At 31.2% G+C, this 125,971-nt stretch overlaps 2 protein-coding genes and 1 non-coding gene across 5 annotated transcripts; 2 read left to right on the top strand and 1 right to left on the bottom strand.

Annotated features, from left to right (window-relative positions):
- Positions 1-7,479: 7,479 nt before the first annotated feature.
- On the top strand, positions 7,480-23,106 carry LOC113509303 (uncharacterized). 2 transcript variants are annotated; one of them, XM_026892618.3, is made up of 3 exons: positions 7,480-7,657; positions 15,643-15,841; positions 20,325-23,106. In XM_026892618.3, exons 1-3 carry the CDS (start codon positions 7,480-7,482, stop codon positions 20,461-20,463), a joined length of 516 nt encoding a protein of 171 aa, XP_026748419.2. In that variant the 3' UTR covers positions 20,464-23,106. The 2 variants fall into 2 exon arrangements, with proteins under 2 accessions (XP_026748419.2, XP_031770583.1); XM_031914723.2 differs by lacking the exon at positions 7,480-7,657 and adding an exon at positions 10,305-10,655.
- Positions 23,107-24,867: 1,761 nt separating this feature from the next.
- LOC113519130 (U5 spliceosomal RNA) lies at positions 24,868-24,984 on the bottom strand. Its single transcript, XR_003402305.2, has one exon. It is a non-coding gene; the product is annotated as a U5 spliceosomal RNA (small nuclear RNA).
- A 12,659-nt stretch (positions 24,985-37,643) lies between these two features.
- Positions 37,644-98,135, top strand: LOC113514027 (uncharacterized). 2 transcript variants are annotated; one of them, XM_052898099.1, is made up of 6 exons: positions 37,644-37,768; positions 82,906-83,045; positions 93,611-93,657; positions 94,166-94,361; positions 96,214-96,453; positions 96,868-98,135. In XM_052898099.1, exons 1-6 carry the CDS (start codon positions 37,747-37,749, stop codon positions 98,068-98,070), a joined length of 1,848 nt encoding a protein of 615 aa, XP_052754059.1. In that variant the 5' UTR covers positions 37,644-37,746; the 3' UTR covers positions 98,071-98,135. The 2 variants fall into 2 exon arrangements, with proteins under 2 accessions (XP_052754059.1, XP_052754058.1); XM_052898098.1 differs by lacking the exon at positions 37,644-37,768 and having other exon boundaries at positions 82,878-83,045.
- Positions 98,136-125,971: the final 27,836 nt, after the last annotated feature.

Below are 125,971 nucleotides of genomic sequence, written 5' to 3'. Positions count from 1 at the left end.
TTACTCTTACTTTAACTTCCATTACATAGATTGAGCCTAGTGTAGGTTCTAACTATAATGTATTTATATTCACAGGTTTATATTTATCAGTTAAATAAAGTTTATTGTTATTCAAAATAATTTATAGATTAATTTTTATTTTTATTTTTAATTGGTAGAGAATGTTACTAGCATTAAATCCGCCATTTGTACCATATATTCATTTAGTCAATTAAGTTTTTGAAATAAAAAAAAAATCTATAGCCGAATATGGAAAGCAGTTCCAACAGAATATTTTTCTTTTGTTATAAATATTATACTCATTTTCACAAGGTGCGAAAAGCATTCTAGAAATCCCATTTTCGGATCAACAAAGAGGAAAGTTTCGCTATAAACGACAAATTTGAAAAGTTGGCTGTTGTTATTCCGTGTCCCAATTTTAATACGGGAGTGAGCCAGGTGTGTTTTCAGGTGTTGTCTCTTATATTATTTTTAAGGTGGCACATCCGTAATCCCGGAATAACAAGGCTCTCTAGGGCGGCCATAATGGGGTGCTTATGATACGCCTTTGTTACCTCATGTTGAGTTCATATTTTTAACGAATTTACTCCACTTTTTAACAATGTCTTAATACAATGTTATTTTTAGAAGGCCATTTCTGACCACATCCAATCTATTTATCGATTAATATATATTCCTATAAATCATCATCATCATTTCAGTCGTTAACTGTCTACTGATGAACCTAAGACTTCCCCATAAGGTGAGTTTTGCCAGTAGTTGCCACGCTTGACAGGCGGGGTGACAACCGTAGTTAGGCTTTTAGAGATGTTTTAAAAGGGATACTGTCTCTCATCCCTCTACTGTTAAGTTCTTTTAGTCGTCTCTTACGACAGTCACAGGAAAGGAAAGGGTCGCTTATACTATGCCGGGACTACAGGTTCCGGGATAGTATAAGTCACCCTTGGGACAGGATCACAGGTTGAGGAGGTCCGCTTATTGTTTATATTAGTCTGGCTATTTTCCATGTATAATTTTCAATTAAAAAAATATAATATTTAAGTACTAGTTTTAAGCCGCGACTTCGTCTGTATGACCGCAGTATGTTTACTGGCCGGTTTAAAAAGTAGCCTATATTCTCCATCCCAAATGGTACGTGTATACCAAATTTCATAGCGATTGTAATAAATATGACGCTGTGTAATAAATATGTCTGGTGATATTTTTATTATACTAGTCAGATGACTTGGAATAGGAATGTATTTTTCGTCGTATCTCACTGACGTATTTTTCTTGTTTCCCTTACACCATCCTGAGGATAAAAAGGAGTGTTGACATAATATATTTTTAAGACTAGCTGTCTCTGTATGACTTTGCTCGCGTACGTCAGTACATAATATATGATAAGTATTTACTTATTTATTTATCAAGGTACACCAATAGTACATATATAATACAATCAAAAAAACAATATAAAGTAAGATCTGAAACCTGTAAATGTGTTATGTTAGGATATAAATTATCCATGTACCTAATTTCATTCAAATCCAAATCAAAGCTGCTTAAGTAATTGAAGTAGTATTTTATAGAATTATTACGTAAGTACTGAATAAGACGGAATATTGTTTGTAAAAATTAAACAATATTGTTATAGATAGATGCCCTCTTCGGTATGAGTTCTTAAAAACAAACAATTCATACTATGATGATGATGACATGTGATGGCAATATGATAAAAATAAAAAAGTATTTCATGCTCTATAAAACTTATGGTTGTGTAATATGCAGCTATCCCATTGTCTCATGAAATATTCGTCAAGGATGGAGGGGTGACCATAGATCTTAGTCTATAGCAGTTAAACAGTAATCTATGTTGTCTCGTAAGGATTACGCATGCGCCATAAAGCGAGCGCGCGCGCGCGTTTACTTTCAATCTTTACCTTGTAACAGTATAGTGATAGTAAATAACATTGTTTTATATTAATATAGCTGTACTTGTGTTGCATTTATAATTCTAAATACAAATTTTAAAAGTGGTGAAGAAACAAATCAGTCAAATCAGCTACTTATTTAAAAGTCATTAACTAGTTTATGATTATAGTATTATATTTTTTGGTTATTTAAAAAAAAAAAACACACTCGTACATCTATTTGCAGAATCAAGCACTTACCATATTAATACTAAAATAGAAGTGTTTTCTATAAAATCAAATATAAATTATTATAGTAAAAGTTAAAAATATTTTAAAATGGAGTTAATAATTAACTTCCACTTTAATTTAATTTGACAGCCAATGCCGTTCTATTTGCAAAATGTCAACCTTGCAAAACATTTACCTAGGTATTTCTTTATGTTACTTAGAATGGCAAACAGACAATACATCTGATAGAAAATGGTAACTGCTTAGAGATATGAACAGTACCATAGACATCATAGTATAGACATCATAGTCTGTGAGAATATTTGTGATATTTAGGCACCTTACCTGAATTTTAGCTGTGTACTCGTATATCAACTATAGCTGTTTCATAAGGGGCCATGTGGAACTTATATCTTGCATGTCTCTTAGAGATTAGTTTTGATATTTATACCAGTTTGCTTCGTTGCGTGGGTTACAATAATTTATTTTTATAATGAATAACAAAAGATAAACCAAACAATACTGTCAAATCTTTTATTTAAAAATCTAATATTTAATTTAATTTATTTATTCATTAGTACATATATATATGTACATGGCGAACTTAATGCTAAAAACATTCTCTCCCTTATTCATATTTTAAAAGTAATAGAAAATTTATAATAAAAATAAAATATTTAACCTTTTTGTTTCTTATTCCATGTATCCGGTTTTTTTTCTTACAAATGTCTGAATTTTTTTCATTCCACTTTTTAAATTTTTTTGTAGTGTTGACAATATTGTTAGGTATAATAGGCAGAAGTTAAAAGAAATAGGTTTTCATCCTTGAATGAATGGACTAATAATGTTAATACGATAGTATACTACTAGTGGTAGAGATGGGCAATCCACCTGGGTGGGTTTAAAGTCTGGTGGGTAAAAACCGGGTGTTTTGGGTTTATTGGGTTTAAACCCCATAAACACCCAAATTTTTGGGTGTTTATGATTTTGTACTTCATCATCGTCATCTCAGCCGCAAGACGTCCACTATACTGGACATAGACAATATTATTATGCAGCCTACAGAATAAAAAACTTTTAATTTGATTTTGAGTTTATTAAGAAAGAGATGAAAGTAAAATGTAAAACTACAGTCAATCACTGTCAGATTCAGAGTTATTACAAGCGATGAATTGTATAGGTTCGATAGGCTCTATTTCGTCTAAACTGTTATGTTCATTTACTTGCTCAATGAAAGCTTCTAAGGTATTTTCTTCATTAAACTGAATGTCCTCGCATTCAGCTTTATGTTTAAGATTCCAGTTATAACAAATGAATGAAATTTTTTCAGTTCTTTCAGTTGTAAGTCGATATTATGTATGTAGCCTTGGATACTAAAGGAACGCTCAGTGGCTGCCGAAGTACAGGGAGCTGATAGAATACGAATCGCTACTTTGCTTAACTCAGTGGAACCACAAATACCTTTCCACCATATTAGGGGCTCAATGCTATCTAATGAGCTCCATACAAATCCTCTGGCCCAAAAGTTTTCTTTAGCTTTATAACACGCCAAATCTGCCATTACATTTGACAAACTTAAGTGTTGGCTTAAATTGTAGATAAACTCCATACCCTTAAGTTCTTCCTCTTGAGTAAGTTCGACTCCTAGAGTCCTGGGGTCTAGAATATATGCTGCAAAATGTATTGGCCTCATTGCCATATTGCATCTTGAAGATACTGATGTTAGAATCTGCTGTTTGCTTTCTTCGCTCAATGTCGAAATCTCATTTAATGCAAAACGTATCTTAGCTTGTACATCTCTAAATGTAATGTATGTGCGATGCAAACGATTCTGGTCGCTCTCTAAGTAAAATATGCTTTCAGTGACTGGTTCCAAAATACTTATACATTCCCCTGTCTTCGTCCAGAAATCATCACTTAGAATTAAATCTTTAATATCTCTTGAAATTACCACATCTTCTCTAACTGTTAATATTTGCAAAGCTATCTTATTTGCTTTCAAACTTTTTAACGAAGTAACATGACTTCCCCATCTTGTAGCACAAGGCAATTTTAGTGTTTGTGTAGAATCTTCACCCTGCCTTGATTTTATCAACAAGGAACTTAATCGTTGACTCCTTTTAACAGTTTTTATTATATTTATGGCTTGCATAATAAACACAGTTACTTCTTGTATCTTTACAATATCTTGGCACAACAAGTTAAGGATATGTGCACAGCAACCGAGAGGAACAACATGTGGATATTTGAGTTTTGTTAATTCGAATGCCTTTTGTATATTTCTAGCGTTATCGCCAATAAGTACAAGAAACTTATTTGCTCCATACACTTTCATTACTTTTTCAACTTCTTGGCTAAGGTATTCACTAGTGTGAGGATTACTTTCTGTATTCAAACTTTTAACGTATGCAGGTTGAGGTTTTGATATAAGAAAGTTTATTATTCCTTCATTTCTTAAATTAGACCAGCCATCGCACTGAAGGTGTAAGTAACTACAAGCATTTAGTTCCTCATTTAACTCAAAACGCATTTCTCTATATATTTTATCTAAGTATTTTGTCGCTAAAGCTTTACGTGAAGGTATTTTAAATTTTGGTTGCAATTTTTCGAAAAATTGTATCCATAAAGGATGTTGCACCATCGATAATGGCGTCCCTGTTACAAATATAGCTCTCGCTAATTCTGTTTTTATATGATCATCGGTGTCTTGAAACTCAGCATTTATTGTAGTGTTAGCAGACGACGAGGGGCTTATAAAAGAATCATTTGTCTCTATCTCTGACAGTCCAGACATTTTGGTTTTGGACGAGCTATCTTTTATAAGTTTCATAGAGTCTTTTAATGTTTCTGGAGATTTTGGACAAGTGATAAGATGTTGAAGCATTTTGGCAGCATTACTGAATTTGTAGACCTTATTACAAAGCTTGCAAGAAACAGACTTGTTTGGTAAAGTACGGTAGTGCTCCCATATGCGTAAATCTTTAGGTCTCCCCATTGAACCTAAAAAAATGAACGATGATTAGTTGGTCTGACGAAAATTCAACAATAGAGTGCCTATTTTTTTACAATGATTATTTCTTGTTATTTACAATAAATTTATTAAAAAAATAATAAAATAAATACAAAAAGCCTTTGTAAAATTACATCTCCTCGGAGGATTAAACGCAGACGCTAGTTTATTATCGTATTGTTCTGTATTTTTCTCAGCAACTTCTTTAATTCGATTAGGTACTTACGCATATTATGTTAAAAATAAATATCTAGTACACATCTTAGGCTATCCACCATTATTATCCAATGACGACTCTCAGCTAACTATGCACTATCATCCAAAATAAACGTGTATGGAAAATTTTATCCCAGTCGGTTGAGGATTGAGGATAATTGCATCAACATACGAACATACCTACATACTTTTATTTACATAACGCAAGCTAAATAAAAGCTTGTAATAATACATCTAATTTTAAGTTAAAATTGTTAAGTGATCATGATATAATTGTATCATTCAAAAATCCACTTACCTTTAATTATTTCTTGTTAAGTATAAATATTATTTCAAATCTGCTCCCTTAATATGCACTTTTTTACTGCTTTTCCTACCTAACACGTTACCAGGAAGTCACGTTACCAGAGTCAGAGTAATAGTGAACACGTTTGACAGTGATTGTCGTCGCCTCATATTCAGCGTCGACGAATAGGGGAATCCCCAGTCATAATGTATTGCATGCGTGGCGGTCTTACTTCAAATCCATAAACAAAGAGATAATTACAGAACTCGATACTAGATGGCGCTGTTTTTGTTTGAAGAAAGTTTGCGGGCTAAAATACATAGAATTTCATCAATGACTTCCACAAAGAACAACATTTCTGTTTTTTCTAAGTCCGTATCTCTTCCGTATATTTCATAAGATATAAGCTTGGGCTACATTGTTATGCAACGTGATTTTGTCGCTGTCTTGCTAGCAGGGTTGACAGATATACGATTTAAATCGTACTCATACTATTATTTGTCTATTTTTTAATGTACGATCGTAAAGATTATGATCGTAATTCGCACAAAAACATACGACTTTTTGGTTACCTGGCAACATTTTTATTATGAAACGAACATGCTCACATCATCAGTCACATGCAACAATTTATTGGGGATTTCCCCTTCACATCTGGCAGTCCTGCTTGCTAGAATATAGGTAAGTCAGCCACAGTTACTGACGATCGATATTTAAAGGGTATTGTTTTTGTGCTAAATATTTCATAAAAACGTTATTTAATACTTTGTGGATTATTAATTTAGTTGATAATCACTGGAAGTAAAATGGATGCTAATTTGAGAGATCAAGATCTTCGTATAAAACAGTTAATAAAAGAAAATCTACGTAAGTACTCTTTTTATACCTAGGTAGGTAAGGTATAATAAACACAAAAGGTACTTAGATCGCGTGTGTTCGAAGCATTTATTCTAATAAATTTAATTTAAAATTGTAGAAAGAAAAAAATGTCTGCCAAGCCGTAGCCGAAGCCGATCTCCAAATATATTTGGCGATAGTGAGACCCAGTGTCCAGATGATTTACCCAGCGTCGTCGCAACAAAGAAAAAAACGAGGATAAAGTAAAAGAAAATTTACTGAAAGAAGAAACAAACTGTTCTAAATGCTTAATTTATGGAGAAGAGGATAAAAGAAATGAGTATTTCGGACTGTTAGTGGCTCAAGAATTTAAATATATACGGCCATGTGTGCGAACGAGGTGTTATGAAGAAATTTTAAAGTATCTACGGGAAGCAAAAGGCCAACATGTTGATCAACTGCAACATGAAAACACTGAAAATTAATTACTTTCATTTTATTATATATAGATTTTTAAAATTTCCTGAAATATTATTAGTTAACGTTTTATTTAATATTGTAGAATTGATCAATACAATTTATAAAAATAATTTATTGGTATTACTTACATATTTTCAAAAAAATACGTAAAAACCTATTTTTTTGGGTGATTATGGGAGTTTATGGGTGTTTATTGGGTTTTTACCAAAGCACCGGGTTTAAACCCGGTGCTTTGCCCATCTGTAACTAGTGGTGATTTAGTAATGCCAACCAGTTGGTTTTAATGAATATAATTACGAAATCTAACCCCGCGTGGCTGTTATTGGTTATAGTCAGTTTTATACGAGTGTTCAAGAAGGTCGTAGTGCAAAAGGGACATCAACTATGAATCTGTGATGATTGATGTATCCTCTTTAATCGATAACAGCTGTTTTTAATTTACTTACCTATGACTATTATTCGGAATTCTAGTCTTAATTTCTGACAAGTAGTATTCGAAATTTTAAAATAAAAAATTTAAAAAGTGCAAAATGAATTTGTTAAAATTGTGCTATATGTGGACCTTAATATATGCTTTGGTATTAGAATGTATATCGGCACAAGAGTCTACGTTTGAGTTACCCGTGCAGTTATTTGGATTTCCGTTCATCATATTAGCCGTTCGATTGACGAATTTTATCAAGAAGTTGTCATATGCCTTGAATCCAGGTAATTTTGTATAAAACAGATGTATATCTATTTATAAAAATAATATATTATATTATATATTTGTGTATAGACTTATCGTATTCTATTCATATTAAAACCTAGCTGTATCTTGCAGCTTTACCCGTGTGAATAGTTATTATGTCTCAATTTCGAATATGGATAAATGATGGTATATACATAATTTTTTTTTTTGGGTGTCAATGGTGCATTTATCATCTGATACCTTTTGGAACGGATATCCATGTGGATACCCATCCATCCTCGAATTTCAGATTAATCATTAAGAACTAACTAACCTCCCTAATATTTAGTTAATTTTACTTTCCTTTTAAGTAAATCATATTCTAGATTATTACAAATAATACATTATTTACGTGGGCAGAGCTGCGAATTATAGTTCGTAATAAACAAAATTGTGAACCGTAGATAGACCTATACAATCATTCTAATTGTTCGAATTTCAAACTGAGATACCATATAGATAGTACATACAAGTAACTAACAAATGATTATAATAGTAAAAATAGAAATAAGAAAATTAAAGTTCGTTGCTTTAGTTGCCCTGATTGAGAATCGAACCTAAGTAATTTCCTTATGCATAGCTAGTATAGTATACAGTAGCTAGTGTGTATTATCTGAGGCGTTGCTTTGCAATGAGCACATCTGTCGTCAAGAGTGATCGTACTCGTACATATACTTTGTGCTTAATATCAAATGTAGATTTTTACGCATACATTTTCGTAGGATCCTATAACTTTACTTGGTTTATGGCATGTACTGTCATACAGAATTAGACAGATATACAATTACTGAAATAAAATATTGTGGGTGTTGGTTTTAACTTTCTTATGGAGATTAAAAAACAGGTGCCTAGCAGTGGAATTTTAATAGGTTGTTGAGGTTCAGGATTTACTATAATGAGACTTCGTACAAAGTGGTTTAATAATGCCTATTTTTAAATGATGATTAATTATACAACCATATAACTACTGTTAATTACACACGATAAACGATAAGAAAATAATTTGTTAATCATGTTTGTGCAAAATTTAAATTCGCAATTTGTCAAAATGATTTAAAGATTAATGCAAGGTAAGAAAGAAATATTTTTATTGAAGTAAACGGAACGCAATTTCAGCCAAGAAGAACAGGCAAGAAATAGCTGAATGGATAAAACAACACAAAAGTATATTTAATTAAAATATTGATGATATTGAATCCCATTCAATATTATTAAGCTAAAAGGTAGCCTAATTAAATGGGGTTCCTCAAGTTTATTTGTAGTCTTTCAAACTAATATAATTAAAGAAATTTTCTAATTAAGTCCAAATTCCATCAGATACGGTTGTTTTGGTTTGTTGTTTATTCATAATTTGATATTTTCTATAAGCAATTTGAAAACCAGATAATAATTCTCAAAAAAATCCTGAGCAGTTACTATCCTTAATTTACTCTGACTCGTCGAATAAGACGAATTACAAGCTCTAAGTTCGTAAATACTATTTTTATTGTGTTTAAATTAAAGATTTCGGATGAGACAATTGACAGTAAGCATAGATTAATAATAGATTAAGGGTTTCCTATGATATGAAAGATCGAAGAAAGTCTTTAGTCTATGGTAGAGATTTTTCTTTTTGGTATCTAATCGTATATATGAACAAAAAAGTAGTTTTATACCTAATGTTATAACTAACTATACCAGAGACTTCGTTAGCGTGCACAAACATCCATCATAATTAATTCTGTACAGCATTTTTTCACGCTTTTATATTTTTACGCCATTTATTGTCAAATAGATTCAATACCTTGACAATTACAATTTTTACATTTTTATGAAGAAAAAATTTGCATAAATTGTCCAGAAAAATGTAAAAACCCCTCATTTCTCTTTCCCATATAAATTGTTATTAGCTGTCTATTTTAAACATTTTAAATATTGACGTCAAATACATAAATAGTTTTTGACAGAACGATGCATATGTTAGTTAGTTTAAAATAAAGATATCTCAAGGTGCATATAAATGACACAAATAGGTAATTAATAATACTTAGTAAAACCTTGAATTATTCAATACCTAATTTGTATGAGTACAAAAGCTACTGGTTTAATTCTCTATTACAAAGTTTTAATAATTGTTTAATGTAATATTGATTGTATTTATATTGTTTTCTTTATATTTTTTTATCAGTCAATAGAGAAATATTAATTTGCTAATGATTGAATAAGTGAAGTAAACTGCAGTTTTGCGATTTTTATAGACATTTCATAGTGGTTCAACGTGGGAAATCCATATAAAATCTTACTACATCCTACTCAACACAGAGTAGGTTAAAACTATGACATAACAGTTCGATTGACCAACAATAAACGCAACTTATCCGTTGCTGTAGAAGGTGTTGTGTTACGTTCCTTGTCACGTAGGTAATAATATTTTTTGCAGTACAATCTTAACCGTTCGACTGACTAGTTCACAATCCCATCGCGTTTCTGACCACGCGTTGTGTTGTAACGGAACGCAAAATCGCGCGGTATCTAGAATAATTTTGAAAATAGAATTACATTGTTTTTAAATGTAAACACGTGTCTACCAAACTTTCGTGTTACTAGCTAATTATTTTATTTTTATTAACGTTTTTATGTGATAAATATTCAAAATTATTCATAAGCATCACAAGTCAAAGGAAAGAGTGACTTGTAATTGCGAAATCTTTGACTATTTGATGCTCGTACTTCTTTGAAAGGTCCTACTTACGTGTTGTCTTTATTTATGTTCAGTTGTTTTTAATTCGTAGGTAATTTAAAATAATAAAATTAAAATGGAGTGGTGCAAGTTCTATTCAGGCACATTAGTAGTTCTGTTAGTGTTTCATTTCAGTGAAGTGAACAGTCAAGAGACATTGTTCGAATTACCGGTACAATTAGTCGGTTTTCCTGTCATTACAGCTAGTGTTAGGTTAACTAACTTTCTTAAAAAACTGACCTATTCTCTCAGTCCAAGTAAGTATAACTTTAGATAAACTACTAACATTAGACTACTTATAATAATATTTGGATGTTTAGATGTTTATTATTTTAATCACATTTAAAAGACGAAACTGATTTGAGTAAAATTTTGTGCATAGATAGACTGTGTATTTATCTTTTTGTCTTTATATTATCACTTTTTGGCTGCAGTGGATCAAACCTAGCCAAAATTTTTAGCGATATCAATTTCTGTCACTTGATTCAGCAAGTAACTAGTTATTTCCTCAATGATTGTAGGTCATATATCATTCTATCACTTTCATACCTTTCGTACGATGAGAGGACGCCATCCTTAGGTCATTAGCATTATGTCATACCTGTTCTTCTCCTGTAAGGGGGAGACAGTTATAAAAAGAAAAAATCTCTTTAATTTCTTTTAATACGTAATTTTTTTAATAAAGCAAACTTAATTATAATTATGATAAAATTAGAATCAATTACAATATTCTTAAACAGACCAGTCCCTACTAAAAGTACCCGTTCACGAGTATGACGGATAAGCCAACCATCGGTTGTGTTCAATCATATTAGAGGAAGCCCAATGATGCGGCACATAACGCCGCCACTTTTCTGGATATTATAGTGAGCATGATTTGTTTCAAGATACGAGATTACGTCAAAAATATCGATACTCGATTGAACATGCCAGTCAGTATACACACTCATTACAAAATTAAAATATTTTATATTTATACAAATTATTTATTTTACGAGTTTTAACAATATTAATTAATCGTTATTAATACACAATATTTATTTATTATTTTTCATTATTATTTGTAATATGTTTAATTTATTGTAGGTCTATTTACTACAGTGTAATATTATGCATTTTTTTCGTTTACATGATATATTAAACTATGAATTTACTAGTTAATACCCATAACTTTGCTTGTATAACTGAAATTAGTTGATTAACCAGGATCAAATTTAACCTTTGTGTCCCTTAATATTACACTCAACCTGTGTACTAAATTTCATTATGCTTTATTAAGTTGTCAAAGCGCTAAGAGATAACAAACAAATTAACTTTATAAAAATTAACTTTCAAATTTATAGTAAAAATCTTTATAATTAAAGACTATTACTATTACTTATTTAGTATAATTATAACATTTTTAATATCAATATACTCGTATATTATTTACACGCTGTAGACCGCGGCTTTTCACGCGTGATGTCATGTTTCCCCTATAAGTTTTCTTCTATGAAATATGTTTCCGAATTTTTTTCTTAACGGATACTTAAGTGTTTAAGTAACCTATGTTTCAAATTTTAGATTTCTACACTTAGTAGTTGACTGTGTATTGATAATTAGTCAGGACGGACGATTTTATAATGTTATTTATTATCACAATTCATACGGAATATTGTTACAAATATTGATTGTAAAACAAATTTATTTGAAAGTAAACATCAACAGCTATTCACGACATATATAATTTATAGCACCACTTTCAGTCACTGCAGTGTAATAAATGCATTTTTGCGCAGTACAATATACGACATGACATGATGTATTGGTCTTTAAATGTACTCGTACGTTTATGCGTAACTTATTCCTTATGTATATTTTTTTATATTCATATTCTTTTTATATCTACAATATTTTAGATTCAAAATATTGGTATATTTTAATGTAAGAATTGACTTAAAATTAGTTGAGAATATCCAACTAGTTTCAAGTGCATCCGGGACCCTTATTCATGAGCGATCGTGACGCGAGCGCAAGTCTAATATTATTCGTATGTTATAGTAGGAATATTTTTACACAATATTGATTATGAATAATAGATAATATAAACTGATTGCAAAAATACTAGAAAAAAAGAAAACCATCAGTACCCATTCGTGACATGTTTAATTTATAGCGCCATTTTATGTCGTTGCGGTGCAATAAATGCATTTTTTGCAATACAATGCATGATACGACACGACGTACAAATATTTAACTTATTTCGGATAAATATTTAACTTACTACGAACCTATATGTACATATACATAATAGTCACATCACTGAGAATTGTCGCTTACTGCATAGTTTCAGCGTGGTTTCTTTCCGTAAACACTCAGGCTGTATAATGAGCTCCATGTCGTGGTTTTTTCCTGGAGACTAGAGTATGAGCTTCTTCAAAAAAGGTAAATTAAGATTTGTTTAGGGTCGACAATGCACACGTTTTTAATAAGACGGGCTATATGCTCGTTTCTAGTGGTTAGTAAAGTGTTATTAGTTGTTACTTTCGTGGTATATAAAAATATATACGTACTTACTTGTAGTAATAATATAATAATATTTTAAGATTAAAAATATTATAGCTACTGTCAGTTCATTAGTTACATTAGATGCATAACAAAATTTAATTTTACTGATGATTTTAATTTAACTTTATGAATACACCTTATATTTAATCTTATATTTTAGTACTACATATATATATATATATATATATATATATATATATATATATATATATATATATATATATATATATATTAACCTAGTTACTAATTGGTGGCCTTTATAGCGGGATTAAATCCATTACTAAATCATAATAATGACAAAAATTTCTATACACAATAATATATATTGGTTGTCAGATAGTATCAGTTATAATGATTATTCGATTGATTTCTCTACTTTCAATATAGTTCTTTGGTCGCTACAATTTCCGTAACGTTAGTAGTCACCAGCACTGACCTTCAATACAAAGAGTAATTTCAAAATAGATATTTCATATAAACCTCAATCGTAGATAAAGAAATAATGGTATAACTAGTTTAAATCTTACAGATTACATTAGTATAAAGGTGGTAGTTACGTTCTAGCTGTCATTAACTATTAAATAATGCAACAGCAGCATTGATAGATGTATATAGCGTTACACTAGTTATTGGTTTACAGGTTTATTTATTCACACTTTGCGTGCGAGTCGAGTGTTAGTGAGACACATTACACTAGTCACTGTTTATTTCATGTTTTGTTATTGTGTCATGTTTTTGGTATTAAGAATTCGATAATCATAGAAAAAAAATATTTCGATTCTATACATAATAATTAGGGAATCTTCTTAGGTATGTTTAGTTTAGAGTACAGGATATAGTTAAATTAATTTCACAGATCCGCACGAAACGATTCATTTTCGTTTCTAGTGCGTACTGCTAAGGAATAAAATACTCTTCCTGCTTCTGTTTCCGGATAAATAAACTCTGAGATTCTTCAAGTCTATGGTGTATAAGAATCTTTCTGGGTAAGAGCGCTACATCCTAGATCTTATCATCATTTACCATCAGGTGAGGTAAGATCGAGCGCTAACCTATTTAATAATAAAAAAAAATATAGTTGATCAATCAGTTATTAGAAAAAGATTAATTTAAAATATTATAAGCATTCAAAAAAAGGTATAATTTCATAAACAAAGAGTATTACCTAATTACAGCTCATATGGTCAAAGATACTGCCTACAAAGAAATTGATACTATATTGAGATATAAATTTAAAACCAATAATTTCTATTATCAAATTTGAAAAAAAAAACAAAAAAAAAATAAAAACCAACAAAAGCACAAAACCTGCGTTTATATATTTTATTGTATGATTCCGGTAGTGAGTTTGTATATTCCACTGATTTCATCTTGTATACAAACATATTAATTAATATTACTCACAGAGTCTATTCTTTGGTCTTCTTACAAATGTATCTATATTCAATTTAAGAAAAAAAAACTATTATTTAAAAAGAGCAACGCTAAATTGTTACGAAAAATCGAAATGAAACTAATACACATACACTGCTTATACTCGATTCAATTCATTATTTCCTTTATAATTTAAGGTTTCTGTTTATAGTAACTCGCATATTTTTTTTAATGACACTAAATGTACGCTCTAAAATACTTTTATAGCAGGTATTTATTTATCTATATAAACCTTTAAAGCTAAGCTTGAGAATGTCAGAAAAAGATGGTTATTTATTGTTAGTCCAATTAAAAACAAAAAGTACGAAATGATGGACTCAAACTTTAAACGGCCCAAACTTTGTTCGAGACAAGTTAGAGTGGCAATTAAGATGACAAGGGCCCAAATTGTCGCATGTAAAAGAAGATAAAGAATACCTTAGATAAACAACAAAAAATAACACCCTATATAATGTTTACAATTTTTTAAGTGGCTTTTTAATGGAAATGAAAAATACTTTTTGTGCTACGTGATGTTTTTGACTGTGGTTTTAACAGTTAATTTTAAAATAGCAGAAATTTAAGCACTATTTACTTATATTTTTTATCGTGTTAAGTCCCGATAGTGTATTTAAAATATATGGCTTAGATTTATAATTTTTTCTGCAACTGATAGAGTTATGTATCATCATCATATCAGCCTTTAACTGTCCACTACCGAACACAAGCCTCCCCCTTGTGGGGTTTTGCCAGTAGTTGCCAAGCTTGGCAGATGGATTGGCTATTGGAGTTAGGCTTTGGAGGTGTTTTAAGAGGGACGCTGCTGCTTATCCTTCGCCCTCTCTTATTCACCTTTTACAATACCCACGAGAAAGGAAGTGATGGCGTATTTTATATCAGGACCACACGACCTAAAGTTGTGTATGTTGACTGTTAATATTGTCACGATTAATATGTGTGATACAAAATGTTCAACTTTTTATGTATAAAATAAGATAGGTACACCCAATGCATATGACGTACGTTACATAACTAAATGCTTATTTTATAGTAGAGAATAAAACGTTGATGATAAAGTCAAGTCAATTGATTGGAATTGACCATGACAGTAACAGCTACTCACTATTTGTTTTTTAATAAGACCTACAGACTAACAGAAGGCGTACTAGCAACTGCCAGATTCCTACCGTTTAAAATCTTATAATGTCGCGTCATTTGCTGTATGAACAAAGCATGAGTTGACAGCTAATTTAGACATTTTAGTTTCTTTTTATTATTTTCCAGCAACCTACCGATCTCGCAATCGTCGTCAATTGTCATTTTCGAGTGACGTTGCTGAACCTTACGACGTGCAAGAGGTTGAGAAGTATATAGTCGGCGAGTTCGGCGCACGAGCATGCGTGTTCGAGCGCGTGTGCGCACACTACGCGGCGCGGGCGCAGGCCCAGCCGAAACCGCAGTTGGACTGGCCAGACGTATTCAGGTATCGATTGTTTTTTTAAATATAAATAAATAAAAAGTTACAGGGTACATAAATAGCAATGTATGAGGTGTACCGTGGGCGCCATAGTTTATTCTGTGATACATGGTGCTGTTCATGTTCCTATGCGACAAATAGTAATTATTGTATATTTAGCTAGTAATCTATAGTTGGGAATAAGTATACAGAATAGATAAAAAAATATTTAAAATAAGCCTTTTTAAATATCATATAGTTACAACAGACAGTATTATTGTTATTTTATGAAATATTCTATGGATACGATAATATTTATTGGTTAGAGGTAGATAGATATAATATTAATTTTTATCAATAAGGTTCTATAGAATCGTACTAACTGCCTAATCAGAAATAAAACCGAAAAATCTAAAGACTTCTAGCTTAGTTTATAATTAATTTATAAACTTCAGTCAGAAAATAATTATAAAATATTTCTTTATGAATAATATAAAAATAAAATTTTACTATTATTTTATTTTATTATTTTATCGATATTATGATTTTGAGCCATGTTCTTCAGAATTAATTCCGCAAATACTTACTCCTACTATATCTAGAATTCCGTTGTTGAGTCCTCTCTGTTACAATCCGCATAATCCGCGAGCACACGGAAACAATTTCGCATTCGAATTCATTAAGTAGTTCGCTACACTTCCAAAACTTCCTCTATTGGGAAACACACATGACCTTGACATAATCCATCTATTATATTTCTATGAATATTTCATAACGCATTCAAATTAGAAGATTCAAGGTCGCGCCGAATTGTGAGTGGCATCCAGGTCAGAGAGTCGACGAATTGCGGACACTTTGTTTAAGAATGCATTGTGAACGATCCGGTGAGCCACAAGTGGGTCACGATGTAATAGTGGTCACGCAACCGTGGGTCATCGTATGCCCTGTCTAGTATAGTGTATTCCAGTCACGCAGCCATTGCTATATTATGGAATCGTAAATTATACTTTTTTAATGGATGAAAATGGATTGGTAACCCTGCCCACGATATCGGTATACACTGGCGTGGCACCAATGAGGGATGATAGCTGAGGATGTAAGCAGATCAGTTGGTCCATTGTGACGAATTAAAAAAAAAAGGATAGTTTCTAGGGAGACCCGCGTGAAGTTTGACCTGATAAGGATATTGCTCGAAATGAGGCTGTTAGACTCCATTATTAATGATCCCCTTCCCCTATCATAAAATAATTAGGTTATATCTTACTTTATTATTCCTTAGTCATTACCTTCCCGCTACATAGAACGTGCAGAGACCCCATAAGAGTAGGATATAGCGTGCTATTACAGCACCGGCTAGGAGGCTTGTGTAGGATTTTATTTCAATTTGCCATCTCTTGCATTGGTATATTTTATTATATTTCTTTAGCTGTCTCTTACTACGATGGATAAAAATACAAATTCTAAAGGTTACCTGGAAGAGATAGCATAAAGTTAGTATTCATTTAACGCTATGAGAAAAATATTTTAATATAGGTGATAAGGCGCCTATAGTTTTCTCAGTGTGATCATACTTGTAATTGTTTGTATTATATTTATAACAAATTTACTAGTGTAATGTTTTGGAGGAAACAATAAAATGTATTCTATCCATATAGTGTAATAAGATAAATAAGTAAATAGATAAACAGTTATCTCAATTTATGCTAGGCAGGAGTTTAATTAATAATTTATTAATTGACTCATAACCGGAACGTATGCTTTTAGTAATTATTTACAAGTTATGGTCATCGAAAGTATTTAATGCATTAAATTGTGCGCATGTGAAATCTCAGTTATCAAGGATTTATTTGTGGCCAAGACCCTATAATAATCTTATTGTTTACCGTTTGCCAAATTTTCCCAACACGATTACTTAACTGTTAATAAGTTGCGCCGACTAAGTTAATGATTATTGTTTCCTTTAATCAAAGTTAACATACTTTCTTATTTGATTACAACGACATTGTTAAAGAAAACAACTACATTAACAAAATTAATATACGATCGTTACAATATATTATTATACAATTTATCAATTTTAATTATATAAAGAAACAATTTAATTTTTGAATGATTAGAACTATTTTGAATTCTAATAAAGATTTTGAAATGTTTTTTCTTTATTATTATTTAGTATTGACATTATCAAAATTTCTCAATTTATGGCAGATTATAAAGTGCACGTTCGACATCCGAGGTGAACTGCGTTTATGCAATACCACAACGGCACTTTCACTGTTCTAATGGCATCTCCTCTCATTGAAATTTAAACCTTATGACAACTGATCTTATCTGATATATGTATACGAGCAATAATATTGTCATCTTACATTGAGATGCATGTTTTAATATTTTACTTAAGATGTGACAACAAGGTTTATTTTGGCATGCAACTGTGAGATCGCATTACTCTCGTTTGTGGGTTACTGCACGAAGATCATACCGATGTGTAGTTCCGTATATCTTGTTTCAACTTTACAAGTATTCGAACAATATTAAATTATATAGGAAATATCTAAAGACATTCGTTATATTAATTTGTCGATAGTGTATAAGTTATAATAACCAAATATACAATGATAGCCATGCTTTGGATAAACCGTGATTTATTAACTTATCATGTAATAATTATTTTTGTTGTCATTACCAACACGGCAAATATGACGAGATGCAAATTTATGGTTTACTAGATATATTTTGCAGCTTTGCACGTATACATTTTTATAGAGTATTCTATGGGTTTTTCCGTGTTGTTCCAGTATAGAATAGGGTATCCCTTCTTTTCCCATGGGTGTAGTAAGGGAAGGCAAGGGATAGGAAGAGGTGACTAAGGGACTTAATGGTCAAGGAACGGGTAGCAACGTTCTTTTTAAAACATCTCTAAAGCCTAACTGCAATTGCCAATCCGCCTGCCAAACGAAGTAACTACTGACAAAACACACCAAGAGGAAGGCTTATGTTCAGCAGTGGACAGTTAAGGGTTGATATGATGATAATTCTATGGGTTATGTTACTCTGTAATCCATTAGAAATTAGTGTTATAACACCTTAGTCCTCAAGAATGGCAACGCATGGGGGGTTATCATGGGCGAAACAGTATAATCTGTTATGTCCATAGTATTGTTCATGTCAATAGGTGACGATTATGACTTTCCACCAGGTGGACCGTCAGTTTGATTTCTGTTCTAAATTGCGTAAAAAAATAATCCGTTTAACCATTTACGCGTGATTGAGCCGTCAATATCCAAAAATCTTTACAATTTTTTTCATTAATAATATTAGTAAAATTTACGAGATGATTTTTTTAAATGTAGTTCCAAAGGTAAACTTTTTATTTTCACCCTCCCGTTTGCTCGTACGAGTACCATGACGAATAATGTAATAAAAGCTCAAAAGCTTAAGGGTGGCCCCCTCAAATAAGCCTCTGAGCTTTTGTTATATTATCTGGCTTTGGACCGTTATGTAAGGGCATGTTAAACATTATCTGTGAATTTCAAGTGTCTATCTTAATTCGTTTTGGATTTATACAGCCATGCTGGACTGACAGACATCGTTTGTACAATAAAAGGATTTTACAAAATCCTAAAATATACATTTTGTTACCATCAAAAGTAAATTATCGTAAAAAAAAATTATATGGGTATTACATGAAAGATAGATATCTAGGCATATTTCTTACTATATTAATACACTAGCGTTTCACCCCGGTTTCACTAGGATGGAAAGATAATATAATACATAATAAAAAAAATCTTATTCAAACTAAGTGACTGTAATATTTGTTTTTATGCTTAATTTAATTTATATTTTATGTACTGTATGAAATTATTGTATCTTATATAACATTTTAGTTAGTTAATAGTTAGTTTAATAATCATAAAATTTAATAGTTTACGAGATCGATTTTAAAGAGACCTTGAAGTTACATTCGCTATTTCTAAAATTAAATTTAGAGATTGTTATTATTCCATATAGTAATTATTTTACATATCTGTGAATTACATTCAAATGTAATATATTTATGTCAGATCTGTTCCTTTAAATTCATGGTGGCCCGTTAGATAATCCTGTCTATAAACTATCAATTTGAAAGAAAAATTTTAAAGAATCTAGAAAGGTTTACGGTTTGACATAATTAATTTCAATATTTTTATTACAAGTTTTTGTTTAACTTGTATGTAACTCATTGTATTAAAAAATGATCTATTTATATCCACTTGCTGGATGATCCGATTGTACTGAAATTTGTCATATTTATGTAATATGCTGGTGTAATAAAAAAGCAGCATATGAACAAATATAGTCATAGGAATTTTTAAACTGTGCACGATAAAACGTAGCATAGTATAAAAGGTTTCGACTCGTTTGATTTGTCTTGACAAAAATGTAATCCAGAGTGGCGCCCAAAGTCTGATAATGATGCTTAAAAGCTATATCCCATATTTTTAAACAACTTGTTTATTATCCACAGCCAGTACAAGCGTTCAACGGACCAGGCAAAGGAGTTCTATTTGCTGAGCGTATTCCTTGGTGACATCGTGGGATCACCACAGCTATGTCATCAGCTCGGGAAACGAAGAGGTTGTGATGTTGCCCAATTAGGAGCGTAAACCAAATAAATTTCAATTATTTAGTTTTAATTAGTAAAAAAAAAGTTGTTTCACCGAATGGTAAATATTATTAATGGATAATAGTTTTTATATTTTAATAATCTTTCTATAAGTGTAAAATAATGTAATACGCCTTGGTATTTTTGTAATTAGTAAATTATTTTAAATATTTTTTAGTATTAAAGGGAAAGTGAGATATAAAAAACCACATCAATAAATGGTGATCTAGTGTAATATTAACGACTCATAATAAAGTCGTTATTTTAGAATAATTTAGTAATAATTATGACATTGTTAGTTTATAGAAAGTGTATCCAATGTTTGTAAGAATTACAATGTTTAATTATTTTTAAGTAACACGCGCGCATTATTAATTACCTATGTAGATTTTTAGTACGTTTACTATTAATATTTTAATAGATTTTAAATTGATTAATTAGGTTTTAATTATTATAGCATTTCGTGTGCATTCTACAGTGATGTCAGAATCTAAAGAATTCCTTTATACCAGTTGTCCAACGAACAGACTAATGTGTATTAATAGCCTTTATGTATACTTATACAGTGAACGCTCTATATAAAAAAAAATCTTTTAAAAGTTGTTTATAGGGGAAAAAGGAGTATAAAAATAGTTTAACGTCTAGAAAATATTTTTACTTATTTCTTTTACTAACTAAACTGAGTAGAATAAATAAAATATAAAGAATGTTGCTTATATTAGAGCGTTCACTGTATATTGCACTATACTTAAATGCAATTCATAATTTTATAAAAAAATTAATCATAACTAGGCCCAGGTACATACATTGGCTCCTATGTTAAATTGGGTATGGGCATGCATACCTAAATATCGTCATTTATTTATTATCAAATTTCATCCTAACATTACTATTTTGTTATTATCTATGGTAGCGTTAATAACGTATGACAAGAACCATAAATTTTTCTTTCTTGTTTTTACACTTTTTGTATCATTTTTTTTTGTACAACTTAGTACGGCAAACAAGCTGACGGCCCACCTGATGGAAAGTGGTAACCGTCGCCTATAGACATGAGCAGTACCATGGACATAACAGAGTATACTGTTTCGCCCATGATACCTCCCATGCGTTGCCATTCCTGAGGAATCAGGTGTTATTCCTCTGTACCCTGTAAATTCACGCCATATCCCACCCTTCAAACCGAAGCACAGCCATGCAAACACAACTGCTTCACGGTAGAAACACGAATGGGACAGAGGTACCCAAGCAATCGACTTTTGTACAAAGTCTTCCTATGGTAACTCATCTGGTGATCCATCGGTTTTTATTGAACTTTGCCCGAATTAAATAAGTAAAATATTACTTATACTATTTTTGAAAACAATACATATCATTGGGAATGAACTCTTTCAGTTGGCCTGGATGGGGATATTAAAATACGCTATCATTTACTTCATAGTCCGGTGTAACATTAATCATTGTGAATGGCTTTATTAATGTAATAAATACGAAGAACAATACTATTCATAAGTGATAAGAAACGAATAATAATAGGCTTTGGTATAATAATATATGATACAAAAAAAAACTCAGTTTATCATATCTTTTGGAAGATTTTGGTGGTGACGTCGATAATGAAGGGTTTAATGTACTTTAAAAGCTTATAGAGCATAGACTACATTTGTTTATTTTTTTATTAAAATTAAAATATAACATAGATGTATAGAGGCATAACACTTTAGTTCTCAGGAATGGCAACGCATGAAGGACATCATGGATGACGCAGTATACTCTATTATGCCCATGGTACAGTTTATGTCTATTACCACTTTCCATCAGGTGGTCCATTAGCTTATTTTCCATTCTAAGTTGCATAAAAAAGATATTTTTATTTTATAATTATTAATTATTAATAGTTATTTTCGTTACTAACCGAGCTCCTGGTTTTAAATCTCATTTGAAATATACTAGGCATACATAAGTAAGTAAGTAGTGGAATTTGTATCATAAGTTTATATTATCTATAGGTACTTAGTTTTTTATTTAATATTATTGAATTATACTGTATACCTGGTTACCTATATATATTGTTATGTAAATATTTATCTATAACAATAATATGTTTTTATAGATATTTATCTACATACAATAATATTAACATTTGTTGTTAAAATTAATAGATAATAGATTTAAAAGCACAGACTTACTACCGTGAATTCTTCCTTTTATGATGCCACTGAATCTATTAATTACATGTAGTAATTTTCTTAATTAACTTACAGTAATAATATCCCTGTTATGGTTTTCAGCTTGTGGTTTATAGAAAATTTTAATACATACTATTTTCATTTAAGAGTTTCCTCTTGTCGGTGCAACTAATTCATGCATCTTCCTCCAGCCAGCTCTATCTCAGGCCATATCCTTTATCTCCCTATACATACTGCTTCTTCTAATTTTTACCACAATTATAATTAGTTATGTTCAATAATTATTATATATGTAATTATAAAACATAACCAATTATAATTATTATAATTTGATTCATTATATTAAGTGAAACAAAATATTATATGTCATTTTTAATTGTGTTCAGAAATCTATTGACGCTTGTATAAGTAGGCAATAAAAAAATAAGAGTATCAATTTTCATTCAGTATCATTATCTAATTTTATATTAAAAAATTTATAATATTTTTCAATTATTTTATATTTTATTTTATATTATATAGTTATTTTATTATTATCATTTAAGCATATTAAAGAAGCATTCACTTATACCGCTTCGTAATATGTATGTAAATTTATTTATATAATTTTTTTCTCAGCTTTATAATCCTTATAAAAATGTTTACTTAGTTTTTATTTTTCGTTCCGTCAAGGTGAAGTTCTTTATAGTTCTAGAAGATATTAGGTAGTATTGTACATGTATATTTTGTTTGGTTGTAGTAGTACTAGTCAGTTAAAATAAACGTATACTTAGTTAAAAAATATTTGTTTTATTATAGTTCTTTTTCTTGATGGAACTTGGCTAAATTGGATAAATACGGCATGGGGTTCTTCAAAAAAGGTGTAATGAGGTTTGTTCAGTATATAAGATAATATCCCTGATATTGCAGGCATTCATAGGCCACGGTAACCACTTACCATCAGGTGGGCCGTATACTTGTTTGCCACCTCAGTGATATAAAAAAATAATATTATATTATTTAGAATACTTGTACTTTATTTATTGGTTTTATAAATACGCCTGAAAATAAAGTTTCGAAACCGGTCTCGTGTATAAATAACAAAAACATTTTAATTAAAAAAAAGTGGGACAAATTACAAGTATTTTAAATCATATTCCATAGTCCATAGTACTCCATAGTCTGTATAAAATACGTTGACTATAAATTATATCAGCATAAAATATATTTGTTTTGTTCATAAAGATCAAAGTATCAGATAAAAAAAATTTATAACTTGATCGGATATTTCACAATTCTCGGTTCAAATAAAATACATGTGACTAAACAACAAGCAAGCACCCTCTGAGTAATCTGGTCAGTTGGCCCATCGTGATAAATTTTTGAAGAATATACACGATGGAATCGCGTGGAGGTCGACCTGACTGTATACTCGTATATCGCTGACAATAGGGCACTAGTCACCGTTATTAACAATTCTTTTCCCCAACAACTTTTGTTAATTGCAATTATATCAATGCAAACATCCAATTTCCGTGTAATCTACAGAAGTTCAAAGACAGGGTTTATATATATAAATTTCGTTACAAAGGCTGAAACTGAACCATGCATACGAGGATATGTATATACATATATGAACATTAGATATGCTCGATAATCATCGATGTTTAAAGGGAAAACATCGATGGTGCTATAAGAAAAATATCGTGACATCGATGTAACGAATCGATAATCGATCATCGATGTTAGTCACGGCCTCACGCACGATCAATGCAACATATGAAACAAATTACGTATTTTATCGTTTGTTGATAAAAATTTATGTTGTGCTGTTTTGCGTGCGTTGGACTATTTGAGTATTATCGCGACATTAACGCCATCCGAAAGACTGTTTTCAAAAGTTGGCTCTACTCTTTGTCAACAAAGAAATAGATTAAAAAGGTTCTTCTTTATCAAAATGACATTTCCTTCAGTCAGTTGATAAAAAGTATTTGGAATGTACTATAATTTGTTCTGTTTCTTAATAAATTTCGAACGATTTTACTGTATTTTATTGTATTGTTATCAGTGCTAAAATTATCAATGTTACCTAAAATCGATGTTCGGTTTATAATGAATATCGAACATCGATGTTGAGCTTTCGATTATGACGTTGATGTTCGATGTTTTTTAAATATCGTTCGTTCCTAATGGACTACTATTTTTTATTTTTTTTAGGATTTTTAAAAGAATAATAAAATCCCGCTTGCGCGAGACTTGCAAAAAATGAATAAGACTCATTTGATTGCTCCCCACCACGGAAATCTTTAGTAAAAGGCGAAAGATTTATCCGTTTTGATGGGAAACCAGAGTAACGATAACAGTTTGCCATGTATCCTATATTGGCGGTACAGAAATTTTAATATCGCGTTGTATATACGCACTAGCGCCATCTAGTTTTCAGGACTATGAACTATAATGAATAGATAGGTTAGAAACTAAAAAGATAGGAAATTATATATTTTTTTATTTATCAAATACAGACTAAAAATGCAATAAGGTCCGTTTGTACTATATTTATTCAACCTATTATACAATTCGTTACTGGTCCTCTACACATTAATAGTATTAGTATGGAAATCAAAGAAATATCACTTGAACATTATTGTGTACTAAAAGATTTTTATTTAGCAAGTGTAACATTTTCGAGTGTACCGGAAGGATAACGTTGTTTCCGTAACAGACCCAACATGGCGGAACATCCGGTTACAAATCCTATTTATCTTTGCAAGCTGCCTGTGATGTTACATGTATCTACAATTTGGGTCGGCCACGTGAGGACTAATGAATACAATAATATTATAAATTTACATTATTGTACACTTCTGGACAGCGTTAATTATAGCCTGAGGAGAAATTTTTAAACGAAGATATAAAATTTTTAAATGAAACACTACCATCTTTACTAAACTATAAATATGTAAGTGAGTTTGTTTATTTTTTCTTGCGTCATGGCGCATATTATTTTTTTTGGTCAATCAACATAATTCCTGACACACGGACGAAGCTGCGAGTAAAACTAATAATTATATGCATTTAGCCCACAGAGGCAGGTCCATATATCTCTCTGAACTGTAGTTGCGTATTTTGCTTAAAAATTAATAACTAATTTTTATCAAATCTGTGGCATTTGCGCCTTTATACAAGGCTTTAAAATAATAAGGTACTTTAATTATTAGCCTATCAAAATAAGTATTTCTACAATTTTAATGAAAACTACATATTAATTATCAAAGAGACTAATATGTTTGACAATTAATTTAAAAAGGGGGAAGAAAGATTTGTTAACAATAGAAATTAGCAACCCCTTCGCTAACAATATACCCTATCAGGTCCTTCCTTCACAAGGTTCCCCCTGTAAACCATCGTAATGAATTTATCGTTGAATTTGTCACGATGAGCCAACTGACCGGTTTTTTTTATGGCTGAAAATGGTATAGTAACCCCGTCTGCGCTAACAGTATACGCTTGCGGAGCACCAGTGAAGGGCGATAGATGAGAGTGAAAACAGACCAGTTAACCCATCATGATGAATTCATGAGGAATTAACCATGATAGTTTCCAGGGCGAACCGCGAGGAGGTCGACGTGGTTGGGTATTATGCTAGCAATGGGATTCTCAGTCTCCATTACTAACAATTCCTTTCCCCCGAACTGACCGGTTTCATCCTCATCTGTCATTCCCCACTAGTACTCCGCCAGTGTATACCGACAGCGCAGACGGAATTACTATTCCGTTATCAATGCATTAAATAAAAATTGAATCAAACAGTAAATAAGTTTTTCATACATTGCCAAATATTTATTAAAATGTTCAATATTAAAGTTACCAAATTTTATATTGCGATAGTTAATCAGTTTCTTGATTGATGAAGACGTGATTAGAATGATTATTAATAGAAGTAGGGTAAAAGAATAGAGGTTCTTTTTTTTAATAATAATAATTTATTATCTCAAATATGGGTATTACAAGTGGATTAATGTATTAATAGGTTATTACGCCTCCATATTTTACTAGAAATAGCGTGCAAATTTTCTTTTAATATAAATATCAGTAAATTTCATATATCACAATGTCTTAATTATAACAGATTATAGAAAAAAAAGAAAACCACTAAATCAAAATTTGTCTTGTCTCATGGGAATACAACGCAGTCATTTATCGTTCTTTTATGACGAAAATTGATTTTATTATATTTGTTATAAGAGATAGTAAATTTTCCTTTACATAATTCATTCCTTCTCTTAATATTATTCTATTACATTTTAAATCCCGGTCGAAACTATAAACATTCACGCAATAGGTATATTCTGTCGAAGATGAAAACACAATTTCATCACATTTTAATGACAAAATATTTTGATTTTCACTGGAATGTCGAAACGTTGTTATCGCTATATATGCGTAATATACTTACATAATAACTTATTTAACTTCATGGAGAGTAATCTGTTTGTGTATAGGCAAACGAAAACTATTACTAAGTTGAATAGAAACTTCCCGTTCGTGCTTACTCAAGATGGATCTTTATTGTACTCCATATTTCAGCCAACATACAATATAACAACTGAAACTCTATTTTATATGAAGCACTTTATTATTAATTGTTTAAGTTCAAATTGAGCCTCTGTTTAGCGTATTGATCTGGAGTTAAATAGTTAATTTAATATGAGTATAACGGTCAGGAAAATTAGGTTAATTTTTCAACATGATTTATTTTTGTAACTAGACTCATTTTATTGACATTGCCCATTACTACATACCATGCATACATATTTTAAGTTTTTTTTTGTAAGTATAATTTTGGTTAATTAAATAATTTGAGGTAGTTATGTTAATACACTGTACCTAAATTAAAAGAGACAACGTTTAATAGTAACATGAACAAGAAAATTTCATTAAAAGAAATGATTCATTTAATATACATATCCAGTATTTAATTTTCTTAAAACTGTAAATTTAACAATATATTTTTAATTTGTTACTGTAGAATAGACACTCTTCTTTCACTATTGCCATCTAGTTTCATTAAACGGAACTATTTGATCATAATGGGACTTTGTTTTGTTGTCATCCTCGCTACCATTCGGCATTTAAACAGCAGCCTAAGATGACGTATTCTACTCCGCAAGGTGGCGCTGCTAAGTGCTGTTTTATATTTTAAAAAGATATATAGATGGCTCTGGTTACTATAAAAGTAATGTGTTGAAAAATAAAATACTGAATTGGTATTGGAGATTAGAAACAAATGCAGTAGTTAGATGTGATAGTTTTTGTAACTCACAAGTAGTATGTATATAATGCTTATGTATCGTAATTAACTAGAAACATAATTTTGCAAGTGTAAGGGATGTTTTCTTCGCATTTTCCAACACTTTTTTACACAGAGGTTTTGAATTATTCGGCGTACATGAAAATACTGACTAAAGTTGGCTACCGCAACAATATGTTACAAAGCAGATATCTCGAATTCTTTATGATAAGACAGCCGAAAAAAAACTTAGAAAAAGTTATCCAATTAATTAAATTCAATTATTATATAAAAAAGTTATTCAATTAATTAATGATTTTTTTTAGATAATTGTTCAATCTGAGAAATAATTCAAGATTCGAGTCTGGAACTGACGTTTTTAGTTAGGAGACGAGTTATAGAAATGGAATAAATATATGTAAGACCAAGGAAGTTTGGTCAGTCAGTTTGCTCTTCTCCATACCTAGGAATCGTGGGTCCCTTAAATATGATAGATATACATATTATTAACATTTTTATTATTGATCTTTATGTATAACAGGCATTAAATATTGTCAGATTAAGTATAAATATTTTGCATGGAATTTAATAAATACATGAATATTTTTAAATATTTCTTTTAAAATGCGTGACTCTTTAATTATCATTCTTAGACATCTATGAATATTGATATCGAATACTTATAACGACACTGTTTGGCATTATAATTCTTGTCGAGTATTTATATAATTATCACGCAATATAAGTAAGTAGGATTATTATGAAATAATACAATATTATTTTTGGTTACAGTTATGATTATGATTTCAATATCTAACCAAAAAAAAAAAATTATTTTTTTATACAACTTAGAATGGCAAACAAAGGAAAGTGGTAACCGTCGCCTATAGACATGATCAGTACCACGGACATAACAGAGTATACGGTTTCGCCCATGATATCCCCCATGCGTTGCCATTCCTGAGGACTTAGGTGTTATTCCTCTGTACCCAGTAAATTCACGTCATATCCCACCCTAACCGAAACATAGCCATGCAAACATAGCTGCTTCACGGTTGCAACACGAATGGGACAGAGGTAAAAAGACTTTTCATATATTACAATTTTGATTGGAAAAGAAACTGATAAAAAGCAATAACGCTCTCCTACAGACGTGAAGGCAAAACCACTTATGGGGGAAGCTTATGTTCAGCAGTGGACAGTTAACGACTAATAATAATAAATAGACATGAACAGAGCTATGGAAAAATGCACTGTAGCACCATTCCTAAGGATTGTTTTGCCTCCGTACTCTGTAATTTTATTACTATATTTCATCCTTCTAATTGAAAATAGGGATGCAAACAAGTTGTTTTGCGGAAAAAACAAATAAGAATGTTATAGTAATAACATAATGCTCATTGCTAAAAATTTACTCTATCAGCTCGACTCCCACACAGTTCCCCTTTGAAATTATAGTGGTTAAATTGTGTGGAATTCATCACGATGGGCTAATTGCCTTGTTTTCATCTTTGCTTATTATCTCCCATTGGTGTCTTGCTAGCGTATTCCGATAGCGCAGTCAAGGTTACCAAGCCATCTTAACTTATGAAAAAAAAAACAAATATGAATGGGACAGAAGTACCCATGCACACAAAACAGTTGTACAGTCTCTCGGTCAGTATTCGCTAATAATTTAAAGAGAACGTTAATTTCATATGCATACCTACTTACCTATTTTTTAATATTTTACTCACCTATAGTTGCATTTGTAAAATGTAATATGTAATAAATAAAGATAAAAACAACAATTCAGTAAAGAATTATTGGAGCACTCAAGACATGTAGCATATTAAGTAAAACTTGCTTTTATTATGTTTTTATAAGCGAAATGTACAGACAAAATGATGCATAGATAATTTGGAATATTCAAAACTGTCATTTAGCGAAAGTTGACCAAAGATTGATAGCAAGAATGTGTAACATTGATATGGTAACAAAAATAAAATTTAAAACAAAAGCGAAGCGCCGTGTTATGAAGTAACTAGCCAGTGAATGGTCAGCGTGAACTAGTTTTAAACATATGATGTCATATCCATTTTATTCGTGTTATTGCAATTTGAATCTATTTAGTTTTGAGCTTAATCTAACATTCGACGTTGCGAAGTTCAAAGTGATAAAGTTAATTACTTGTATTTAATTTTTTTTTATTTATTTTATTTAGGATGACAACAGCTTTTTACAAAATTAAATACATATTACATTACATTTACTACATGCTAGCCAATTATACGAGTAGTTATCCACAGCGCAAAACATAAGCATCCGTTAAGCAAATAAAACTATATTCGTAAATTATAATTAATAATGGATAAATCGTCAATTAAGATCCTTATAACTGTTTATAGGCTATATAAGATTATATATAGAGCTACAGAGTTTCGCAGCGCGGTAACAAATTACTCAAATTGCATTTTTAATAGTTATTTTTATAGTATAATTAGTTTTTTTATTATTATTACTTATATTCCTTTATTGTATTATTATAATGTTTAATTATTTATTTTTGGTGAGTGCATTGGTAACTCTGTAAAGCTTATAAAAAATATGTGTGTATATATATATATATATATATATATATATATATATATTACAAATAAATAAATAATTATAAATATTAAAAATGAAAAAGGTATTAGAAGTTTAAGAAGTAAGTAGATAGGTTGCTAAATAATAAAATGTCCTCTTATTTTTGTACAACTTGAAATCCGTAAAATGTGTTTGTTTGTTACTCCTTGGCACTTAAACAGCTCATCCAATCTTCATAAAATTTGGTAGAGGGTTACTATCCTCAAATACGCTTGGAATGGAGAAGAATATCGGCTATTTTTTATTTCGGTCACGTAAATGAAGTCACAGGCACAGCTAGTAGCAAATAATATGTTATTTTGTGTCACAAAAAAAACAACGCTTTAATCGTGGCAATTTTTTTTATATTATTTTTTTGCAACTTAGAATGGTAAACAAGCTGACCGCTCATTTGTTGGAAAGTGGTAACTGTCACTTATAGAAACGAACCATACCATGGCCGTAACAAAATATACTGTGTCGCCCATGATACCCTTAAATTTTACTGCCTTCGAAGCCTTTGACACTTCTCTAAGATTGACTGAGAGGGAATGCTTTTAGCACTAAGGCCACCTTATATACATACATGTAGTAATGAATAAATAAATAAATGCAAGACCAGCCCGAGAGTAAGAAGGGAGAATATAGTGCCAATAGTCCCTAGTCTTAGTTATTCTACATTACCTTGCGTTATTTACTTGGTTTACATAATAGAACTTAAATAACAGCTGTGGTCATTAAAAATAATGAATGGCTCAACTAAAACCAATAATTGAATTCAAAAAGTATTTAAGTAACAAAATCAATTAAGTACATCTACATATAAGTGATATTATCAATTAGGTTCTTCTACAATTAAATGGAATTATTTATTACAAATGCTGGCGTTTTTTTCTTTATTTTCTATACCAGCTTATATTTGGTTGTATTAATCGTCCGTATCAAGAAGTATATATTTAGTAACGTATCATTAATAATAATGTTACGACATACTCATCGTGACTCGATGCATTTGTATTGTGCAATTCGTAAGCAAATAGTTCGAATCTCATATTGTTCAACCTCTTTGTTTTTGCCAACTTCTAACAATGCTGGACACATATCTGTCCCCACAGAAGGAAGATATTATCATACTGATTAAGTGGCTTGATATACAGTGCAATATTTCTCGTTTTTCTTTTTTTGTTTGAGTGTAAGTACGATGTTTTTTCTCTTTTACAACTTTTTGAATATGAAATGGACTTACTTCTTCAGGATTATATTAAAATCGTTCGAAACTCGAAATTTCAAACACCTGCAATTTCAAAATTTGTAAGCAAACAAGGTTTTTTCTTTTGTAAGGAAGATATTAGCCATATTATGCTGATTATTATTATACAGAATGATTTCTTGGCGTTCAGGAATTCCTAAACCAAATCTCAGTATGAATCTCTAAAAACATACATTTGGCTCAATTAAAACTAAATGAATTAACCTTGTACTTCGAAGGACACTTGAAAAACTTTTAGTATACAACAACGGTAACCTAGAAATACCACATAATACTAATAATATTAAGCTTATTATACGTATTTATGTATCATCATATCAGCCTTTAACTGTCCACAGCTGAACATAAACCTTCCCCTTGGGGAGTTTTGCCAGTAGTTGCCATGCTTGGCAGGCGGATTGACAACTGCAGTCAGGCTTTAGAGATGTTTTAAAAGGGACGCTGCTGTCTATCCCTCGTGCTTCCGTAGTCGGCTCTTATGACACTCACGGGATAGGAGGGGAGGGCCTATTTTATGCCGGGACCACACGGATATTTATGTATACGAGTATTGTTACCAATATAGAGATGTCTCTTATTTTAATAAGTTATATGTAAAAATTGTCATTGCTTGAAATGTAATCTATTGCGTTAGAATTCAATTATATAGACTATAATTATTGATATACATACATACTAAAATTACATATATAAACAAATAAATATATATGAATAACAAATATACTTACACATATATGATATATACTATATTATACACGAAATTGAGAATAATATAAAGCAGTTATTGCTCGGATAAAATAAAAAAAAGGGTGTGAACGCTTTTTTCGGTAGTTTAGTCGGTAGTCTCTTAATGGCATCAGGAAGCGCGTTCCAGAGTCGTGAAGAATGAAGGAGAAAAGAGTTTGAAGCGTAACCAGTACGGTGAGAGGGGAAAGATAATTGGAGAGTATTATTGGAACGAAGGTTACGAAAAAGATACTGGAATTTACTTCTCAAGTTAATTAACTAATGGAAAGTATAATACATCCATTCTGTGCATATATACTACAGTATTTTAATATATTCAGTTAAATCTCTAAACAGTACTTTCAATTGTCCTTAACCATCTCTTAACTGTAGTAAGATACTTTCTCTAACAAAAAAATCTTAACCAATCCGCCAATATAAATAAAAAAAAAAATTAAGTAGATAACAAGATAGAGTAAACAAGTAACCACTCACCATCAGGTATGCTTGTTTGCCACCTCAGTGGTATAAAAAAAAAATGAGTTGGTATGTTATTATAAATATTGCAAGTTTTTTTTATTCTAATTAGATGATTCAGCAATGGCATTGTCAATATTTGACATTCATAATAATTAATTGACAAATAATTTCTACCTTGGTTTTATCACACGATCAGAGTGGAATATATTTTTTTTTCTATTTTTTATTTTAAATCAAAATAGCGGCGAAGTTATAGTCTATACGAAATGATATTTTAAAGGCCATATGAAAAGTGTGTGTAGTTTTGAAATATCATATTGTTTAAGGTGTAGTTTGGTTATGTTTTAGTTTTTTTGTTCATATCAGGATATTAGTAAATAATATTCAAATTGAATTGGCTCGACCGTTAATGGAATACAGAACTTATTTAAGCAGAGACTTACTCCTACTATTGTGTAAAGACCTTCAAATAGAGATGCTAGCTTATTTCTTTTTTACCACTAAATTGGCAAATAAGCTTACTCCCCATCTGATGGTAAACGGTCACTGTAGCCTATAGACACCAGCAACAATAAGGATGGTACGTACCCCGTAGATATTAATAATCTAGTAAAATCTGTAAAGCATCATTATAATAGAGTAAATATAGTTTATATATATTATACTACGAAATATTGAGTAGGCTAAATAAATATTTAAAACTTTAAAAACTCTGTGGTATTCAATTGAGGTGTCCATCCGATATGCCGATGACCTTCTTCTAGTTCTTTTTAATAAAAATGTCAATCAAATAATTTTGACGCGCAGTTATAAATGAATGTTTTATATAAACCAGTCCACATATTATCGTTTCTAAATACAGGTACATCATTATGTAGAAGCGTAAAAATTTATGTTACATAATTGCCGAGGTCGCGACACGACGCTACTATTCCAGTTTTTGCATTTATTACACTTATATTCTCTTGTTTCTGTATTAACATGAAACGTTTTCTTTCGCTTTCCAACGCGTTTAGACGGTTTTGTTTTTATTATGCTATTTTTTTTTTGTACGTGCGATATGTGATTTATAATAGACAAGGTGACTCGACAAACATTGCTTTATCTCCTACCGGATCTATTTTTTTCTTATCGGGATACATATTATCCATTTAATTATTTACTTTTTATTGAATCACTTAAAGAATAATACAAAAATAAATATATATTACATTTATGAAGTACAAAAGGCGGTCATTTTAGGTTATTGCTAATGCAATCTCTTCCAGACAACTTTTGAGTAGAGGAGAAAAGATAAAAGACGTTAGCTATTTGGCGCTATTGTTCTATCTCTGAAGTTTAAAAAAATTTTTTTTATTTATTATGCATTAATTACAAAATTTTATTAAAGTCTGTTGAGGCGTTTCAGAAATTCGTGTGACTGTACATCGTGAAACGGGATTTGTATATATTACAATATAGATGGATAAATAGACAAGAACCGTGATATGTTTATTGATCGGGATAAAAACAGCTTATGTCCTTCTCCATCCCATACAGTATATGTATACGAAATTTGATAGCGATTGGTTAAGCCGTTGAGGCGCCAAGAGATAACAAACAAACAAATAAATAAACTCACTTTCATATTTATAATATTAGTAAGGGTCCTTCTCAGGGCGTATTTTCATAGATCTAATATTTTATTTGTTGTTTTTTATACGATTCGGAAAGGCAAATAAACTGACTCTTCCTGGAAAGTGGTAAATGTCGCCAGTGTATATGACTTTTGCCATAGACATCATAGAGAACACCTATTGTCCTTGGTATTTATAACTACCGTTTATTTACTGACTTTTTATTGCACCACTTAAAGAATATATATATATATATATATATATATATATATATATATATATATATATATATATATATATATATATATATATATATATATATATATATATAATATCTGGTAATAATTTTAAGGGTTTGATGTAGGGATTAAAATATTCCAATGTACAGTGCCTGTGTTTACATAATAAAATAGTAAGTACGTATATATATGGTATTGATATGATTATTTATATATGTTAGTATTTTTTATTAGATATACTTATTGCGCCAAATAGCTACCGCCTTTTTCTTTTCTGTCTTTCTCTACGCAGATTGTCTGAAGGAGATTGCATTAGAGATATTTTTTTTTATTTTTTTTTATACAACTTAGAATGGCAAACAAGCTGAAGGCCCACCTGATGGAAAGTGGTAACCGTCGCCTATAGACATAGACATAGGCCATCCGTTCCTTTCCCGTGGGTGTCGTAAGAGGCGATTATAGGAGCGCGACGGATGGGCAGCATTGTCCCTCTTAAAACATCTCTACAAACCTAACTGCGGTTGCCAACACTTCTGCCAAGCGTGGCAAAACTCCCCACGAGGAAGCTTATGTACAGCAATGGACAGTAAGGGCTGATATGATTATGAATAAAAAGGTAATGAGGTTTTGTTGAAATTATCACACAAACATTCGATTGGTTACTTAATAAAATTAGTAACCAATCGAATCATTCAATTAATAAATGTATTTTTTATTTGTGTCATTAAATTTCAACATATTATTTTATGGTCGAGTCAATATTCATTTGTTTACATTTTCGGTTCTATTAAAATAGACTGTGTAAACTCTATGGAAGGTATATGTTATTACGAAAAATAATCGTATATCTACTATTTAAACCTTCATGGTTATTTATTACTATATTATTTATAACTTTAACTAGCTATAATGTTAGAACAAGATATATCTATTACAATTTATGAATATACTTCTTTAATAGATGAAAATAGAATGATAGGTGAAAATGGTATGGTAACCCCGCCTGCGCTAACGGGATACGCTGGCGGAGCACCAGTGAAGGGTGATAGATGAGAATGAAAACGGGCCAGTTAGTCCATCATGATGAATTCATCAGGAATTAACCATGATAGTTTCCAGGGAGAACCGCGAGTAGGTCAACCTGGTTGGGTATACTGCTAGCAATGAGATTCTCAGTTTCCATAACTAACAATCCCTTTCTCCCCTACCTGCGCTATTGGTCTAAGCTGGATACCAGTAAAGGACGACAAATGAAGATTAAGTTGACGCAGCGAGACGAATCTAGCAAGGATGAATAGACTAAGGGAGTACTATACGACAATGATTACGACGAGTAACAACGACTAAGAGAGAGCGAGGGATGGGCAGCAGCGTTCCTCTTAAACTATCTTTAAAGTCTGACTGCGGTTACCAATCCGCCTGCCAAGCATTGCAAGTACTGCCAAACTTCCCAAAGAGGGAGGCATATGTTCAGCGGTGAACAGTTAAAGGCTGGTATGTTGATGATGTTGAATAGGCTACATTATTGTCAATTTCAAATTAAAACCTTTTATTATTTATGACAAAAGACTTTCCTTTGAAAAAAAAAGTTATAGAAAGGAATAAAAAGACGTAATAATTAAAAAAATAAATAATCAAATCAAGAATAATCCCAAGAGACTACAGCATGGGGTTCTTCAAAAGGGATGTAAAGAGGTTTCTTCAGGGTCGGCAACGCACGCATAATACCTCTGGTATTGCAGGTGTTCATAGGTTACGATAACCAATTACCATCAGGTGGGCCGTATGCTTGTTTGCCACCTCAGTGGTATAAAAAAAATAGAAAAGACATTGCTTACAACATACAAAGATACAGTTGAATGGAGAATCTCGTGCGTTATATATATTAAGTACACTAACATAAGTTCATAAAGATTAATCTCTAGGAAAACGAAATACGTCTACAATAGTCATAAATAGTGTAATTTGGTAGAAGTTTGACAAGTTTATGCAATGTTTCAGTGGTTGGTCACATAAATGGCTGTAATTGAGGCACTATCGTTTCATAATATGACCGTAGACAAATTATGTATCTATGTATGTATGTATCATATGTATGTTTAGGGATAAGTCGGATTAAAGTCAGAGCAGCGAGAAAGAAGGACTAATTTAGTTTGTAAGGTCATACTACAAAGCCATGCAAACTTCACAGCTGTTTTACAGCAAAACCATAAGTGAAACAGAGGTATTTTAAGCAGATAACTTATTTATTTATTTATAATTTCTATGTTTATGTAATGTTTTATCTTGATAAACGATATCAGTTAATTTGATTTAAAAACTAAAATATTAAACGATTTTACTAAAATTTCTACAGTACCAATCAAGAAGTGCATACTTTAAGATAAAAAAAAAATCCTAATTGATTGATAAATAACGGAGTATGAGGTAACAAACAAAAAAATATATGCAATATTAATATATAAATTAATATTATAATTAAGAACCTTTTTTGGAAGATCGTTGAAAAAACTAAAAATCATATCAATATCACTACATAGATGAATACTTAATTAAATTCATAACTGAAAAACATATTACGCTTTCTTTGGCCGTCAAATAAAAATGAATATATCGTCATTCATCATTGATCGATCCATTATTGTACGATTAATAAAGGCGCGCATCACATCAGAGTCAACAAACCCTCTGCTTCCCGGTATTCCTAGGGCGGCCCCACCACACTTAGAAAGTGAACGTGGTGACTGCTACCGTCCATCGACCAGCTGGTGGTGGTGCGCACGCACAGCACCATACGCGGATTGGCGTTGACGCGCGACGAACGCCGCCGCGAAACAATCGAAAATCGATCGACTTCGAATTTTGTGCCAGTGTTGCTAGCTGTGAAAATGAAACTTATCATTATATTCGGTATGTATTATATTAATATATAATTAATCACAAAATAAATTGTTAGATATTAAAAGCACATTCCAACATCTTCAGATTTCTTGTACTAGAGATAATCTCCCGCCGACTTATGTTCTGTCAATACGAAAGGTCAAAGACATAAATTACTTAAAGGGCTATGCAATAGTACTAATAATGCCTTGAATAAAAATTAATTTTGTGTCGTAATAAATTAGTGGTAATTTAATTACGACGAAAAAAATTAATCACATTAATTTATCTTAAAATAACGACAACCTGTAGGATATATATTAAATATAATAGAACAATTTTTTAACAAATAAAATGTGTAAATATTTTGATATGCCAATAAATTACCACTTGTTATAAATATTATTCTATACAGTTTACATAAAAATATAGTTCCATTAAAATATACAGTGATTGTACATAAAATACGATAATAAAAGGAAAATCTGTTTGACAGTTTACAGCAAATTATTCTGTACGTATTTAGAATTGACATTTGCAGTATAGACAAACCATCCGGAGCTTTAGAAATGGATAGTGATGTGCAGAATCTGCTTTATATCAGCTCCAATATCAAAATCGACTATTTTGGTACTCACTAATATAGTCGAATCCTGACTCGAGTTTTATGAGTCGGAAAATTACTGGAGTATTTGTACGGAAGGACAAGTAAACTGAAGTAGCAATGAGTTAGTTATAACTCATTGCTACTTCTATTATTATTATTACTACTATTATTATTATTACGCGTTTACCTGTCGCTTCAGTTTACTACGCGAAGAACTGATAACCGATGTGAGAGAAAGGTTCTTGAGTGGCGACTCCGTATACGCAAATGCAGTGTAGGACGACCCTCAATTGATACTCGGGTGAAGTAACAACTTCAAATGCATTGCATTAGTAGTTGTGAGTAGTCTTATGGCAGTCTATGGGGGAAGCCTACGACAGCAGTGAACAGATGGTTAAGATGATGATGATGATGAATGTATATTTATTAATTATATTTTTATATTAACATTTCGTATCTATTAAGAGGCTGTATTTTATCTCGTCTTCTTATGAAATAATGTTTTATAAGTATTTGAAGTTTATATCTGTGGTATAAAAATGTTTATCGCATTTTTTTTGTTTTCGTTTTCTTACAAAGGCGAGCTGAAATAAAGTAGCATGTTTTATTTTTAAATAGTTAAATTTGATTAATTATATATCTACACATATACATACACATAAATATATACCTACATCTATGTATAAAAATATACATACAATATACCTACACATATAGTTTATATGTTCATAGAGATAGAAGATGCGTCATTTTTTTAGGGATTGACTCTCACGTATGGGAAGAGAATTCCACAATCTAGCAGCATGGACGGTAAAAGATCCACTATAAGATGAGTGTGAAGGGAGTTTGAGGTCTTAGATCTTAGTAATATTCTAAAGTAATATTATAAATATGCTTCCTGCGTAAACGAAGATATGCCCTTAACATAGAACAATTATCCTCATAATTACGTAATTTTTATTCTATTCTATTTAAATATTCTTATATATAAAAAATAAATTTAATTTAAAAATTTTGGCATAGCAATTACACCACCACTATTTTTAATATTCTTACTTTATCTTAGAACCGTTTTTTATGGCACTCTATGGGAGAGGGCTATGTTCAGCAGTGAACGGTTAACGGTAGATATGATGATGATAATTTATATGGTCAAGTTCATCATCAGAATGGAGAACGTTTTTATATGAATTTCTCAAGCTTTCATCTAATTAAAATAATAAACTATCAGTCACTTAATTTTTTTTCCCTTAGTAATTAAAAAAAATTATGAATCAAACATTAAAAATACAGTAAACTGGCAATTAATATTCGAGTGCCGTAAGTACTCGAAACTTGTATTCGATAATCGAGTACCTGAGTATTAGAATTAGTACTTGAGTCAGGCTGACTCGGCACATCACTAGAAATGGTTTCCGCTTGAGCATATTTAAGTAGAGGTGAAATTGTTGTCCTCATCGAGGCATTGTTCTCGTGAACCTGCCGCGAGCGAGGGAAACTCGCCAGGCGATGAGACCCATGAGTAACAATAAACATATTGTTATAAGGAAGTCTATTGACAATATTCAACTAATTTCTTCACTTAATGCAATAATAACACATGTTGTTTATTGTGGGTGTGAAACACTTCATCCACTGACCTTAGAAGCTGAGAGCTAGTAAACGTTTTTGAAGATAATCTAATATGGTATTTTATTAACATTCCACTGCTGAGTCCAGATTTCCTAACAGTAGAACAGTACACACACCACTATTATTACCACACTGACTAGATAACATGATTTAGAATTTTATTAAAGTCTTCCTTCTCTATAACGTGTTATGCTTTGTTGTTCTCCTTATCGGCTGACCCCATTCATTTGACCCCATTGTTAGTAATATCTATCTCTTTGGAAATCATCGATGATCCATCGTTATCCATGATAAATTCGTCACAATGGGCCAACTGCAAGGTCAGTTGGTTCATCCTATACTTTATACCTATTTATATTTAATATACATAACCTAATTTTCATTCTTAATTTATTTAGTAAATGTTTATAATAAATATAAGATAATTTTTAATATTTTTAGTATTATTATTTCAGCCGTTAACTGTCCACTGCTGAGCATAAACCTTCCCATTTTGAATTCCAATTTTGAATATACATACAATAAAAGAATATCATATCGAAAGATTATCTATGCACGAGATAGGTTCAGTTTTAATTTATGCATTCAAGTTATTGCGACACATACATATTCCGATGACTTTACTCTTGCAACAGCCTGAAATTATATCTATTTGAATAATGTGAAACTTTTACTCAAGCTCATTTAAATTTTGAATTTGCGAATTCGCCAGTTGTCCTTATAAATCAATTTTTTTTTGCAATCTATGACCGTCATTATTTTTTTACGTTCGAGTCTCTTGACCGTTCTTCTCAGTTGAAATAGAATTTCGAATAGGCGATAGAATTATAAAAAATGACTATTCAGAAATGCTTATAATTAATTATAAATTAATTAAAAATAATCTTAGTCTATATGGATATTTTTTTTACAAATTAGGTTGTATAAAATGTGGGTGTCGTGAGAAAAGACATGTGATGCCTAAGTATATTCAAACCACGTTTCTCTAACCTTTGAGAAACCAGAGTATTCGATAATATAATCTAATACTTATATACTTAAATCCGAAATTGAAATGTTCTTTAAAATAATTTAATGAACACAAATATATTATATTGTTTATTAAACCACGGATTAATTAATTTTGTATTTCTTTTTTATTACATACCGCTTTCTAATAAGTTTGTATAATATGTACCTAGTTATGAAGTTTGTGTAATTTAATGTAAGTAGTCATATATTTAAATTATGTAAATAGATAAATTACCTATAGGCGATGGTTACCACTTTCCATCAGGTGGGCCGTCAGCTTGTTTGCCATTCTAAGTTGTATAAAAAAAATTCCTCAGAACATTGTAGCAACTGTTCGACTCAAAAAAGCGTAAGATCAAATTTAATTAATTAAAATATTATTGTATATTTAAAAACTTCGATCAATTTTCCAGTAATAGTCAATCTCGTTAACAATCATAATAAATTTGAGAGATTATGACAGTAGTTTCGTTTCATCTTGATAACGCAATATAGATAATTTAAGTATTTAACGATAATATTGCACAAATAATTCATTAGGTCATAATTTTATCTCGGAACTAATTTAGTTTTCGCACAAACTTACTAAACCGGCGAGATTGGGATCAAACTAGATTATCAAGACAAGTCAAGCCAGCGAACTATATTTATAGTAAACAACAAGACTTTGCTTTTTATATATCCTTGTTTATCTACTGAAAGTGTATTTTCAACAGATTAAAAAAAAAAGGATATTATCAGTTTGGGTGTATTTTATTTACATGTGTTGTGTTACCCTATAATTCCGTTAGTTTTAAACCGGTTTGAAAAATTCTTTTTTACAAGAAAGGATTTCATAGAAATTTTATTAAAATCGCTTCAGTATTTTTTTTTGTATGCAACTTAGAATGGCCAACAAGCTGACGGCCCACCTGATGGAAAGTGGTAGTCATCGTCTATAGACATGAGTAGTACCATAGACATAACAGAGTATACTGTTTCGCCCATGATACCCCCTATGCGTTGCCATTCCTGAGGACTCGGCTGTTATCCCTCTATACGTTGTAAATTCACTGCCATATCCCACCCTTCAAACCGAAACACAGCCACAGAAACACGAATGAGACAGAGGTACCCAAGCAAATGACTTGTACAAAATCTTTCTGCATTTAAAAGGTTTTTCTACAATTAAAATCAGTTTCTTTTGTGGAATACACTCTCGAAAAATAAATTTTGAATACATTTTAAATGACGTGAACTATTTATCGTTTCGTTGCATCTACTTACTACTAACATAACAGTTTTTAAGTCATTCTATTTTTAATATTTTGGTACAAATGCAAAAACTAAAAAGTGTGATTTAAAAACTGTAAACTATAAACTACTGTAAACTATATCTTTTAATAACAATACAATAACCCTTATTGCATTTTCATTATTTCTCAGGTCACCATGAATAAATAAACATAATTTCCCAATACCAACTCTACAATTATGTAATAAGTTTTCCCGCACGATTTGACCATTTTGTTCCTAACGTAATAATCTCTCACGCACGCACACAAGTAAATTTAAAGGCCAATAATATAAATGCAAAAGAGGTTTTAATCGACATTAGAATCAACATGAGAAAATATGGCGTCTGACATAGAAAGAGAATGCCGGTTTTATTCTTAGTCTATGGTGTTCGATGTTTAAAGTTTATTGCGATATTGTTGATTATAGTTTATTAATAGTGCCTGTGCTATTTAAGGTTGTGATGACAAGTAACATTTTTATGTTTATGATCATGATGAGTGATCACTGAGTAAATAGGTACAGGGCTTAGATTGGATAGATACAGCATTGAGCTTCAATAACGGGTCAACTTGCTAATTGTCATATTAGGTGACTCGTTTTTTTTTTATATGTGTTCTATATATTTTTGCTCACAACGTAACTTGACGTATCTATAGTTCATTATTTAATATATAAAATAAGTTTTTGCACATTAAAAAGGTGCAAAATTTATAAGACAAAATAAAATATAATATAGATCCTATAAAGGAATCACTCATAACTATTTGTCACGCAAAATTGTATGAAAAAGTTGACCCGCTTCTTTCGAAGTATTTGTATGGAGACACTCCATGTATATAATCTAACAGGGAGATAGATTAAGGAATATATTGTAGTATTAAGCAGCAACAGATCATAATCATTCGATCTTACTATTGATGAATGAGAGATGTAAATTTATATCCATTTTAAATGCATGACAGATTTATTATTATGCGCAGGTATTAGGTATCCTCAGTCCATGTAATTAATACGTTATTAAATTATCGTATTTAAAATTTATCAGTAATATCATTATTATTATTATTTTATTTCAAAATTACGTGTTGTTTTCCTGCAATTTGACAAACTTACGTTATAGATGCAACAAATAACTGTGGTGCAATAGAATCACAAGTATCTTATCGTATGCGAATTTGTTGGAAATATAATGAGACTCTTTGCAATTCCGAAAGTAGTGTGTTGAAACCTTGTTGAAACAGCTGCATCGCGTTAATATTATCATTTTAGCCTCATCCTATCCATTATACTTACAAAGTATAAATGTAGCTAGTTAGTAAATGTCGCACAAAAGTATTAGAACTAAATAATTAAATAGGATGAGTAACGTCACGACATCGCCGTGTGGTTTGGGTGTAGACTGGGATCACCTCTTTCTTCCTCATAGGTGTCGTAAGAGGTGACTATAGGAACTTAATGGTCGAGGGGCGGGCAGCGTTGTTCTTTTTTTAAACATCATCAAAGCCTGAATGTGGTTGCTAAATATAAAAAAATACACATTAGGACACAGTTCGTAATTTGGAAAGTCAGATATCATTTCATTGTTTACTAGTAAATAAACTAAAAAATAAACGTATTGCAGGCGTTCATAGGCTACGGTAACCGCGTACCATCAGGTGGGCCGTATGTTTGTTTGCCACCTCAGTGGTATAAAAAAAAACCGCCTCGGTTGCGGACATGTGGAGATTGCTATTTTTTCGCATATAAAATATAGCCCATGTTACTAAATATTAATGTAGCTTTCTATAGGCGAAAAAAACTTTTTATATGTCCATTACAAATAAAAAATATCTTTCCTTTTTATAATATTAGTTCAGATGGGAAAATAAAACTGGATAGTCAGGAATTTAATAGGCTTACTATGTGACTAGCCTATTTGACTTCCTAGATAGTTCAGGTATAGTTTCTTAACCGCGCAACCGTTAAACCGTATAAACCGTTAATGTTCATAGTTTAATATTTCACTTATTAACTGTGGACTGAGACTCAACATTTTCGTCCTGAATCTGTCCACAATACGATTCGGAGATTTCCAAATAGAACCTGCCTTGTTTGTCTAATTATAGCTGAAGATACATTAAAAAATAACAAGTTTTTATAAGCGTTGCACTCAATACTGTCCAGCCAATGTCATAAAGTTTTTGCGACTTATATCCCAAAGAAATAGTACAACATTCTGATATATCAAATAACATTCCATTTATGAATTGTTCGAAAAAAAATATGTATAATCAATATGAAAGTATTTTGTACTTACTTACTTGCGGTTTATCGAAAAATGTCCCATACCATAAAAAGCTCCATATAGGTCGTTCAATTTCGTATACTGTAATTTATTGTGTTGTTGATACAATAAGGGGGAAAAGGTTTTAACATTTGTTGTTAGCAATTCATTTATTTTATTTACTTTTTGATACAGTACAACAACAGACTTATAAATATATACAGTATTAGCTGTATCCCGCGGGTTCACCCTAGTAAAACAGTATATTTTTTTTATACAACTTAGAATGGCAAACAGCCTGATGGCCCACCTGATGGAAAGTGGAAACTGTCGTCTATAGACATGAGCAGTACCATGGACATAACAGAGTATACTGTTTCGCCCATGATACCCCCCATGCGTTGCCATTCCTTAGGACTCAGGTGTTATTCCTCTGTACCCTGTAAATTCACGTATAAAATTCAAATATCTTTTGTACTAAATCATAATATGATCTATCAGTGTATCAAAATTCATTGAAGTCCGTTCTCTAGTTTTTACGAGAAAGAGTAGCAAACATTTGCCCATTAATTCATTCGTCTATTGTTACAAACTTTCGTATTTTTAATATTATAATAGGATATTTAGCCATTTTCATATTTTAAAAGTATATTCAGGTTAGTAATATTTATTTATTATTTATTGATCATATTACAAAAATAAAACGCTTGGTACAAAAGGCGGACTTAAACTATACAATATCAATTAGTGTAATTAATAGATTTAGTTCCGATTAAAAAAACAGCGATAACTTATGACAAAATAAATATAGAAATTTAACTGGAGTATGTCCTTTAGATTCCAGAAAAAGTTATCAAAATCAGTTCAAAATTAACAAAAATTTGCTTCATAAAAATACAGATGAACTGAGACTCTCCTCCTTTTAGAAGACGCTTAAAAATAATGATATTTGTCTTTTATAGACAATATAAAATGAGTCACTTAAGATGAAGAGCCATGATTATAATATAGGTATCTCTAATCAAAAAACCAAATTATAATAATTATATACAATCAATGATGATGCATATTCGCATAAACACGCCCCAAATGCGAAATAATTGAACAAACTCTTTTTGTTTGATCAAAATCTATTATACGTCCATCATTATTTAAAAATGTTGCAATCTCCGTACTATTTTATATTACGTATCCATAATAAATACTTACGTGGGAACATATTAACTGTTCGGTCATAATTAAAAAATAAGGTCAGTAAAGGTGAGTAGAATTTGTTCAGCTAAATGGACTGAGTAATTTACGATGTGAGATATGCTCGTACATAGCTTGTATTCTCATATTATTATAATAATTTATAATTGTACAATGTTTAAAAATTTGTACACGTTTCTCAGTTATTTATTATGTGCCAGTGCAGTTCTAGTTAGTTTGAAACTATAAGTATATAAAAGGGGTTTAGTTTGTCCAGGACAATTTATTTATATATAAAAAGGTACACTGAAAGGCAAATGTATTTCATATAGGGACGTAAATATCCAATAATAAAAGTTTTTAGAAGCGAAGTTTCTAAACTTTGCCTCCACAAGAATCGAGAAAACTTGTAGATACAATGGTTTCATATTTCTGTGGTTCTACAAACATTGTCATATCTGCTTTCGTTTATATATTTTTGTGGTGAAAATTCATTATTTTTATCATTAAGTTTATAATAGCGTTTACCCTTAAACCACTGACTCCCTTCAACGCATATACATATTAGGTGTATTACTCGTATAAATTTTATAGTGATTGATTAAGTCATTAAGATAAGGGCTAAGAGGTAACAAAAACTCACTTTCCCATTTATAATAAATAAATATATTATTATTTATTATTATTATAATATTAGTAAATTCATAATATTCTTTATTGCACTCAGAAATATAGTAATAATATCAATGATTAGAAATAATGTGCACAAAGGCGAATTTATCTCGCAAAAAGAGATCAAAATTATATATTTATTATATGTTAACACAGTGTCAATGGAAACTGTATGTTTCTCTAGTAAAGAAAAACAAATTGTTACTATTGTTTCGCTACTTCTAAGCGCTACTGTTTCAATTCTTCCTTCAAGGCCGACTAAATGGTAATTTACACCTTAGCATTTCAAGATGTGTAATATAAACTCTCATGAAAATATAAGGTGAGAAATTTTAGCATAAACAAGTACATAGAATAATAAAATTAAACTAATTCAGAGTTACCTACATCAAATGCTTATAATTACAATAATATAACAACATTCCTTTAAATACCAAATTTACCGAATGAAATGATGTTTCTTTAATTCGATTGTTAACAAAAAATAATTTTCAATGCTAAAACAAATATCAAACTTTAAATACCAAGTTTAACGCGTCTTATTTATCACTTGTTGATATTTACAGTTTAAAGTTTTAGATTAATGCATTAGAATTTTCAGATTTTAGGTCATAAATAAAATCAAAGTAGTTTTATTTTTTCGCTTTACAAACATCGATGGCAGGGGGGAGAAGGAGAGCTCGGAATGCTTTATAAATGAAATTAAATAAACTCTTTGATTTTAGTACAAATTTATGGTTTTAGGATTTTCCCTTTACTGTACGATATTGCTTTTTGCCAAATTTCATGATTCCAGATCACGGGAAATACTCTATGGATTTTGATTCTCTTACAAATTTTAAAATATACTTTATAAACGACCTTGTCTTTTATGTTATTTAGTAGTTTGATTTTTTAACAGCTTACGAGAGATGATAGACTTGAGTACTTGATATTAATTTCAGCTTTATTTTAGCTCCACGCGTTCCAGAAAAAGGTCTTGATAGACAGATAACAAAGTGTTTTGTTTATTCTTTTGAAGCATAGAACCCTAAAACCTGAGCTATAAACATCTGAGATACTTTATACAGTTAACTTTGAGATTTCTATTTGGCTATTGCCCTAATATATAAAGGCAGTATTTTATTTTTATCTATACAAAACGAAAACGAAATGAGAAAAAACAATAGAATCTCACTAATGACGACTTCTAGAAGTGATTTATTTCATTGATTTATTTTATTGGTTTTCTTATATCTGAAATTCACGCATACGAAGTAGCGAAAAGCTAGTCTCAAATAAAATTATTTAAGATTTTGTTTCTTTTCTCTTATTTTCTTGTTACTAAGATTCGTGCCAACTGGCAATTTACTAATAGCCATTTTCATATTTTAATTATATTTCTATATTTTGCAGAATTTTATATAGGTATTATTGTTTATTTTGTTAAATGTATTTAATATTTCGAATTTGTTCCTCGGGCATAATTGTGCAGTTTTATGAACACCTATAGTATCACTGGGTTTCGGCTTAGTATTTACAAATAACTTTTTTTTATTATTATTATTCAAAAAAATACAAAGTTACAGAAATTATGTTACAATTAAATAATACAATTAAACTCTGTATATAAACCTAAAAAAATATTAAATATGAAAATACCTTCTCTTACCTTTACCACGCCGTTTTTCAGTAGAAAACAACATTTAGAATCCAACTGAAGTTTGTCACTAAGAGGTTTATAAAAAATATTCTAATGTATTCTAGACATCTCCTAATTTTAATGCATGCTTTGAAGATATCATGCTTTGATGTGGTTACACATCCCTGGAATACTAGCTTACCACATAGAGACATGTAATATTTAGCATTTCAGAGTTTCAGAGAACATGTTGTGTTATCAGTGTTTGGTAGTCAACCGCTTAAACTAATTGGAGGTTTTGAACTAACTTAATAAATCTGTTAATATGTTCTAAAACCACATCCTATCATAGCTGTATCCTATGCATTCATTTATTTATATATCTATACTACAGGGTAAATATATCTACCCTGTGGTTGATATATGAGAATCCTAGGCTATATTAATTTATTTATACTCAGTACGTTATTACCGAATTTTTGACAATATTTACTGTTAAAAAAAGTATTGAATGATATTTTTGGAGTTTCAGTCTAATAATCATAATTAGTACTTTATCACAAACAGACATTAAAAATCCATAAATCCGAAATTTGGGATAATGTAAAACATAAACTAATTAAAAATGAGGCTACTGTAAAATTATGGACATAAGTTAGATTATGCTTTAAACTATAATTATGTTTATAATGACAGTTTAGCAAGCTTCTGAATTTTGTCATCTAATTGATACGGATTTCTACGCCGCAGCATCATTAAATTGTACATAATCATTCCTATCCAACAAAATTGAAGTATCTCTTGAGAATGCTGAATATTTATTTAATTTTGCTATAACTGCTCTATGGAATTTGCAAACTTAAAGAGCTTATTTTAATAACTAATTGCTATTTGCGATTTAATCGCGAGAAATGTGATAACTAGAATATAATTCTAGTCATTTTAACCCGAAACTAGATTGAAATATAATTCTATCTTGTAAATGTTCTTATATTAATTTTAATATATTAAGATTTTGTTACATAAAGGGGCGAACTATTGTTTTAAAAAGAAAGTCTAACACAATTCTGGAATAAGATTTAGTTCTGAATTATTCTTATGTCATCATATGTCCCTTGTACGTACTCTTACTTCGTCAACATATATAAATAGATACGTTAGAAATAAAAAAAATACCTTTACGTACGCTGACCTAAAATTATATCATAAGCCTCTACGAAAATTGAATTAGTTTTATTGAAGAAATCACAAAACTTTACCTGTTAGTCTAAGCTTTGTAATTCTTTTTCCTTTCTTTAAATGAATCTAAAGCCTTCTGTTGAGTAAGTTCCCGGAACCAACAAACAAATGGTCCAATTTGCTAAACGAAATACGAGCCCACTTCGTTTTTGTTTTTATTCCAAAGTTGAGTGCCAAATTTCATCAGAGGGAACTTAACGAGAAAGCAAAGTGGCTTCGTTTATGACTAAACCAGTAATCAAATACGAAGTTACACTTTAACAGAGTCGTTAACGAATTTTTACTTCTTTACTAAGTATTGTTGTTTTGTTGTTTTTTAAAGGAAAAATAAGGTTTTTTTTTCTGTTTCACTTAAATTATTTCCCATCAGTAGAATTATTTTCATAACTTGATTTTATAGCGCTAAATTCAAACATTTAACATGTTATATAACATGGAATAGTCGTTTATCCTAATATAAATATGTTTGGACTAAAAAGGATTTGTTGATTGTTGGAAACGTAAACTTACTACGGCTATGTTTCTAGGCATTTAAAGAAATATTTTAATAACGTGTTTATTAAAATCGGATGAGTAGTTTTAGCGCTATAATGAAATATGCGTAAATAGTAACGTAACATAGACTACTAAAAACGTGACCTTTTTTGCTTTGATGTAGTCGGGTATCTATCTCATTTAATTGAAAAATTTACAAGTTGGGGGGTACAAGCCCATTCTCTATTTATGTTAATACAAAACATTTCGGAAACAATACCCGATGTCAATAAAACAATTAGATACCTATCTTCGGTTCTCACACAATCCCTCACTTCGATTGTTTTATGTAATTATCTAGACATTCACAGGTTTTATCTCTGCTTTTCAAGGCTCTTCAACCTTGATACATAGGTTGTTAAAATTTGTTGCTAAAATGTAGGTATAGTTCTCATTTATTAAGTTGGCGTGTTAGATAAATCGACCGAATCGTGTAGTCAAGAAGAATTTGAAGATATCGGTAACGTGTATTATTTATTATAGTATAATTTGACATCAAATTTATGTACATAAAATTTTGTTATTTTCTTCATACACTAACGATGCGCGACTTTACTGGTCCGACTGCAAAATTTTCGAGTGAGCAAATCATTCGGATTATTCGAATATCATTCGTATCACCAAGCATGGCAACTACTGGCAAAATCCCGCTTTTGGGAGAAGCCTATGTCCAGCAGTAAACAGTTAACAGCTAATATTATGAATGTAATAAATGGTTGCGCCTTACTTACTCCGCTTAGAAATTCAAAATACGTGTGGCAAATGTTAATAGACAGAGATGGTAAACAATGTTAATACTTAAATCTAATTAATACAAGAGACGGCGGTAAACTTTACCTAAACCTCTTTAACCCTTTGAGGTCAATGTAGTAGGTTTTCCTCGATCATTCTTTTTCCTTGGAAATATTTTCTATTTTTATTTATAATAATAATAATATTTACTTAATCAGACTACATAAGGCCCATTTTGGTAGTTATAAATTAGTTATGTTAGTAAATGAGCGGTCATAATGCTCTTGCATTGATAACCTGTCCCACCCAATATTTTAGGATGGGACAGTCCATTTTATCAGCAATTGTCTTCAGGATACTGTTTAAGCACGCACCCTACCCATTTTTATTTCCTTCACTGAATATTTTTGCTATTGAATGCTATGCAACAGGATTCTGTGCAAAAAATAGTGTTAGTTATAAAATAATGTAATTAGCAGACTTTGCCTGTTAACCAATAGCGCCAGTGTTGTTACTATTTCTTTTATATCTTGTCCCTAGAAGTTATATTATATTTTCTGTGTTTAAAGTAAGTTACTACTAAAGGAACACTGGTTTAAGAGACAAAAAAAGAGAAATTAAAATACCTAAAACCAGATATCAAATAGTCAACCCAACGTAGTAATAAATGTTTCGGGTTCAACAGAGGGGCATTACCAATTTGTGGTAAAATTAATCCTAACATACAATGGAATGATTTATTTATTTTTACTCGTTACTTTGTACGCGTGGATTTTAGTAATAGGAAAACCAATGAAACCAGCAACTTCTGGATGGCGTATCAAGATAAATCATACACCAGTTTTTATGTTAGACCTCTAAGAATATAACTGTCAAAACCGCATTCAATTTAATAGTAATTTTTGCGTGATGTCGAAACAAAAGTATAGACAAATAGATAAAATTTCTAAAAATTATTGTCTTGGCATCTGTTGCTCTTATTAAGATCTCTCATATCAGTTTTTCTTAAATATCTTCCATGCACAGACATCGTTTAGTTACAATTCTAATATATGAGTATGATTAAAAAATTTAATGCATAAGTAGTCAGATCATTTAACTAGGAGTTCAAGATTAACTTACATTACACAAATAATTAGACAGTATATTCTTTATTGTTTACCTACTCCAAAGGATTGCAGCAATAATCCATATTAATATTATAAATGCGAAAGTGAGTTTGTTTGACGAGGTCATGTGCAAAAGCTAGTTTTATTAAAAAAATCAAGAAAAAACATACACTTTCATTATAAAATTTTATGAATACTATCTAGTAATAGAAATATTATACATACATAACATTCATTTAATGTACATGCCATTAAAATATAAATGCCCCATCAAAAATACACTCCCGTACGTTATATCGTGTCTTCCTAGTCCTCAGCAGCACAATATCCCATCATAGTAGGGCCATGAAATGTTTATAGCCTTATATTATGGAATTGTGATTCGCTATAAAAGATATACCAGCCAAAGAAAGAAAAAGATTCTGCGCTATTTCACTTGAAAATCACAAAGAGAAAAGGGAAATTGGAAAGTCAAGGAAATTAATGTAAATCGCGTTTGGTTAGAATTCTCCTTGCCCTTTTTATACAGCAAAAATAATATTCTCTAGATACGACGTTTTAAGAAATATATTATTGGTAGGGCTTATATTTAAAAGAATATATATGCCTATTTATTTTATTTTAAATTAACATATGTGTATATTTCAATTTTAATTGAATAATATAATATGTTTGTATTATTCAGAATCAGTTATTTAAATGTGTTCTATAATGACCCAGTTCTGTCAAGTCAGAGGGAGACTTTGTACAAAAGTCGATTGCTTGGGTACCTCTGTCCCATTCGTGTTTCAACCGTGAAGCAGTTGTGTTTGCATGGCTGTGTTTCGGTTTAAAGGGTGGTATATGGCGTGAATTTACTGGGTACAGAGGAATAACACCTGAGCCCTCAGGAATGGCAACGCATGGGGGTATCATGGGCGAAAGAGTATACTTTGTTATGTCCATGGTACTGCTCATGTCTATAGGCGACGGTTACCACTTTCCATCAGGTGGGCCGTCAGCTTGATTGCCATTCTAAGTTGTATAAAAAAATCTATTTAGTTAGGTATATTCATAATTAAAGCAGTAGTGGTTGATGAAAATATTATGTAACATTCCTCCAAATCCAAAAGCTCCTCCACCATTTTCATCTTGCTTTAAAATACTTAAAGAAACAAAATTTAGAATACTTTTGAGGTAAAAAGAGATTTCTTTATATTGGCATAATACATCGAATTCATAGCCACCTGATGGTAAGTTATTATGAAATCCATCTGCGTGGGCTGCAGGTCCAATGCAAGATCGCATCTAATCTGCACTCTACATTATTCCGACTTAAATAAACAAGAGATTTTATCCAGCTTTGTAACTAGCCCTCTGCACAAACAAATGAATGAAATTTTAGCCAGTTAAAATTAAATTCTAACATTTAGTTACACCAGGGCGTGACAATTACGAAGAAAGAAAATTTTGCTCAAAATAAATCTCAATAGATGGCGGTACTAGTTGCGATTTGCTATTAATCCTTGCGTAAAATAAAAAAAAAATTTATTACTGAAATATTAATAATTCTTATTCTAAAAAATTCCCTATTTAATTTCTTTTCTTAAATAAAATTTTATATTTTTTTTAATTGTAAACAACATAAATTTAGTCTATGTTATAGATAGTAAACATTATCTATGGTTACACGCACACAAAATAAATATGATCATAAATGGCAAATTTATAATAATCATATAATGATTACTTACGTAGGAGACCTTGAGGTCAGAATGCTTATTAAAGTGCCCTGTAACATCCTAGAGAAACTTGTATACCGCAGTCTCAGCAACTATAGTAAATTACATGTACAACTCAATAACTTTATTTCTTTAGAAACTTCTCTCAGTAACGATTAATCATTATATCGTCAGTAGTAAAAATAGTACCTCTATTCAAGTAAGATTTAATTCGAAATATCTATTTTTCAATAGAACCAAAAAACTATTTCTGTATATCTAACTTCTCGCGTACAGCGACCCATATATTCATTGCTTTATTTCTAATAACATAATAAGTGATTGGTATAATCGTGTAGATAAAAATATAAAAAGAGAAATCAACTACAAACTCAAGCAAAACAGAATATAATCGAAATAGTTATTTTGTAATAGAGCCAAAAAACGATATACGTATATTCCCCGTACAAGGGCCCAAAAATTATTGCTGGATTCCTTGATTAATTATGTAGATACAAAAGAGAAACTAAGTGTAAAAAAGTGTAATTTCCGTATTTATCTTCACGCCAAGTTTCTTTGCGGAATTGGCAGAGAGAACCGAGTGCGAAAGGCCAGCATCCTCACACGTGCATCTCTTAGTAAATGCACTTACCTAACTCATATCATAAATACACGCCAATTACAAAGATTCTCAATTCAAATAGTATATAGTTTGTTGATCAATATAAGTTATTCTGAATCTTTCCCGATTCCTGTATCCTTCCAATTCCACATTTCCCTAATTTTGCTATAACATAATTATGTTAATTTGAATACGCTTTAATACAGGATTATAATTATTCATTATTTAATCGTTAACTACCTGCAAAATAGACTATTAGTTGCCATTATGTTAATCTTTATTAGCAATTAATAATTCGTTACGGAGGTAATTTTCAAAGTAAATTACCTTAAAGCCTTCGCGAATAATGGACACATGGTTCAAGAAAAAAACGTTCCTCTGTAGGCTCACAGTATAATATGCAATTTTAGGTATTTTATTATGACAGAATAAAAATATATTTAGGATTGATTCTCATCAGATTTCAAAGGTAGAGCAGACTAGGCAAAACCGCAGGCTTTTAGTTTGAGATAATTTGCTAAGTATGAGGTGAAATAACGCACGTGAATTGTAAAGGCTTGAAAATAATTCTTAGGATTTTCCAACGTATGCTATTAAATATAAGACATGGGATAAAAGAATTAATATTTTTGATATTTCGTTGGTGGTGTGTATTACGGTTGTTAGCAACTTGGCTAGCCCAGCTGTATAATATATAATAGCTGTTATACGGTTATATTTATGTTAATGAATAAATAAATAAATACATAAAAATATACTGATATGATACTTATTTTTTTGTTCGACATTGACTTTTTGTACAGACTACTGTGTACACGTAAATCGTGTATAGAGCAAGTGTACTAGGACTTTACTAGTTACATATGTTCAAGCACAGTACGGTTTTCGTTGATGCGATTTTTAATTCTTAGATATTCTGAACCATTCTTCTTCACTTACATGTTAAGACATATATACCAGAGGGGACTTTATAAAAAGTCGTTTGCTTGAGTACCTCTATCGCATTCTTGTTTCAACCGTAAAGCAATTGTTTGCATTGCTGTGTTTCGGTTTAAAGGGTGGGATGTGGTAGTAAATTTACAGGGTACAGAGGTGCTTAGTTCTCAGGACCGGCAACGCATAGGGGATATTTTGGGTGAAACATTACACTTTGTTATGTCTATGGTACTGCTCATGTCTATAAGAGATAGTTGAACTTTTTATCAGCTGGGCCGTCGGCTTGTTTGACTTTCTAAGTTGCATAAAAACAAACATAATTATATGAAGATACATGAATAAAATATAAATGATAAAGAAATGATAAAAATAAGTATCTATCTAGGGTATAATGATTAAAGTAAGCGAAAACTCAACTCTAAATAAAGAACTTTAAATTCTTTGATATTTTATGGATCTCTTTAGGATTATACCGGAATATTTCCAAGGAAACTTAATCTTTTGTTTAAGAAAATGAGATACTTCCTCGCTTCTATAATGGTTATGAAGCGCTGAAATAATGTAGGTATAAAGTAAGTTATAAACGTTTAGAGCTCAGCTTATTGTTGATATAGGTACAATAATAGATATACACACATACATAATGATATACGTTGGTTTGGTTACCATTTAGAGACGATGAATGAAAGAAAAATAAAAAGTACGAAGAAGAATTATCGAACAGGAATGTATGTTCTCTAAATAGGCGACGTGCTGAAAAAGGGCCAAATGTAAAATAATCGACCCATAATCGACAAGCGTGTATGAATAGATTGATGAATGCGAAAGAAGCGAAAGAGGTTTGTTTGAATCGCAGCATTTGGTATTTCATTATTTCTACCTACCCCAATTGGAGACGGACGTGACGGATTTGTATGTATGTAATAAATATACAAGGTAGATAAAAATAACTTACGTTACCAGAGGGAGACTTTGTACAAAAGTCGATTGCTTGGGTACCTCTGTCCCATTCGTGTTTCAACCGTGAAACAGTTGTGTTTGCATGGCTGTGTTTCAGTTTGATGGGTGGGATATGGCATGAATTTACTGGGTACAGAGGAATAACATCTGAGTCCTCAGGAATAGCAACGCATGGGGGTATCATGGGCGAAACAGTATACTCTGTTATGTCCATGGTACTGCTCATGTCTATAGGCGACGATTACCACTTTCCATCAGGTGGGCCGTCAGCTTGTTTGCCATTCTAAGTTGTATAAAAAAAAAAACTTACGTATGGAAAAATATATAAAATATCGCGCATGCGTAGATTTTAGAAGTAAGACTATTGTTGTCTATGTGTACCAGACTGCTTCTTAAAAAATGTCATAGAAATATCACGATAAAGACGTTTTCGTCAATGCACTTACGAGAAAGTACAAAACAACAGACGTTGCTGTCCCATTTTATTTCACACACCCATGAGCGATAACGTATCTATCGACAGATTTCGTTGCTACTATTAGTTGTTAAATCATTCAGGTGCACTCGTTCAAAGTCCTTCATAGTTCGTAGTGAACGTCTATGGCGCTATATACATATATATATATATATCTACTAGATATATAACTGCTCTTTTGAACGTAATATGCTGTTAGTATTTCGCAGTCTAAAGCTGGATTTACTCCGGACACCGGACGTCTGCGTTTAACTGCACTGACGTAAGAAGTAACTTTGAAGGAAATAATATGTTTATGTAAGAAAATATTACGCTAATACCAAGTGAGCTAGCTAGCGCCTGGTGATTATTAATTTACATGCAACTTGTTCTTAGGAACGCGCAGTTTGCAGATAAAAATACTTTTTCTCATTTACTATGCAACGTCCCTTGCGGCCGTCATGATAACTGAATTTCGATATCGCAATAAGCAAGAAATGTATTTATTGGACTAGGTATTTGTGGCTTAAATTCTCATAATTAATTATAGTTTAAGAGTGATATTAATTTAAATTTATAAGAATGATTGGATGGTACCCATTCGAATAGATTTAAATAAAGTTTCGACTTTCTTAGATGGACCTTTTTATAGACTTTTTTATTTTTATCTTAAATTACCAAATCACGAATTATAGTTATTTTATAAATAATTATTTATAATGCTAATATTTAATATCACCTACAAACGTAGTACTACAAATAAAAAAGAAAAAGATTAGAATTATTCTTTTTTAAAAAATAAAAATACTCATCACATGCACACATACATAGAAAAATACACGCATGTACGACTGCACACAAACAAACATAATACACTAAATAGCAAAGTTGAGTACTTTGTTTTGTTTATATCTATTATATTTGCCATGTAAATATATATATTATTATCTAATTTAAAAGAGCCGTTTTTAGTATTGGTTCGATATAATTATAAGACAGAGAGAATGAGGAGTCAAAAGTGTCTTACATTTAATGAAAAACCATTTCTTTTTACAATAAGGGTGAGAATATCGCGAGAAACGTGTGAATAATTTCAGTCAAAGACTCGAAAGGACGTCAAGCGGAGGATATCGGAGTGACACAGGCGCGCCCGACCTAAAAAAAATAGAAAGTGAATTCGAAAGCCCTTTTTTATACAAACGAGATTATCGCGGTTCAGAACGGATATTTTCAGTCCTTAATTCCGAGAATTATTCATAATGAAGGTCGGAAATTAAATTAGGATCCTTTTAATTTAGTTGTTATATTTTTTTGGTGCTGAAATGAAATTTGTAAGTCTAAAAAATTAAGATTACCTTTTTAATCATAACTAGAGATTTAATGTGGTATCCTGTTTTGATAAAATTCTTAATATTATACGGTGTCTATAAAAAATACCAGTTTTTCAGTTTTTAATTTAACTGAAGCTACTCAGATTAACTATAAAGTATGGTATTAATAATGTGTACCACAAATTTATTAAGTATTCAATATAGGATATCGAGTATTACGAAAAACTAAAAAACGGACATGTAGGAGTTATTAATTAATAATAAAAAAATAGATTTTTAGATTGAATTTTAAAGAGAATGAACCTGGGGCTTCGGATACATGAAGTTTTTATGTCTTATATGTTATTCTAATAAAATATATATTTATTTACTAATGAAATATGTATTTTTTGAAACAATTTTGAACATTATTGTAAACATATATAAATCAACACTACTTTTATATATATAGCTTATAGATTCCAGAGGTAACAAAAACAATTAAGTAAACTTCCAGATAATATATCAAGATAAAAAATGTATCAGATTTTCAATTAGACCTTCAGGAAAATAATTGTGAAAACTGCATTTAGTTTGGTGCAATAGTTTATGCGTGATGTCAAAACATACAGATAGAAAGACAGATATCAGATGTTATTAAAAACTATTAATCTTATTAGGCCCCTATTAAGACCCTTAATTATCTGCCATATACAGACATCGACGAATTGCAAATTTATTATATTTATTTATTACTTTTGAGGGAAGCTTATATCTTTAATAACTTAATATATATATATATATATATATATATATATATATATATATATATATATATATATATATATATATATATATATATATATGACAGCAATAAGCTAATTAAAAGTTATCATATATTATCACATATAGTTAACGAAAATTAAATTAGTTACAGTCTAGATACTCGTAGTTAATAAGTGTACAAATATAAGCTAAACATCTTTAAAATCAGAGAATTAATAAGATAAGATATGCTCGTTGGAAAATAAATATTTACCTGATTTGTTCATTAAATCCTCTATATTTTTTTTTGTGATAGTTAATTTCTTAATTCAATATGGATCTAGTTTATATATATATACATAACGAAAATATTTTCTGTATTCCGATGTACAGAAATATTGTGACATATTTCAGTCTTTTGGAATGCAGAAAAGCTTTCGCTTAGCTGCATACTGATAACGCATTTGTTCTGTTGTTTAGTCGACATTCGTCTGCAAATATCAACAGAGAAACCCAACTTTATATTTAAACATTATATAGGATTTATATAAATAATTTTTTTTAAGATATGTTTCATTCGATGGATGAAAATGAGTATTTTTATAGTTTAGTATGGCAATAGAAATACCTGTTAAAACCTGGGCATTAGTGAAAGGTAATAAAGATAAGGATAAGAATATAAGAAGGCGAGTGGCGAATCTATCAGAAATTAATCAATATGAGCCAGCTAAGGAAAGACTGCATATAGGCCAACTAGACAATATATAAGGCTAGCAAAATGGCTTGTTATATACTTAATGTTTTTGGATTTAAGATAATTGGACATATATATATATGGTTAAATGCATATCTAGGCTCACATTAGACTGTGTGCCCACACTTCATCGAACATATTAAATGGGGGACAGTGGAATGGTAACTCTACCTGTAATATCGGTATATGTTGGCAATGGTCCTGTGAGGGATAAAAGGTAAGGACGAAAGCAGATCAGTTGGCTCATCATGATGTATAAAAATTATTGAAGTACTTTAACTGAACTTTAAGAATAAACCATTATGGTTTCCAAGAGAAATCGCGTAGGAATCGTCCTGACAGAGTATATATTTTTTTATTGATAATAATGGAATTGCAACCCTGCCTGCACTATTGGTATACACTAGTGGGGCGCCAGCTAGGGATGATAGGTGAGAATAAAGCAGGTAAGTTGGCCCATCGTGACAAATACAACAATAAATCAATCACGATGGTTTCTAGGGAGATCTGCGTAGAAGTCAACTTGATAGGGTATATGCAATATAGCAATGGTGTTCTTACCTCTATTATTACCAATCTCTTCCCTCTCCGACAGAGTACAGTACAGGGTCACTAGTCTTCACAACTAACAATCTCTTCTCCACCACATCGAGCATATTAGAATCCAACGAGACAAGGAGCAAGCCGCAGTCGCGTATTAATTTCTTTTCTCGTTAATGTTTTTCATCACTGGGAAGTTAATTGTTATAATTATTTTCTTCTCAGTATTCTAATAACTTTTAAAGTAACTTTTACACCTCTATGACGTTATAAAGAAATAAACTATAGTCGACGGGCAGCGAGTTCATTATATTTTGAAACAGCGTGGCCGGAGAGTCGACTTTATTACCCTCTCTATAATTTAAACAAAGCAGCTTGTTTAGTAACTCCTGAGCTGCTATATGCATTTTGTTCTGAATTGTTACAACGTAAACATTATGTAAACAACTTCAAACATGGAATGCAGGTTGTAATTAGGTAATAATTAAGTATTACACTTGTAATTAATTTTGCAAGTAATTTTGAAATAGAAACAATGAAAGTAAAAGTTTCATACAAATAGTTGATGCTCATTGTCATCAATTATTTAATTACAATTTATCGCAATGTAGATAAGTATTTACAGACAGTTATAATGTTACCTTAATAGCTAATTAACAGCCTATTGTTGGGCATGGATCTTTCTCCATAAAAAGAGGATTTATTTTTATACGACTTAGAATTGCAAACAAGCTTACGACCCATCTGATGGTAAGTGGCAACTGTTGCCTCTGGACAATAAATCAACACAATGGAAAACACAAAATCTTATATGCACTGTAAGGACTAGTGTTTCCGTAAGCATTACCATTTCTAAGAACTGTAAGCCGTTATGTTAGCAGTGCATCCTGACATTTCATCGTCATATTCATATCGCTCCCTTAAAACCGAAATACATCCATGCAATCACATTTTTACTAGTAAATAGTCAAGTAAATAAAATTATAAGGTACAAAGACATACTTAATAAAATTATAAGGTACAAAGGCGTAACATCTTAGTCCTTAGAAATGGCAGTGGTGTCATGGACGACTTAGCCATTACTCTGTTACATTTATGGTATTTACCCTTCGTGTCTATAGGCGACGGTTACCACTTTCCATCAGTTGTGCCGTCAGCTTGTTTCCATTTTAAGTTGAATAAAAAACGAAATTTTGTAGATACTATAATGATTAAAATATATTATTAAGGTTAAAACCAACACAAGAACAGATAAGAATAAGGTCTAAATTTTCTACATAAATAAATACATATACTTTTAAACAATTTATTGATTTTTCTAATATTTTTAAGACTGCCATGTAGATGTACAAAATACAATAAATAAAATTATTTACTTTGAAAATAGAATATAATAGAATCGATATTCAATCGATAATAATAATAATAAAATGAATATCAATATTTTGTAATAAATTCAATTCAATTAATATATAAATTTCAGCCAGTAACTGTATTCAAAGTGGCCAATATGATATGAAATAACACATCTAGTTATTATAATTATAAATTGAAGTTGACAAAGAATCATTGCTGATTTGGTCTTGCAACCGAACAATCTGCTTGATGATGAAATAAAAACCTATTTCACATTGTGATTTGTATTCGGGTTGTTATATTGTACCGGACGTCGTACATAGCAATACCGATCGTTATTAGATAAACTATATCGCAACACAATTGAGATCTAATGGGCATGATCTAGATAGAATCGAACAAATTCAACTCCGGATATCGCTTATCCACTGATTTTAATGTTAAACGTGATTGTTACAACCTTGAGACATACTCGGATCATTAAATTGTCTCCCAAATATTATTATAATCATTACGACTCCAAAACCACAATAACCTTCCAGGGAAGTGGATGTGGGATCCAATCTGGCGTTAATGTTCTCGCGACCTCGAAATTCATTCGCACCGTCTTTTGTTTTGGCATTTCTTCACTCGGTAATGAGTACGCGTGACACAGATCTGAATGAAACGAAAATTGTATGCGATAATTACATACTTAGTTTATGATCTTGTGTGTACTTGAATGTAATTGTTGTTACCGATCATTCTATTTACTTTCATTATGCATTAATCTTACAGAATTATAATTATTATATATATGTCTATGATTAATTAAAGGTAATCATAATATACATTTGGCCTTCATTAATGTATAATTGATTTTAAATTTAATGCTTATAAATTAAAAGTAATGTATATAGAATATTAATTAAGTCGTGAGTTATTGGCTCATAATATTGTCCATATTCATATCAATAATCAATAATTATTATAATGAGTTTATTTCACCTCCACAAAGTAAACATCTGTAAAAATTTTTACAGATGTTTACTTTTATACAAAAATATAAGTATTGTAATTTGTAAATAATAAATAATAAAAAATTTTAGTGCATGTATGTAATTTATTAGTAGAATGTGATACGACTACACATAAAAAAAAATATTTTATAAATTGATATCATATTTTTAATGACATTATTTTACGTTAATTAATTATTTATACACCTTTTAGGTTAATCATAGACAGCTTGCTAAATGTATTTTAATAAACTATTTCCAATTATGTTTCACAAATAAATTATTGATTAATTGATATATTTTTTAATGATGATAACGGAATGGTAACCCACGCTATCAGTATATGCTAGCAAGGTACCAGTGACTGATAAAAGATAAAGATGAAGCCAAGATAGCTAGCCCATCGTAACAAATTAACCGCGACGGTTTCTAAGGGGTATCGCGTAGAGGTCGACCTGACAGGTTTTATTGTTAGTAATGGAAACTAACCCTTTCATTACTAATAATCCTTTCTCCCCAGTGATGATATATTATGAACACTTACACAATTTATTATATACACATACAAATAGAGTCCGATCGAACTTTAGTTTTCAATGTATAAGCCGAATTTCGTTTTTTTTAATGGATGATATTAGAATGGTAACCTCGCCTGCGCTAACGGTATACTCTGGCGGGGTACCAGTGAGAGATGATAGGCGAGAATGAAAAAGCAGGTCAGTTAGCCCATCGTGAAGATACATACATACATACATCTGGAATTCAGCACGAGGGTTTCCAGGGGCACCACGTGGAGGTCAACTTGACAGGGTATATTGCTAGCAATGGGATTGAAAGTTCATATTACTAATAATCCCTTCCACCCGCCGAATTTCAGTTTAGGTCGTACTATGTGCATACAATGGAGTGGAAATCGCTCAATGACTTTATGAAAATGGTTAAAAGGTCAAAGTTACACTATCCGATAAAATTTGAAATAAGGGTTTCCAAAAAAGAACTCGAGTAGCCGTTTTAGTCCGAAGAATTATTAAGCTGAAATGACAATGGGTCGATAGTAGGTATATAATAGAAAAATAAAAAAAAATCCTCGAATAAATGACAATCGACGTAGAAAAAAAGTTTTGAAGGGATAGCTTCATACGGACAAATGAAATGCTGGATGTTAAACTAGGTGCGATAACCTCATCTATATTACAAGGACACAGTGGATGCAAGTAGCTTATTACGGTTATTCATGGTAGCCATAAAATGGGAGAAGTTTGTGTTTAATAGTAATTAACGATTAAAATGATTATGATTAATTAATTAGAGTATATAGTAGTATAGTACCATAAGAATGTTTATTAATAGGTGAAATGGCTTCCTAAACATTATGTATTAAATTTATTTTCCTTGATTACGAGAAAAAACTCAAATTTAGTACTAAGTACTAAATCTAAATACTAAGTACTAAATTTGGTCAAAGCTAGCATCATTAGAGGTAAGCAAGTGTAATTTATTGGGAAATTAATCAAGACAATCCATTTGTTTCTTCCAACGCTAAGGAAACCAATCAATTAGGCACACCCTCTTGCTTACCAAAACCCAATTTGGGTTTTAGGAGAAAACAGTTAAGTAATATAGTATAGTTCACTATTTTATATATTTATTAAACGCCTCTAAATTTTTTAATACTATAATCAATATTCATTTTATTAATGATTGTTTGGAATACTGTAGGTATACCTTTTTAGGGTTTTGTTGCTAATTTATTACTATTTCACAATTTAGTCAAATGTGTCTTTGTCTGTTTTGCTTTTTTTTTATACAACTTAGAATGGCAAACAAGCTGACGGCCCACCTGATGGAAAGTGGTAACCGTCGCCTATAGACATGAGCAGTACCATGGACACAACAGAGTATACTGTTTCGCCCTTGATACCACCCATGCGTTGCCATTCCTGAAGACTCAGGTGTTATTCCTCTGTACCCAGTAAATTCACGCCATATCCCACCCTTCAAACCGAAACACAGCCATATAAACACAACTGCTTCACAGTAGAACACTGTAGAACTGCACACGTATGGGACAGAGGTACCCAAGCAATCGACTTTTGTACAAAGTCTCCCTCTGGTGAGGGAGACTACTATACTGTACTGTAACATCGTCATCTGACGATTAACAGTCCACCCTTCAAACCGAAACACAGCCATGCAAACACAACTACTTCACGGTTGAAACACATCATCTAAAGACAAAGGTGTTAGATATACCATTTACTTTAATATGAGGAAATACGTTATAAAGATTCATTCGTCTTGGTAGAGACAAGAAAATACTGTCGAATTCCTAGTAGCTAAAATCTCTGTGTTCCATCTCATCGTCACGAGTTCGCTTTCGCATTCTACCGCAACCCCACACCTTGGTATATCAGGAATCACACTGGCCTTCTTACCTCATAGACCGAAACATAAACAACTCACGCTTTACTGCTTCACGGATAGATGAGACGATGGCTCCCACTCAGCCGAGTCACGCAAATTCAACAACAACCTGCAATTTACTTTTTCATTTATACATTTATTTTTTAAAGAATAATATAGGATACATAGTTTCACATGGTACTGCCGACTACATAGCCCAATTAAAGGTACCTGGCACTTTCACTTAATGTAGTATCCATTTACACTGTAATAGTTACAATTTGTAAGAATTGTCGTGGACATTTCTCTGCATTTCACACGCACTTACGTACCCACTACATGCCTCAAGGTAAAGTCTCTTACAATTGTGGAAATTTATTTGAAGACAATCAGTAGAAATTGTACAATTGCAAACCGGCTACTAGGTATGTAAGTTCACGGCAAACAACTTGAACAAAGTCATAAACAATGAAGCTCCTACAGTAGATGCTTTTATTTGTATCATTGTTTGTTGTATAAAATTATGTTCATGTTATAATTACTAGCCGGTTCGTACGGAACTAAACAGGAATGTTTATGTTAGTTATTAAAATTGTCTTTACTTAATGATTGAGTGTTTACTACATATTCCTTAAAAACGTCAACTTTAAATAGATATAGAACTTTAATTACTAATAACATTGCAAAATTATGTGATTAAGAATATTAAAATTTATTAATGGGCTTTAAACTTCCGCTCAGATTATTTACTTACACTGTGTCAGTCACTGGCATCAGTATCGACGTTGTCGATTAACTTATACTGTTTATTACAGTGGATCGACTAAAAATATCCAAAGGGAATTTTCAAGTTAGTCTTAATATGACAGTGTTACATTCATATAATATAAAATTACTTACGGTTAAACTCCGATTAGTCTCGAGTTTTTGATCAGTAACTCTATGTAAACTTGCACTTATTCCATGAATTTTTACCATTAAAATTTACATAGACACAAAAAAAGTTATTAGAAAAATAAAATCTATCTTGAATAAAGAATAATAAGTGACCAATGCAAGAGCCAAATCCTCTGGAATAAAAAAAAATAAGTATATTTACGTGAAAACCTCGTTTTTGAAATTGGTAGAAACTTTGTTTAGTTTATTACTCTTTCTTACGATTATATTATTATGTAAACTCAACTTTAGTATAATTTCTCTTGACCTCAGTGACACTTTCACTAGCCTTGCTCTATCGTAACATATTATCTAAATCCGTTATTACGTGTATATACTAAGTAATAACTAGTTTATATAAAAATATTGTTACTGTTACATATATGTATTTTATTTATTTCTCATGCACTTTTCTTTATTACGATATTATTGTCAGATGGTAACATTTATTTGTGTATTTCTGTATACACATATAGTTGCCGTGTGGTCCCGGCATAGTAAGAGCCATCCGTGGGTATCGTAAGACGCAACTAAGGAACCTCAATTAGTGGTCGATGGTAGCAGCATCTGTATTTAAACATCACTAAATACTGACTGCGGTTGCCAACTCGCCTGCCAAACGTGGCAACTATGGTAAAACTCCCCTTATGGAGAAGGCTTATGTTCAGCAGTTGACAGTTAACGGCTAACATAAAAAGTGCAAATTTAACTGCAGTTGTCAATTCGCCTATCAAGCGTGGCAACTACTGGCAAAATCCCATTTATGGATGATCAGCAATGAACAGTAACGGGTGATATGATGATAAACGTTTATTTATTCATACATAATTATATCATAATATTTAATTATAAGGGTATGAGAGTAATGATTTTCAACTCGAGTCACTTTTAAAATACTATATTACTAATTTAATCATTATGGAAATATTATTTTTTACTCGCAACTTTGTTCGTTGTCCGGGACATATTGATTGAAAAAGTCATCTATGCCTTTCTACATCCTAAATAAAGTTCCTAAAGATAGTTGATTAAACTGTTAAAGCATCAACAAATATCAAATAAAGTCACTTTCATATTTATCATACTCTTCATTATTAAAAATAAAAAATTTTGAGCTAATTAACTAATTACTACTAACTAAGAAACTAATTAGCTAATTTCCTTTCTTTTTACTTTCCTTTAAAAACGGAACAAACACTATATAATCAACGAATACGAAAATCATTGTGGCAAAAAATAACTGATAGATACAAGGCTCGTTACGCGCATGACAGAGCACTTGCGTGCTATATGTGCTTCGAAATCAAGAGGAAACACTTTATAGCATATCTTTCAATTAAGGAAGAATTTTCATCACATTCAATAAATTTATCCCCCTATCCATACATAATTGGAGTTGTTTATTAAAATTTTCTAAATTGTGATCATGTTGCGGTGTAAAATTTAAAAATGTCTATTAATTAATGGACTTGTTGCATGTAAAATGATACTGTAAATTATTACCAAGATTAACAGAATATTATGAATTTTTCTTTCATTAATAACTACAGATCTACATTGCTTTAAACATGCAACAAGATCATTGTATGTTTAAAATAATATTTGAATTGTTATAAATTAAATAATAATTGCTTAATAATGATTAAAATTTATAAATAATTTTTCTAAACATATAACAAGGATTTTTCCATGTGGACCTACCATAGAATGACCGACCCCTTTCTTTCCTGTAAGGAACGTAAGAGGCGACTAAAGGAACTTAACGGTTGAGGAATGGGCAGCAGCGTTTTTTCAAAACATCACCAAAAGTCTAACTGTGGTTGCTAACCCGTTTACCAAGATTGGCAACGGCTGGCAAACCCTCCTTTATGGGAGAGGCCTATGTTCAACAGTAGACAGTTAACGGTTGATATGATGTTGATGACGATAACGAGGATTATTCTATTTTTAGAAAATTCCATGAATTTAATATAGCAAACATATATAGGTACCTATTTATATACTGTCAATTTGATTTATTGAGTACGTAACCTCGTTTCTGGTGACACAAACATATCATTTGTGCATCTTAATTCCTTGTAATATGAAGATCACAGTTAGAGTACCTAGAAAATTTACTGCCACATTTAATCCTACAATCTAGATCACAACATGCAAATACGATATTTGACAACAAAAATACTATAGACCAGTGTCCCTAGACAAAGTACAAATGAATCTGTTGATGGAATAGTTATACCTAGCATCTATAGGATAGAAATAAATAACGATATGCACTGTTATGATCCTGATCTGACGTGAGCGCTAACCATAACAATCTATCGATAGAAACATTTGTAGCTTTTTTTAATGGATGAATGTGGCGGGGCACTAGTAAGGGATGATAGGTGAGGATGAAAGCAGGTCAATTAACCCGTCGCGAAGAAGAATTCCACGAGAATTAACCACGATGGTTTCCAGGGGTGAACCGCGTGCAGGTCGACCTGATAGGGTATATTGCTTGCAACGGAGCTGTTAGACCCCATTACCATCTCTTCCCCCCTCATTTGTAGCTTATATATCCTATTATTAGGAATCTATTGCATATCATTTAAAAATATATAAATATAATGATGATGATGCTAATTAAAATCTATATATGTATATTTTTTATTCTATTAAATGAAACTATAATGTATATTCTATTTAATAACTAAAAATGCATGTATTAAATCAAATAAAAATAGCAAATAAGTTACTCGTGTTAATATAATTTATAACCGTGAACAAATTTGAACATAAATCGTATAAACTTTTAATATTTATTTAAATATTTTAAAGAGAAAATTAAACGCCAAAATAACAAGATTTTAATAAATTATTAGATGATTTTAAGCTAAAATACAATGACTTCATTATAAAAAAATACATACACACAAAATTTATTTTTTCCTGATTTTGTAACCTTGATTGATTTATTTCTAAATTGTAGGTATATCATTTGCGGAAAACCAACTAGTTATAACATGAAAGGACGACTAATAAATTTCAAAGCTGGTTTTTAATGAAGATCTTTTTACTGCGTTTTATATTTTGCACTACTCGTATATGAATATTTATATAATGTCATTAATATAAAGAAACAAAATAAATCGATTGCATCACTATACGTATCTGTATTTGTATCACAACTACGGTTAAATTCCTTCTCTTTTCTTTCTTATTCCTTCTTTCTCAAATTTCTTTTTTAAGTAAGCTGTAAACTGATTGAAATCAATCTAAAGTCGGGTTAAATACTTTTATTTTAATTTTGTATGTTAGCACACTAGGTCTATAACATTGATTTGGCTTTTGCTGTCATAATGTTAAAATATTTTTGATGAATAAATAAATAAATAAAAATAAGGGTAAAATATCGAACTGACTTTCAATTTTACAATTGAGATTAGATAATAATGATAAGATTAGAGACGGAATTTTAAGTGTATTAGTTCTACGTGTAACCCAATTTAAATCTTATTATAAAAGTATCTGACTTTGTTTAATACTATTTCCATAAATAAACAAAAAAGTAAACTTAAACTGAATATATATGAATATTTAAAAAATCCAATAACTTTGTATTAGTTTTTAAAGTACAAACGTAGAATTTTTCTTTTAAAACTTAAAGAATAGGTTAGATTTATATTTATTCTTTTACAATTTTTTGTGAGAATATATGGTTTTATTTTTTTACTTTGCAAGCATATTAAACTTAAAAAGTTTACTATGTACTTTTTATATAACTTTATAGCGTTATAAAATTCGAAAGTTCGAAAGTTTGACCCTATAATTTTACTACTTTGCACCCTTTAATTTAAAACAGAGACATGCGAACAGTGGAATAAAAGTATTCACTTTGTTCCACTCATATTATGTGTTCGATGACCAATACACAAAATTTCCCTTTATATTATTGACTGAATTAGAAACTCTTGTAAGAAAGGAATTCCCAAATTTTCTACGAATATGGGAAATAAAGTTATTATACATATTATTTTTTAATACAAATTTAAAATGAAAATATCCTTTATTCAAATAGTGTTGTTTTACAAATTACGCCATATTTTATTAATGTACTGTAGCAATTTAGCACACCTTACATTGGATACATTAAAAAGATTCAATATACAATACTTAATATATTTAATGTATAATTACATATTATCTTTTAAGACATGAGATATTCATATTTCTAAATTTTGTTTGTTGGGTGAGTGACATGAAAAACGTGCTTAGCGACTCGTCTCGTGGTTAATGTTACGAAAAATGTTGGGAGCCTGCGAACCATTAACCCAATTAGGTAAGCGACAATTTACATACATAATTAGATCCGACAAACGGATGATCTAAACTCTTTAAAGGTTAAAATGTGTCGGTATTTAAGCGAATTCAAAAGGTAAAGCTTCCTAATTGACCTATATTTTTTTGGTTGTATGTTACGCGATATCTATGTCAATTCTGAACCGATTTAGTTTTTTGAATGATCAAAATCGATATAATATGATAACTTGTATGTACTTGTTAAATTTGACACGACTGACATATTTTTTTTAAATAAACCCTATATAATAATAAAACACTATGAAACATGAATAGGGATTATGTTCTAAGGAATTGTTTAACATGACCTTCACGACCATTTATCGTTGACAATGGGCAAAAAATCTTTCTTATGGTAGCTTATTATATCTATGGTGATAGTAAATATTTTCAGGGTCATTCGCGTAGTAATATGTTTTAAGTAATTGTACTATTAATATAAATTGTTGAGATATTACAGTCTAAAGGGCGAAATGTTTCTTTTACCCTTTCTGAATTACCTGTATTATCGCCTAGAATACAAGTGATATTATGGTGTAACCATAAAAAGAAAAACTTATTTCTTTCAGAATTACATTGTTCTCATTCCGTTAATTGCAGACATAGTCATATTTTAAAAAAAATAAGTGACATACGATCCTACCGGTTCAGCTCGTATCTGATATTATGAAAGCTTTTGTTATGAGAAACTATGCAATAATGTACAGGAACAAACTCTTGGAATAACACGAAACAAGTCGATTTACCAGATCCAGGATTAGTTGAGTATAGAAGCTTGAATGTTATCTCAAATAACCACTTTACGTACAAGTATGCTAAAATAACAACTTACGATTAGTATAGATTATTAACAATAATAAGTTTTGATGACTTGTTTTACCTATATCAATCGTTTATATACATTATATTGTTATTTTCATTTAAATGTAATATGTATGATTCGAATAAACCATATTCTCTCGAACTCTAACATTCGATTATTATGTAATTCAAAAATAAAAATAAAATATATCGAATTGTATTGCAGAGTCAAGAGTTGCTATAAAAATGGTTATTTTTTCAAATTATCCTATAGTGCTAATCTTTTGATCAATTGCAATTGTGTAATTTGTTACATTTAATGCTAAACTATTATAAAATACAGTCAGTCATATTCAATATAAAATTAATTAATAGATTTAAACATAATATCCTATAGGTCATAAAAAAACATTACAATTTTTGTAAGTCATCAAAACTAAAGAAATAAATAAGCACCTAAAATGATTCTGATCGTCATCATATCAGCCGTCAACTGTCCATTGCTGAACATAGGTTTTCCGCTATTGGAAAGTTTTGTCAGTAGTTTCCATGCTTGACAGACGGTTTGGCAACTACTACTTGTATAAAAGGGTCGATGGTTCCCCTCCCTTGACCATGAAGTTCCGTTGGGCCACCGTTTTCTTTTTCGTGGATGTCTTAGTTAGTTTTAAAGGTTTAGAGTTAATTAAGTTAGTTAACTAATTCTAAACCTTTACCAAATAAATAAATAATGTCATTTATACTATAAATCTCTACTCACAACTTAGGTTACATGTTTGTTTTTATTATTTACTTCATTTTCTTGCACTGTATAACTATGTTAAAGTAAATGCTGTGAATATCTATAATAGGCATGTGCATTAATATTGTATTATATTTAATGTTTGTTATACCTATATGTTATAATGCAATATGCTGTTGGTTAAATAAATAAATAAATAAATAAATGACATTATTTATTTATTTGGAAATAAATTCAAACAAGTTTTAATTGAATTAACCAATACATTACATGAATTCTGATATGCTTGTTAGGTATATTACGTGCAATAATTTCTTTTGCATTTCCTAAAGGAAATGTATTATAAAATGATGAGTAACATGTTACTGCTAGTAAGTATCATATCAATATACATCGCCTGTAAACATTCGCTATTCGTTCCTTATTTTCCCTCTTTATTTACAACGTTTTACATAAGTTTATTGAGTGCGTAACAGCGAAGTTACCATTTGTAGCGTGTAATTTTTGAAGCATCATATTTTGAGATTTATGTAAGAAGTATCTGTTTTGATTTGTTGGTTGTAATAATAACTAGAGATTCTAAATTCAACTGTTTCTTTTTGTGTTACTTATTAATCTTTTATTTATTAATTTAATATTTTATTACACTAATATTATATGAATTGTTGAAAGTTTTTCAATAAGTATATTATAGTATAATGGGAGGTCTTATTCCTGAGTGATGTTTTACAGACAATTTTGATTTGGTTATTTTTGTAATTGATGGGATTTGCTACCGTGTTAATATTACAGTTTCTTTTTTTGCAAGAAAAACAAATTTATTAATAATATATTTCGAAGCAGCTTTAAGTATATTTTTTTTATGGGAATATTTTAATTTATATGTTATCTTCTTTATATTAATGATTAAATATGTAATTCATATTAAACAATTAAGTATTTACATTTTTAATTTGAAAAAATATAAGTTACTATAAAAGTATTAAACTACTTAATTGTTATAATCAATCTTCATAGTGTTAATATATGAGATTAGCTGTATCCTCGTGGTAGAATCGTGATGTTAAATTAGCATATAACCTTCCACAAGGAAATATTCATCAGATGCGTGAAAGAATTTTTCAATTACGACTGGTAATTCCAGAGATTACAGTGTTCAAACAAACAAACAAACTCTTCCTCTTTATTACATTAATATGGATTTTATACCGTGTGACCCCAGCGTAGAATAAGCCACTCCTTCCTTTCCCGTGAATGTAGTAAGAGACGACTAAGGGAATTTAATGTTTAAGGGATGAGCAGCGGCGTCCCTCTAAAAATAGCACCAAAACCTAACTGAGGTTGCTAATCCGCGTGCCAAGTGTGGCAACTACTGGCAAAACTTCTCTTATATGGAATGCCGATATTCAGCAGTGGACAGTTAACATCTGATATAATAATAATATTAGATTCTTCGTCTATAGATTCCTTCAGAAATTATCCATAAAGGTCTGATAAATTTTATTTGTACTGGCGATTACCTGACGCTTACATTAGGCGTTAAGTCCAACAAATATTTGGATTTAAAGCAACCATTCCAACCCATTTTTATTTACATTTCCCAATTCACTATTAAATTAATCAATTTATAACTTTGACACAATGACATTTCCGTAACGGATCACCATCTGACTCTTGAAAAGGGTACGGCAAACTTGAGCGTAATTCTGACATAGTTCGTAGGTTAACGCTTTCACTTGATAGATAGGTAAATGAGATTTGTGTTGAACGGGTAAACTAATAAATAACACGAGTCAAATAAGAAATTATTTGCTTTAAATTCAATGTTGAATTCATAATAAGAGGAACCATCAGATGATTTGCTATTTAAAATTGGTTTTTAGCCAAATTCGCATATATGATTTAAGTAACTAACACTATTTCTATAAAGTATGCATAATTCAGTTGGTTTCTGTACTGAGAAGACAATATCTACATACTGCATCCTCAGTTATCCTGCAGTGCAGATGACAAAAGATCTACATGTTATATTATAGAATTTTCTAAATACATGTTTGAAATACAAAACTTAATTATTTTTATTAATTTTACATATTCATGCTACTTACTTACTTTAACATCATTGAAATATTTTCTATCAGCGTTTCATTAAAATATAATATACTAGCTTTTAGCCGCGATTTCGTCCGTGTGATTGAGGATATGTTCACTGACCAAGATAAATACTAGCCTAAAAGTTATGTTAAAATTTTAAGCGCCAAGAAGTACCAAACATACTCACTTTCACATTTATAACATTTTAGCCAATAGATAAGGATAGTAAGGATACATAAAACATATTGCATATAAAATTATAAATGACTATTTAATTTATTAATTAGATTAATCTTATAGTTATAAATTAGTCACAAAGATTACAAATACCTACAAAATAATTCTTAAATATTTAAAACAAATTTAGTTAAAAGGTGATGTTTTAAAACAAATTCTAAGGGTCCCAGATATCAAACATGGGTAGGGTTAGAATTTAGGTCATTGCTAGCCCATTTCAACCCATGTCGTGGATAATACACGAACGTTGTAACCACAAATAAACAAACCAAACCCTATCTTAGTTAATTGTATTCGAGAGAGACGTTAAAATTTAAATATCAGCTGAATATCTCTAATATAAAGGGAAATAGATATTTAGATATATGACAGATAGTTTCAAAAAATAACAAACAATAAATGACTGTATGTGGTATTTCCACGAGACAAGAGACAGGTCAAATTTTGATATTAATATTATATATATTTTTTATGTAACTTACAATGATAAACAAGCTGACAGCCCACCTGATGGAAAGTGGTAACTGTCGCCTATAGACATGAGCAGTACCAAGGACATAACAGAGTATACTGTTTCGCCCATGATACCCCTATATGTTGCCATTCCCGAGGACTAAAGTATTATTCCTCTGTACCCTGTAAATTCACTGTCATATCTCACCCTTCAAACCGAAACACAGCCATGCAAACACAACTGCTTTACGGTAAAAACACAAATGAGATAGAGGTGCCCAAGCAAACGACTCTGGTATATCATTTCTTTTTTTTATTGTGTAATGTATATAAAGACATTGTGATATTATATTTAATTAATTGTATGACTGTATTAATAATAGAACTAGTAATTTTATTAAAAATAAATTTGCACTCCATGTATGTACCAACTGTAAAATCCATAATTGAGCAATTATCTACTATTATAGATACTTACGCATACACTAAATGTTTATTTTTACGCCATGTCTTTACGGAGTAAACAGATCGAACAAAGGCCTCAAAACTTTACATTAATCTCTTGTTTTATGCCCATTCATAACTTTTCTCATGTATATGGGTTGGTTCTTGAAATTTTTGATCCTTCGATCAGACAGCACATGGCCCATTTATAAATTATTTCAAAAATTAGAAATTTCTTAGTTCAGTTGTGTTTTTGTACGAACATATGTTAGACGACGTCTTTACCAATTCTAAATCGATTTTGATAATTCTTTTTACATACATTTTTACTATTGAATATGGCGTGAATTTACCGGGTACAGAGGAATAACATCTGAGTCCTCAGGAATGGCAACGCATGGGGTATCATAGGCGAAATAGTATACTCTGTTATGCTATGTCTATAGGCGACGGTTACCACTTTCCATCAGGTAGGCCGTCAGCTTGTTTGTCATTCTAAGTTGTATAAAAAAAATAAATAAAAAAAAAAAGATTTCTGGGGATTTTTGTTAATAAATACAATGCTTGGAAGGCAGGTTGGCAACCGCAATTAAGTTTAGGTAATATTTTTAAAAGATTTAGTCATTTCTTACGACACCCACAGAAAAGGTAGGGGTGGCATATTCTATTCCGGAACTACACGGCACTCTCTTATGTCAATACTCATAATTATGTATCAACCTTAATATGGAACATCTTTACTTTAATTAGATAAAATAAAAAGATTAATTAAAAAAAAAAAAAAACAGTATTGCAGCTATACCAAACGTCTGAGAGATTGTGCGTAATCTTGACCTTCCGAAACACTGACACAGTGTTCCAGATGAGTCCGCGCTCGCGTGACCGCTTCGAAGTGAATAATTGTCCATTGTATGAGATACAATATGGGCGATTAGGAAGTTTACTTTTACTAATAGATGGAACGCTGCATCGCACGCAATCACTTTCGAATCTTAGAGCGATGTCGCACTCCGCACGATCTAGTGGTTTTTACTTGCGAGTTTTGACGATAGCTTTACGGGAAATAAGCGGTGAAAATAAATAATTGTGTAAAAATACTATAAGTATGTCGATTATACAGTATACTTATTAACGTAATACATTCCTTAAAACTAGTGTTAGTATTTATTAATAAAATTTTTGCGTCCCTATTGGGACGCAAAAATTTTTTTTCTTTAAAAAATATTACTAATAACTAAAAAAATTAATTAAAATTCTTGAAAGAAAAAAACATGCAGTGTTTATACTGATAGCGTTACCAGTGATATTTATTTGAGACAAAACAACTGTCACAAGCATCAGAAAGTTACACTGTAAAAATCCAGTAATAAAGGCACAATAAATGAACAATTTGACCGAATTTGATTCATACAAAAAGAAAATTAAACAAATAATATCTTGTGGACCAAACTGTTTAAAAATAGTTAAGATTATAGGTTATATAGTATATTCCCTTTAATTCGTAATCTTTCATTCGAATGAAAGGTCAGAGGAATTACATCGTATGTTACATTTTTATGCAATATGAAGTATAAATTTTTGTCATTACTTAACGAATTTCGTTAATGAACAAACCCACTCTCACATCTATAGTATTAATAAGGAAATCCTTATGAATATTATAACTTTGAAAGTAAATTTATATGTTAACTTTTAGCAAAACAGATCCAATCAATCTTCATGAAATTTGCCTTACATGCAGTTTTCTCTAGAGACTAGAGTATGGATTTCTTAAAAAATTGCGTATTAAGATAACTTACGAGTCGGCAATGTGTACGTGATACGCTTGGTATTGCAAGCGTCCATAGACATGGTAACTCTTTACCATTGGCCGTATGCTTATTTGTCATAGATGTGGTGCAAAAAAAATAAGACAAAGAAGAATAAAGGCAATTTTTTACCATAGCTAATTAAAATCTAACTAAAAAAAAAATAAAGTAAATCGGAACATTCTACTTTGATTCGCGGACGTAGCTGATATTAAATCATTGATTCAATCTGATTCCCGTTCATCTTGATTTTATATTGAATTGATTTCTATCTTGCTACTTCGTACGAGTACTTACAGATGGCGTTTCAACACAAAATATATGCCAGATTTTAAGTTACACCATCACGAAAACTGCATCCAATTTGGTGCGATAGTTTTTATGTGATGCCGGAACAAAGGCACAGACAGACATACAGACAGATAGATAGACAGACAAAATTAAAATTATTGTTTTGACTTCTCTTTACGACACGACACCAACTCCTCCTTGATCTGCCTGATGTATTATATCTTACCTTCTATTATAATGTTCATAAGTTCGTCGTGTCGTATCAAGTATAATTTTATCATATTAGTAAAATGTAACACTTATTAATTTTATTTTGTTACACGAAAAAATAGCAATTTCAATCATAACAAAATTACAAAATCGATTGCATAAAGAATTATTAAAAATCGGTTTGGAATTCGCGAACATATTGCGTAAAGGTAGTCACAAAAAATTACGAGTGAATTCAGAACCTTTTTGTTTTTAAAATCTCTAAAAATATTTGAGAAGATCAATTTTTTGATGTTATCGTATTTCGCTTTTACTGTAGCTTCGTACACTTGGATGTCAAAAATAATTAATTATTTCTAGATGTCGTATTAAGTACGTAATCAATAACACACAATAGTTTTTCACTTAGATCTTCAGGAACATAACTTCAAAAACCACTTTAATTTTTTTTTATACTACTAGCATAAGCATATGGACCATCTGATGGTAAACGAGGTTACTGTAGCCTTTAGACGCTTGTAACACTAGGGATGTCACGCGAGTGTTATCGACCCTTAAAAAATCTTAATACATCTATATATATATATATATATATATATATATATATATATATATATATATATATTTCTTAAATATCTCCTATATATAAACATCGTCTAATCACAATTTTAATATATTATATGTATTTTATTATATGCCCCGTTTGTATGGCTGCAAATAAAACTTGTATTCTACATTTTATTCTCACTAATATTATAAATGAATTTAAATTTTGATTGTTTGTTTGTTCTCTTGACATCTTAACGGTTTAAACAATCATTATGAAATTTTATATACAGATACTATATAGGATCACGTGGACGAAGTTTCGATTAAAATATAGTGTTTAAGTAAATACTTGCAGATAAAATCTTACAATATATTATTATTATATATTATACAGTACAGTATTTTATGTCCCTTTGATTACTGACCAGTTATAGTTATTTCTCAATTTATTGTTACATTCTAAACTAAATTTATTAATCAATTCTGACATTATGCTATTATTAATGACTCTATCATTTAGTTCATTGCCTAGACTAAAAATTTAACTTTTCAAAATTTATTTTGGTATAAAATCAAGGTTAAAGTATAAAGATTTATTATACAGAGTTACAAGAACAATGGTTGCATAACATTAAATAATAACATAATTTTTGAGTTAAAAACGAAACGGTAATCAATTGGTATTCATTATGCTGTCCTATCGCCATGTGGTCTCGGTATAGAATAGGTCACCCTTTTCTTTCTCGTGTGTGTCATAAGAGTCGACTAAGGGAGGACGAGAGACAAGCAGCAGCGTCTTCCTTAAAACATCTCCAAAACCTTACTGCAGTTGCCAATTCGCTTACCAAGCGTGACAACTACTGGACCCCCCCCCCCCGCTATTTAAAGGCTGATATGATGATCATGGTGCTGTCCTAATTTAGATCTTGTCATTGTCCTGTTTTTGACCTAAAAATATTACTTAATTTCTGTGGAATATTATTCCAAGTCGAATCTGTCTAATATAGAATCGATCGTATATTAAATTTTTTAATTATTATTTATTAAAAAAAAGTATCTACTTTAATTCTTTTTATTTACCTACTTTAGTATTTTTCAGCCGACTTCTAAAAGAAAGAGGTTCTCATTTTTTATGTTTACTATACTACATTATGACTCCGTCAGTCTAAAATAAATAAAAAAACAAATTTTTATTTAAATGAATATACTTACGAATTGGTTTTATAAAGATTTTGTCAAAATCGGTTCAGTAGTTTAGTTTTTAAATTAAAATAACTGCTTTTGTCACAATTGAAGTTTTTTTTGTGGGAACAATCTTAATTATCTACAATGCAATGTGTAATAACTAATTCTAACTATAAACTAAAATTCATTGTCGAAAAAATGCACAGAAGGAGTAATCATGTACCACAATTGTTTATTTACTGGTTTAGTATGCACCGAGCGTGCCTTAATGTTGTTCAACTGTGGGAACTAGGCCGTGTCAACGAGAGTAACGTTAGCAAATTAAGATTACTTCACAAAAACTGTACTTATATTTTAATGACTAGGTATTACATAGTTATTATATGTCATTAATTTTAATATATATATTATAATAAAAGACTAAAATAATCTACCTACCTATATGGAAATGAAATTAAATAAGATTTATTTCGTAAAAATATAACTGTAGTTTCATAAATTACAGTACTAATATTAATATTATAATTTTAAATGAGTACAGTAGTTATGGTTTTAGAACTGGGCTCTTAAATTGTTAAATATGCCTGTGTTAAGGGGCCACAGCCCCAAAAGTGTTTTGAAAAATATTGCACAAAAAATAAGTAAAATCTAGAAACAAACAGAATAAATTAGAGATATGTATATTGTTTTTCAATGAGATTTGTTTAGAAGCTCTTTTCAATTAATTTGTTTTTTAATATTCTACTGCTGTGTTTGGAACGTTATCTGCTAAAAAGAACCCGCAAGAAATTCAACAGTTACACTTTCCAATTTTAAAATATTTTTTACTAATTTTTGTAGTAGTTTTGTCCGCGTCTATTCCTGTTTCAAATATCCAGACAAGCAAACATCTTTACCAACTTCCACATTTAATTAAAAATATTTATTAACGATCTGTGGTCATGTATAAAATAAAAACATCAATAATAATATAAAAAAATATGAATATACTAACAATGTCTTTATCATTGTAGAGGGTTGGCTGAAAGAGAACTCTTTCAGAGTAATATCCTTACTCACGATATTTATGTTTTATATATGTAATTTACAAGTGCAATAAAAAAATATATAATAAAATATCGATGAATTTCTGCTTATACGTTATATAAAATTTTCTTTGAAAGATGACAGTGGTGGTAAACTTGCCCTGCTCTGTATTTAAAATAAGTAGACAAATCTTGTCTTATTTATATACCAACAATAAATTTTTAAAAAGCTTCTGACTACTCTACATAAAATTGTCGTCGTGAGCGTGTATATTTTTTATTTTTACTTAAAAATCCTCTATAATTTTCAATATTGCTTGCATAATTTTACACTTTTATGCAAACGGTACTGATTACTGAGATACTAATAGCCTTGGTTGTGAAAGGACGATGGTCTGCAAAATATTTTGCTTCTGTCTACAGCTCACAGGCCATTTGAAGGTCACTGAATTGCCTAAAGTTTATTGTTAACAATATTATAAAAACAAATGAATGTAGAATCCTCCTTTTTAGTTTATGACTGTTATATTTGGTTATAGCTATAAAAAAGTGTTCGTATATGTTATGAAAAGATGGCAACACCAAACACACGACAGATTATACTAAGCTGTTAAGCCCACGTGACCTCAGCGTTCTCGCGGGCATTATGCTTATTGTGTTATATTGGTATACTGCTTTTGTTTAACTGTTAAAAGAAAAAATCTCAGCGCGACTGTTTTTTTTTGTAAACGTATTATCTACATTGACTTAGATATTTATACAAAGGAGATTTTTACTATCATATTGGTTTCATACTAATTTTGTTACGATCAAGTTGTTTTTTTTTTATCTACAAAACCATTAAATAAATTTTATATAAAAAAAATGAAGAACGTATTATATCCACTACCTACACATACATAATAGTAGTCATAATATATTACATGAATGCAGTTGTGAAATATAACTTTATTTTTGTGTCAATACGAATGTTTATTCCATGATTGGTTAAAATATTACGGCGTCTACAATTTCAAGTATTTAGTTAACAACTTAATAGATTACGAATTCGAATCGAATTCGATTCGAATTTAGATACGAAGAGATTCTCGTGTGTTTACTCAAGTAACAAATGTTTTTAGTGTATTTGGATTTCACCTATCATACCTCATTGGTACCTACCCAGCCAAAATATACCAATAATGCAGGTCACTATTTCATATTCACTCATTAAAAATATATTTTTATAAAGATATATTTATAGCACTTACTTATCTATATCTTTATTTATCGCTATGTTTATAGGTCTCAATAACTCGCAAAGCATTCGTAAGGCGCCATTTTAGACTACAAACTGCCCAAAAAATAATGCCATTTTAAAAATAATATCAAACACTTTTTACAATTACTTTAAACTTATAGCGAATCACTTATCATATAAAAATCAATTTAATTTAATTGTAATTACCAAATTATCAATTTTTGGACTTTCGAACTTTCATATACTTCGATATGAAACATTTAAAAGGCGACGCGTCGGCCAATAATTTTCCGAACTGGACACATGCTCGCGTCTTTATAAAAAAAAAATATTTATATTAAGTCTAAGCAATCAGTTCATTAAACTTAGAAAAATATTTTATAAAATATACGGGTCTTTTATTATACCTATCGATATTCTAGACAAAGGCATGCTATAAATAGCTGTACATATCAGAGAGTAAGCGACCCTCTGTTTCGCCGTGATACAGCTGTTCTTGCATGGTTGTTTTTCGATTTGAACGGTGTGATATCGCTGTAAAATTACAAAGTATGAAGATATAATACCTTAGTTTTGTAGAACAAACCTTGAAGAGTAAGTTCAAAGACGTCACAGAGAATACTGTGTATAGACGACTATTACCTTCCTGTTATGCGAGGCATCAGCTTCATTATATTTATAGCAATAGTTTGCAACTTAGTTATATATAATATAAAAAAAAAAAAAACGTGCAGTGAACATTGTTTTATTGTATTGATATTTCTAAATGGTTGCAAAGGTATATCAATTTTCCCGTTACGTCTGTCTGACTCTTAAATAAATTGATAACTTATTCTATAATTAACATTCCATTTAGTTATATATGATTGAAGCTCAATCTATTAAAACTTTATCCATATTTAGTAATAAACAAACTTAATATTGGTAACTAAATATAGTAACAATATAATTAGTTTACCCAAGAATCTGTCTAAATTATTACAAATAATGCGTCAGATGCTTCTTCTAATATTGATTAATGGAATATGACACAAGATAAAAGCGAATTGGTGTTAATGATCGTTATACGCGCGTATCTCCATCAAAATAATATTACTATTACATCTATGACGAAGTTTGTGGTTATTTATAGCATAAAATTATATAATATACGTAATGTAAACATAATTATGTAACAGTAATTTCCTGCAAATTATGGCCGTAGAAATTTTGCTTTTTTCCAATGGTGTAGAATTTGAACATTATTACTACTGTATTATTATATTATTATGTACAATGTTATCCCATATCTTTGAATGCGAAAATATGCTTCATCTATATAGGTATCAATTGCATTCAAATTTGTTTATCAGTTTAAAACGAACATACAAACACATAAACATCTTTACAATATTTCTGATCTTTATATTGTAAATTTCAAAATTTTGTAAAATTTGTAAATGTAAAATCTTATGTTGTAAATAAGAAACTTAAGAAAAAACTAAATAAATTTGAATAAAATTTTATACACGGGTAGATTATGTCGTATATTATCCATAAAATTCTAAGAATAAGAACAGAAAATAAAATGGTCAAGGGAAGAAGGAAAGTCACTAATGTTGGGTAGTGCCGATTACCATATTCTGCTATATTAGAAAGAAAATTTTAATTTTGCATTTACCGTCATTTTAGAAAACATACTAAGTACATCTTTTCCTAAATGACATGTCACGAAATCTGACTCACACGGAAATCAAGATATGAATATTTTAATTTTTCAAATATTTTCTATATAACATTTTGACGAAACCTGATTTATGTAACTTTATTTCTAATTAAAGGCTAGAGTACCTTCTAATTAAAGTTACAGTAACGCTAATAATAAATGTAAATATTATTTAAAATAATATATTTTTATCTATCTATTCTGCGTAGTAATCACCAAAGAACTATTATAACAAGAACTCCTTATAAAGAAGAAAAAGAAAATATAAAATAATGCACTTAGTACAAGTAATAGTTGTATTGAAAATAATAAACTAATAATATGATTTTTAATTAGAATTATGTATTAGAAATTATTTTCATATCAGAAAATATCTAAAGAATCGATTTGTATGCTTAATGTGTGTTTATTTGTTCCAGCTATCGCCTTGTGCGCTTACGCAACAGAGGTTGAAAAGAAGAAGGAAGCGGCGCCTGCAGAAGTAGCAGATAATAAGGATAAAAGGCAAACCCAGCAGGAATATGTGCCAGGGGCCCTATACCGAGTGCCCAGGAAACAGGTAATGTCTTATTTGATTTAAATGCAATTTAGAATTTTATTTAACATTATTTATATAATTATGATATCAGCCGTTAATTGACCATTGCTGAAAACAGACGTAATCTATAAGGAAGGTTTTGCCAATAGTTGCCATGATCGGCAGGTAGGTTGGCAACCAGAGTTAGGCTTATATATACTAATATAAAAAGCGAAAAAGTTTGTATGATTGAACGCGCTAATCTCAGGAATTACCAGTTGTATTTGAAATTTTTTTTATGCTTTTGATAGCTTATAGCTTGAGAAAAATTTTAGGCTATTTAACATCACAATACGACCAAGGGCTAAGCTTCGAAATAGAGTCATGCATGTGCATTTAATAATCCTATTTTAAATGTAAAACTATAGTTTAACATTGAAAATAGGATTATTAATATATATATTTTAATACCATCTAAATATAAATAAAAAAATGTTAATTTTATGATTAAACATTTCTCATAGGTGTCCATATTTTTTTCACATTTAAAATACGTATGTTAAAACTTTATTGATATATATACAAATATTTTATTATACATCATAAAAAGACATGTTTGATATTGTGTACAAACTAACAGATAATATTATTTGTGACTTCTGAACTAGTATACAGTCATTATGCAATATGGTATACAAATATTTTATTAGACATTGAAGAACTAATTTCTAACTTTTACGCTAATTAATCAACATATTCCGGTCACAAGGATAAAGTAACGGATATAAGTTAATGAATTTTACTCGCAACTTTGTTCTTCTTTCTCATGTATTAGGCAAAATCTTTCGTAACAATCCACAATTAATAATTGTTATGTATCGACCCAGGCAAATATTACCCCCCATAGTTTTACATAAAACTTTTCAATTATAACAGTTGTTATACATTTTATTTCAATTTTATATATATTATTATTACAACTTCTCATAATCTTCGTCTTGTATGTCTTATTTACTCTGGACGAGAACATTATTTTTTTTTATAATAATTTGTTGCAAAACTACCATGTACATCCACTAATTAAACAAATAACATCTACCTGATAAAATTGCTTCTATTACCAAGAACTAATATATTCAATTTCCGTTCAGTACAAAAAGGCATAGGTCACACGACATCTAAAGTTCATGGAACGTCCAGTAAATGCTATTAGCCTTGCTTTGCAATGTAACTACAAAGGGAATACATTAGCATGGTCTCCTATAACATACTTTGCAATTTAGATTGTTGTTATCACGGATCGAATATTGGCAACTTATTTTGCGACTTCTAGACGAACAATTTCTCAATTCGTGTGTATTTTTTATGAATTTGTTACTCGACTTTTTGATTCGTCAACGAATTTAATTTTTTTTTTTGTCATCAATAAAATTTACACCCGTGTACATTTCTGTTGTAATTACTTTAAAATATATTTAATTGAAACGTACTTTTGTAAATATATAGTTTTTGGTACAATTTCAATAAAAAAAAATAAACATACATTTATATAAAAAAGTACGTTAATACCTTGGTTACATATTATTTCATGTCACTGTATCTATCAATACATATACTGAAACGTTTAAATTTGAAACTTATGTCAATCATTCGATATACAGGCTGTCTTTTCTTTAAAATAAAGATAACAAAGGTACTACTCATGATATTTTTTGTTTTGTAATTTTTTTAGAACGACCATAAGTTGAACTATAAGACGTTTCAAGGTTATCCATTCATTACTGGACACACTGTATATTTTTACAATATTAATTTAACACAGGTTATTATATTAACAAATTTAAGAGCTCAGTTCTAAAACCATAATTACTGTACCCATTTAAAATTATAATATTAATATTAGTACTGTAACTTATGAAACTACAGTTAGGTTTTTGCGAAATAAACATTACTTCAATTCATTTTCATATAGGTAGATACTAATGTTGATTATTTTAGTATTTTATTATTATATATATTAAAATTAATGACGTATAACACCTATGTAATACCTAGTCATTAAAATATAAGTGTAGTTTTTGTGAAGTAATTGTAATTTGCTAACTTTACTGTACCCGTTTAAAATTATAATATTTATATTAGTACTGTAACTTATGCAACTACAGTTATATTTTAAGAAATAAATCTCATTCCATATTAAAATATATAGATATATTTACTATATGATAAAGTAGATGTTAAGCAACTAGTTAATATTAGTCTAAAGATACCTAATTAGTTCCACGTTATACAATCGTTACTCTTCGATAAATAGATTAGTCAATAAACTATCGTTTGTCTACTTGGGCAGTGACTTAAAACGGTTTACGACCAAACGGATAATGTACAAAGACGCCCTTTCACTTTTGTGCCCTAGATTTCGTCACGAACTCGCCAGTCCTTTAACTAATATTCAAAGTGGCTTACCATCAGAAAATAGAGTAGAAGTTACAATTTATCCTACATTTGTATTGGATCTGGCGTATTGCTGAAACGTCTATTAAAACACATAAACACTAGTTTGACCTTTTATTTTTTAATAATTTACGCTTAAATGCCTTAAATTATGAGTTACAATATTTTTATAGACCAAATTTTATGACATAATATCATTTTGAATGTGATCGTATTTTTCTTAAGAAAAAAAAGTACTATTTGCAATGTCTTATGACCCTCTTTTTATTATATGACTTCAAAAATAAGCAGGTTGTAATTTTGGTAGTAGTTTTTAAAGTTCGTTACTCCATAACTCCGTTAGTTGTAAACCGACATAGATTTTTTTTTATCTAAAGGGATATACTTACAGGTTGGTCACCTACAAATTTTTATCAAAATCGGTTCAGTAATTTAGTTTTTAAATTAAAGTAACTGGTTTTTATGAATAATTGAAAAAAGATAGAAGACAGCGAATTTTTATGAGCTAAGGTCCCGACATAGAATAGGACACCCCTACCTTTTCCGTGGGTGCCTTAAGAGCGACTTAGGGAGCTTATGGTCGAGAGATAGGCAGCAGCGTGCCTCTTTAAACATCACCGATAGCCAAACTGCGGTTGCCAACCTGTCTGCCAAGCGTGGCAATTACTGGTAATATCTCCTTTATGGGAGAGTCTATGTTCAGCAGTGAACAGTTGATGACTGATGCAATACAATACAAAAATAGCATTTTTTTTATACAAGTTAGAATGGCAAACAAGCTGACGGCCCACCTGATGGAAAGTGGTAACCGTCGCCTATAGACATGAGCAGTACTATGGACATAACGGAGTATACTGTTTCGCCCATGATACTCCCCATGCGTTGCCATAGGACTCAAAAATTCACGCCATATCCCAGAAACACAGCCATAAACACAACTGCTTCACGGTTAAACACGAATAAAATTATTCATCTTTTAAAATAATTCGGAATAGATAAAATTATTCATCTTTTTCAAGTAGATAGACACCATGTCAAAGTGTAATAGAAACCTTTAACTCTGCGAAACAAGCAAGCGCTCAATTATAATACCTCTATACGTTATTTATTCGAAGGATATTATCCGCAAAGTTGTTCCGGAAATTACATTGCCATAATAAATGTTTCATCTATTGGGAGCGATAAAACTATTGCCGAAAGAGATATGGTGGATGATACCAATACAATTTGTATCTTCATTTTCTGTTTGTAGCTACATAATCTTTAATTCGAATAGTTTTACGAAATGTACTGAATGCATTTAACCAGAGATAAATAGATATTGTTTAATATTCATTGAAATCTCTTAGGCGTTTTCAAGGACTAATAAAGAAAAGTTGGTTTGAATTATTTTTATCGTCTTTATACTTATTTCTTTATGTGAATTTTAAGAATTTTAATCGAACATAATAATATGTATATTATTGTATCTACTTATATAATTGGATAAGGTATTGGCAGGCTTCATCGATTTATCATAGTCAGCCTGATAAATCTGTTTAAATTTATTGTACTCTCTACAAATAAGTAAATGTGAAGGTTTTTATTCATTTATTTTTGGACGTTAAGATGTTTACTCTGAACAGGTTTGACTGAAATATGTTACATTTATGAGTCACATCAAAATGTCCTAGATTTATTCTAGTCTATATATAAGTATATTAAATAACTAATTATAAATCATAATTATCAAAAATATCACCAAATATGATATTTTTTATTTTAATTTTTTTTTATACAACTTAGAATGGCAAACCAGCTGACGGTCCACCCGATGGAAAGTGGTAACCGTCGCCTATAGACATGAGGAGTGCCATGGACGTAACAGAGTATACTGTTTCACCCATGATACCCCCCATGCGTTGCCATTCCTGAGGCTCAGGTGTTATTTCTCTGTACTCAGTAAATTCACGCCATATCCCACACCTTTCAAACCGAAACACAGCCATGCAAACACAACTGCTTCACGGTTGAAACACGAATAGGACAGAGGTAACCAAGCAATATACTTTTGTACAAAGTCTCCCTCTGGTGAATTTAATAAGGATACAAAAAATACCTAAAAGACATAAACAATAAATACAGCCATAACATATATCAGCGAAGATCTTATTTTTTTTTTATTTTCCCTCCTTTTTTCCTTTTATATTAACACACACATACATAAGAAATCAATGATTTTTATTTAAAAGCGAAAGTAGATATCAAACTATTCACTTTCATTTGACGTAGTCATATTGAAATCAAGTTTATGAGGTCACAGTGAGATCACGTAACACTGACATAGTCAGAAGCTGCTTGAATGCCAAGTTCAACTCATTATCTAACAATTTAAGAGATTATTATAGCTGTTCTTTATAGAAATAATAACTATGTATTTCAATCGTAACAAAATTAATATTGGATGAGAGAAAAACTTACTAATTGTAAAAGGAGTAATCTAAACCTGTTTTAAACTGATTAAGATGTAAGTAACATACAACACTCACAATAAAATTACAATTGAATTTAGAATCTCTATAATAATGAGTTATTTTACTTACTTATTTATTTATTGAACACAATAAATATACAATATGAGTTTTTTTTTATGGGTGAAAATGGTATGGTAACCTGCGGTAACGGTATACGCTTGCGGAGCACCAGTGAAGGGTGATAGATGAGAATAAAAACAGGCCAGTTAGCCCATCATGGTGAATTCATCAGGAATTAACCATGATAGTTGCCAGGGGGAACCGCGAGGAGGTCGACCTGGTTGGGTATATTGCTAGCAATGGGATTCTCAGTCTCTATTACTAACAATCTCTTTCCCCCCTATACAATATGAGTACATTGGACTTCGTACTAGGCGAACCTGTATCGCGGGAGTCCATAAAGGATTACCAAGACACAGTGATTTACATACATAGATTAGTGAGCCAATTTTGCGGAAACAAATATGATAGAATGACATCGTTAACTAAATAAAAGTGCTTCGAGAAGACATATGCATAAAATCAAAAATTATTTAATGTCTTTCAATGTTACATAAATAAATACGTACATACAATTAAATACACAGTAGATATATATTATCTACTAAATACAAATATCAAAAAGTGTTATATAAATTTTATCACTAATATTTATTCTTATGAAAAAACCATCTAATATAGTGAAAAATCTGTATTATAATATCGTAGCTATTATAAAAAAAAAATATTGGACCGCTCTATAGTTTTTATAATCTGATGACTTTTACCGCAACATTCCTACTGTCTTCACCCGTCCATGTATCTTTTATTTTGCATCTAATGTGGTAATTTTAGGAGTTCTCTTCTCTGGTTAACTGACATTATACAACGTTTCTAGTAGAATAAAAATACACCAGTCCTCTAAACAAGTGGCACACGAATCTATAAATAAATATATTTTCGTTACCATATGCAAAAAATATAACGAGACAGTAATATTTGTGCTCTGTTCTCAAGAACACGGCGATAGACTATCTTCCGATAGTTTCATTGTCACTTGTTTAGGAATGCAATGCAACTGTAAAAAAATATTTTACCAGACTACCCTTGTTGAACTAATATTTTCATTACTTTAATATTTAATTTTAACTTTTCATAAATTATTTCAATTAAAGATCTGTGTTGATTTACGGTTACAAAGGTCATTGGACTAATCTCTTTTAGTAGCTCTAAAAAGTGAAATCCTTAGTTCGGGCACAGATTTGCAAGTCAGATCTTAGGATGAATTGTTCCACTTCCGATCCGAATCAGAATATTCAATCAGATAAAGACTCTTCGCTTGACAAATGGTTTTTTATTATAGCAATCAGCTGCATGGATTGACAAGTGATATCTTTTGTAATTAAATTTAAAAAGTAACAGATTTGCCTGTAATTTTTTTTTTGTTTTTATTATATCAAACGATATCAATCTTTCATAAACCCATTTTAGCTTAACAATTCAATAACCGTTTTATCTCTTTCTTTGGTGCTAAATTCCTAATTTGGAAGAAATTCCTAATTTGGAAGACAGTGACAAAACAGTGTAATAGTTAAAATTAATAGGTTTGTAAAAGATTTTAGTTTTTATAAAGAAGGGGGTAAAGTTTATGCCAGTGGTTAATTCAAGTTAGTATTATTTTTATCACGACACCCGAATAGGACTTCATTAATCGAGAAACGTTTATGCATATCCTTCCCTATAGTAAATATGTCACATTTCCAAGGGATTGATTGAGCAGTTTAGGCATTCAGAAGTAACAAATTAACCCACTGTTACTTATTTGCCATACAAGCACCTGTACTTCAGTTTAGGGGAACTCTTATAAATAATCATCTTCTCATGCAGCCTTAGTTATTTTAAATGACTTGCCAGCAACTGGACTTCAAATTTGATAGACTAAACAAACTCCAAACTTAGGACTTTTTTTATTTATTCAATTATTAGCTTTTACCTGCAAATTTATTTGCGTGACCGGGATATATTCGCTGACCAAGATAAAATGTGATGAAATATGTCTTTTTCCATTCCATTCTGTATATCAAATATCATAGTGATTGATTAAGTCGTTAAGGCGTTAAAAAAGAACAAACAATGTCAATTTTACGTTTATAATATTAATAAATTTTATTATTGTAACACAAAACAAAGACATTGCGATTGTTGTTAAAAAAACAGGCAGTAGATGTAAAAAAATGTATCCACAATATATAAGTTTATAATAATAAACACAGTACGTAAAAGTAACAAAAATGGTATAAATTATTATTTAGAAAAAAAAACATTAAAGCAATTGAATCAAACCGTTTTTAGAGTTTCTACGAAGTAAAACAGTGTTCAGATAATCATAATACATACATATAGCTATTTCGTAGCTATTTGATGCCGTCTCTGGCGCCATCTTAAGACTTCATAATTGCTTACACAGTAGTAATAGCATTTTTAGTAGCAACAATTAATAAATACTGCCTTTTACAATTACAATAAAATATCCAATTGAGTACCTTAGGCGCAAATCATATAGACCAATTACCTCACGGCTTGGCAGCAGTTACCGATCGTATTTAATACGGCTAATTTTAGAAGGCATAATTTGCCGTCAGCATTTCTCTGAAGGAGCCATAATTGAACTCAAGATGCTTGTGAGAAACTGACCTAACTGAGTTGTAACCTACTACTATAATTACGGGTGAAAGACTTTACCAAATAGCAATATCATCATTCTATTGAGCTTTCTCCGTATGTTTAACGATGTTTCTATCGTCTTATTATTACTTGTCAATAGTATTTTTTAATTTCAAATCGAATAAAATCTTTTAAAATGACGCCTGTAATTGGAATCGAAAAAAATAATAACTTGATCCGTTAAAAAAAAAAGCGCTAAATCTGCGATATACGCCTATTGTTATTTTTTTTTATACAATTTAGAATGGCAAACAAGCTGACGGTCCACCTGATGGAAAGTGGTAACCGTCACCTATAGACATGAGCAGTACCATGGATATAACAGAGTATACTGTTTCGCCCATGATCCCCCTTGTCCATACTGATTATTGTCCATTAAAAAAAATAAAATAATACATACAAACTGACAAATTAACAAACACATAAAGAAAATAAATAAATGTTGTATGTATTATATTATATTAATAATAACTAATTGATTTCATTACCATTTTATTATTCTGAAAAAACATAAATATATTATTGTACAGTCGGTTTAATTTATTTTAGGTGGGTTTCAATGCAATTATTAAAAAATAACATGTCATACGCTGTCTATAATAAGCTTGCAGAGCTGTTTATTTTCACAATATAATGGAAAGATAATATAAATAACAGTTACAATAGATCCTGAGTTGCAACATCCGTTATAATGAGGACGCGAAATAACAGTTTGACAGAGCGTTCTGTAGATATTGCAACCGTTAATAACACGTTGTCCAGACTAAGGAATGCCCTGTTATTTTGTAACTGTCACAGATAAAGAAATAACATGAATGGGACCGTTTTGTTGCGAAAAACTATATGTTAGTGCATTTTTTATAAGTTGCCTTTATTCGCAACTTCATTCTTGTGACCACAATATATTCACTGATCGGGATAAAAAGTATCCTTTTTCATCCCATAATGTGTGTATACTAAATTTCAGTTATTACTTAAGCCCATAAGGGTCTAGGAGGATCTAAGGAAATCAAATCTAAGAAACAAACTCTATTTCATATTTATAATATTAGTAAGAATTATAGGACTTTGAAATGGATTTTTTTAAATTTTCTTTAACATTACGACTTATTTTCTTACAGATTTTTTTATCTTAACTAAAAAATTCTATTCATCATCATCATCATATCAGCTTTTAACTCTCCACTGCTGAATATAAGCCTCCCCTTTGGGGGGTTTTGCTAATAGTTGCCACACTTGGCAGGCGGATTGGCAACCGCAGTTAGGCTTTGGAGATATTTTAAGAGGGACACTGCTGCCCATCCCTCGCCTTTCCTTAGTCGTCTTTTACGACGCCCATGGGAAAGGAAGGAGTGGCCTATTCTATACCCGGACCACGCGGCGAATTCTAATTAATAATTAATTGTATTTGCCTCCAACTTACTGGAGTTTCATCGAGTGACCACAGAATATTTGTGATCAGACATTTTTTGTTTGAGTTAAATCTTTTTATATTATTCTTGTTATTTATGTGTAATATTTCTTTTTTATATGTTATTGTACTCATGCTTTCCTGGGTGAGCGTACTGGAAGACTGTAAGGCTCACCCAGTGGATGTAATAATAATAACAATATTTATTTAATTAGACTACATAAGGCCCATTTTGTTAGTTACAAATTGACTTAACCTATGTTAGTAAATGAGCGGTCATAACGCTCTTACATTGATAACCTGTCCCACCCAATATGTAATAAATAAATAATTCTATTTAATTTATATAAAATATGACAAAGTTTCCTAATAATTTCATACATATGGTATTGAATTTTAATAGTTGTGTAGTAAAGGTCCTATATAAGGGCAATGAAAGCTAGTATTTGCATTGCGAAATTTAGGTCTATCTGACCTCTGACCCATCGACACGATAAGATTAAGATATTTATTTATGGTTATGATTATATGTTATTTACTTGATTTGGTACTTAGTATTTGTTTTCTTGTTTCAACACGATGGACTAATTTACCTGACTTTATTCTCCTATCATCTCTCAATCAGCATATACCGATAGGTTATTATTACACTTTTGTCTCAATAACAAAAATACTACAAATAAACACGTCAATCCGGTTTATTTGTATTATTTTAAATGGTAAGATAGAGTAGTACAATCTCTAACACGACAGCGGATAAGGGTGCGATGGACGTCAGACAATTTTCGCATTGTCATTTTGCGGTTTATCCTATAAACGATGGTTAGATATAACTTTCTATCTGATATTCTTTTTTTGAAATTTAAACAATACATTTAGCTATGTCGAACAGAGGGTAATGACCGCATCCAACCGCCATGTCCCTCATTTAAAGAATGACCGCTAATAGCGTTACATTGTTTTAATTTTCCTTGGCTTTCACTGCACGCGCGTCTAATGTAATACATAATTGCCCACATTATGACATACACACTTGTCGACGTTCGCAGAGACCACTTCCAGTCGATTGTTATACTTTTTACAGAGTTGGGAATGATAACTTTTTGCAAGTTTCGTGAATGATAGCCTTCCGTTGTTTACACGGTTTTTGATCTGTAGCTTTTGAGAGAATGTTTCTCCATTCTTATATTTTGTGTCACAAATTTCCGGTACATAGATACACAGATATTTTTCATATGGATACGAGTTTTAGTATATTATTATATCTATGGAGTACAAAATTGAATGGATATTATGTTTGCCTTAGAAATAATAAAAAACAAATTTTACTATATCTGAGTTAGGTTGAAACAATTATTTAAATCAGTACTTGTCAATCTCAAAATTCGTAACCATTTTCGTCACTTGTTTGAAAGTGACGAATTATTGTAACCTATCTTCATTTCTCCATTGTCAGATGAGCATGCCCAATAACTTACTATTATCAAACTACCTGAAATAAAATTATGTATTTTGTTCTATTCCAGAAAGCTGCACCTGTTCAAGAACCACAAGAAGATGATAGGAATGGCAGGTATGATATGACTCGTAACTATAGTGTAATAGTTAACTGGAGATGCTCTATTATATGTCTGTGTGAGTTCGTATATTGATACTGTTTTGTTGTAATGTAATGTTTAATTTAATGAAAATTTCGTATTTTTTATAACATCTGCTTAGAATAGCAAACAAGCTCATAGCCCACCCTATACAAGTATAGACATCAACAACACTATTAACATTACATAATGTACTGTAGTTCTCATGATAGGCTTCATGCGTTGCCATTCCTGAGAATTACGGACTTATGCCTCATTAACCAGTAATTTCTCTGCCATATCCGCATCCCAATCCTTCAAATCGAAACACCATACCACTAGCCACGAATATTTCACAGTAGAAATACGTTTGGAATAGAGGTAACCATGTAGATGACATTTAATCAAAAGCTTCCCTTTCATAATTAGTATCGAGAAATATTAAAAAATATAAATAGAAAACATTTAAATTTGTTATTAAATATCTTGTCGTTATTTCCTCAGATCGGACGCCGAAGAATACCGACCTGGCCAGGTGATCTCGCTCAATCCTCAGGAGCTCCTCGAACTGCAACCAGAGAGGAAGGCTCCACTTAGCAGCAATCAGCTTCTTCAGCAACTGTACAGTCCGCAACAGCAACAGGAGCAGAAGCCAGGCCCTCAGCAGATTTATTACCTAGAACCACAGACTGCTAGACAGGTATTTTGATTGTTCTATCCTTATTATCATTTAAACATATCATCTTATGCTGAACATAGGTCTCCCCCAAATTACAATGCACAATGTATCGCGCTGCACCACCTGCATCCAATCGACATTCTACAAAATTTTTAAGAACGTCATTCTATGTCGTAGCGTTTCCTAATATACATATTTAAATACTTGAGATCCTTTAGTAACCATAATTTCAATTTATCTTAAATATCCTAATATATTTCCAACTGAGGATATCCGCAAAAGAACCAAAATAACCGACATAGTCCGAAGAATAAGCAAACTTCATTGGCAATGGGCTGGTTACATAGCTCAAAGAACCGATAACTGATGAGAAAGAAAAGTTCTTAGGTGGAGTTGGCGTAAGGGTAAACGCAGTGTAGAACGACCCCCCACAAATGGAGTGACGACCTGTAATGCTTTGCAGGGAGGCGGTGGATACAGGTGGTTCAGAACCGTTCTTTATGGCAGTCTAAGGGGGTGGCTTATGTCCAGCAGTAGACGGATAATGGCTGAAATGATGATGATTTGCAACTGTGTAATAATTATCACTTAAATTGTCTGATCTTTCAAACTATATCATAAAGAACTTCTTTAAAAATGATGTCTATAAATTTTGAAGGTATAATATATGTACCTTCTAGCAATCTAGTTATAGCCTGCTACTTTCGATGAAATCATCCTACTACTTTATCTTTTTATTATTAGTATAATAATATATAGGTTTAGCGTTAAGGACTTTGAAAGATCCTGTTTAAATAAAAGTTAGAACATTACTAAAAATTTAAAGGATTGAAGGGAATGAAACTACACAGTACATAGGCATATCATCTTAGTCCCCAGGAATGGCAACATACAAGGGATATTATGGGCGACAGAGTATACTCTGTTATGTCCGTGATACTATTTCTGTCTATAGACGACGGTTACTACTTTTCATCAGATAGTAGCAGATCAGCTGGTTTGCCATTCTAATTTGCATAAAAAAGAACAAAAAGTTTCACAAAGGCATTTGTTGAATAAAAAGAAAAAAAGGTACATCACGTTGCTATCTGCACTGCTGTACTCATGTATATCCGACGCTATTCAGTATTGATTTAGTTATCCAAAACTTATTTGAAATGTATAGCTTTGTAGTAAAATACACCTTTGTACTCTTTTCAAATGTTAATACTGTGGTTTTGTACCTTCGTACAATAGAGCTTTGTGGATAGACAAGAATCGAGATACTTTTAAGAGATAAAAGCGATACGATAACAGATACGCTGAGTAAATGCTAGTTAATCATAGTAAAAGCGTATTGTTTAAATAGTATCTAGTACAACAAATATGAATACCATATTTTCCTTACAAACAACTCAAGGAAATGAACATCACCACAACAGTAGGTGCTGCGTTATTATCGAACGAGAAATCAAACAATACCGTTCTACAGTCGGCTTTATTTAACCTGAGAACATATTCTGAATCTATTGTATAGTTCTTTGTTTGCGGACAGACACGGAATACATGTATTTATCTTAAAGATTCCACATATGATACACGAAGTAGTGTGAGAAATCCTAGATTATCTTAATGAAGATCTACGTCCTTAACTATGTCAATATAAATGTTTTATATTAAATAATATTATAAAAAAAAAAAATATATCGCCAATTTAGAAAAGAATCAATTTTCATTATTCCTAGTTATTTCATTAATTGAAAGGAGTTTGCTAATGGTAATGGGCTCATCCTACTTTTATTAATAAAATCAGTTTTTTATTTACCTAATATAATCTTAAATAATCTTTGACAAATAAATCATATATCTGATATAAATTCGTTGCTAATTTCAGGTTGCATATCAGCCATCGCATGCAGTGATCGCTCGTCCCCATTACTCATCGAACGGCGGTGAAGCGTCAGTAGGAGCTGCACTATCGGTCAGCGACTCAGGAACAAGCTCCTCTGACTTCGATCAGGAACTTTTGGCTTTATTGAGCCATTCCCAAGGCAGAACAGAAGAGCCCCGTCAACAGTATCAGACACAAGTTCAACAGGCATCAACACAAAGTGTTGCACCACAATATCAACAGGTATTATAAAATATTTCTATTTTGTATACGAAAAGTTATATTTTCTTTATTAAGATTAGAAATACCCTTAATAAAGAGGTTGTCTATTAGAAACAGCACGATTAATATATATTGTTACATAAAAATCTTAATTAAATAATAGAATTACATAGAAATAAATAAAACTAGTGACATGTTTAAGCAATTAATTTGTTTCTAAATATTATCAGATAGTTGCTATATATAAAATTCAATTTCCTTTCATTCAGGTCTTTCAGATATTTTAAATCATTGTTTAACAGAATCTATACACTCTTAAAGGTTATTTCAAATTTCTGATTAACTTCACATTCTATTCAATAGTAACGAAAATTTTAATACGATCTTGTAATTTATATGATCAGTACTAAATAATTAATAATATATGTCTTTCAGGTCGACAGATATATTACAAAACCCAGCAAAAAGCCATCGAAACTGCGTCCAAAAGTTACTCCTCCTCAACCTCTGCCTGCAGGAGCACCTCAACAATACTTAATAGAAACCACAAATGTTCAACAGCAACAACCACAACAATCGCAAGTACAATATCGTCCTGTCCATCATCAACCACAGAGACCAGTACAGTCATTGAGATATGTACCAATTCAACCAGCTCAAGCTGCTGTTCAACAGGTAGTATATGAACGTCCAGAATCACAAGGCCTCAAAGTAGTACCAGCTCCCAAACTCGTACAAGAACCTGTACAACAACAGGTGGCCTATAGATTTATACCTCAATACCAACAGCCTGAAGCTACTCCAAAACAATACCGAATTATTGATGTTCCTAGACCTCAAGTAATCAGGCCTGACCAAAGACCCCCATCTAGTGCTGAACGGCCAGTAACATATTTGAAACGCTATCCAGAACCTGAAAAAAATCGTGCTGTTAAAATATACGACCCTGCTTCAGTAGAATTAGCAGCTGAACGACAATCCCCTCAAGCTGTCGGACAACAGTATTACTTGCGCCCCGTTTATAGAACGAATGAACAGAATATTAGATATGAATCGGTTGTACCTGCCACATCTGCAGAACAGCCTCGTGCTCCGTTACCTACTAAAACGCCACATTCTGCAATTTATGTCAGTAAAAATCTTAGTTCGAAAAAACCCAGACCACTTCATTTAAGACCCGATGAAGCTGTAAGTAGCGAACAGCCACGAACAGAACATATTTCTAGATTAGAACAAGTTGTTAGAATAGAACAAGCAGCCAGAGCTCAACAATCTGCTAGAGCAGAACAAGCTGCGAGAACACAATTAGCAATGAGAGCGCAACAAATTGCTCATACTGAACAAACAGCAAGAGCACAACAAGCTGCAGAACAAGTAGGCATCGAGCAGTATAGTCAGAATATCGATGATCAACGAGCTCAATTACCTCCACCAAAAAACAACAAAGCTTATACTCCAGAGGAATTCGCAGCATTAGTAGCAGCCGGTTACGCTGTCACGCCTATTCCAGTCAGTACGTTAAATGCCCAACAAGCCCAGTCTAGATCTTCAGAAGAAATTCAAATACCTCAATTAAAACACCGACCCATTTACAGGAGACCCCAATATTTGCCTATCAGAGGTGACGATGCACCTTAAAAAATTTGACCATATTGTACATAATTTTAGCTATAATTCTGTAAATTAATAAAATAGTGATATTATGGTTGTATTTTAATTTGATTTATATTTCAATACCTAATGTTTTTATTTAATTACTGTCTACATATAAAAAAGGTATCAAAATTGATAACTTTAACATGCCTGCGATCCATCAATTATGAATTGTTAAATTTTTGGGATTAATTCTAGAAAGTTACATTTTTATATTTATATGTCTGTCATATATTTATATTTTGTTTTGAAATTATTATGTTAATAGTCACCTTAATTTTACAATAATTTATTGAAATGGCCGGTAGATAGTTATTAATTTTTTTAGACACAATACCTAAATAATAACTAGTCATTCAGTCCACTACATTTAGTAAATAAAACCACTAACATTTTGAAAAGAGATAAAACCGCGATCTATGATTACAATCATGAAGATATTTATGAAACTACAAGTTCTAATCAAAACCACAATACCCACAACCCGTTTTTCATTATTTATATCATAAATGAACTCAATAAGCCAGTAAATTTTATATTAATTTTAATTTAAAAATAGGAAATATAACTACTTCATTATTATAAGAGTAGGCAAGTAAATTACCAATAACATATAACAAAATTGCGTACAACTAATTCTCTGCAATTGTAATACTTTTCTTAAGCATTACAAACACATTAAAAGTGTTTTAATTTAGCGCATCATGTATTTATTTGAACACTGTTTTCATTGCATTTTTTTTTATCAAGCTTATTTGAAAGGCGGTAGCAGAACGACGTAAGCATATATTATCTGTGATGTAAGTAAATGCGGGAAAACATGTAAAGTACTTTAAATGAATAATTATGAGCTGCTACAAAATTACTCTGTGTCCACTGTGGTTTTATTGTGGTTTAGTTGGACGCTGCATATATCAGTCATTTCCTTCCGCCTTTGAGTCGTATTACCCATGGCAGTGATGTAATTTTTAAAGTAAAATGTTTATAATGAATTGTACTTCATTAATCATCGGCAACAGCATCCGATAGTAACAAAATTCTAAAATTCGAATTTATTGGATTCAAATATAGATTACATGTATTCCAATCGTAGCCAAAACCCTAGAGCCTTGGGATGTTCGATAATATTCGAAAAATTATGAATACATTAGGTTTATCACAGTTACGTCAACAATGCGATATTTGTACATCGCTCCATGCATATTCATTTGTATAATTACAAGCATTGTTCCATTGAGCATCAAATTCAACATGTTTATGTTTATCTAAGCTAAAAATGATAGGTATCAAATGATAAATTTATTAAACTCACAAACCTTAGGTTATTGTATTTTTAATTATATCAGCTGTCTTCTACTAAACATAGGTCTCCACAATAAGAGAGTTTTGTCGGTAGTTGCCAGCAGACAGGTTGGGAGCTACAGTTAATATTTGGTGTTGTTTTAAGAGGGACGCTGCTGCTCATCAGTCGACTATTAAGTTTCCTTAGTCGCCTCTTACGACACGCACGGAACAGGAAGGAGTGGCCCATTCTATACTGGGACCATACGATAATCAGAAGTAGACTATTATACTAGTAATAACTAAAAATAATATATATCTACTAGAAAAGAATTTCGTAAAATTTTCGACAGGAATAACAAACGACGGCATCTATGTAAGTGAAGACACTGGAAAAAGCATGTTTAAAATAAAAAAAATAAGGATAATTTTATCTGTCTGCAAATATATATTTTTATTACAATGACATATAAAAATCCAATTATCTGATACTATTTTTTTATGATTCCATTATATTTGTAATAACATTTGGGCTCGGCATTTTTCTAATTTCACAGCTGGAATAATTTTGATTAAATATTCTGTTCGCTGTCATGACTTTGAAGCTGACTGTCGTAAAACAAAACTAGTCTATCACTGACTAGAATAATAATTTGAGTTTTAATGTTTTTAATGAAAAAATTTACATCATTAATAGATAACGTGAATAATGACCGACCATAGTCTTTTTTTATGCAACATAAAATGGCAAACAAGTTAACGGCCCACCTAATGGATAGTGTTAACTGTCGCCTATAGACATGAGCAGTACCATGGACATAACAGAGTATACTGTTTCTTCCATGATATTCCCCATGCGTTGCCATTCCTGAGACCTCAGGTATTATTCCTCTGTACCCTGTAAATTCACTGCCATATCCCACCCTTCAAACCGAAACACAGCCATGTAAATACGAGTACAACTGATTAACGGTAGAAACACGAATGGACAGAGGTGCCCAAGCAACGACTTTAGTACAAAGTCTCCCTCTGGTAATCCTAAATCTAATTTCATTTGGGAAGGTGGCGTTTTGCTCTCAGTAAAAATGTATAGTACTCGTATTTTAGTATTCTAACGCTGTCTCTAATATGCGGTAATAGGCCTTCGTTCTCAGGACTAATGCATGAAAGGTGCCTTGGGCGCTACGCTATATTTTATTTTGAGATATCGATTGACGATTACCACTTTCCATCAAGTAAGTTGTCAGCTTATTTGCTATTCTTCTTAAGTTGAGTTAGATATAGATTATACGATATTGATATCTTCTATAGTAAAGCTTTGCTGCGTCTATTCCATTGATTTACAACTAATAATCTAATGCTATATCGTAAAAAAAATGTGTAAATTTTTCACTATTCGAATATCCAGATTATAATTATGTCGTAAAATTGAATAATTTATTGCTCGGTCTTCCTTGGATTACTCTTAACCACAAAATTGTATAGGCTTCAAATAATCAAAACTTTAGATTTACTAGTTCTAACACAAGCCAAGTATAAGTGATTCAATATAGCTTTACATAAGCCAAGTTTCAGACAAGTTGTCAGCTAGCAGATAAATACTTAAGCTCCTTCTAGTAGGTAGGCATGTGATAAACCCAAAACTTTACACATACAAGTTATTGGGACATATAAGTGATTAGAAGTTTCATTTCATTCCAAATAATATAACTTATACATATGGCGTAATAAGTATAGCGTTTTATATCAAGTAACATAGTTACATACTATCCCTTCCCCTAAACTCTTTTAAAAATGCTTCTAAAAATTTCAGTCAACGACTCGTTTATCCGTTCGTACCGTATCGTAACGTATCGTTTATGATTTATAGGCATAAACTCTTTGACGAAAAGAACGAACAATGTGTGGTCCCCGATATGAAAATCAGAGGATCGCAATTTTTTTTAATGGATGATAATAGAATAGGTATCCTTCCTGCGCTATCGATATACAGTGATGCGGTAACAGTGAGGGATGATGATGAAGCAAGTTAGTTTGCCCATCGTGACGAATTCAATAATAAATCAATCACGATAGTTTCCAGGGTAAACCGATTGGAGGTTGACTACGTATATTGCTAGCAATGGGATTGCTAAACTTCATTATTAACAATTCCTTCTTCCCCCGGATCGCACATGCGGAGAGGCATTGGAGGCCTGTATCCAGCAGTGGACAGATATGTGATGAATAATGATAATTATATCTAACGCGAAAAACCATGGTCTGGTATATAATTCTAGCAAAAGTGTAATCATGACATTTGTATCTGGACATAAAAAACCGAAGTATGTGCCTCCTATATCACTTAATGGAAATGTACTTGACGTGGTAACTGATTTTAAATATCTCGGTCACATTATTGCAAATACTTTAAAAGATGACCTGGATATAAAACGAGAAAGAAGAGCATTGGCAGTTAGAAGTAACATGTTGGCCCGCAGACTAGATGTACAAAACAAGTAAAAATAACCCTGTTTAAAGCTTTTTGTCAGGTGTTCTACACAAGTAGCTTGTGGGTCAACTATAGTCAAAAAACTTACAATGCTCTTCGAGTCCAATACAATAATGCCTTCAGGGCACTGTTGGGGCTACCTAGTCACTGTAGTGCGTCACACATGTTTGCACGGGAGCGTACAGATGATTTTTACGCAATACGACGCAAACGAATTGTTTCGCTGTTGGATAGGGTGCGTGTTAGCTCAAACAGTGTCCTGAAGACAATTGCTGATAAAATGGACTGTCCCATCCTAAAATATTGGGTGGGACAGGTTATCAATGTAAGAGCGTTATGACCGCTCATTTACTAACATAGGTTAAGTCAATTTGTAACTAACAAAATGGGCCTTATGTAGTCTAATTAAATAAATATTATTATTATTATTATTATATCAAGTAAGTAATAAATTGACTCCAAAAATCTGCCAGTTTTGTACTGTATTTAGTGATATTTTTTTTTCAATCGACCAGGATTACTTATCGCATTTAATCCAAATCTCTTATTATTCAAAATCATGTTCCAATCAATGAAGTTTTTTTTTTTATTGTGGAACTGTTTCGTTTTTTTTTGCTTATGAAAAATTATTAGTTTTATTTTATGAATTCTAAAGTAGATAAACAATAACAGATAAAATCTAAAAACTGGTACATGTTCCTTGAGACAAGTTGTTCAGAGTCATATAATACTCACTGTATTTCGAATTTATTATAACATTAGTTTAATAAGATTTAGTTCGATTGCGTGATTCTAAAGACCATAACATATGTGATGAAGAATCTCCGTTTTACAAATCGTCATAGTCGTAGAACACTGACGGATCTGACAAAGATTACATTTATAGATCTGTCAGTATTCTACGACTATGACGAAATGTTATATTTTTCCACGAACTACTAAAAATTTGGTTAGCACCATACTATACTATAATAGTTTATAGTAATTAAAGAAGACAAACATTACGATGATAGTGTTATGGTTAATAATTTTGACTTGGAAGATCTCTGATACATCGTCATAGTCGTAGAATACTGACGGATCTGACAAAGATTACATATAAAGATCCGTCAGTATTCTACGACTATGACGATATATGCTCTCTATAAAAGTCCGAAGCTAAAAAAATCCTTGACCTAGCTTATCAGTGATAAACTCTTTTTGAGTAAATTCCCAAACACGAAACAGATGAATTATTCTCCATTTTTACTTTTACCATTCCTTTTACATAGGTTAGGTAGACCAAACAAAGCCCGTAGGCTCCCTAAGGGCACAATAAGTAATAATAGCACGTGCCGGGAAGGCAATATCTGTGAATATAACTAGCTTATATTTCTTAGATAATTAAGTTCGCCCCGAGCCCAGGCTCACCTTTCGATCGCTGTGAATTATATTAGATTAAATTACATATTTTTCTAAAATAGTTTAAAACAAATAAAAAAGATACTTTTCTTTTAAGGATCCCATATACGTCGCTTCGCTACGCTCAGTTATGGGTATAAACGTATTTACGGGAGGAGCCAAAAGGGCCATGCCTATCCTAGAATTTTGGTGTCCATCCAATGATTTAAAGGTAACTCTCATGCGCAAACATGAATCTAATAGTATATCATCATCATATTAGCCGTTGTCTGTCCACTGCTGAACTTCGTTTATTATTGAGAAGATTTTGTCAGTTGTTGCCATACTTGGCAGGCGAGTTGGCAAGCGCAGTTTAGCTTTTGGCGATGCTTCTATAGGGACATTACTGCCCATTCATCGATCATTAAATTTCCTAAGTTGCCTGTTACGACACCCATGGGAAAGGAAGGGACGGTCCATTCTATGCTGGTATCACACAGATAGAAGTACACAGTGCGCCTTTTTTAAGATATCAGCCTACCCCTTCTCTCTTTAGAAAATAATTTTAAATACGTTTAAAGGAACAATAAAGACATGCCATCCCTATTTCATGGGTGTTATAAGGGTTGCTTTGCGGTGCCTGATATAATCTTTGATTAAAGTAATCGTCAACGATATTGGCACGCACTATCAGTTCGTTTCGATCAATTTAAAACGATGGTATATAACTATCAACCGTATCGTATATGTATCTCTTTAGAAATATTGAAAAAAAAAACACCGTTGAAAGCGAGAAAACCCGCTCAGAAGTTAATTTGTTTTCCTTAGATATATTGGCATTTGCTTTTTTTTTTTTTTTTTTTTTTATAAAACTTAGAATGGCAAACAAGCTGACGGCCCACCTGATGGAAAGTGGTAACCGTCGCCTATAGACATGAGCAGTACCATGGACATAACAGAGTTAATTTGCCATTCCTGAGGACTCAGGTGTTATTTTCCCAGTAAATTCAGCCATATCCCACCCTTCAATATATTGAAACACAGCCATGCAAACACAACTGCTTCACGCACGAATGGGACAGAGGTACAAAGTCTCCCTCTGCTTAATATTTATGACCAAACTGGCCACAACCCGCGGTTTGTTCTATATTACTACCATCTTTCATTCAACTTTGCCGTTCACTCGTGAAGTAAAAACATGTAAATGTTTTGTTTTTGTTAGTAAATGGTTTTTCAAGATAATATATTGTTATATTGGTAGTACTATGTATGATATCAGAGAAGTCACGGGGAACAGTCCTAAACATAAAAAAATTATTTGTTACTAACATATTATATACCCTTCGAACTATCGTACTTAATTTCTTGTCATAAGGGGCCAACTGATCTAACTTCATCGTCACCTACATTATCTCTCTTTGGTACCACATCAGCATATAAAATATAAACTAATTTAGTTTTAATAATATTATATTTAATTAAAATTAAATTAATTTAGCTTTTATTATAATTATAATGGACACACACAATTTTTATTTTATTTTTATCAGGGAATTTTATCTTACTGGAACTCTATTTTCCTTTCTCCTTTATTTTTTTTTTCTTTTTGTGCATGTCTATGTGTTATTCGGCATCAATTTTAGCCGTTAATTGTCCACTGTTGGACATAAATCTTACCCATAAGGGGAGTTTAGTCAATAGTTGGCATGCTTGGCTATCTGCCTGCCAAGATTAGATTTAAGAGGGATACTACCGCCCATCCCTATACTATCTCTATCTATCTGTGTATCTAAAACTACACAAAAAAATAAAAAAAGGAAAGAATGTCATTTCTGGACACAGGTCTCTGCCCATTCTCTCGGGTCGGGTCTAATATAAGAAGAGAATTCTAATCTACTATCGACCAAACATTTAATATGGGGTTTTATTTCGACTTTTCCTTATCTTACACAAGTGTATTGTTCTTTATTCCCTTAGTCAGTAGCACATTTCTGTGACTTAGTCGCCGTTTATGACTTTCTATATAGGGATGTGAAATAGTGACACACTACTGGAAGAGTACGAATTTGGTATTTTATATATTATTTTATTATCGTTTGTAAAATAATAAAGTTATAATATTATTACATTCAAAATATAACTATCATTTACGCCTACATTGTTACCAAAGTCACTTTGTGATATGTTCACAACTGACTGACAATAAAACTTAAAGGATTCCGCTTAACTGCTCGCATAAATCCGCAAACGTGCGAAATAATGTCCCGAGTGTTTTATACTACATCAATAAAACGCTACTATCGGAGACGGTCGTTACTCCTGCAATCTGCGGTTAAGCTTCATACACGTGCGATGAAGGGGTGAAGTTACGGCAAATATTTTTTTTAATCTTTGATAATTAACTATAGTTTTTTTTATCACACACATACACACACACACACACACGCACGCACGCACGCACGCACGCACGCACGCATTATTTATATGTAATATTTTGTATTTTTTAAAATAGAATGTAAATAACGCTTAAATTTCGAAACTCTCATGAATTACTATTCTAGGACCGCAGGTACCTATCATTAACCTATTACTATTCTAATTTTAAAATATGTTTCAAAAATATACTGTTTTTAAGAATAAGTACTCTTTTACGTCTTCCAAAAATACTGTTTAAGCTATTATTTCCTTTTCTGATATATCTATAATCACACACTGTTTGCAATTCCAAAAATATCTGCTTCCTTAATACCTACATTTCTCTCTCTATTTAAATTGGCATCTCTCTACGACATTTATCTTCGTTCTTGGAATGGAGCTAATTTAGGATGTTTTCATTCATCAGTTGGGGTTTTAATAATTTAATAATATAATTAGAATGTTAATTTTAGCACATATAATATATCCTTATATAGAGTAGGAAAAGTTCGTAGACTGATTTTAATGCCTGTTACGTAAATTTAGTTGTGGGCGAAATTAGTATATAATAGGTATAAATAAAATAAAATAGTCCTTAAAAATATATAGAAAAATACATACTAATGAGAATTATGACTAAAATATTTAATAACTATTCATAAATAACGTAATTTCAAAACTAACACAAGTTCTGAAACTTTTATAAAGTGAATTATAATTTGCATCAATGTGAATAAACCCTTAGGTGTTACCAGGTCAAACATAGAGGCGATTTAACAAGTAGGTATGTATAAGCTATTGTGATAGCATTATTAAGACTCCAGTTAAAAGGTTTCTGACGTTTATTGCAAGGGTCCGCCATAGCCAAGTTACCATTAACCGCATGATTTTCCCGCACTTTCTCAATTGAATTATTGTGTACATATTGCTTCCAGTGTATATTTTTAGACGTAATAGTTCTATTAATACACTAGCTGTTTCCCGCGACTTTGCCTACTTGCATCAACATATAAAGTATCCTATGTGTTTACGTACCAAATTTAATTGAAATTCACTTAGCCGTTTAAGCGTGATTAAATACCAAACATCCGATATATATATATATATATATATATATATATATATATATATATATATATATATATATATATATATATATATATATATATATATATATATATATATATATAATATGATAAATATATAAGGGTTGCCACAAGAGAGTTATATATATATATATATATATATATATATCTCATGTAGTATCATTTAGGAAATTTCAAACATTATGCCTCCATATTTTACACATACACTAGCATACTCTTCAGACTTAAACACAGTCAACTGTTTGCGGGCAGAAAAAGGAGTGGGACAGATGTACACAATCAGACGACTTTTATACAAAGCCCTTCTCTGGTAAACAATTTTGCAAACTTTTACAATTATAAAATTAATTAAAATTTTCCAAACAAATTAATATAAACTTAAAATAATTCATAGGTATTACTTATTAATTATTTTAATTTATTAAAATACCAATAATTTGATTGTTAACATAGTTTTTAATAACATTCAAGTATTTTTTTCATTTTCATCGCTCATTTATATTCATTAGAATATTAAATTAAAAGCGTAAATTAAATATTGGAAAATGTTGTGTTAGAGAAAGTCGTAAATAGATTATAACTTTATCTCAACGTCATTAAAACTTTACGGACAAATGACCTGTAGCTATATGAAATTTAAATCACTATATTGTGAGTTTTAATGACATTGTACATATACTGTTTGGTGGTTATTCAATAAGTAATAGTAAATTAATTTCTGTAAAATTACAGTCTATTTTATCATTGTATGCACTGCTGAATATGGCCCTATACCTTCCACCATGGTGATGATAGAATTAATATAGTCAATTTGAATTGAAAGTATATATAATGTATGATATAAGTGTTTGGAAAATAATAAAACTTAATAAAAAGTTAAACAAATTTCCTTGGATTTTATCACAGAAACAATCTCTAAATGAAATACTTTTTTTATGCAACTTAGAGTAGCAATCAAGCTGACAGCCCATCTGATGGAAAGCGGTAAACGTTACCTATAGACATGAACAGTACCATGGACATAACAGAGTATACTGTTTCATATATTGAGTATATTGCCTATAGACATGAGCAGTAGCTCATGTTTATAGGCGACGGTTACCACTTTCCATCAGGTGGGCCGTCAGCTTGTTTGCCATTCTAACTTGTATAAAAAAATAATAATAATAACGATGGAAAAATGCAAATTGAAATTGCAAATAAAAATAAAAAAAGAAATCAGTATAATTTAAGCACACTAAACAAATTATTTGGTTGTCAACAAATAGTTACAAATAGTTGTCCGAATGTGTAAGTCCAACTTCGACCGAGAGGTCAACCGACGAATTCAACTCGACTGGGCAGCGTTCGGGAAAGTACGCCACATCTTTTCATCCAAAATACCTCAGAATTTGAAGACGAAGGTCATTAACCAGTGTGTGTTGCCAATGATAACTTATGGAACTGAAACATGGTCCTACACGATTGCCCGAATGCAAAAGCTTCAAGTTACTCAGCGGGCTATGGAGAGGGCTGAGCTCGGAGTCTCTTTGCATGATAGAATCCGAAACGAGGACAAAAACTATAGGAGGGTTTTATGAACGCATAAGAACCTAAAACAATGATTTTTAGAACTTTTGTCTGTACGTTTGTGCACGCTAATCTCAGAAACGACTTAACCGATTTGAATGCAGTTTTTACTATTGAATTACGGTTTGCTCTACTTAACATTTAGTATTTATTTTATTTCAATCGGTTTATAAATAAAAAAGTTATATTAATCTAAAGAATCACATATAAAATGCTAAAAAATAACCGATCAGTTGAATTGGCTGAAACTTTATGAAGGTATTAGGTATCTAAGTATATAATATAAGACTGGATTCATGAAGGCTTCCAATGGAAATGATATACGAGAACTAGATAGAAGCGGGCAATGCCGCGGGAAACGGCTAGTACTTAATAAAAATATTTACACAGATTTAGCTTTTACAATTAAAAGTACAAAAAATAAATATTTGTCTTGATGCTGACCTATCAAAAACACAAGTTCTAGGTCGATTGCAGCCTTGTCTGGGGTGAGAGAGAAACTTTAATTGAGTTTACGACGGCAAACCGTACCAATTAGTGTCTATTTAATTTAGATGTATATATGGCAAGTAAGTTTAGATTGAGAATTGCCAACCATTATCTTGATAATTTTCGTTTTTCTTAATGTCATTTAACAAAGTTACGATAAAAAAAAAAAACGTAAATTAGTGCTCCTATTCATACTATAATATGGACAAGCACACTAACTTAAATAAACAGTGTTTAGGACGTTTTCAAGTATTATCTTTAGGGAACAATTTTATCGCAGCATTTAATTCTGTCTTGAATCTATCAGGGTTGAGAAAATTTTGAGATTTTCTAAAAATCTTTCTATTACTCTTTAGTTTTAGTCTTTTCTAAAATGAAATATTAATAATGTCTCCATTAGGCTCCAGATCTCCCACAAATTACGATACTTTTATTTTGTATAAATTTAATAATCTGTTGTATATGTCTTGTAATTTCGTCTGTATATTTTTGTAGAATAAATTATTATTATTATTATATCCTTGTTTAATTAATACATTCAATTTGCATGCCTGCAATTTTGAGCAAATTAAACAGATGCCAAAAAGTTCTGTCACTTAGCCTTTATTATGGTATATGTTTGTATAAAGCCAAAAAATATTTCATTTCTTTTCATTAGCTACTTGCAGTAGAGACTCATTGTTAGAATATTTTCAGGTGTGCATATATTTTTATATGGATAAAAGTAAAAAATCAAAATAATTTCATTACAAAACTGAATTTTAAACATTGAATACCTAAAATTTATTATTCTATTTTCATAATTCATTTCGAGTTAAAGCTTTATCCTGTAGATGTGCTGATTTCTGACAGGTGTCTGTCTTAATAACTATATTACTGTTACACGCAGATTGAAGATGCAATGATTAGAATTTTTATAAGAAAATTCTAACAGCGAATGTGAATATTTTTTTAAAAGACACAAACAAAAATGTAATCAAAAATATTGACAGTCTAATACAATTGCAGCATGTCCAACTATGAATATATATACTGGTACACATTTTTGTATAATATCACGATATGGAATAATATGTTCCATAAAGCGATCAATCGAAATGGTGATATTCTACTCTCAATGGTTCACCAAACAGCACTAGCCAGCTTACGAAGTGCTTATTCCCCTTACATTTGAAAGATCCGGGGTGAAGGAAGAAGGAAACACGTCACGGATGTAAGTATAATATACAGTTTGAATTTATTTATTTCTTTTTTTTATTAAGTATTACTTATCACTTATACTATTTCATAAAATTATTAATGATAATAAATTTGTTTATTATATACTAAGTTTCTTTTTTATACTATTTTAGTGGCAGACAAGCATACGGTTCACCTGATGGTAAACGAGGTTACCGTAGTCTATGGACGCCTGTAGCACCAGGAATGTCGTACACGTTGCCGACCCTTAAAAAAACTTAATACGCCCTTTTTGAAGAACCCCATGGTGCAGTGTTTAATAGACATCTTACGTTATTAATATAATAAACGCAAAAATTTGAATTGACGGATTGATAAATGTTTGTTACTCTTTAACAAAGGACTACTAAATAGATTTTAATGAAATTTGATACACGGTTAAGTAACATCTTAAATTAGGACATAGCATACTTTATTTACTCGTACTGATTAACCCCGATGAAGCCATACAACTAGTATCAAATAAAGAATATTTGTACACAAGTTCTAGTGGTTAAGCCGAGTTTTAATGTAATTCAGTAAATTTTTACTTACTTGTATATAAATATACATATAAATGTCGGTCAAACACTTTCGATGAATATAAATTAAAGAACAGTTATAATTCAATTATAATTGGTTTGAAGAAGCCACAAAGTTTTCGATTTAACGAGAAAAGTTCATCATGCTAAAACTTCGGCCTCAGAGGTGAACCCTGAATTTTGTTGAGCGGCCAACCTCATATTTTTACATGGATAAAAGTAAAAGATCAAATTAATTTTATTACAAAATTAAATTTAAAAAATTGAATACATAAATTTATTATTCTAGGAACTTTATCTTATTAAAGAACAAATTGTTATATTTCGCCAGTTACTAAGCTTAAAATGTACATATATGTATTTAAAGGTTTAAAAGATTCATATCAAATCTCCTTGCAAGAATGATAAAGAATAAAAGTAGCAATTAATATTGAATAAATAACATGCCTTAAATAATGCATTATTTAAAGCCAAAAAAACTGATACCTTAATATATAGTACGTAATATTTGTTCAGATTTTGTAAAAGACAATGTAGTTTTGCATATCATTACAAAGATCTTAATAATTGTGATCGCGTCGCGTCTTGCGCTCCGTACTCGTGAATATTTGCTTGAGCTACAAAGATAAATGCGTGAGTAAACCTGATATAAATAATTATAACCTAGAACAGTCACTAGACTTGCATATTAAGTAGATGATACTGAAATAGTCTTCTGTTAGGTGCTGTTGACAATTCTGTCGTACACTAATAGTTTAAGATCTCGCCACTGATTTCTGCAGATATAAGATTTTTTTTATACGACTTAGAATGGCAAACAAGCTGACGGCTCACCTGATGGAAAGTGGTATCCGTCACCTATAGACATGAGCAGTACCATGGACATAACAGTACACGCACATACTGTTTCGCCCATGACGCCCCCCTTGCGTTGCCATTCCTGAGGACTCAGGTGTTATTCCTCTGTCCTTTATTAAAGAAACTTGATTTAAATTAAAGGATAGCTAACATATAAAATACAATGCACTATGGTTGTCTATAAAAGAGGCCGCAAGTAAACTGAATATTGCAGGCATCCATAGGCTACAGTGACCGTGTACCATCAGACAGGCTGTCATGCTTGTTTGCCACTTTTGTGCTATAAAAAAAGTTACAGCTAACGGTGAACAGGCAATCCGAGTTCATTTTTTTCTTTTTTTATGCAAGTAGAATGGCAAACAAGCTGACGGCCCGCCTGATGGAGAATAGTAACTGTCGCTTATAGCTTACAGACATGAGCAGTACCATAGACATAGAAGAATATACTGTTTCATCCGTGATACTCCTCGTGCGTTGCCATTCCTGAGGAGTAAGGTATTATGCCTCTGTACCCTGTAAACTCACTGCCATACCCCACCTTTCAAATTGAAACATAGCCATGCAAACACAGCTGCTTTATGATTGAAACACGAATGGGATAGAAGCACTCAAGCAAACGACTTTTGTACAAAACCTTCCTCTAATATATTATATTATGTTTTCGTTCATCGGTAATTTAATCAAAGTTTCATTGAAATGTTTTATACATTCAGAAATCAACGGTGAGATCTTAGACTATAAAAAGTATACATTATTCATGACGAGATAAATTAATGAACGAAAAGCGGATGATCACGATTCTCTGGTACTTCAATTGTTAATTATCGTGCAAGCAACTAACTAGGCAATTATAATATATACCTACATATTAAAGAACATACAATTTTAATAATTTGTAAATTTTTTATACAAGAAAGGTGGCAAAAAAGTATACAACCCGTCTGATGGTAAACGGTTACTGTAACCTATAGACGCCTTCAACACCAGGGGTATCACGTGCATTTTCAATAATAGCGTTGCCATTCCTGAGGACTCAGGTGTTATTCCATGAAGCAGTTGTGTTTACATAACTGTGTTTCGGTTTGAAGGGTGGAATATGGAAGTGAATTTACAGGGTACAGAGGAATAACACCTGAGTCCTCAGGAATGCAACTTATGGGGGTATCATGGGCGAAACAGTATACTCTGTTATGTCCATGGTACTGCACATGTCTGTAGGCGACGGTTACCACTTTCCATCAGATGGGCCGTCAGCTTGTTTACCATTCTAAGTTGTATAAAAAAAATGTTAACAAATAGTGTCTCTATTTATCTACATCCCGTAAACTACGATGAAAAGTATCATATACGCGTATAAACCAGAACAGTATTTATGTACGATGTATATCTCAATATCTGGTGGAGGGATAAGCAGCAGCGTCTCGCTTAAATCGTCACCAAAAGCCAAACTGCGGTTGCCAACCCATTTGCCAAGCGTAGCAATTACTAGCAAAACTCCCCTTATGGGGAAGACTAGGTTCAGTAGAGGACAGTTAACGGTGGATACAACATACAACAAATATACAAACATCTCACCATCCAAACAAATTTTTATGTTTATAATATTTATAGGATTTCAGTCAAATCTATTTAGAGGATAGCGTGATTGAATCATCTAAACATTTCTTACCAATTTAATCATCATCATCATCATATCAGTAGACGGTTAGTCCTCTGCTGAACATAAGCCTCCCCCTTGAGGGGTTTTGCCAGTAGTTGCCACGCTTGGTTGGCGGATTGGCAACCGCCGTCAAGCTTTAGAGATGTTTTATTTGGGACACTGTTGCCCATCCCTTGCCGTCCCTTAGTCGACTCTTACGTCACCCACGGGAAAGGAAGCGGTGGCCTATTCTATGCCGGGATCACACGGCCAACCAATTTAATATTTATATATTGTAGCTGTATTATGCGGCTTTACCAGATTGAATCTGCATAAAAGTGCCCTATATATCTAAGATAATATTGATAGCTCGCCTCTGTATTTCCAATAAACATTTGATGCCGTTTACGTGATGTTTTTCACCAAAAAACAAAAAGTTTTAAGATAAAATTCAGTCCAATAAAGATACGGACACGAACACGATTCTAAATATATAGATATCTATAGATATATAGGCATTATATAGTTAGTAACAACGAGAAATTCCTAACGAGATCTGTACTTTAACTACATTATAAGTCTTATTTTCGAGTACTACCTAGTGGAAGATTTCCTTTCATAAAGTTTCACAACTTTTAATGACAATCGCAGCAATGGATGTGAATATCTCATATTTATTCAACACTGATATTACAAAGAGGAAAGATTTGTTCGTTCGTTTATTTGTTTAATAGAAAATTAAAAAATTATTTAACATTTTTAAAAATTTCACCTATGGAAAACTACATTATCAATAATTAACGTAAGTTCTATCTATCCGTGCAAAGCCAGGCCGGATCGCTAGTACTTCATAAAAAGATATTAATTATCTGTTCCCATTCCTTTATGGAACATGGTATAGTAAACAAGGTCACGACCCATCTAATGAAAGGTGATAAACATCACCTACAGACATTTTTGATAGTACCCTCTTGTCATGAGGGGCGAGAGGGGGGGGGGAGCGAACTACCAGTCCCATTGCTAGCAATATACCTTGACAGGTCGATCTCCATGTGTTCCCTCCTGGAAATCATATTTCTGAATTCCAGGTGTATTGATAAATAGGCTTACTGACCTGCTCTTTAATTTTCACTAATCATCCCTCACCGATGCCCCGCCGGTGTATACCGATAGCACGGGCGAGAATACCATTCCATTATCATCCATTAAAAAAAACCCTCGTGACATCTATCCTTGAACAAAGACTTTTCCTTCATCTCTAACCGTCATCCACGAACTTATCCGCATTACAACTGTAATATACCACAAAGGTGGCAAATAAGCATGCAGTCTTTTTGTTAGTAAACGAACCTGTATCCTATGGGTGCCTGCAACAGAAGAGATGTCAGGTGTACGTTATTGGTATGCTGAAGAAACCTTTACCTTATTCTGTAGTCTCTAAAGAAAATCTTGACAGGAAATTCATTCTACAACCTGAGCGTTCACAGAAGGAAACTCCTATGAAATCACTATAAGCAATAGTATCTAATTACCGAATAACGTAGTCTAAATAATTTGAAACGACATCGCCCTTTTACTAATTGTATTGAATGTTTATTAAAAGTCGACTTTACTGGTAGTGAGAGAAAAGAAAATTTTTATTTCCTTTAATCTAATGCTTCTTTGTTCCTCGAATTCAATTCTCAAATGTATCGGCCTAGGTATTTTGGACTGTGCCGAATATTATTGCCAAACAAATATCTAGGATATTTTTGTTGTCTGCTTTTATTTTGTTATGAGAAATCTTAGCTTAAGGACTTTTAAGGACCTGGCTATATGTGTACCAATTAGGTAGGTCTGATATTTAAATATCCAGATAAATCTCATGTATCTAAATGAACACATTATAATCAAGAATCATCAGATATTGATTTGTATTAAAATAATAACAAAACTATAAAGTGTTTTCCTGGTAGTGACCAAGAAAACACTCAATATGTTTTCCAACGTGAAATAATACCAAATGAAACTATGGCAAATAAGCTGACGGCCCACTTGATGGAAAGTGATAACCGTCGCTTATAGACATGAGCAGTACCATGAATATAACAGAGTATACTGTTTCGCCCGTACCTTTCTACCATTTAAAGCGGCAGGCCTGGATGGAATATTTCCAGCCCTTCTGAAATGGAGCGGGAGCATCATAGCTGACTATTTAGACAGCTGTTCCGATTATTGCCAAACAAATATATTTATTCTAAACCAGGATATTTTTGTTGTTCTTTTTGAAAACTTTTAGAGACTTTTGTTATGAGAAATCAACAGAATTTCATAACGTAGTATCTCGAATAGGCAACGCATTGCAATCGACTTTTTTATAGACGTCGAAGGGGCATTCCTGGCTATATGTGTACCAATTAGGTAGGTCTGATATTTAAATATCCAAATAAATCTCATGTATCTAAATGAACACATTATAATCAAGAATCATCAGATATTGATTTGTATTAAAATAATAGAGATGGTGCACATCAACTCTCTGTTAATAAAAAACAGTTAATCATGTTTAGAAGAGTTACATGTCCTCACAGACTACCAAAACTCTTCAATACGGAACTGAAACTGGAAGAAGTCAAGTATCTTGGCATAATACTAGACAGTAAATTGCAATAAACATCTTGACTATAAACTTAACAAAAGCACAATTGCATTCTACCAGTGCAAAAAGATGCTAGGAAATAAATGGGGCCTTTCGCCAAAAATAACTCTATGGCTGTACAGGGCTGTAATCAGGCCAATGTTGGTCTATGGTGCACTGGTTTGGTGGCCGAGGACAAAACTATCGACCACTGCCGCCAAACTAAAAAGCTTTCAGAGACTTATATAACTAAACAGCATGTTGACTGCAGTTCGTTCTAAAATTTATGGGGTAAAAATCACTACAGTTCTCTATTCTGAACATCTATATGTTTTCCTCATAATCATTATATATTTAACAAAAAATACCAAGTACAAATAAAAGAAATAATACATGAATTACATAATGAAAACTGAGAACGGTTCACAAATCAATTAATTTATTTAAAAGGAGATTTTTTATAGCATTAGATTCTTATCCGACAGCGCAACAGTACTAAAAACATTAAGAAACAACAAGACAAACAACAAACTAATAATTGAATGCCACCATTCACTGGATAGGATATCTTCCAATAACCGTATTATCCTCCAATGGATAAGAGGGCACAGTGGATCTTATGGTAACGATGCCGCAGACGAACTAGCTAGGAAAAGCTCAGGAACGAGGGTGGTAGGCCATCCACTCCTTCCTCTTCCATTCTCACAATTTCGAATGTGGATTCGTCAAAGATCCTCTGACATACAAAACCAAAGATGGATACAGGCTACTGATTGCAGACAATCAAAATTGGCCCATGTTGAATCAACGACTATCAAAACATTTATTACATCTAGACAGAAAAAACCTCAAAACAATGATAGGGACAATAACGGGTCATTGTCCATTAAACAAACATCTATACACAATAGGAGCCACAGACAGCCCTCTATGTCGAGGCTGTTTCAACGCCGAAGAAACGGCAGCTCACGTAATCCTGGAATGTGAGGCTGTGGCCCATCAACGTTTAGAAATCCTCGGAACGGTGAGGTCGCTCCGTGAGGCCTGTGAAAACCCAGGAAGCTTCTGCGCTTCTGGACGGAGCTAGGTTGGCTGCACTAGTCACGACTCATACGCACAATGGCCCAAATGAGAGGCTAAGTGCGGAAAATGGAGTCCCTTTCACATTCACATTCACATACTGTTTCGCCCATGATAGGGTTATCATGAGTTGAGTTGTTGAAGACTCAGGTATTATTCCTCTGTACTCTGTAAATTCGCTGCCATATTCTAAACACAACTGCTTCACGGTTAAAACAACAGTTAAAACAGATCTAGAGAAGCGGCAAGTAGCTTAATGTTAATAGCACTGATCCAACTCTGCCGTCGCTAGAGGTAAGATTTAATTCCATACCCTATAGATTTTTTCAATCGCTAAAAGTTTATTGTCGTTTTTGACCATGTTTCTTTGGGAATATTTTCAGTTTAACCGTTACTGCCTTAAAAAAACACGTAGTTACAATCTCTTAAACGAATAGTAAGTAGGAATGGATAATCCGTACATATCATTAATCCATATAAACAATAATAAACAAGTTTACATATAACATCGAAACGATCTTTTTTCCCGCCATCAATGTACAGAGAATATATAACATATACATATATTATGTCAGGATGGTAGCGATCTAAAAATAAGTACAAGGTACTATATTCTATGTAAAAATATTTACTTCTGTTTTGTCAATCTCTTTCATAACAATAATCTTAAATGAAACTTTTCGAGGTAATATTCATAAAATTAATTATATTTACATAATAAAAGCACTATAAAGACAGCCTTTATTTCAGACATAATCACCAAAACAGTGATTTAAGTTGTAAATACCCGCCACAGCCAGTTCCCGAAAAGTCAATGTTATTCAAAAGCTTTCATTATTCTAATAAGGTATTGTAGAGAAAATCCAATTATGTCCCGAGGAAATGAGCATTATCGTTAGTGTTGCCAACTCGTTATCAGGTTTTCAAGCTAAATCGAATTTCAAACAAAATTAGATATTCGACCAACATTATGAAAATTATTCTACATTATTATCTACCTAACAATGCAGAATTCTAAGTAACTATACGTTTACTTCGTTTATAATATCTGGCGTCAATGTCACACCTATACCTACCGGTTATAGTTGAAATCACTACGTTCAAAGATGTTGATGAATATGTATATCTGAGACAACTTGTCAGACTGACTAAATCCAACTTGAATCGAGAGGTCAGATGACAAATCCAACTCGGCTGGGCAGCGTTCGGGACATACGCCGTATCTCTTTTTCCAAAATATCACAAAGTCTAAAGACAAAGGATTTTAAAAAGTGTGCGTTTTAATCAATGTATGTGACTAGTGGTAACTTATGTGACTGAAACACGATTGCACAATGCTAGCTGTATGAGAGCGTTCCAAGTCGTTCAGCGAGCTATGGAGAGTAGCCCTCTCCATCCGCTTGGATTTAATGCGTGATAGAATCCAGAACGTGGAGATCCGCAGAAGAACTAAAGTCACGGATATAATTCGGAAAATCCTCAAACTGAAGTGGCAATGTGCCAGCCATACAGCTTAAGCAATCGATAGCCGACGGGTAATAAAGGTTTTCGAGTAGCATGTAGGTAAATGCAGTGAGGGCGACCTCCCGCGAGATAGTGACAATTTTAAAAGTATTGCAGCGAGTCTGTGGTCGCGAGTGGCGCAGGATCGTACTTTCTGGTTAATATGAAGAAGACCTATGTTCAGCAGTGGATTCTATTATCTATTGTCATAGATAATAGAGAAAATAACGATTACTTGTACAACATTGCCATATAATAATTAATCCATATATTACTATATAGATTAATTATTATATGGCAATTTACTAATAATAATTACTATGGGAATTTTAGAATTCGATTTATAGCTCTCGGATTTTGTTAACTTAAATAAAAACGTCCTTAAATAAAAACGTCTTTCTTTACTTAATTACATCTTATTTTAGGCTAGGTAATAAATCAAATAATATTATTTATTAGCAAGGAGCTGGATGAGAAGAAAAAAGGCTAGATTCTGATCTCGAAATGGTAAAGTTGGTAACACTGATTACTGTTGCTGATCATAACGTGCCCGGGGCAGCCGCTGGATTTTATAATGTTTTCAGTGAAGTAAGGCCTCATTTGGGAGATGAAAATTATAATTTTGTTAAAAGAGGATAGGATCCCCTGTTATATATTTCTATTTTTACGACCATCTTAATTTTTCATATTTTATGCGATTCTTGTTTTAAAAATAAAATTTTTAAATTACATTTTATAAAAAATCTGCATTACTTCTCAAATAAAGACTACAAACTTGACAAAATCTGATCAACACGAGTGCAGATCTATGCATTTTTTACATTGGTAAATATCGTAAATATCGGTTATGAATTGTCATAACCGATATTAATCATTCTTTTTGCAAAATGTAGGTTTAGCTATTGAGTAGGTCTCATACTACTAATTTTCTCTTCTGAATCTTCATATAAACAATTTATAGAAATAACGCATACTGTTCTAGTTTAATACTAATTAAGAAGACATATTAATCATTTATATATATATATATATATATATATATATATATATATATATATATATATATATATATATATATATATATATATATATATATATATATATATATATATATATATATATATATATATATTTATTGCACTTGTATATTACATTGTTAATTATTTATTATTTATATATTATGTTGTAATTACTTAATGTGTATACGGTTCACGTTCGTGTTATTATTGTATTACACATTACATATATATTACTTGTGATCAATTAAATGGATGCGCCGAGATATATATAATTTTCCTATAATTGTCCAAAACAGAATGATGTATTAATAATTCCTGGCGTGTCTTCATGCAAATAAGCTTTAAAATATGTCATTAAACTATAATACGAGTAATATTAGGTTCTATGTTAATTAAGGATATGATCTCTCTATGTACAAAATTTTATTCAAATGTGTTTAACCGTTTAGGCGTGAGTGTGTAACAAACATTGAAACTCGCATTTATGAGGTATTTATATAAGTAATATCAATAAGACTAACTGAATTTTGATTTCAACCAAAAAATTAAGCACAGAAAATGAAAAGTTTTTTGTATACAACTTAGAGTGGCAAACAAGCTGACGAAAGTGGTAACCGTCGCCTATAGACATGAGCAGTACCATGGATATAACAGAGTATACTGTTTCGTCCATGATACCTCCCATGCGTTGCCATTCCTGAGGCCTCAGGTATTATTCCTCTGTACCCTGTAAATTCACGCCATATCCCACCCGTCAAACTAAAACACAGCCATGCAAACACAACTGCTTCACGATAGAAACACTAATAGGACAGAGGTATTGCTTGGGTACCTTTCTTCACCAGAGGCTTTTGTACAAAGTCTCCCTCTGGTGAAGAAAAGTGAAAGAAAAGTAAAAAGCGACATTACAAATTATTATTATTTATATTTTTATGTCAGCAAAATATACAACTTGTTATTTATGTACATGAAGATAAATAAATTGTAGAAAAACTGCGTTGAAAAATCCTTGATATAAAATATGTATCACGTAAACCGCTTAGATAGCTTACTTACTCTTGTCGAATAAATTATGTACTCATCACTCTTGACTTGGAAGCAAGATCATTATATTTTCCGTTTACATCGCTCGTACCAGGAAAAATCAAATTCTACGTTAAGTACTTTGATCGACAAAAACTTTTTACATTGGTATAAAAAAATCCTTATATATATAATATGAAAGTGAATTTATTTATTACGTTTTTGCGTCTTAACCGAATCATTATATATTTAACATACATCATTATATCAGCCGCTAACTGTGGACTGTCGGGGGGAAGAGATTGTTAGCAATGGAGTTTGACAGCCCCATTGCTAGCAATATGCCCTATCAGGTCAACCTCCACGTGGTTCCCCCTGGAAACCATCGTGAACAATTCTCGTTGAATTCGTCACGATGGGCTAACTGACCTGTTTCATCCTCGTCTATCATCCTTCTCTGGTGCCCTATCAGCGTATACCGATAGCGCGGGTGGGGTTACTATTTCATTAACACCTATAAAAAAAAACTGTGGACTGTCAAACAAGGCATTCTCATAAGGGTGGTTTACCGTTAGTTGCCACGCTTAACAAGTGGGTTGATAACCACGATTAGGTTTTCGATGAAATTTTAAGAGGAATGCTTCTTCCCATCGCTGAACTATTAAGTTCCCTTGGTTACTCTTACGACATCCATAGGAAAGGAAGGGCTGACCAATTCTGTGCCGAAACCACATGGCAATACGGTAGGTAATACTTGGGATTAATACTGTATGGCACATTTTATCTCAAACATTTAATGTAACATCGATAATGCGATAATGTTGGAGGGAAAACTGGTGTAATAAGTAAAAAATATAGAAATGACAAATAACATTCGTTTAAATAATATAGTTATAAACTTCAATATTATCGAAGCATATGTTACTGCATTGTTGTTGTCATTTAGAACCATTTGGAAAGAATGGATGAAAGAAGAATTACGCAAAAAATTTACCGATCACGAATGAATGAAAATGTCGGTAGAGGCTTAGACGGACATACGTCGTCCAAATAAATAGGCGACGTACTGACGAAGGGCCAAATTAAAAGTACCCATAATAAGCGAGCGTGCATGAATAGATTGATGAATGTGGAGGAAGCGAAAGAGATCTGTTTGAATCGGAGCATTTGGAATTACAATGTTTCTGTCCAACAAAATGGAAGACAAGCTTAACAGATATGTATATGTGAAGGTATCGCCCTCTGGCATCAACAATTTGTAGGTCACCTTTCTCTTAGTACATATATATGGACAGATGTGTATAATTATTATTTTAGTATCTTTTATTAATAAAGTAATCATCATTGTTTATTATTTACTTTTATTTTGTAATAATTCTGTTTCATGTTGTTTTGTAAATACCATTATTACCTACTAAAAATTTTACCTACAAATCAATTTAATTGGTCCGACCTACTGAAAATATTAAATTCTAATTTTCTTTTTATACAACTTAGAATGGCAAACAAGCTGACGGCCCACCTGATGGAAAGTGGTAACCGTCGCCTATAGACATGAGCAGTACCATGGATATAACAGAGTATACTGTTTCGCCCATGATAATGCGTTGCCATTCCTGAAGACTCTGGTGTTATTCCTCTGTACCCAGTAAATTCACGCCATATCCTACCCTTTAAACCGAAAAACAGCCATGCAAACACAACTGCTTCACGGTTGAAACACGAATGGGACAGAGGTACCCAAGCAATCGACTTTTGTACAAAGTCTCCCTCTGGGATAAAAATGATAATGGTATAAATCGAATAAAACAATTACACAGAGAAAAATCCAATAATAAATAAATATACCAGCTTATAAATGTAAATATGTATATTTATTTGAATCTTACAAATCGCTTTCCTAAAGTAATAATAACTTTTTATGGGGCCTTATACCTACTAGAAGAGGCAAAATGCTGGGCCACCTTATACGACATGACGATTTTTTTAAGAGCATAATAGAAGGAAAGATAGAGGGCAAAAGAGGAAGAGGAAGACCGAGGATTAAGTACATGGGACAGATAAAGGAAACACTAGGCGTCATGTCGTATAAGGATATGGCCTGGGATAGAGCTGGCTGGAGGAAGATGCATGAATTAGTTGCACCGACAAGAGGAAACTCTTAAATGAAAAAAAAAATACCTACTAGGTCTCGATTTTGTTATTTACAGATATCCCTATAAAAAGTAGATAGAAAAGTTTTATACACAAATATCTATAATATAGGTACAATGTCAATAAAATATCGCAGAAATACCTTTAACTACATATCAGAGTTGTAAAGCTTTCTAATTGAAAAACTGGAGATGTTTTTAAAGATAAAAGAGAATCTTTATTAAATTACTGATAGATGCCAGTCTGTCTAAAACAGTACATTTTCTTTCGTAATAATTAATTTATAAGTAATTTAAATATAATTTGGTACAAAAACTCTATTTCGCATGAACAAAATTGTACATTAATATAAATATATTTTTATAAAATCGGTAAGGGACCGTCCCGAAAGTAAGTGTTTTTATATCTATATTTATGTAATTGCAACTAGATGATTTATGTATAATTTATACATGAAAGATATTTAAGAAAAAATATGTTAATGGTCATAATTAAGGCAAAATCGTGTCTGTCTGTTTGTATGTTTGTTTTGGAATCACGCAATAAATACAGCACCAATTTAAATGCCTTTTTCTTGCGTTCCTGAGAGTCTACCTTAAAATCAAATGGTCTATGAAATATTTTCCGAAATTTCAGGACAGAACGAAACACAAATTTGATATTAAAGTTACAAAATATATACTCGTACTGTTTAAAAATATTAAAATATCGTTTCTAGTAAAATATAGTTACAACTATTAAGGTAGCATTTATGACGAAAGAAATGTTAAGCTCCATTTACTGGGCTGATTTCGTTATGAACAAAAATACGAAATGGAGCCCGAAAATTCGGAATTTTATTTCGTGGTAGACCCCATTGGTGTATATTTTTTCTTGACACGCCCTCTAGAAACATATTTACTAGCATATAAAGTTGTCAAATCTGAAATTTTTCGCTGTCAATTTTAGAAATATTATTACATTACTCCGACTACCCGTGACGTCAGATATGACGTCGACGCCTCGACATCACTGAGTAACCTACTTTTACTCTATCTAGTTCACATTGCACGTAGCTCACATTTACGACATCTTATATGTTATAATACGTTACGTTTTCTATGGGATAAAAATAAAATAAAAATAATTAATTTAAATTTAAAATAAAGCACTTTTAAAATGTCTTTTTTATAACAAAATTTCGTCGCCGTGACTTGAACGTATAGATTGTCCGGGATAAAAAAAACCTATATCATTATGCATCCCATACATCATCATCATTTCGACCATTATCCGTCCACTGCTGGATACAATACATATATATCAAAATTCAAAACGCAAATTCTGTTGGAGTTTTAATACTAACTGTTCACGTTGAGTTTTTTTTAGAACAATTTATTATTTTTAAGTTTGTTCTATGTCAGATTTTTATAAGACATGTCTCGTATTATTTCAATAAACTTATTATTTTATATCACAAATATATATATATATATATATATATATATATATATATATATATATATATATATATATATATATATATATATATATATATATATATATATATATATATATGTTTTATTACTGCATCCTGCTATTTCAATAATATATCAAATTCAAGCAAACAAACAACCTTACTTTTACATTAGTAAGGAGTAAAAATAGTTAATATCCCACTACATTTCCTTTAATACAAGTATACCAAATTACATACATGATGACTCGTTGAACTGTTAAAGCGCGAAGAGGGAATTAACAAACAAACTTACTTTCGCATTAGTGAGAATTCCAGGGACTTTTTAATGTTAATCTAGAACACTAGTTTATCTATGTATAAAAATAAATTTTATTCAAACTCCTTCAGCCATCCATCAACACAAACTTTCACATTTATAATTTTAGTAACATGTTAAACATCATACTCGTAAAATAAATGTTGAAGCATATCAAAGGATTAAAAACTTTATGTGGTTGTCCACTTTATACACAATACACGGGCCGCACTAAGCTCTCGTGGGATTTAAGTCAATGACCCTTTCTAGACTGAAAGGAGGCTATTTCAACAGGGAGGCTATATGTCAGCATATGTATTAATAATGAGGTTCTAGCAAATGGCAATGATCGAAAATTACTTGTAACCCCGTTGTCAGACATGTCCACATCAAATTTTATACAAATGTATCTAGAAAATATTCTTAGAATATTTCTTAGAAAAAAATATTTCAGTAAGAAATATATTTAATTAGTCAAAAGTTCTTTGAAAAGAGTTGGAAAAGAGTAAATTCCAAATATCTTATCCTCACCTATTATGCGAGTACGTCAAATAATGATTAATGTAAAAAAACCGGCACAATGTTTAAATCTTAAATACCACAATCATAATCTGGCGGGGATGAAAGGGATTGTTAGTAATGGGGTCTAACTGCCCCATTACTATTCCTGACAATCCCTTTCTCCCCTATTTGTTTGTAATGGATGAACAAAAAAAACTACTAAGTCGATTTTAAAGTCTTTTATTTATAGAAACCTTCGTTATCAGCGAGTAACATAGGCTATATATTATTTTCGAAAATTGTATCTACCTTTACGAAGCCGGATCAGAACGCTTGTATAAAATATTTCTTTCATACATATATTTATAGGAAAAAGACCTCCAATAAAATTACTTTTGTGCATTTGATCTTAACACATGTGTGGGACAGCCATCACACTAAATCCTGGTCATATATCTCTATATAAATGCGTATTGAATGTACTCGTATATGGAAGGAAGTAATTAAGCGATAATCAATCACAGTTGAGCCCTGATACCTAGACGAGAGACCAAAAGAAACTCTAGTAATAGTTATCTAAATTGTATATATAAAGTTATTGATCTCTCATATTTTTTTTTCTTAAATATCTTATGAGGTACATGACAAACATCATTTAATTACCATTTTATTATATTAGTAAAATTGACATATTTAATAAGACATATATATATATATATATATATATATATATATATATATATATATATATATATATATTCTAACTCTTCTGAATGTAAGAGATAAAACCTACTCGCAATCTAACATTCAACTGAATCAGTTTTATTCCCAGTCATGAATACAAGTACCTAAAGGGGTTTACAATACTACAATAGTATGTTAATATATGTACGGATAGAGAATAATACCACAATGAGAGGTATTATGTGACTACATGGATTTGAATGAAATTTGACACACAATAGACCCTGTACAAATATATGCAAATAGACTGTACCTTAAGGTAGATAGACTTGTTTCCTTGGAAATATTGGAAATGCGCACTCTTAATAATTTTAAATTGGTTCTTTTTTATTGAGACATAAAATGGCAACCAACCTTGTTTTTAATGGATGATAATTGAATAATTGAATTAAAATTGAATTGATGTAGCCACCATGGGGCACCAGTGAGGGATGATAGGTGAGAAAGAAAAGGTAGATCAGTTAACGCATTTATTTATTTATTTATTCATCAGTACAAATCTG

Source organism: Galleria mellonella, unplaced genomic scaffold (genome assembly GCF_026898425.1).
Source record: "Galleria mellonella isolate WM207_F2 unplaced genomic scaffold, CSIRO_AGI_GalMel_v1 utg40, whole genome shotgun sequence".
In the NCBI taxonomy this organism is placed as follows: Eukaryota; Metazoa; Arthropoda; class Insecta; order Lepidoptera; family Pyralidae; genus Galleria; species Galleria mellonella.
The sequence above is the reverse complement of the archived record's forward strand: the minus strand, read 5'-3'. Positions and strand labels throughout refer to the sequence as shown.

Bases quoted from the DNA above. Each gene is read 5' to 3' on its own strand.
- LOC113509303 (XM_031914723.2), top strand. From the start codon at position 10,475: ATGGAGTGGTGCAAGTTCTATTCAGGCACATTAGTAGTTCTGTTAGTG. The intron at 10,656-15,642 runs GTAAGTATAACT...ATTATTTTCCAG, and splicing joins GACCTATTCTCTCAGTCCAA to CAACCTACCGATCTCGCAAT. The intron at 15,842-20,324 runs GTATCGATTGTT...TATTATCCACAG, and splicing joins GACTGGCCAGACGTATTCAG to CCAGTACAAGCGTTCAACGG.
- LOC113514027 (XM_052898098.1), top strand. From the start codon at position 82,878: ATGCTTAATGTGTGTTTATTTGTTCCAGCTATCGCCTTGTGCGCTTAC. The intron at 83,046-93,610 runs GTAATGTCTTAT...GTTCTATTCCAG, and splicing joins ACCGAGTGCCCAGGAAACAG to AAAGCTGCACCTGTTCAAGA. The intron at 93,658-94,165 runs GTATGATATGAC...TTATTTCCTCAG, and splicing joins GAAGATGATAGGAATGGCAG to ATCGGACGCCGAAGAATACC.